The sequence below is a fragment of the Lethenteron reissneri genome, chromosome 15 (genome assembly GCF_015708825.2).
Source record: "Lethenteron reissneri isolate LAM-NWPU_2019-01 chromosome 15, ASM1570882v1, whole genome shotgun sequence".
Taxonomy (NCBI): domain Eukaryota; kingdom Metazoa; phylum Chordata; class Hyperoartia; order Petromyzontiformes; family Petromyzontidae; genus Lethenteron; species Lethenteron reissneri.
Window position 1 is genome coordinate 9,857,978 of NC_083793.1, and position 122,764 is coordinate 9,980,741.

At 50.3% G+C, this 122,764-nt stretch overlaps 3 protein-coding genes across 3 annotated transcripts; 1 reads left to right on the forward strand and 2 right to left on the reverse strand.

The window, feature by feature from the left end:
- The first annotated feature begins 3,058 nt into the window (after nt 1-3,058).
- CCDC71 (coiled-coil domain containing 71) lies at nt 3,059-6,807 on the forward strand. The gene has a single exon (XM_061552005.1). The coding sequence runs from the start codon at nt 3,692-3,694 to the stop codon at nt 4,649-4,651; it is 960 nt and encodes a 319-aa protein (XP_061407989.1). The 5' UTR covers nt 3,059-3,691; the 3' UTR covers nt 4,652-6,807.
- A 1,782-nt stretch (nt 6,808-8,589) lies between these two features.
- LOC133342682 (lysosomal alpha-glucosidase-like) lies at nt 8,590-65,375 on the reverse strand. The gene is made up of 25 exons (XM_061552004.1): nt 65,071-65,375; nt 62,221-62,448; nt 61,603-61,710; nt 56,129-56,242; nt 52,996-53,123; nt 52,134-52,236; nt 51,339-51,487; nt 50,698-50,866; nt 48,659-48,755; nt 47,636-47,748; nt 46,134-46,259; nt 45,420-45,551; nt 44,303-44,416; nt 43,021-43,137; nt 38,703-38,787; nt 37,762-37,882; nt 36,813-36,981; nt 33,253-33,369; nt 31,816-32,049; nt 30,052-30,108; nt 29,070-29,200; nt 27,275-27,363; nt 14,772-14,821; nt 11,812-11,964; nt 8,590-9,785 (listed from the first exon to the last, which is right to left on the reverse strand). The coding sequence occupies exons 1-25, from the start codon at nt 65,263-65,265 to the stop codon at nt 9,723-9,725; spliced, it is 3,162 nt and encodes a 1,053-aa protein (XP_061407988.1). The 5' UTR covers nt 65,266-65,375; the 3' UTR covers nt 8,590-9,722.
- Nucleotides 65,376-91,260: 25,885 nt separating this feature from the next.
- LOC133342496 (fez family zinc finger protein 2-like) lies at nt 91,261-104,010 on the reverse strand. Its single transcript, XM_061551650.1, has 7 exons — nt 103,309-104,010; nt 102,575-102,645; nt 98,382-98,528; nt 96,538-96,672; nt 95,162-95,294; nt 93,613-93,867; nt 91,261-91,325 (listed from the first exon to the last, which is right to left on the reverse strand). Exons 1-7 carry the CDS (start codon nt 103,850-103,852, stop codon nt 91,261-91,263), a joined length of 1,350 nt encoding a protein of 449 aa, XP_061407634.1. The 5' UTR covers nt 103,853-104,010.
- Nucleotides 104,011-122,764: the final 18,754 nt, after the last annotated feature.

The window sequence follows — 122,764 nt, forward strand, 5'->3', positions numbered from 1 at the left end:
TACAGGTTTCCCTCGTTATTTGCGGGTTTAGTTTGTGCGATTTCGTGGATATGCGGCTAACCTATTTCTATCCAAAATGTGCTTCGCCAGTCTTCCCTCTCCCGCCCACCATTGCTCAAACTGCTCGTGTTGATAAAATTTTATGTATGTTTTTACAATTATAAAGTGATTTTATTACCCCCATTGTCATCCAAACTACCATCTAGTACGAGTGGCCTTGTGATCAACAAGTACAACGTAGAGGTGGGTGAGATTAAAAGCGAAATTGCATGTTCACAGTCCAATTTAAATACTTTTAAACCAAGGAGACAAAGTAAAGGCTCCTGTGCAATAACATTTTCCAATTATACCCACCTTCACTAATATCCTGGAACGCATCCCTATGTCTGCCGCAGACACAGCTTAGTTTGTAGACACCGGGGTATTGCATGTCAGGGATCCCTGACATGCAATATTACATTGTGGAAACTAAGTGACATGTCTCGGACCGGGTTCGTGAACATAACGCAGATCTGAAACACGGTAGGACCAATACCTCAGCCGTGGCTGATCATTATTTTAACGCTGTGGGCACACGTTAAATAGATTTTTCCAAGACGAAGGTACTCTCAAACCCACTGGCTATCAGCAAAGATTCGTCCATGAAGCCATCCAGATATATAAACACAGACACAATTTCAACCGAGAAGATGGGTACAAACCAGAGGTGTGGACTCGAGTCATGTGACTTGGACTCGAGTCAGACTCGAGTCATGAATTTGATGACTTCAGACTCGACTTGGACTTGCATAACAATGACTTTGTCCCACCTCTGAGGTGTGGACTCGAGTCATGTGACTTGGACTCGAGTCAGACTCGAGTCATGAATTTGATGACTTCAGACTCGACTTGGACTTGCATAACAATGACTTTGTCCCACCTCTGGTACAAACTGAGCAATCATTGGAAGGACGTTATTAACCAGTTTAGGTCATAACTGGCTGTGTTGTTCCCTTCCTACCTATGTTAGCAGTTATTTTCGATTCTGGTGAGTTACATTCACTAACAGCCACCGTTAGCTGTGTTAGTAAATGGTGGCTTGCTATCCTTTTTCACCTCCATGTGGCGATGTTCCTTTCCAAGCTCTCTCTCTAGCTTACATTTACAAGCAAATTTATTCCATTGACATGCTAATCTCTCACAATACAATGGCCGCCCCCACAGCTTAATTTATCAAGATTTCTCCCATCTTACATTTACAAGCAAATTTCATCTCCAGCCCCGCCCACTGACCCTTGGGCTACACCCATCTCAAACCTTTATAACTTCCTGCCTTAGCAGAGCTCCCTCCATATATGTGTTCCTGCCTCAGCAGCTCTCACCTGATGACGATTGCTTGTGTTGCGATCAAAACGTCGTGATATTGTTATTATTTTTATCATTTTTATTATTCTTTGGGTTTTTCGGTAAAGCCACGTAGAACGTGGCTTTACCGAAAGACCCAAAGAATATGAATTCCTGCAGTCATGAAAGCTTAAAGTCAAGATTTAGTCTTTTAATGATCAGTTACTTTTAGAACATGAATGACGTAGCAATGACCGTATTAAGTTAATGGTGTTGATCTTCAGGCACGGTACCATGAGTAATGGACATGGTGATTATGGAAATCAGTTTGGTTCAGTAATGGACATGGTGATCATGGCAATGAGTTTGGTTCAGTAATGGTCATGGTGATCATTGCAATGAGTTTGGTTCAGTACCATTTCCAGGACACGGTTTAAGTGCAAACCTGAATGACCAAGTGACTTGGCCGAAAAAAATACTGAATGTGGAGAAGTTGTGAGTCACTAGTGGAGGCGTTTGAGCAAGAATACTGAATACATGAGTGGTGGTTGAATGGGCGAGTATTATTTGAGTGCTGTACTGCATCTAAAAAAAAGTGGGGGACGTAGCAAGGAGCTGAGCAGTTGGGGAATGTGTTTAAGACATTATTTAACCACAGTGAATAATAGGTGAACGAGCAACTGGTGTCTGGGCGGCTGATTAAAACTGGCAAATAGTGGTGAGAGTATGCGTATCTGAACAAGTACTGTATTGAATATAAAAGGGGAAATGTCCGATTGAGTGGGTGAGAAGCCAAGTCGAGTGAACGAATGGGTGTTTAAGGAAGTATCGGATGTGAATCAGACAATATTCGAGTGGGCGGTGAGTGGAGTGAGTAATTTACTCGGATGTGAAGTCATGGCAGTGGTGACTCACCCATCTACCTAAACGCGTATCACAATAGAGATTGGGCGGCTCGCCCGAGAGGCGTAACTGAGACCAGAAAATTCGGTAGACTGCATTCGCCGCTTAAGTAGGCGGAACGGAAGCATTGGTATGAACGCACGAGTATATAAACAATGTGAGTGGGTGGTGAGTAAATGGGGTAACTCAGTGGTGAGTTAATTCACTCATAAATTGAGTCATCACACAGTTGACTCTGAGTCATCATCACACGGTTGACTCTGAGTCATCATTCCAGACTGGTGAGATAGACTACTCATAAGCCACAACATTTGCACAACAGATACAGTGATGGGCGGTGCCGTTCCAACTCGTGGGGGTGGGTGGAATGGGCGGCCCCATTCCATCTCCCCATGGGGGGTATGGGCGGTTCCATCTCTCAGTGGGGGTGGGTAGAGTGGGCGGTGCTGTTCCAACTCGTGAGTGGAGTGGGTAAAGTGGGCGGTCCTATTCCGTCACCCCCCAAGGGTGGGTGAAATGGGCGGTCCCGTTCCATCTCCCTCATGGGGGTATGGGCGGTTCCATCTCTCAGTGGGGGTGGGTAGAGTGGGCGGTGCCGTTCCAACTTGTGAGTGGAGTGGGTGGAGTGGGCGGTCCTATTCCGTCACCCCCGAGGGGTGGGTGAAATGGGCGGTCCCGTTCCATCTCCCCATGGGGGGTATGGGCGGTTCCATCTCTCAGTGGGGGTGGGTAGAGTGGGCGGTGCTGTTCCAACTCGTGAGGGTGGGTAAAGTGGGCGGTCCTATTCCAGTCACCCCCCAGGGGTGGGTGAAATGGGCGGTCCCGTTCTATCTCTCCATGAAGGTGGGTGGAGTGGGCGGTCCTATTCCGTCGCCCCGTGGGGGTGGAATGGGCGGTACCATTCCATCTCCCCCATGGGGGGGAAGGGGGCGGATCCACTCACCTCCCGCCTCCATATCCACCGCGGTCACTCCTCACAGCGCCATCTTCACTGGCGGGCGGGGGTGAGAAGCGGGGTTACGGCAGGCGGAGTCGAGCGGACGGAGAGCGAAAATAGTTCCGCTATAATAACCCCACCACCCACTCCAGTGTGGCGGTACTTGCACTATTTTATTTTAGCGATTTTTATCACCGATTGCTATTACGGGAGTATATATTTATTTTTTTGATCACGAGTTTGTGTGTTAAATGCGAGCTGAGGGGGCGTTTGGTTAGTGTGGTGGGATCTGTTGTCACCATTAAGTTCGTATTTAAATGTTTTATTGACTGCGTCTTACGGACTGGCGATGAAGAACGACTACGACTAAGAACTATTTTTGTAAACTATACAGTACAGTACTCGTGTTGCTGATGCAACAGCAGCAATACTCTTGAGCAATATACAACAGTAACGCGAGAGTAAGAATTGTTAATTAAGGAACATTTTAAAAGCTTGTTTGAAAACGATGCGAAAATCTTAACGATCATGGCCAACGAAGATTGGAACCTGGGCGCCATGATGATGATGATGGATGGAGAAGGGGGTGATGATGATGATGTGGACGATGAGGACTACTACGACAACGACGATGATGATGTTGATGAACGCCACGGCCTCGTCCGTGGCCGTGGGGTCTTGGCCCGTTCTCGTGCCGGGCTTAAGTCCGCGACCGGCCGAGTCATCGCCGACCTCTTCAGGGTCCTGGCACCGTCTGTCCAGGCGAGTCCCGGACCCAGAGATCGCCCCTCGGCGTCCCCTGCCTCTTCGGCCTCTTCGTCCGCGTCCTGCTCGTCCGAACGGGAACTCATGAGGCTGTTGAGAGGCCTGCGGGACGAGGGCCTTCACCCGACGGTGCTACGCAGCAAGGACGTGTACGGGTACTCCTCCGTCACGAACACCCACCGCACTCCACCGCCTTCCGTCGCGTCGTCTCCTGCCTCCGTGTCGTCACTATCGTCGTCGTCATCGTCGTCGTCGAATTCCTCCGTGACGTCCGCGGGCTCCCTGGACCCCGGCCACCATTTCGGCGGTGGCAGCAGCGCCCCCCTGCGGCGGCGGCGGCGCCGCGTGGTGCATGCCGGGAAGAGGCGGCAAAGTTTGAAAGCCCTCGTTGAACGTGGAGGCCGCGTCTCGTTGCTCGGCAGCGGCGGCCGGGCTGGCCGAGTGCGCAAGCGGAGGCCGCCTCGTCGACCCAGTTCGTCGACGTCCGGCGACGCGAGTGCCGAAAAGGGTCGAAGGGAACTGGCGAACCGGAGAGACCGAAACGGCGAGCCTTGGCGTTCGGTGTCCGTGACGGTCGGAGACTCGTCGTCGGACGAGGGGGTCGCGATTGCGCGCATGCAGGCGCAGCACCAGCTCCGGGTCAACCTGTCTCCTGTCATCAGGCTACAACCACTGACCATTTCTGTGGACGAGAGTGGCCGGCTGTGCGGCGTGAGACGCTGACCGTACCGCGGGTACGCCAAAGCCTAACGGGCCGAACCACAACAGAAACGAGGGAACCCCTCCTGTTTTGTTGGGCTTGTTCTGGTTTCTTTACAGCACATGAGTCCTGAAGGACCGTCGACGAAAAATGGGATTGGGCCAGGCCTGAGCTGGTGAAGAGACGTTTCTTTCGGGATGATGATGGGTGGTGCCCAACTTGGCTGGGTGACTATTTCTGTGGTCATGTCTGCCTTGACAATTCCCAGTGATTATCTGGAACATTTCAGCGAAGCTGCGTTTTGTTGTGAAGATTCGTCGACGTGTGTAAATAGAAAAATATACTGTGATCCGGATTTGTATTTATCGATTTGTATGCTATATTTTTTGTTACTTTGTAAAGCATTTATGTTTTTGTACTGAAAAAAGTAAGTGTAATGAGCACCTTCAGGGTTGTGTGTGTATCAGACCTGGAGTCAGAATTTGTATTGCAAGCACAGTGTAATCGTAATTTCATCGTATACTGCTGGTATAATTGTACAGTCTGAACCCGCTTAGCACGACCCAGTAGAACGCTGATTCGTTGCAGCGCAGTTTGTTGTGGAAAACATTTTTACAAAAAAATTAAGAAAATCAAAACGTAAATCGTTACGAGTGAGAACACGCAGCTCTGGCCGAGGAAATCACAATTCATGTCACGATATTATGAGTTGTAATTTTTATGCCATGAAATCTTTACAATATGTATTATTAGTGCAATTACTGATACCGAAATGGAGCCCTCTCATATTGCTTGTAGGAAAGAAGGCTTTCGAGAATTAATCACCAAATATACAATGGTATAAATCTTGACTTAAAGCTTTCGTGACTGCAGGTATTCATATTCTTTGGGTCTTTCGGTAAAGCCACGTGGATAGAAAAATAAAAAAAATATATCATGACGGTTCAATCGCAACACAAGCAATCGTCACCAGGTGAAAAAATATAGTGGGAGAGCTGCTGAGGGACAATTTTTATTCTATCTACGTGGCTTTACCGAAAAACCCAATGAATACAATGGTATAATGATCCCGTTTCGTGCCAATTTGATTAGTGCTCATTTCTCCAGGAACATATCTTGAGTACTAAGCGAGGTCTGCCTGTACTTCTAATTGATCCCATGTCCAGTGTGTACCAGGAACGTTTTTTTGATGACCTTTTGGTCAAGAGGGGGTTTATCTTGTTCTTGTCTTAATTACATTTGTGAAAAGTTATATATTTAACTGCATCATGCCTGGCAAGCTGTGCAGTAATATAAGGTCTTTTGTTGCACATATATTTTGAGTTTTAATTTGGTTTTAGGGTTCTTCCAGAAGGCACTCAAATTGCCTATGACAAATAGACAATGACACTTTTTCACATGCAATTGTCATTGATAGTGAGAAACTTTGAAACCGTACGGAAAAAAATTGTGTCATCCAAGAAAACTGATCACATTTGTCTAATAATGCCTCAAAAGTAAAAGGTCAGTGACGTTTTGGGCAATGACCCCTTAATAGCACATTTGCCACATTATATTTGGGTAGTGGCCTCTCATGGCACAAACATTTGTGGTATAAAGAAGGGCCATTCCCTGAAACATCGCTTATTTTCCCATAAGGTAGTGTTTACCAATGTGTTTTTTGTTATTTGTGCTTATGTAGCACTGCTGACACGGTATGACTAAACTATTTCTAATATAGATGCATTTCTTCGTCTTGAAATGTGTATTCTTATCTTGCGTCTTCACGCAAAATGGGTGCTTAGTGCCCAGTTGTGTTAAGACACTGGTGAACGCTGCTGGTCTAGAGGGGAAGGGCTCGACATGACCTTAATTTATTGACCCCAAAGGACCATGTAGAGTTGTACCGTAATTTTAAGAAAAATGTATTCGGATGTTTTTGTCCCTATAATATGGCAAAGGTGTTGGTGTAAAATACGTGTCTGGTGTGACCACGCACTCTTCTTGACACGTGGAGCTTGTTAAAGTTTGTGCCGTAATCTACAAATTGCCAGTTAAACATTTGAGACATTTGCTATGCTATTTTGGCCAACGTTGTGGTGACTAATGAGATATTTAAGTTTTAATATCTGTTTTGTACACTAGTATGCAATATGTTCCCTTACTTTTAAGGTTGATATTTAATAAAATATGAAAATAATTTTGCTTCCCTGTATTTTCTGGTCTGTGGTGGTCTTTTATATGCACATGGCAGACCCGTAAGTAGAGGAGTTCTTAATAGATGTATAAGACTTCATAGAAACTTTATGGATTGGTTTTAAGAGTTTATAGCAATTTTTACTCATTGAAAGTTGTATATATATAAAGTCACGTATAAGGGAAATAATATTTTATTATTTCCCTTCTACGTGACTTTACCGAAAGAACCAAGAATATGAATCCCTGCAGTCACGAAAGCTTTAAATTGAATAGTTTTATGTCAATCTACAGGTTGAAGACAATTTGTCAAGTCTGTAAATGACAAGAAAAAACCCATAATACGATGATAGTGCAGGCTTATTTTTTTAAAGTACATCCTTTGAGCCTTTACAAAAACCAGAAGCATTTGAACTGTACTCTGTCGGGTGGTGGTGGGTTTTAACGAGATTTATATATTTACACGATATAACCCACCCCCCCCCCCTCTTATAGCGACATTCAAACTATTTTGATGGTGACCAAAATGTCCTTAAAGAAATGTTGATGGGACAATTTGTGTAGCACGTTTGAAATTTGCAACTGTTTTTAGTTTTTTTTGGGTTAAGTTTTTGGGGGGATTTTGGGGTTTCATTTTTGTTAGTTTTTATGAGTGTTTTTTTTTTGGTTTTTGTGGCTCCTTTTCAATGTGTCGACTAGTTTACAGAAATAGATGCTTTATAATTCGCTGCAAGTAGCCTTGAGCAAAATATGTGGTCTCGGCAAATGAACTATTCGGTTCGGTTATTGGGAAGATGGCGAAAATAAAAGTGGTGCACCCCCATATAAGAACGGCACAAGTGATGCAATCAAGTCCCCTTGTTTATGGAAGTTGATTTCGCAAACTAGGCCTGGCTGCTCGTCCATTTTCTGTAGTGGCTCAGGAGTGGGGAAATTTGTGATTTATTTTAGTTGCTTACAAACCAGTTTTTATACTGGTAGGAACCTCCTGGTTACACCAGCCCACATGGGATTATTGCGTCCGTCGTGCAGGGAGGGGCTGGGTGGGAGGGGTGGGGCTAGGTGGGGGGTGTGAGGGGTGGGGCTGGGTGGGGAGGGGCTGGTCACCCTGTGGTGCCCTTATAAAACTCAACGTTTAACCTACTCACGCCGGCTTGTGCCCGCCCTCAGTCGGGCATATTTGTGGAATACACCACGCCGCCGTTGACCCTGGCCATTGACCGAGCAACCCAATGTTCTTACCAGCTCCCTCCGCAGGAATGTGTTAAGTGTGCGTGGTATGGGCAGTGATGAGTTCAAGGGAATTTTAGTTTTTCCTTGTGGGTAATAGGTTATTCAAGTTAACATTTGAGTTACCGGTATATGTGGCATAGGTAGAAAAGGACTTAAGTGTAAACCCCATTTCAAAAGTGAACATGAAGGAATTGGCCAAACATCTCTTCGTGAAATTTTTTTCGTGACTTGGCGACGCTTCCATAAATAAAATAAAGTGATACATGCGAAGATTCCGACACGCTGGCGGGACTATGTCGCTCAGCTGGCCTGGGAACGCCTGGGAATTCCCCAGGAAGAGCTGGAAGAGTCTGTCGCCAGGGAAAGAGGTCTGGACTGCCCTACTCAAGATGCTGATGCCGCGACCCTCGCCACCACAAGCGGACTGAGAAACGAATGAAGATTGCGAAAGTGCTTTCAAATGTCTGTCATGAAAGACGCTTACATCCATGTCGGTTTGTGTGCTGATATTTGAAGTGCCTATCTACATTTTAAATCACTAAGAAGTTTGCCCTGAAGTTTAGAATAATTTATTTTGATTCCATACAGCAATTTTGAGGTCGAGCTTCAGTACAAGGTAAATTAAAATACAATTGTTACCAGGTTCTCAACATTTCCGCTTGCTCAAGGTGGTTCACACAGTAATGATTTTTCTCTGTTTTAAAGACCTTTACAGCATGCAAACAGCGTGCAGCACAAACAATAAATCGTTACCATGGAGTTGATGTCTGCCATGTAGGTGCATTGTTTTTCTGGGCATAGATTAGACGTAACAATTTACCTTTCCAACAATGTGATCTGTCAATCTTGTCACGAATATATATTATTATACATTTCAAATTGTATAGTCTGTCTCGATTGTCCTGTTTTGTATGGTCAGTCCACGTTGTATTTTATTACTGTTTTGTTTTCTTAGAACTACTCTGTATGCTCGTATTTGATTTGGTAAATTATCAGTCTTAATTTTCCGATGATTTCTCATTTGTTCCATTATCCGCAGGCCAACAAACCATATGTGTAATTGTTTAGGTAATTGATTCATACTCTCACGACTCAACACATATATCACACGTTGTGGTGGGTGCTGCGGTGGTGAGATGTTAACTACCTCTCATGGTATACAGGAGATCATAGGTTCGATCCCAACTTTTCTTTTTCTTTCATATGGCCGATGTAGATTCAGAGCAACAACTACAATTTCACATTCAGGTGGTCCAGCCAGATAATCGTGCCAGGAGCAGTGGAGTGTATCGCTGTGATGTCTCCCGACCCTGATGCCTGTATATTTGGAGTTAGCATGTTCTCCCCGTGGTCGGGTGGATTTTTCGCCTTCAGTTTTTCCCTCCATATTTAGAAACATGCATTTAGTATTTGGCTGCTATACATTTCCAAATAATAAGCCACTTCATTGGACTATCATTTGTGGCCAGGTTGCTTCTGAAATAGAGCAATATAGCTCGGTGGACCTTACCTGGCAAAACAAAATTGTTTATTTTTTAAGTTTATTATCGTGAGCTTATGAATCAATGAATCGATGCACAATTCCGTGCCTCGCATACATACATACTGTATGCGAGGGGCTGATTTTTAGAGAGGTTTGGCGATGGCTTGACACCTCCACAGCAGGGCGTCGCTCTCCGTGGCTCTCTAAGCCCAACGGATACTGAGAGGGCTGCTGATGGACTGGGAAACACCTGTAATCACCAGCTCCTGTGAGGGGAGGGAGGGGAAAACACAAGGGAAGGGAGAGTTAATGCCAGTGCGGTTGTTTGCGTGTGCACGGTGCGTACATTTTTAGCCGTCGTTAATTATAGGACGGCCGTTTTTAACCCAATATTTTTGCCGCTCTTCAATTTGGGTTGGTGTTTACATAAACGTGTGATGCTTTTAAACCGTGTTTTTTATAGTATAGAGTTACAAGGTTTTAATATGTTACGAATATGTAACACCAGATAATTAGCTGGAGTAGTGTAATGGATTATCCAAGCTTCAATATTAATAGTAATCGTTATCATAACAGTATTTAAAGTATTAATGCTTACCTAAATGTCAATATTATCAGCAATCCTTAATGCAATTCAGACTTGAAAATGATAATCATGCCAACATTTGAAATGAATGTGGCTGTGAGTGTACAAAGATGGCACAGAGGGGAGCACAGGTGATGTATCTATCCACCAGTCATCTCAGTCAACCCATAACACCTGGGTCCATCTCAACCTGCTGGCGACACTTCACGTGGCTTCATATGCACCTATCATTGCACAAGCGCAGTGTTAACATCACCGTTAATGTAGAATTGGCGGCTGTTTTCGAAAAGAACAAATCTGTGCTTTGGAGCTGTTCAGGAGGTTTACTGTCAGCTGTTGGAAGCCTCGAGGCTTCAGGCTTCGGTAGTCAACATCGCGCTCACAAGTGTACACAAGGGCACGACCCCCCACTTCGCTATTGAGTGTGCAGGTGGTGCAATTGCACCTAGGACCCATGAGCTGGAGGTACCCAGATGCTAGACTGTCATTAGGGGTGGGGGTCGTGGGCACATTGCCATTCTTTGTAACAGTGCGACAAATGAACTACAATATCTTGATGATCTCGTCAAGGAGCATAAACCATCACGCAAACTCTGGTCATCCTCGCAGCGGCCTTTGGCTAACCATTGAACAAAGACGTTCACTGCATTGCGCGCCTTCAGATGCGCTTCTGCGGTCGTCTGGAACGCTCTTCTGATATTAGGAAGCCACTGGAGCTATGCACATTTAAATTAAAGTTGAAAACTCATTTCTTTAGAACTGCATTTTGTGTTTAGTTTGTCCTTCCTCCGCACCTCCGATAAGCATGGTTGGCTACGTACGTGTCAAAAAAGTGTAACATACATAACAGGGCCAATCTGCAATTGCCATAATTCCACAATCATATGATCAAATGATCGAAGGTGCCACTTTAATTAGACTTTTGAACTGGCGTGTGGCTGTCACCATGGGTGGTTTTCCACTGACCATTTGCTGAGCTATGGCCAAACTGATATGCTGGCCTTACATGACATCTGAATCTGGCTTGGGGCCAAGCAGGGTCAGGGGTGGGGCTAATGACATTCCATGCGTATGACATCATCACACCCGAGAAAGATGAACAATATGACATACAGTGAATTGCAGGTGTGTGCGAGTGGATATCAGTTTAATGGGGAGCGGTAGTGTCGAGGTTAGTGCGCTGCACTACAAACCTGGTGACCCGAGTTCGATGCCCACTCACGGTCAACACTAGTGACGATTATCTGAACCAGTCCTGGGCCTCTCCTAGGTTGACTCGGCCTCAAATGAGTACCTGGTGTGGTGTATAAACACCACCACTAGGTAGACAAAGGTGGCCAGGCGTGGCGCTGGCCACCCACCCCCTCGTGTGCTGTGCCAGCCTTCATAGGTGCTCGCTGACATCACTTGCCCTACAGTCTGTTAAGGCTATACGGGGGATCTTTGTGTATTTCAGTTTGAGCACGACCATGTCCTCTACATGCATCTCAATGTCGCACATTGCACGCGACGCCCATGGCACGGCTCTGCTTCTACAGTGGGAAAAGTATGGCGCCTCCTGACCTGTGACAGCCTGGCTCGGCGCAGCATGGATGTGTCAGAGGAAAAGGAATATCGCACTCCTGTCTTCCCATCCCATCAAGCAGTGCACGGCGTTCCTTACACGTTCGCACGTCGCTCGTGCTCACCCCATACCCCGTACGTACCCCCGTGGATGAGTGCGTGTAGCTGGTCCAGGACTGGCCGTTGACGGTGACGGATGTGGGCTTGGACGAGACGCCCAGCACGCGGATCGCTCCGAGGCTCAGCGCCTTTGCGTCAGGGCTGCCGTTCACCTGCACGGTGTTGTGCAGCTCCCCCTGCGAAGTTCAGTTTGGTTACAGATAGCTTCTTTTTAAATCCTTTATATTAAGTTCGCGTGCTTGCGTGCTTGCTTGCTTGCTTAGGACCGTGCAAATCTTTCGGTCGTTTTTTAACCCACTTCCCGTGATCCAATCGAGCTGACATTTTCCACACAGACTCGTTGTGCCAGACAATTATTGTTCGTGAAAAAAAATTCCCCAAATTTTACACTTTTTAGGCAAAAAAAATTTATTTTACATATATTCAAATAGAACGCATTCATGGCTTTGGCTGAACGTCAGAGTGTAAGAGCCCAGAGCATAACCCCTCCACAGGCCGTGGTGGAGTAGCCAGTTGGTAGCGCCCTCGCTTCCCATGCCAAAGGTCGCGGGATCGATCCCCGCGTCCTCCACAGGCGAATATATTTTTAAATCCTTTATATTAAGTTCGCTTGCTTGCTTAGGCCCGTGCAAATCTTTCGCTCGTTTTTTAACCCACTTCCCGTGATCCAATCGAGCTGATATTTTCCACACAGACTCGTTGTGTGTGACAATTAATTTTCGTGAAATTTTATTTCCAAAATTTTACACTGTTTAGGGAAAACAAATTAAATATTTAATTACCAATTGCTTAATACTGGCAGACAATCATCTGACCCATAGATTGCAGCCATCTCAAGCCAGAGGACGAGAGAACTCTAGCCGCCACGCATATAAAGGATTTAGAGTGAAAAACTTTGTTTTTACGGGTTTACTTGTTAAATCCTTTATATTAAGTTCACTTGCTTGCTTGCTTGCGCCTTACGACCGTGCAAATCTTTCGGTCGTTTTTTAACCCACTTCCCGTGATCCAATCGAGCTGACATTTTGCACACAGACTCGTTGTGCGTGACAATTTATTTTCGTGAAATTTTTTTTCCAAAATTTTCCACTTTTTAGGAAAAATAATATTTCATATCTAATTTAAAATACCAATGTGATAAAAATTAAACTCTTACTCAAGAAAAACAGAAATGAATAATAAAATAAAACCGATGCCACGTATATAAAGGATTTATAGTGAAAAACTTTGTTTTTACGGGTTAATTTTTTTTCCTTCGTTTTTGTTTTACTTTGCCTCCATCTTTAAATGCACTATCCATTGCAATGCTCGTCATTTCATTACCTATAGTCGTGACATCCATTGCATTAGTTTGATTTTCACGAGATTTGAATATTGCTATACAATCTGTCTACATTTTCCTGACAGGAAAAGCTGAAAAGTGCATAAAGACGCAGGAGAGATTCATTCTTGCGAATGTATTTAAGGATCAGGGGGATAACAACAAATTCCATGCATCATAAGACAGTGGGGCTTTGGTAGAACATCATCGTTTAGAAGTCATGATTGGCAGACGACGGTGAGACCACACTGGAAGAATGACCTTCGCAGAAGTGAAGCAATGAGATGAGTGAACGTGCAGGCGTGTGATGGATTTTGGCACAGCCAGACTGAGGAAGGGTGACAGTGTTATGAGGCTTTCAGCCAGCAGTGGAAATTTTTTTATCGGGATTAAGACATTTAAACTTAAAACAACCCATGATTCGTTCAAATATGTGTTCACTGAAGAGATTGTAACATGATGCTTTTTAATGGAATGTGTTTTTGTGCACAGTAATTTTTATGAAATAAAAAATGCGTGGATTAAAAGTGTGTTCGTTGGCACCCTGCCTAACATGTGCGCACCTTTTCTACGTGCGTTTGTGTGTTTCCATACGTACGTGTGGCCCACGTGTTTGTGCATGGAGGTGAAACGATGACTTTATAACCAGAGGGGCATATCCCATGGCACATGGGCGCATGGGGCACCACGGGCATTTCTCAACCACCACCATGCATCCCACCAACATTACCAAACAAAAGTGGCTTAAAAAATACCCCGTATATCATTTCATAGACTGTTGGGGTAAGTGCTGTTAATGTGGGTACCTCATTGAGCTTAGCTGGCAGAGTGGCTCAAATGCGTGGTGTGGCCAAAATTTCACCTGGCTGCTTTCATCTCACCCCAGCACCGATGTTGATGTACTGCACCAAGTACTAATTTCAGGCCGAGGTGACCAGATGCCGTCACCACCACACCATCCGTATCACCCCCAACTCCATTCTATTAACACTGAGTTATCACCACACCATTAACACCACAATCACGACCACTACCCCCGGTACTGCAATGCTGATCGTCAATGCGCAATACCGGGTGGCTATTGCGCATTTCTTGAGTACTGCTATTGCGCAATCACAATACAGCAGTTCTGGAGTCTTGCTGTATTGTGAGTGCGCAATAGTCGTATGAGGGTGGTGAAAGCAGACATGAAAAATGTTCAGGCCTTCCACAATGGATACCTCAGAAATATCGGCGGTATATTTTGGCCAAACAAAATTTCCAATCATTAATTGTACTTTAGGACCCGAAGCCCTGATAACATCACAAACTACAACGAAGACTGCGATGGCCATAGGGGGCCACGTCCTAAGAATGGAACAGAAGTGCATCCCTAAAATTGCTCTGAGATGGACGCCTCCGGGGCAAAAAAAAAAATGGGGGAGGCCAAAAAAAAAAACCACCTGGCGAAGAACCGACGCCGAAGAACTCGGTCGGGTGAAGCTCTCGTGGGGAGAGGCACACAGCATGCAGCCAAGGAGAGAAAAAGACGGAGAGAGCTCATTGTAGCCGTACGTCCCATAGGGGATGAAGAGGAGCGATTAAAGTAAAGTGAGTGATGGCCCCCCCTAAACTCTGAGTGAGCATGCAGCGCGTGTGAATGCCCTCCTGTGCACGACTCACGCCGGACACGGAGTAAGAAGCCAGGAAGTAGTTTCCTTTTTCAATGGGATCTGTGGAAGAGAGAATATTCAAAGCATGATTCGCGCATTGTAAATGGAGCATTTGTGCGTTGTGTACATTAAAAGACGAGTAGACACTGGTATTTGCACCATTCTTACAGCACAAGCTTGTCACCAATGTTTCACAGATAGGTTCACTCTGACAGTAGGGGGCGATGTGGCTGGGTAGATTTTATCCGATGATGTAAACTTGCGGGTCATTTTTATAATTTAGGAAATTTGGACTCCGACACACTTGGCCTCCTCTTTTTTGTTTTAAAACACATCCAGGGATCTTTAACGTCCCCGCCAAAGCAGACAGTGCATCATAATTAGTTTATGCACCCCCAATGTTAACCAGGGGTGTCCACTGGGCTCGCACCTCAAACCTCTGCAACGGGGCGGCCAATGCTCAACCGCTGGGGCATGCCCTGATTATCCTTGGTAATTGGTGCACGTCGTGAACACATCTGTATTCGCACTTGCACAAGATTAATTGGTACGGCGTAATGATTTCTCCTGCGTAATGATTTATCCCGCGCAATTATATGTGCTGGCGCAGTTCATCCACGGTATGATTTAGAGGGCTTTCCACTGTTTATACAACATTTGTCTCATCTTCTGCTGTCGGGTTCTTCCCATTCGTGCTGATTCTTGCATCCGAACTGTGGTTAGTCGAGCTCTGAATATTTAGATTGAGGTACATACAGCAATTCCCCGTTTTACGTCGGGGATGCGTTCCTGAAAATGCGCAACGACGAATATCGAAACGGCGTTAAAAGGGGGAGACGTACATTGGCATTACCGCACAGGTGGTCCAGATGTCTTGTGACCCCCAATTAATTGACCCAGAATTTGTTTTTCCTTCGCATATTAATTTCTACACTCTCTGGTTTATTCGGTAAAGTCACGTAGATAGAAAATAATAATAAAATAAAAGAAAACACGACGTTTCGGTCGCAACACAAGCGTCTGTCTTCAGGTGAGAAAAAATGATCTGCTGTTGTGGCTTTCTTTTTTTTTAAATCCTTTATATTAAGTTCGCTTGCTTGCTTGCGTGCTTGCTTGCTTACGACCGTGCAAATCTTTCGGTCGTTTTTTAACCCACTTCCCGTGATCCAATCGAGCTGACATTTTGCACACAGACTCGTTGTGCGAGACAATTAATTTTCGTGAAAATAAATAAAAAATTTACACTGTTTAGGGAAAAATAATTAAAAAATTAATTACCAATTGCTTAATGGTGGCAGACAATCATCTGACCCATAGGTGGCAGCCATCTCAAGCCAGAGGACGAGAGGACTCTAGCCGCCCCGATGCCACGCATATAAAGGATTTATAGTGAAAAACTTTGTTTTTACGGGTTAATTTTCTCACCTGAAGACGAACGCTTGTGTTGCGACTGAAACGTTTTCTTTTCTTTTCTAAAAAAATTCTATCTACGTGGCTGTACCGAAAGCCCCAAAGAGTATGAATTCCTGCAGTCACGAAAGCTTGAAGTCAAGATCCAAAAGATTACATCGTGAAACTACTTCCAAAGTCCATTCCAATATGTGTTTTTGACAATTGGTGGGTTGCCATTTTACGTGCCATGTGAAGGAGTCTACGATTGTTAATCTCGCTGCAATCGCACCAACATTGTTTTTTATCCTGTGAGCTAAATTAAGCGAAAATTAGGTTAAATCAAATTGAATGTGATTGCTTGATTTTTTAAATTATAATCATTGGTAATTAGACTGAGATACCATGACATCAATGCCAACTGGGTATTGATTTGTAGAACTGATTAATATTCATTTTTTTATTGAACTATTTGGATTACAAATTCCCTTTACATTCCTGTCTTGGTTTGGTCCGTGTGTTATCCAACTCAATACGAAGTTTGTTTCCTGAGGCAAAATCTATGAATCTGGATACATAGTTTAACACGTAAGCTTTCGTGACTAATATCATCCGTAATAGAGGGCAAACAGGACGAATGATCAGCACGAGTCTAAAAGAACATCAGATAAATATTAAATACTCCCAAATACAACTGTCAGCAGTAACAGAACACACGTGCCAACAAAGACACTCAATTGATTTTCATAATGTTGAAGTTCTGTGCAAAACTAGCTACGACTGGCCAAGACTAATTAAATAATCTATCGAAATTGAAAAAAATACAATTAATTGTAACCATTCGGATAGCTACCGACTTAGTGCTGCGTGGAAGCGAATTATAATTTTTTTTATCTTGATTTGAAGCTTTCAAATAATACATTGTTTAAATGAATGCCTATACAGGCCACCATACTTCAATAGAGATTACCATTGGTACGGCTATTTTAATACACACAATGGACAGAAAGGATGAGATCCAAGGGCTCCCATAATGCGCATGCATAATGTACGTTGACTCATTAACCCCCCCCCCCCCCCACTTTGCGCAAGAGCGCAGAAGTGTAGTCAACCCATATATACGCCTCTATATAAGGAACGAAAAAGGTGGACTTCTCCACAAATCTGGCTGTCGCCTGATGAAGCTAGTTGTAATTACTGGCCAAACGTCGTACTCAAGATTGTAAATGTTGTGGCTTGGCTCTCCAACACACCGGTGTGCTGTACTAGTGACGAATTGACATGTTCTGTTTACGTGACAACCCTTACTAGTTGACTGTGTCGGGTGGTGGCGGGTTTTTTAACGACACATTTATATATTTACGTGATCTAACCCCCCCCCCCCAAAAAAAAAACCTATATTGTGGTCTGTTAATAATTGGTGGCTCAAACCCAGATTCGAACCCAGCGACTTATCGGTCAGGAGCTGGGTGGATTATTCCATCGCAGGATTTTCTGAGATGCCAATGGCTTGGGGAGGAATTCATCCAGCAGTGGATGGACCGTGAATGCTCATGTTGATCTTAGCAGTGCTGGCCCCGGTGCTCCGACACTTGTTACCTCACTGAGCAACCCAGCCACCTCACCTTTGCTACCATATCCTTGGAGCGATTAATTAGGATATATTCAGAGGGGTAACATCCAAATTAGCTTGTACCATAATGCCAGAGGTATCAATGTAATGCTATACCGTATTGTGAGAGCCCTCTCGCGAGTATAAGAGTGGCGCACTATTCCAGTAACGTTCTTTGTCTTGCAAATTCTATTTATTGGCGCACCTCTGCAATCCAGCGGGTTAGTGGATTCAACGTGTTTGTGAAACAAGTAAGCTTTTGTGACCAATATTATCCATAATAATGGTTATTTTAGGGGGGTTAGATCGCGTAAATATAAATGTGTCATTAAAACTGCCACCGCCCGACACAGCCAATTAGTAATGTTTGTTACTTAAACAACACATTCCAATTAGATACTATTTCACCCCACCGGTGTGTTGGAAAGTAAACCCACAATATTTACAATGTGAGTACGACGTTTCGCCAGTTATTACGACCATTTGTGAAATTACAAATTCACCGGACTTCAATGTTGCCAGGAGATGACGGACAAAAATAGGTTTTCATTCCCCCTGTAGAGAGCTTGGAGTGTTTCTCCTCGTAATGTTTTTTTTCTGGCTGCTCCAGTTTGTTCCTTCGGGCAAATCACTCATTAATGGCATAAGCCTAAAATCCCGAAAGGAACCACCTCTTGAAAATGGGTCTTGAGAATCAGAAAGGTTTTCGTGGATTAATAAATGACGGACGTTGTTGTCTTGAAGTGAGCAATGTCTCGCTCCACTCCGACGGCGCGCATGGAAAGTGCGGCAGCTTCTCGGCATCTCCGTCGTCATCATCTGACCTCCCCCCACGACAACCGACGGAGCCTTTTTTGAAGCCGAGAATGACCAGCTTCTCTGCATTTTAGACACGTCCATGTTGTAGGGAATATTTCGGACGATTTCTTTTTTTGCCGTTAAAGCTTTTGGCCTCGAGCACGATGCGATATGTTTTCCGGCCCACATGCCAGCAAAAGCCTGCCACTGAGTGTCCGGGCCGCTGAGTCACTGCTCTCATTCAAAAACTCGTACTCAAAAACGATTCACCTTGCCAATAGTCAACAAGTGACAGCTCATCTCATCGAAATGGACTAACGGCTCATGTTTAATGGTATTGTTGTTTGTTCAGCACCCTCTTAATGGCTTGGCGTGTTACAGCGCGAATTCAGTTGTCATTGTTATTATTACATTATTATTGATAACGAAGCTCTGTATGCATGCATCACTCGATTTGCATTCACAGATCATCAGCACCAGTACAGCAAACAGAATGCTATGTTTTGCTTTGCGTTAAGGTCAAAGCCCATACTGTTTGGGTCGTGGCTTCTGTTCATGAAAGTGCCTTTCATGAATAGAAGCCAGGGAAAGAACAAGAGTCACGGATGTTCCAGCTGCTGCTGCTGCTGTTAAAGCAAAGTAAACCACGTGGACATGGGCAGCATGCATCATGGGAACAAATGGTGAGAGATGAGATACGGAATCAACTCGGGAGTGGAGACTGAGAGAAGGGTGGAGAAGCGGAGGAAGTGTTGTATACTAACCCTTCTTCCAAAATTGAGATTAATAATATTTGATGATATTTTTATATATTATCTTTTTACTTGTTTTTTTTAATGAATGAAACACACCAAAGCGCAGCAAACTGCAAAACACCAGGTGTTGTTAAGTAATAACTGGAGGAGGGCTAGGATGGCAGAATTTGCAACCTTGCTTCAAGGAAAGATAAGGCCTGATGAACGGGCACATGTCACCCGTGCAGGCGGCAGAGACAGTGGGAGTGTCAGCCAGACATAGTTAAGGCAAAAAGCCCAACCATCCTGCATGGTTTTAAAGTAACGTCAAAATTCGAAATTCAACAACAGAGTAGGCTAAATTATCGATCCTCGCGCTCGCTCAAATTGGAGACCAGGCTGCGAGCTACATCAATGAACCATTGCCCATTTGCTAATCCAATACTGAATGTTAATATTACTGAAGTCAAAACGAATTCTATGACCTCAGCACATGGGCAAATAATAGGGCAGTGTCGACTCAAAGGCAATGGAAGAAAGCAGAGGCGCCTTTGTCTAAATCACAACCACAGAAAGCCAGGAATCATCACTGATTGTGTGTTTAGGGATTCCGAGCTAGTTGGAACACGTGCACACAGGGGGGAGGTAGAAGTACGCCTTGTCCTCCTGCAGCTGAGGGAGCAAAGATAAAAGTGGGTCAGCTCAAGGCTGTGTGCACAGGGGAGGGAGCTGATTTAAACAACCCTGCACGTCTGAACGTGAGGGGGCCTTGGACCTGAAATTAAGAATAACACTCCCAGAGCAGAAGGTTGGATGGCCACAGTGAGACGAGAATAAGAGTGTTGTATATCTCTCAAGGATGCAGACCCAGCTGAACAACAAGGCTGCGGGGGTCACCAGAAGTTCGCGTTCGCCTAGTTAAGACAAAAAGCTAAATTATTCTGTATTGCTATTAAAGTAACGTTAAAGTCGGAATTTAACAACAGGGTAGGCTAAAGTTATTGATATTCACACCCACTCCAATTAAACCAGGCCACAAGTTACGCCTACTGAACCATCACCATCATTAAGTCAATATGAAATGTTATTTCCATACTTTAATACTTTCTATACAACTCGACCCGAAGCATATGACAATCAGAACCTTCCTAAGTCAAAATTGAATCGCACCCAGACAGGAGCGAATAGTCGATATAAGGTTGAAGAGGGAAGGAAATTAAGAGCACGGCGAACTGCAAACGTAAGCAAAAAGCCGGGAACGACACCAGCCCAGCAACAGCGAGTCGGGCTTCGACAGGCCATAAAAGTAGAAATAATAACTCCCGGGGTCAGGGGACACAAGAAGAAGCAGGCAGACAAAAACCAGAACTGACTCCAAGGTTCAACCGCCCTCACCTACAAGGAGTGACGGAAATTAATGAGGCCTTGAGTTAACGGCGTCAGCTGGACAGCAACAACAACGGCGAGCAGAGATAGGGTGGGGCAAAGACTGCGGGGCTATGGAATGCAACTTCGTGTCAGTAAAGCCCTGACAAACAAGTTAAGTTAAAGACATCACAATACATAATATCGTACATAACATCAATGTTAACGCTATTCACCGTAAACTATATTCCGCTTATATAACCATGCAGACACCAAGGAATACGAATTCCTAGGATCAAGAAACTTACCCCTTAACCTAAGATATCGGAAATAAATTAATAATAATAAGCATATGCATGAAAAGACAAAAGTAAAACTTATGGAAAAGCCAGGATAACGGGATGAATCACCACCAGGTCGAATATAAATACATAATAAAAAAACGATGTTAAACCCAGGGTCGGAGAGAAAGGGAGATCCCGGCCGTCTTTGTATCCCCGCAGCGCGGGATAGGAGTGTGTATACGCTCGGGGAAACACCTCCACTTGAGTCAAGCACCACGATGGGAAACGACAGACCTTAGGTTACATACAGAATCATAACTGTGAAATAGTAAGGGACAAATGTTAACTTAAAACTTTTTAACCATTTCTTTGTGCGCCGGGTCGGAGAGAGTGTTGCCCCTCCCTCCAGGTTGTGCAACACGAACAAAGATGCCTATGAGACGATTTGTAACGTCTGTGTTTTGGGTTCATGAAGAAGGCCAGACAAGAGATAATATTGCACCCAGACAGAGAGACGACTTCGAGGCAATTTGTAACATCTGATTGTTTGCTCGTGGGTTTTATGGAGGGAGTGTGACAACGGAATATACCGTGGGTGATGCACACAAGGACATACGGACGTACGGACACACACATGGACACACCTGCCTACGGACAGATCCTGACACAGCAAAAATCGAAAGAAGCCCCGCCTTGTGGGCGGGATCCAGGGGGATTTTTCGGCATAAAGGAAAGGATCCTGAGCATTGGAAACTAGTGCGACCAGCGGGTCGACTCAGGAGCGAGCTCGACCGGGAGGGTCGGCTCAGGAGCGAGCTGCGACCAGCGGGTCGGCTCGACTCATCTTCAGCTCGTCTGGGACTCAGCCGAGTTCGATCGGCTTACCAAAGCCGGCTCTCGGGGCTCGACTCAAGCGGCTCCCCATCTCCTCTGCAGGCGGGCAAGACCCGCTTGACAGCTCAACTCGGCCTGCGTGGGTCAACCTCTGCCGAGTCGGAGGTCTCTGCTGCCGCCGGAGTGGTGAGGGTCGCGGTTTGGCGACGAGGCTCCGTGCACACCCTGGTCGACGACCCAACACTGCACGCTGCGAGCGAGTTGTGGGCGCCACCTACCGACCGGGTTCCGAACTGCGACAGCGTATCAACGGGCATCCGAACCAGTTCACCACGGTGACAGGGGAGCGACTGATACGTATGACGCGCACCGCCCCCTCACCACACGACCACCAGGCGTCTGTTTGACATAAAGAGTCGACTCCGAACACTGACTATTCAAGACAACTCTTACCACTCAAACACACTCGAACCCATAAGCCATCCGTGGCTGGGAAGGCATCACAACGAGACCGAGTGATGGCCATCCGTCGTTAATAAAAGTATTCGTAATTTTTATCTTTAATATTTAGTGGGCTGTACTCTTAATCGCATAAATTCCCAACAGATCCATCAATACGAACTGATTCTTGGCACCTCCTTCCGCCGAGCCACGCTCACGTGGGGAGTGGTGGCCCACCGGATCCTTATCAGGTGATCTGGTCCCCAATTAGTAAACTTGGTATAAGATAACGATCTTCGGAAAAGGAGCACCGTCGCAGGCCCTTACTCCGAGCCGTTCTGTTGTGAGATAACCTGCCGATGTATCTGTTGAGATTGGTGCCTTTAAGAATAATAACTGTTTTTGATTGTGTTTTTTTATCGCCGTATAATCTTTCAAGTATCTTTCAGTCATAATCGCCGCACGTACTCGCATCCTCTACAGAATATTCAACTGTCCCGTGACCCAAGGTGCTAACAACGTGATAAGGGTTGCGTATGATCAATAAGGAGTGCGGTACTGCGTGAACAATATTGAGTATAATCATTCATTAACGTTAAGGTTTTCTTAGCATAGTATTTGCATATTTTAACGACTCTCTCTCTCACTAACAACCATCGCGTTATGCGGGATCCATGTGCCGTTGTCAAAGTGAAATCAGACAATCGTTGATGATACTGTATTGATGCCGTGTTGACGTTCCGGGATTGAGAGTTCGCATACTATATCATAGTTAAGGTTGAATTAGTAATAAATTGATCAATACAGAAGTGGTTGTGTGATTCTTTCCTGAAATCTATGCATAAGATCTGCTTCTGCGTCGAGATCTGAACTTGGTGACCTTAATAAACACACTAATACATACTCAGTAAATGTTAAAGCGATAACGGGGTGAACCGGGGACCTAAATATAACCACGAATACACACTCTGGGAATGTTAAAGCGAGAATGAGACGAACCTAGACAACGATGCCGAGTTAATCTAAGTTAATCTTGCATACTTACACCACACCTGCATAACTGCATACGATTAATTGCCTTATTCCGATCGATAACCCACCCTCGTCACCGAGGCGGGGTCTGGTTATCATAACGACTTGCATTATCATAATTACACCCACTCGCATAATTAATACGATTACCTCTCGAATTGGCATAATTAAAATGTGCATAATTACATAAATTAACATATTTCCGGATAATTACACATTTGGCCAAATTTCATTTAATTATTATTATTTTCACTGAATATTCATAACCCACATATACAACATAATAATTTCACCCACGCACGCATACAACATAACAAATTTTGATAACCAACATATACAACAGAAGACAGCGGAAGAGAGGGCAGCAGAGAAACAACGTGGAAGAGTTCAGAGGTCACTGCTGGACACAAACAGCTGGGGAATGAAAGGAATGGAGGCAAATGGGGGAGGCATTTGCCCAACAGTGGGAAGTTATTGGCTGATAACCGAAACAGCATCTATAGATGAACATATGCAACCCCCGAGCGATCCAGGGTCCTTATTCGATTCAATATTTTGTTGTTGTCACTCTTTACCATCTGATTTGTATAAAAAAAACTAAATTAATATAGCATATTTTAGACATGGATAAGAGACTCCCCCCCCAAGACTATTTGCATTTTAATTCCATGAAATAAATTAAAGAATCTATTCTCACAACCCACGCTGGTCGATGCGTGCGCAGCATCTGTCGTGAGCGTAGAAATAGATTTCAGTCGATGAATCGATGCGTAGTTACATGCTCTGCTGACTACCTCGCGTCGATGGAGCTGCAAGGCGTGCAAGAAGCCACTGTCGCGAGCTGTGAGCCGCACCATCACCAACAACCCCAGCATATTTTAGACATGGATAAGAGACAAAAATCGTGATTTTTTTTTAGTCTGCGTTTTTCTCTCCCTTGAATGAGGTGACAAAGGCTGATTAAGCTAACGATGCAGGCTTGGTACTGAAACGGTATAATGCAGTAGAACTCCTCTGGGACCAGGGAGATCGGAGCAGGCGCAGGGTAGATCGGCGGTCTAGCAATGGCAACGCACACCAAGTAAAGTCTGCTTTTTCTCCTCTCAAGCCATTGTGTTCATGGGCCAGATGACAGATGGCCGGGCCGGGCACTCCAGGCTATGTGGATTCTATTGAAGCTCAGCAAAGAGCTTAAGTCCGGTTCTACCACTCCATTGCTGGGGCTTTGCGACTGAGCGGCACCGAGTAGATGAAACCTTCACCACAGTGAATTTTGGCAGCAGCAGGGGCATCATTTTGAGCCTTTGGGTAAATTTGAAAGAAATTCACGCTGCTCAGGGGTTAGAGCACTAAGCCGGCGCCACTGAGAGCCTGGGTTTGAATCCGGGTTTCAGCAGCCTGTGGTTGAACTGAGTTTCTCAAGTGTGGCGAGTTGATGGCCTCAAGGCTGTTTCACTTTGACATTTGACGAACCATCATGCTCCGGCATACAAGAGGTGCACATCTATTGCAGTGACATCTATTGCAGAATTCTGAGACATTATTTTCCCGGTCCGTAACGATATGGCGATTTAACACTGCAAAATATTGTTGTTGCAGGTTCATGTTTGTGTGGGGTTCTGTTATTTCAAGGTTGCTTTGGTGTTCATTCTAACGTGCGTTTAGAGTATTTGGCTGCTATACATTTTCCACATGACAAGTCACTTCATTGATCTATCATTTGTGGCCATGTCACTTCTGAAAAAGCGCTATATAGCTCAGTGGGCTTTACCTGATAAAACAAAGATTAGTTTAGTTTTAGTGTCATTGCTTTTCCAAGCAACTGGTTCGACCGGCTTGTCCAGAAATATTTAATGTTCGATGTGCATTGTGCAAACTGTTTCTTCCAGAAGTACTGAATGTGTAATGTTCATCGCTTTTATATTCACAAACTGGTTCTTCCAGAAGTATTGAATGGTTGATGTTCATCGCTTTGATGTTCACAAACTGGTTCTTCCAGAAGTATTGAATTGGTTGATGTGCATCGCTTTGATGTTCACAAACTGGTTCGTCCAGCAGTATTGAATGGTTGATGTTCATCGCACAAACTGGTTCGTCCAGCAGTGTTGGATGGTTGATGTTGACTTTGATATTCACAAACTGGTTCGTCCAAAAATATTCAATGTTTTATATTCAACGCTTTGATATTCACATCGCTGACTGATAGCCATAGTAATTACGAGCAGGGCAGTTGTTACGCTCGGTGTTGTAAATACGTTGTTGAACTTAGAAATCAAGTTTCCACTTTCACAAATTGGACGTCTCGAAGGAGCTTCTTTACACACGCATACATACCCTAACACACGTGTGCGCACGTGCGCAACTACCATATCGTACGCATTCACAAGTGTACGCAAGCACTTATCTGACCTTGTGCACATGTGTACGAAAGTACATGTCAACACAAGCAATGGAGTAAATAGCAATCGAGCAAGAACAATAAATCATTGTTAAATAAAACATTCCTTGCAGCGTAAGTTGGCTCTGCCAGATTATTTGTAGACTGATTACAGCACTGATTACAATTAATTTCACATAAACACCCAAAGACAAAGATCCCCGTATACTCTTAACAGACTATTGCGGCAAGTGCTGTTAGCGAGCATCTCTGAAGGCCGACACAGCACATAAGCACCATGCCTGGCCGCCTTTGTCTCCCTAATTGTATGTGTACGTGTGTGCGTACATACATGCACATATATATACACACACACACACAAAAGTTCGTAAAACAACGTACTACATAATTCTTGCATGTGTGAAGGCGATGGTGGAGAGCATATCGGGTTATAGTTTTCTTCAAATTTAGGTGGTCTCGTGGTATAATGTTTGGCACCATGGACTTATAATCCAGAAATTGCCGATTCGATTTGATCTCCTGGCGTGACAATTCTTGTTAAACGAGTGCGAGCACTCCCGCCTCCAAAATATCTGTCCCGAGTGTGGAAGAGTAGGCCAAATACCTTATAAGAAGGGCTCTCTAGAGCGCCCTCTAGTGGAAGCCCTTCCACCAGCAGCGCAGTAACAGAGCCATTGCAGGGCTGCACCGTTATATTTAGTTAACTTTTAAACGAAACAGTTTTTTATTTACCAGGTAAGGCCCACTGAGCTATATAGCTCTTTTTCAGAAGTGAACTGACCACAAATAACAGCTCAGCGAAGTGGCTTCTCACGTGAAAATTGATAGCAGCCAAAAACTTTCAACGCATGTTGATTCTAAATTATGGAGGGAAAAACTGGAGGACTTGGAGAAAAATCCACGTGACCAGGGGGAGAGAGACATTGATACTCCAAATATACAGGCGTCAGGGCCCGGATCGAACCCATGACCTCTTGTATACCAGGCGAGGTATTTAACACATCGCCACCGTCGTGCCCCTTACTTGCCAGGGCTTAATTTCTTACTGTAGACTGGAGTACTTTAACAGCAGCCATAGCAGCGAGAGCGATACTGGATGTGGTAACAAAAAGATCAGCTGAAATGTTATAATCCCTGCTTGCAGGAGGCCCATGCATGGACATTTGTAGCCAGGCTCGCAAAAGACACACGCTGTACACAATGCACACAACTGCACACACCATACACACACAAAAACAAAGATCCTCTGTATAGCCTTTACAGACTGTTAGGGCAAGTGCTGTAAGCGAGCACCTATGAAGGCCGGCACGACACAAGAGGTGTTGGGTGGCCAACACCACACCCGGCCGCCTTTGTCTCCCCAGTGGCGATGTTTAGACACCTAGGGGAGGGCTAAGGACCGGTTCAGATAATCGTCACTAGTGTTGGCCGTGAGCGGGAATTGAACTTGGGTCGCCGGGTCGTAGCGCAGCGTAGCGCGCTAACCACTACACCACCGCTCCCCACGCACCGTCCACACTGCTCTCCGGCGACAGATTGATGTGCGCAGTTTTGCCACGAGGAGAGACGCGTGCCGCGTGGGTGATTAGCCCCTGGGGGTGAAGAGACCCCCCGCCTGGGTCGTACCTATGGAGTCACCATCGTCCCAGTAAAGGGAGCCCTTGGCGGAGCCGGTGTCGTCCAGAGCAACCAGAAGGCCCATGGGGTTGTGGCGGCTGCGGGGGTAGTTAGTGGGGGGGCAGAGACACGGGAGACATGGGGGGGGGGGGGGGTTGTTAACGTGATGTGCACGTTACGTCTGTGTGTGTTGGTGTATGTGCGTTTGCGGGACGTGTGCATTGTGCAAGGGTGTGAGTGAGTGTGTGCGCGGGCATGCATGTGTGTGTCTGTGTGTGGCATGTGAACAATGCGTGTATAGAGTGCGGCATGCATCACGCGTGTTTGTCGTGTGGGTGGGAGCAGTGGCGCCGTGATTGGGGGCAAACCGGTGACCTGGGTTTGATTCCCAGCCATGGCTAACGTCAGTGGCGAGTGACATCTGAAATGCCCCTGGGCCTCCCCTAGGTTGACTCGGCCTCAACCTGGTGCGGTCAATAAACTTCAGCAATGGGAAGACACAGTCGGCTCGGGCGTGGTTTGTCGGGCACACCAAACCCCTCCCTCCCTCGTGCACCGTCCTGGTCTTCATAGCTGCTCGCTAACAGCACACAGTCTATGTCGGCTATACCAGGGGATCGTTGCCTTTGTGCACGTGTGCAGATTGGTGCCCGTGTGATTTGCATATGTGCGCACACATGCATGTGTGTGCATTTGTGGGTGTGTGCACGAGTGTGTTTTTGTAAAGGCATGCATGCGCCTTCGTATTTGCATGCGGAAATGCGCGCAAGTGTCTTTGTGGCTGTAAATGCATGCATGCGTCTTCATATGTAGATGCAGGTGTTCTTGTGGATGCATGCATATATATAGGCTTGCGTGCGAGAGCGTGAATGCATCCGTCCTTTGTGTGTGTGTGCGTCTGCACATGAGTGCGTGCGTCCATGTAATTGTGGGGACTCAGTGGGATCTGCAGACGAAGGTGATTAAGCGTGTCTCAGGACTATTGCAAGGAGTTCGAAGAGAGGAGGTGAGATGCGGGGGTGTGAGATGTGCGAAAGAGAGAGAGGGGGAGGCACGGGACACGGGGGAGAAGGGCAAGAGGAGCGAGCGAGACCACGAATTCTAAACAAGCTCCCAGCATCTTCTTGGTTCTTTCGGTAAAGTCACGTAGAAGGGAAGTAATAAAAAAATAAAAATAAAACATAATAAAATAATTCTCACACATTATGTATGCATACATACGCATACATACATAATGTGTGAGAATTATTTTATTTTATTATGTTTTATTTTTATTATTTTATTACTTCCCTTCTACGTGACTTTACCGAAAGAACCAAGAAGATGAAACCCTGCAGTCACGAAAGCTTTAAATCGAAAAGCTCCCAGCACGTGGGGCGAAAATCGTCTGGCATTCAGTGCCGGAGCAACACGCGCTGTACGACCCGAACACAACATCAGAGAGCCACCTACACACAGTGTGCATGCCTTTCCCTAAGACCTGCATGATCACCACCACCAGCACCGTTAGCCACAAACAAAGACAATGATCACTCCCCCCCACTATCCCTATGAAGGCCTGCACGGCACACGAGTGGATTGGTTGCCAACACCACACCCTTCGCCTTTGTCTCCCCACCGCACCAGGTACTAAATTGAGGCCGAGTCTACCTAGGGGAGGCCCATGACCAGTTCACATAATCGTCACTGGTGTTGGCCGTGAGCAAGAATCGAACTCGGGTCGCCTGGTTCGTAGCGCAGTGCGCAAACCACTACACCACCGCTCCCCATGTGCTCTCTCTCACACACACATACACACGAGCACCTCTTGGAAGTGGTACGCTCTGGATCCTGAGTGGGCAGCACGTAACCTCCCCGCACGAAGATTGGTATCGTCTCCAATGGAGCGTCAACCGTGATGGAGGTCTTCCTCTTCCCCACTGAAACCTCAGTGCCCTTGGAAGGGAAAAGGGAAGACATTTGATTGCGTGCATTTTTGTTGATTGATTCATTGATACTGATGGAGCAGTGCCCTTTATTTAATCTGGAAAGTCTCAGCTAGATCTTCCATGGACACGAACTTGCCTACCCCTCCCTCTCATCTCACTTCACTCCACACACTCTCCTACCACTCCCCTCTCATCTCACTCTACTCCGCTCCACGCACTTTCATACCTCTCCCCTGTCATATCACTCTACTGCCCTCTACACTCTCTCCTGCCTCTCCCCTCTCATCTCACTCGACTCCCCTCCACGCACTCTCCTACCTCTCCCCTCTCATCTCACTCTACTCCCCTCCACGCACTCTCCTACCTCTCCCCTCTCATCTCACTCTACTCTCCTCCACACACTCTCCTACCTCTCACCTCTCATCTCACTCTACTCCGCTCCACGCACTCTCCTACCTCTCCCCTCTCATCTCACTCGACTCCCCTCCACGCACTCTCCTACCTCTCCCCTCTCATCTCACTCTACTCCCCTCCACAGACTCTCCTGCCTCTCCCCTCTCATCTCACGTCACTCCCCTCCATACTTCTATCTCTTCCCTCCACACAGATAGACTCAAGAATCCGTTGCTGTACTGCCATCTTCTGGCTACCTTGCATACTCTCATCGGACACATTCACAGAGATTTAACCATCGGCAAATAAAAAAAAAACTCTTTCCCGACATCACATTATCCGCACATGTTCTTGATCAAAACGACTCCCTCGCTCGGGGTATATTTGCCATTACGGGCGTCTGCGCTCGCATGGTGGAGCCTTGACTTAATTGAAAGCAGATGATCAGCCCGTGTATATGTTTACCTTGTAGTAGTCAAACCAGCGGGCATCCGGCAAGTAAACATCGATGGAGAATGTTTGCTGCAACAGGGGAAAAAAAACACAAATGTTCACGACCACAAAACTGACAAGATGCACAGTTGCATGTATGCCTGTCGAACTTCTTTCGCACCGTACATAGCCAACCGTGCTAAGAGGAGGTACGGAGTTGGACTTGCGACGAGAGACATGAAGAGGAACGCGTGGACCGGGGTTCATACGCAGGGTATGACACACATCGCTAGACTAGCCGATGGACAAAATTGCAGATACAGTGGGTGACGAAGGAGCATGTTCCCTCCATGACTACTGATACAGGCCACCATACTTCAATAGGGATTACCGTTGGTAGGGCTATTTTAATACACACAATGGACAGGAAGGACAAGATCAAAGGACTCGCATAATGTGCATGCATAATGTACGTTGACTCATTAATCCCCCCCACTTTGCGTAAGAGCGCAGAAGTGTGGTCACCACATCTACGCCTCTATATAAGGAACGAAACAGGTGGACTTCTCCACAAATCTGATGAAGCTAGTTGTAATTACTGGCGAAACGTCGTACTCAGAATGTAAATGTTGTGGCTTGGCTCTCCAGCACACAGATTAGTGCTGTACTAGTGACGAATTGGCCACGTTCTGTTTACGTGACAATCCTGACTAGTTGGCTGTGTCGGGTGGTGGCGGGTTTTAACGACACACTTATATATTTGCGCGATCTAACCCCCCAATAAAACCTCCATTATAGTTTAATCGATGCATAACGAGATTTGCGAAGGGTTTTGGAGGCCTTCGTCCAGCAGCGGTAGACAGAACATGGGTGATTATAATCCTGACAATGATAAGCGTGCGACAAACAAAAAGGAAATGTCGTAGCTTGACACGGATCCAAGATTAACCGGCCAATTCAAGTGTCAGCTCTCTCGCTGTCTTTAAGAACCGAGTGCTTCTCTTTCAAATAAGGGGCAGAATCGGGCCATTCATGAGTTGCAAGGCCAAGCACTTCATTAATATCCAGCGTGTAGGAGTGGGTATCATGCGTAGAGGAGAGACGGTTGTTTTGTTACAAGACACTTGATTGGAATCTCGTGTGTTAGGGAGCAGTTAACATGTGGAAAAAAGATTATGTTGTGACATCCCTCACACGCGTGAGATGTACAAGGTGTTTGAGTCAAGATACGTCGATAATCTCCAATACAACTGTCATGGGACTTTCTTCTGATGTTGCCGTGAGTAACTTGGCGAGGGCGTAGCTCCTTGTCTAACTCTGCTATCGTGCGCATTTTGAAAGAACGGAAGAGGAATGCAGCGAACAGAGAACGAACACCTGCCCACCTATTATCCACCCACCAATACACTCCCCTACCTGCTTCCTAACCCTCCACCATACTCATACCAACCCAACCATCCGTAGGGCCATTACCCACCCACTCACCCGCCCATCCACTCACCCACTCACTCACTCATCTGCCCATTTTTCCGATATTTGACCCATTCACCACACCACTCATACACACTCACGCGTCCTCTCACCTGCTCACTCACTCATCTGCCCACCCACTCACCCTCCTGGCCACCCACTCACCCACCCATCCACTATACCACCCACTCATCCACTCACCTACCAAGCCAAGCCACCCACCCAGCTCCTCTCACCAAACCACCCACCCAATCACCCACCCACCCAATCACCCACCCACTCACCCACCCACTCACCCACTCACCACCCACTCGCCCAGCCACCCACCTCGGTGAGCACGGGCGCGATCATGAGCGCGGGCCCCCACAGGAAGACTCTGTCGATGTCGTGCGTCGCCGAGTCCTCGGGGAACTCGTGGAGCAGGGGGCGCACCACGGTGCTGCCGAGCGTGTGCGCGTCGTGGAACAGCGTGTACAGGTACGGCAGCAGCGTGTAGCGCACGCGCAGCGCGTCACGCGCGATGCTCGCAAAGTTCGCCCCGAACGCCGCAGGGTCTTGCTCCTGTCGCGACGTTGCGGGGGGCACGCCAGCACGGAGGTAGAGGTTAGGGATCCAAGCTTTTCACCGTGCGCCGTTTCTCTCCTCTCTCTCTCTTTCCTCTCTCTCTCTTTCCCCTGCTTCTCTGTCCCTGCGGTGTATCACGACCAGGTTCTTACTTCCAAGATGTTCGCCTCTACCGGTCGTGCCCATCCTGGCTATCCTGGTTGTGTTTTACCAAATTTTGCTTTGTCGAAGTCGTCCGCAAGTATTAAAAAGACGAAGATCACCTGTCTAGCCTTGACAAACTGTTGCGGTAAGTGCTGTTAGCGAGCGTGGCGCAAGCAGCACATCCGGCCGTCTTTGTCTCCCCAGTTTCAATGATTATGCACCGCACCAGATACTCATTTAAGGCTGAGTAGACCTTGGGGAAGCGTAGAACTGGTTCAGATTATCAGCACTGATGTTAGACTTGGCCGGCATTCAAACTCAGGACATCAAGGTCGTAGTGAAAAGCGCTAAGCACTACACTACCACTCCCCACTGACATTTCACACACACGAATAGACAAAGATCTCCCATATAGCCTTAACGAACTGTTGGGGCAAGTGCTGTTAGCGAGCACCTATGAAGGTCGGCACGGCACACGAGGGGGTGGGTGGCCAACACCACGTCTGGCCATCTTTGTCTCCTCAGTGGCGATGTTTACACACAGCACCAGGTACTCATTTGAGGCTGAGCTGACCTAGGGGATGCCCAGGATCGGTACAGATAATCGTCACTGTTCTCGGTGGCCGTGAATGGGAATCGAACTCAGGTCACCGGGTTCGTAGCGCAGTGCGCTAACCGCTACACCACAACTCCCCTACACATTGCACACACACATTGCACACAAACACATCAACAAAAATAACTGCCATTCGCCAATAAGCATATTTCTAAATGTGGAGGGAAAAACCGGAGGACCCGGAGAAAAATGCACGCGACCACGGGGAGGACATACAAACTCCAAATATGCAGGTGTCAGGGTCGGGATCGAACCCACGACCTCCTGTATACCAGATGAGGCAGTTAACATCTCACCACCGCGGCGCCCTATAGCAGCAGCCAAAGCAAGGAAAGGTTCCCCCACACCCCTAGCGTCGAGAAGCAACGCAGCTTCCTGAACGGTGGCCCTTCATCCTCCGCGTTAACGCACGCGGGGGCTGTTTCCAACCTCCGCCGTACCTTGTAGTTGAGGCCGTTGTGGTTGCGAGAGAAGGGGTAGAAGGCGCCAAGCTGCATCCAGCGCAGGCACAGCTCCTCCTGCACGTCACCGTTGAAGCCACAGATGTCGGCTCCAACCTGCACGGGGAGGGAGGGAGAGAGAGGAGAGCGGCACAGGGTTTAACACACGGGCACTAAGACGCAGCGGAGAGATGTACGATCTTTTCTCCTATGAAGCGGTAGTAGTTGCGTTCCTGAAGAACACCGCGTGATGGAAACATCGCGTTGTAATGAACGATATATGATACAGGGTAAAGCTCAGTCCGCGATCACACGTGAGATGCGTACGCAGGCTGAACAAATGCTGAGACGCGTGGGTATCATCTAGAAGCATCCAGCAGCATCTCGCCTTGTGGGATGCTATGCCAAGGCAGCCGTACGACCGCTTATTCATAATCGCGCGACGTAGTTCCGTTCACTCGATCGCGTTGTATCCAATTCGCATCCTCGTTAGAAAACAATGTGCTCCCTAATATATTCATAACGCGTTGCATCCAATTCGCGTTATGAAAGCACGCGGCGTTATAGGAGAACAGATTGTACGGTAGCGGGTTATGGAGATAACTAAAAGAGATGAACACAGAAACGCGCACAGGGAGAGAGAGAGAAGGTTTTAGACACAGGGAGGAGACACGGAGAGAGGAGTCACTGGGAGACACGTGGAGTGATGCAGAGCGACGCACGCAGAGGGAGAGAAGCAGCGAGTCGAGTATGGCCTGTATGGGACTACGCAGCGATGCGGAGAGATGGAGAGAACCTCGAGGGGAGAGAAACGCGGAGAGACAGATGCACCGAGAAAACGCGTAGCATCATTGAGGCCACAACAGTGAATTGTATGACATCTGTATCACTTAATTTACTTAATGTCCTTTGATTTTCCGCGTCAAAAAATTGGTGTCCCTACAAATGGTTCCAGTGGCAGGATTTTCCATGATAATTATTCTCCCAATAATGCCCTTTCCTCACCCAGCAGGGCCCCGCCGAGTTGCGAAACGCCATCTTAGAAGGGTGCTGCGTTGGGATGTTTGGCCAATTTTATTTTGAGAATGATTTTGCCCGTGGGATAGGACTGGATAAATCGCACGAACGCAACGGGGATATCACTCACAGATGGGGCTCATGAACCCACTTGCTGTCTTGCGTTCAACATGTATGCTCACCCGACCAATATTATCATAAATAACGTTTTTTTTTGTTGGATTGCATAAATATAAATGTGTTGTTAATCCGCCAGGTAAGGTTTGTCACGTAAACAAAACGTGCCAATTAGTTACTATTTCAGCACACCGGTGTGTCGGAGAGTAAACCCACAACATTTATGATTTGAGTATTTCGACGTTTCGCTGGTGATTACAACCAGCTTCATCTACTGTCTCCCCCTGGCCATCCTGCAGCCCGGCAGCTTCGGAAGTCTCACAAAATCTCCGTGTCCTCCGCCAAGCCCTTTCCCAAAAATGGATCGCGTTGGCGTGCTTAGCCAAGCGCGGCGCATTGGCGTGCTCGTGCACGTCCGCCCCGTAGACTGTGAGCACGCAAGACTCCGATGGCGAGAATGTTGTGAAGCTCCGCTAGAGCGCAGCGGCGCGTTACCCGAGGCTTTTCTGTGGCCTTGTCCAGCGCCGCGCTGCCCACCCCCTTCCCCTTTATCTATTCGTCCGCATCTTAACCCTTTCCCATTCCGATGACGTACGTACGTGTACGTCATGTATTTTTTTTCCGATTCCATCCCGATGACGTACGTGTACTTCATCGTAACGGAAACAGAAGAAAAAATAAAATAACTTTATCGGTTCCGTGGCTCCCACAAGGCCATGTGGGAGGGCATGTGGCGCCAGCTATCACAGAGTGCGGTCGTGTTGCTAAGGTTCTCTGCGGCAAGTACAATGTCTTTACAAAACTACCGCGCTATGCCTCTCTAAATAAAATTAAAGCTGAGCCGCTTGCGCGTTCCGAGATTCAGCGGGGAACGGGAAACCCACCCTGCAACTTGCAGACGTCTCGGAATGGGAAAGGGTTAAGCATCTCCATTCGCCGACCGCACAGCGCTCGGTTGCCCGGGGAACTATCTGATGGACCGGTGCAATGCATGTTTGGGTTAATTTGGGAGCAAAGCGATGGAAGTCGAGGAGATTAATTAGAGGAGAGGCGTTTCATTCGTTAGCGTCCTTGTTGTCCTTCTGTGTGTGTGTGCGCTTCTAGGTGTACCGTCTGTAAAGGTCACCCTCTCTCCGCTCCCGTATTGCCCAAACCGATAGCAGACAATATGTCACCATCACATATCCGCCTCTGCACACAGAAAATTCAAGCATTCTTTACACAGCCCCCACGGCCCTCTGGGAGTGAATAATTTCAGCAGCTTTGATTCGGTGCAAGCAAAACTCAGGACCGGTTTGGACATACGGTGTCTCATCAGCAGAGTCAGGCTGGCTTGAATCAATGCTAGTGACCTGCCAGCAAGTTAAGGGCCCTGAGTTTGAGTTTTGTATTGCACAGAGCGCCTCCTTTGCTTTCAACCAATGCGGCCGCTTGTCAGCAGAGTTCAGACTTACATTGCAGTTCAATGTTCGACTGTGATCAACGCAGAGGTTACCCCTTAGATTCGTTTGGAAATGTTCACGCCTCGGCTTGCTTTTCGGACTCATCCCGAAATTGGGCACACGATGCTCGTGCCCCCCCCACCCCCCGTTGCACCACGGCAGCATTGCATGTGAGGAGCGTGTCCGCTTTGACGACTCGGCAGAGCCGTTCGTGCGAGTCTTGCCAGGAGAGGGCGGTAGCGCAAAACGTGGACTAATCTCCATCTGTTCAATTCGCGTGGCATAGAGTGTTGCCCCCTATCATACACGTGGGTTTAATCCAGGTGTACCGGCTTCCTCCTACATGTAACCAAATTATATGGCTCAAAACATCTTAATATATTGAGGACTGCAGAGCTTCGGCAATTGTTGGCACCGGCACGCCGCCTGGCTGGTGCCTTCCGGCTCGTTTGGGGCTCCTCCTCGTGCCTCCAAGTCGTCCTCTCTCTCTCTCTGTCTCCCAGAACGAGCGAGCACGTCGCTGTTCCGTGGTTACAAACTGATGTGATTGTTGTGAGTGCAAGCCCAAATGATCACCCAATGACTGCACGACAGAACGCCCTCTGTTTGCCCAGGATAGGCAGGGGCTGTCAAACTGGAATGTTTGAACCGCGTTTTTGCGTGTTTATTTTTTGTCCTTCCCCCCGCACCTCCGATTAGCACGGATGGCTACGTACCGGTACAAAAAAAGTTCAAAATACGTACATTTGCAATTGACCCCCCGGTGGCCTAATGATAAAAGTTGGCAAGCCTGAGTTTGTGAGTGAGGAAGCCAAGTGGGATCCACCCCCCCCACGAATTCCACGAGCGAGCGGTGGCGGGTTGCAAGTTGAAATTATAAGCTGCGTGGTGGTGGGGAAGCTCGGGTTCGGTTGGGGGGGAGGGTCTGGGGGTGGTGTGGGGGGCGGGCGCGCGGGCGGGGGGCAGTGCCGGAGGCTCGCTTACGTAGGGTATGCCGAAGAGGTTGAAGTCGAACATGCCCACGATGGAGATGTGCACGTTGCTCCACTGCGAGTGATTGTCTCCGGTCCAGTGGGCCACGTAGCGGCCCGAGCCAGGGAAGGTGGAGCGCGACACCACGAAGGCGCGCTTGCCCGTCGCTCGCTCCGCCGCCCTGCGAGCCAAATGCAGCCCACGGTCAAAGGGGAGATGGTCCTGCCCGCGGAAGGCGACGTGTCGAGGTTTTGCGACGTTGCCTGCCAACTAGAATTGGGATGACGGGCCGGTGGGTCGTCGATGGCCGCTTCTTTGTCGGCGAATAAAAATAAAACTGCCGTTGTGCCCCGACCGTCCTGCCTGCCTACCTCCCGAAGGCAGGAAACCTCCACAGAGTTACGCCCAATGCAATGAAGACATCAGCAAGCCCCGCCTATCACCTCCCGTCCAGCAACACGTGGAAACACAGGTGAGACTCATTCCCTCCCCCCAATTTTTGTGTGTGTTATCTGAGTGAGTTGAGTAATGGAACCGGTATAATCAGGAGAGTACTATAATCGATTACGTCAATAATCGGATATCCCACTTGTATTGCAAAGCCCACTGAGTTAAGTGGTAGGCTGCTGATTTTTGTTCCCACTTGCTCGCCACCGACTCACGGTGATAATGGGAGGCCTTCAACCAATAGTGGATAGACCGTGACTCATGTTGATAATAGGACCTTCTACCAGCAGTGAATAGAGAATGACTTAAGGATGATATTGGGAAGGATTTCATTAAGTAGTGGATACACCGTGGGTAATAATGATGATGGGGGTGGCCGTGATTCAGCACTGGATAGACCATGGTTCATGAAGATTGATAATGATGGGGTGGCCTTCGTTCATAGACCATGGCTCGTGATGATGATGGCAATGAGATGTTGGCTGGGTCATGGCGGTGAGCGCGGTCTACTCACGCATAAGACGGCTCGCTCTGCGACCATCCGAACAGCGAGTGTGTGTCGTAGTGGAGGCCCAGGTAGGACACGGAGTCCGGGCACAGGGTCTTGTCGGCCAGGGTGTCTCCCCACACGGTGCCTGCAGCACGAGATGGAGAAACGCGGGGGACGGGGCGAGGGTGGCATGCCGAAATTTTGCACAAAGCGCCAAGAGTCGTATCCCCGCATCTCGCTCGCACGCAGTCCGTGGTCTTTCTGACGCGTGGCGTGTTGCCAGAGTTGCCACCTGCTATGGTTGTCTCAGGGTTGTCCTCTATTTGAAGTGACTGCCCTGGGAAATATGTAAGTCTTTCCGAGACATTAAGAGTTCTGTTTTGGTCAGTCGAGTCAAAACAATAATTATGCACCACGCGTAACAATGCATTCACGTCTACTTCTCCCCGCTCTGGCTAACGTGAGATATTCTTCTTCTCATGAAATGTCCTGCTTTTTTTTACTTCTGAGGTGGCAACCCTCGAGTGTGTGTGTGTTGTGTGTGTCTCAGTCAGTCAACCCATGGCACCTGGGTCTGTCCCATGACCTGCCAGCGGGTGTTCGACACTCCACGTGGCCTAAACGTGCATATGGCCTGGCAGAAGCACCATTGTGATGTCGTCACCGCTTTGTGGCGAATGGTGGTTGTTGTTGTTGTGTGTGTCTGAGTGATGCTTGAACCAACAACATGGCAAGTTGGCGGTTCGGACCACAAGTGGTGCATCTGCCAGTCATCTCCATGAACCCACAACACCTGGGTCTGTCCCGTGACCTCCTGCCGGTCACAGCCTTCCACAACATCAATCGATGGTCTTAAAGTGCACCTTGCCAGCCTGGCACAAGCGCCGTAGTGATGTCACCATCACTTAATAGCTGCTCGTTGTTGTTGTTGTTGTGTGTGTGTTGTGGTGTGTGTGTGTACATACGTGGTTTGAACGGGGGGTTGTTCCATTTGTTGGCGGCACAGCCGCTCTGCTGACCGGTGCCGAAGTTAGCCGGCTCGTTCATGTCCTGCCGGAGACATCACGGGGACGGTGGGGGGGGGGGGGGGGCAGAGCGGCAAGAAAACCATCATCAGCCAGCCGTGGTTTATCCACGCAAACCCTCTCACCTTCAGTCGCTCTGACAAAATGTTGACTCGAACGGAACCCTGAACGCTGCTATAACCAGTAGCCAGATCTGGGGTCAATTGTAATCACAATTACAGCAGCGTTGTTAGCTGAAGTTAATTCAGTTTAACACGGAGGCTTTCGCAACTAAAATCATCCATAACCTCTATTATAGATGATATTGGTCGCGAAAGCCTACGTGTTAAACTGACTAACCTCTATGGGGAGAAGACTTTTCTTCAAACCAGAAAACTGGAGAAACTCCGAATTAAGCGGATGAAGCTGTTGTCTTCATTGGCGTTCCTCAAAAGATGCAGAGATTCAAAGGTAATTCCACACGCAGTTAAAGTAACTCATCACATTAAGTCACGTAAAGCTAATCAAATACTACATAAAGCGAGTGAGTTGTTTCTAAGAGAGAGAATGCAGCACAATAGAAGTGAACTAAGTCACACTTTTAAATCACTAATGTCCTTACACGTGAGAATGAGTAACAGTGTCTCTACAGATCACTGGAATATAATCGACAATTACACAGCAATCAGCTGATAATGTATTTAACAAAACTAACACTACTCAATTAACACATTTGCTAGACTAACTAACAAACAACTCTCAACTAAAAATGAACATTTTATAAACCAAACGATTATCAACATTACTAACGTCGAATTATCCAGCGATATGGTTTCAGTTTTGTCGAAAGGTCTTAACTTTGCTGTTGCCCCAAGTACAATCCCTGTCGATGAGATAATCGCTGAAGTGGAATCAGCAGTGAGACATGTCCCCCATAATGAAGCTGAGATGACCAGGCACGAGGTTGCCAAAATGATTGAGAACAGCAAATTGCCAAAAACAAATATTAACTTCAGTGATGCAAAAGCCTTCAGAGAATTGAGAGCAAATAAAGATACAGTATCCAAATTCTTGCTGCTGATAAGGGCGGATGGACTGTTGTGATGCCCCGTGAGGACTATGATAATAAAATCAAAGATTTACTCGATGAAGGTACCTGACGTTAAAATTAAACGAGACCCAACCAGCACCTTGGAAAGTAAAACAACGGCAATCATTGGCAAGTCATCAATTCCCAAGGAAGAGCAATACCTGATCAAACCAAGGGCATCAAAATCACCAAGACTTTATGGGCTACAAAAAAATTCACAAACCTGATATCCCATTAAGACCCATAGTTAGTACAAAAGGCTCTGCCACGTACAAATTAGCACAATACGTAACGAAACAAATACAGCCTTACATCGGCAGGACCTCTTCGTTCATCAAAAACTCTGAACATTTCGTAAATATAATTAAAGATATTAAGCCTAACCCTCATGATATTCTCGTAAGTTTTTATGTGACCTCTCTGTTCACGAGGGTTCCAGTCAACGAGTCAATTAAATTACTCGACACTTTGGTAACGAACAAAGGTTTAGCCAAAGATATCCCAAAATTAGCTGAACACTGTCTAAAGAAGACCTACTTATTGTGGCAAGGTGACTTCTATAAACAAAAGGAAGGGTCAGCAATGGGCTCTCCTTTTTCTCCTGTGATAGAGAATTTGTACATGGAAGATTTTGAAACAAAAGCAATAGCTTCAAGCATACTTAAACCATTCTGCTTGGTTTCGATATGTGGATGGCACATTGGTGGTCTGGCCACACTGCAAATATACACTGAACGCATTTATAAATCATCTCAACTCATCCATCCAGTTCACCATGGAAGTGGAAGCTGACAGAACTCTACCATTTCTGGATATTCTGCTCGGTCGAGGTCGAAATGGAAAAATAACAGTGTTTACCGAAAGAAATGCATACTGACGCCCATAATGCAGAGTCACACCATCACCCCACACAGAAATCTGCTCTTATCAAGACGCTCATTCATCGAGCTAAGAAAGTGTCAGATGGTGACAGTCTGAGAAGTGAAATTCAACATGTTAAAGAAGCGCTGCAAATGAACGTTTGCAGGAGTAACTGATAAACTAGCCAGATGTTTGGAAAAACAGAACATCCGAGTCAGATTTAGCACGGTACATAAAATACAGAAATTAATATCTGGTACAAAAGATGTATTACCGAAGCTATCAACAGAAGGTGTGTACAGGATTAACTGCACATGTGGTAAATGTTATGTTGGGCAAACAGGACGAATGATCAGCACGAGACTAAAATAACATCAGAGAAATATTTAATTATCCCAGATACAACTGTCAGCAGTAGAAGAACACGCGTGCCAATAAGGACACTCAATTGATTTTGTTGAAGTGCTGTGCAAAACTAGCTACTACTGGCCAAGACTAATTAAATAATCTATCGAAATTGAAAGAAATCAAAATTGATTTTAACGTTCGGATAGCTACCGCCTTAGTGCTGCGTGGAAGCGAATCATCAAATAACACATTATTTAAATGCATGCCTACAAAGGGCAGCGTACTTCAATAGGGATTACCGTTGGTACGGCTATTTTAATAAACACAATAGACAGGAAGGACAAGTTCAAAGGGCCTGCATAATGGAACATGCATAATGCACATAATGTACGTTGCCTCAGTAACCCCCCCCCCCCCACATTGTGCAAGAGCACAGAAGCGTGGTCACCAGATCTACGCCTCTATATAAGGAACGAAACAGGTGGACTTCTCCACAAATATGATGAAGCTAGTTGTAATTACTGGCGAAACGTCGTATTCAGATTATAAATGTTGTGGCTTGGCTCTCCAACACATCGATGTGCTGTACTAGTGACGAATTGGCATGTTCTGTTTACGTGACAACCCTTACTAGTTGGCTGTGTCGGGTGGTGGCGGGTTTTAACGACACATTGATATACTTAAACGATCTAACCCAAAAACCTCTATTATGGATTACCATTTCATGTTGCCAGATTTCATTTCTCACTAGAAGTTTTCTGACTTGGAGTATGGGAAAATTGGCGTAAGGCACTACCAGCTCGTGCACACGGTACCCCTATCCATAATAACCCGATATTATTAGCCATTATTTTGTTATAATTCTATTGACAGGTTTATAACCACAATAATAACCAACAAAAATAATGTTTGAACAATTCTGGGAAAAGAGGTCCTGGTCCGTTCCGGCTGAAATTAAGTGCTGACAGGCATTGCAGTGTGACCGCGATTCGTTAAATACCAGTGACGCAGAAGTACGATTGTGCACCTTCGATTGGCGGGGTTGGCTACGTACGGTGCGAATGAAGTTCAACATTCACACAGCCCATAGATTAACACTACCCATAGAGTTTAACACGCAGGTTTTCGCGAACCTGTTGAAGTAAGGTGGTCTGTATACCGTTGGTAGGGCTATTTTAATACACACAATGGACAGGAAGGACAAGATCAAAGGGCTTGCACAATGTGCATGCATAATGTACGTTGACTCAGTAACCCCCCTCTTCCCCCCACTTTGCGCAAGTGTACAGCTGCGTGGTCACCACATCTACGCCTCTACATAAGGAACAAAACAGGTAGACTTCTCCACAGATCTGGCTGTCGCCTGATGAAGCTAGTTGTAATTACTGGCAAAACGTCGTACTCGGATTGTAAATGTTGTGGCTTGGCTCTCCAACACACCAGTGTGCTGTACAAGTGACGAATTGGCACGTTCTGTTTGCGTGACTACCCTTACTCGTTGGCTGTGTTGGGTGGTGGCGGGTTTTAACGACACATTTTATATATTTACGCGATCTAACAAAAAAAAACCCTCTATTATGGACTACCCATAGACTCAACACTGCCCATAGACTCAACACTGCCCAAAGACTCAACACTGCACTCAACACTGCACCTCCAATTATCACGGTTGGATACGTAGGGTGCGAAAGAAGTTCAACATACATACAGCCCATAGACTAACACTACCTATAGACTCAACACTGCCCATAGACTCAACACTGCACCTCCAATAATTATCACGGTTGGCTACGTAAATAAGTCCAACATACAAATATTCGCAATTGATCCTCGGTGGGATAATGATAAAATCACCGAGTTGGCAAGCCTGAATTTGTGAGTGAGGAAGCCAAGTGGGATCCACCTCCCCATAAACCTCCCCCTGCCCCCCCCCCCCATCCACCCCACCGCCTTCCCACCCGGGAATTCCGGGGAACTCACGATCCACAGTCCGTCGTAGTTGAGCACGTCCATGAACTCCACGCACATCTGGATCCACCAGTCGCGGGTCACCGGGTTGCCGTAGTCCGGGAAGACAGAGCCCCCTGGTGGCCACACCTGGGCAGGGTGGCAGGGCACGGGCGCGATGGGAGGTTTTCAGTTCATTCGTTTGGGGCAGAGGGGGGGGGGTGGGAGTTGGGGAGAGGGGGTGGTGGTCGGCAAAAACTAAAATAGCGAGACATTTTTGTAGAATTCGGTAAAAAAAAGAAAAACACTTAAATATTTCGAGAGCCGCATTGCACGCGGACGCAAGACGGCACTTCACGAACACGTATTTCTTTTTTGTCATCGCTATTTTAAAGACGGTGACGCCGCATTAACACATCGTTGGTAGGCTTTCAGGCGCTCGCCGTTCATCGTAAATTAATTTGGAGGGGGGGCGGTCGTTTTTATTTTTCACTACTTTGCAATTATATCGTCGGGAGCCACGCAGCGGCCCTCAAAAGAGCCACCGCATGCGGCTCCGGAGCCAGAGGTTTGCCGACCCCCCCTGGCTTGGGGCGAGGGATAAATGCACAGAGAGGATTAGGGGGTCATGGATGATGGATGACGGCGGGGTCAGGTCGGGGTTATGGAATATGGATTGCGGGTAGGCTTAGAGGTAAGCGATAAGGGTTAGAGGGGCTGGGGATACGGATGTTAACTACCTCGCCTGGTACACAGGAGGTCGTGGGTTCGATCCCAACCCTGATGTCTGCTGTATATTTGGAGTTGGTGAGTTCTCCCCGTGTTCACAGGGACTTTTTTTTATCCTGGTCCTCCGGTTTTTCCCTCCACATTTAGACTCAACACGCCTTGAGAGTATTTGGCTGCTATACATTTCCACGCGATAGGCCACGTCGTTGAGCTGTCATTTGTGTCCAGGTCGCTTCTGAAAAAGAGCTACATAGCTCAGTGGGCTTTACCTGCTAAAATAAAAATAGTTTAGAGTTTAGTTTATATGGATAGCGGTAGGGGTAGAGGATTAGGACTAGAATTATCGACAGTCAGGGGTAAAGGTAGGGGAACGATACTAGGAAGAGGGAATTGAGTAGAAGACAAGGTCAGCATTATGTGTAGGGCTTGGAGTTCAGCATTCGGATGCTGCTACTGACGACGAAGACAATTGTGACGATGTACATGCTGATGCCCTTGTTGTTGCTGATGACTTTGATGGTGACCGCGTATGCGCCTATGTATGACTATGGCGACGACGGCCGATTTGGCGATGGCGATGCCTCACCTTGCCGACGGCGGGCGTCACCCCGTCGCTGTTGTTGACCCACACGCCCAGCTGATTGCCCAGGTCGTAGGGCCGGTAGGAGCCGGGGGGGTCGTCCTTGGTGAGACACGGGTCCTGAGGTCGGGAGACGGGACAGAGAGGAGAGGAGGGGGGGGTGAGGGGACACGGATGCTTGCGGCATCATGACCTGGCTAAAGGGGCAGTAGGTGCAGGAGATTGGCTAACTAACGGTGGCCATGGCTGCTAACATGAACGACTGTGAGGCGATCTGGTTCGTGAGGTTGAAGCGACCAAGGGTGACAGGTCACAACGGCGCAACAATGTGGCTAAAAGTGCAGCAATGTGGCTAAGCTTAAGATGAAGTGGTTCACGGTACGGCAACGCGGTGAAACGTAGCACGTGTGGGTGGGCGCTCGCTCACGGCCGGTGAGAAATGGCTGTGAGGATTGCTCGGCTCGCTCACCGGTGAGGAAGCCGAATCGACAGTCATCGGCGCGTCGTTAAACACTCGACATTGCGACGACCCCAGCGTGTCTGGCCGTGTCGGCCGGCGGAGGGCCTCGCGACACAGATTCGGCCAGATCATGATTACGCGGCCGAACCCACAAACTCTTGTTACGTGTCAACGTGGTGGCAAGAGGTGGTGATTCTGATTGTCTGCCGGCCTGGGGGCCGTCCATAAATGACGTCACGCGATTTGGGACGATTTTTGACCCCCCCTCCCCCCGTTGTCACATGGCGTCACAAAACGTCAGACCCCCCTTTCAAATATGACGTCACAAAGCTCTGCCCCCTCCCCCCCAAATAAGATAAAACATGCTTAAAATCGCTTTAAACTATTGTCATTGTAGTGCGTATTTAATGTGCCGATGCACTTTGTTGTCGGAGAAAACATTTATAAAAAAAAGTCTATTTAATTAAGTAGAACGTGTTGTCTATATTTTTTTAAAGTTGCGCATTTTGATGTGACGTCACATTTCTCAAACCCCCTCCCCCCCTCGTCACACATCGTCACAAATTTCTGACCCCCCCCTAGGTGCGTGACGTCATTTATGGACGGCCCCATAGAAGGACCTTGCCCCTACCCTCCCACCGCGTGACCCCCCCCCCCTCGCACCAGGATGATGACGTATCGCATGCCGTCTTTCTGCAGATCTTTGACGTATTGGCCGAGGCCTGCGTAGCGCACGTTGTCGATGGTGAAGTCTCGCTGCTCCTGCATGTAGTCGATGTCGCCGAACTGCACGTCCTGCAAGCGGCACGCGACACACACACAAAGGTTAAGCCTCTGTTGCAGCCTCGGCACGCTGTTGGGGCAAGTGCTGCTCGCGAGGGCACCTCGTCGACGCCCGATGGGGAGTTTTCGTGCGATCTACCAACCCTCGCTGCTGCCTCCACGGCACAGACTCACGGGCAGCCACGAGTGGTGCAGCCGCCACCATCACCACCACCGACACCTCCACCGCCACCACCATCATCACCGACACCACCACCACCGCCGCCACCTCCACCACCACCACAATCACCACCGGCGCCACCACCACCACCACTGACACCACCACCTCTACCACCACCGCCGCCACCTCCAACACCACCGCCTCCACCACCACCACCGCCACCTCCACTGCAATCACCACCATCGCCACCTCCACCGCAATCACCACCATCACCACCGCCTCCACCACCACCATCGCCGCCACCACCACCACCACCTCCACCACCATCGCCGCCACCACCACCGCCGCCACCTCCACCATCACCACCACCACCGCCACCACCACCGCCGCCACCTCCACCATCACCACCACCACCGACACCGCGTGCCACTTACGTGCGGGATGTCGCTGGCGCGCATGCGGTCCACGGTGGCGCGCACCGTCTCCAGGCTGTTGTAGCCGTAGCGCGACAGCTGGAAGCCCAGCGACCAGTACGGGGGCAGGAAGGGCCGCCCCACCGCCTGCAAACCCAGGTTGCAAGTCACCAGCTCGATTTGAATTTCGCACGTGGGACTTTCGCGACCAATATGATTAATAATTAGCACGGTTGGCAAACGTACGGTGCGAAAGAAGTTCAACACGCAGTGCAGTAGTAACATCGTGTGATGCTGTATACGTGGAGTTTGCGTCTCTCCGTGGCTAGATGTTAACTACTTCGCCTGGTATGCAGGAGGTCGTGGGTTCGACCCCTACCCTGACGACGCCTGCTGTATATTTGAGATTTGCGTGTCTCTCTCCCCGGCTTCCTCGAGTTTTTCCCTCCACATTTAGCATCGATGTCATGCGCTTAGAGTATTTGGCTGCGAAAAATTTCCACACGATCAGCCACTTCCCTGAGGTATAGTTTTTGATAACCAGTTCGTGTCTGAAAAAAAGAGCTAAACAGCTCAGCGGGCCATTACCTGGTAAAATAAGAATATGAAACATAAGAATAGGTCTTACCCTTTCTGGAAATAAAACAGGAGGTGTTAAGATGTTCAAACAGAACGCTTTTGTCAAGGAATCAAGTCTGCATTGACCACGTGCAGTACTTGTGGTGAACTCGCAAACAAACGTGCTCCGATGAAGTCACGTATGTAGAAATAAAATAAAAGAAATCACAAATAAAATTAAATAAATCACGACGTTTCGAACGCAACACAAGCGCTCATCATCAGGTGAAAATGGGGCAAAACACATAGCGAGGGAACACACAGAGGGACATCACACACAGAGCACACAGAGAATGGCAAACTGCACGGAGGCAAATCTATTTTATTTCTACATACGTGACTTTACCGAAAGAACCAATGAGTATAGTAATTCCTGCAGTCACGAAAGCTTCCAATCTAGATTAATGCTCCGACAACATACGCAATTGTCCTTTGAAACGACAGTAGGAATAGTACTGGTAGGAACCTCCTGGTTACACCAGCCCACAGGGGATTATTGTGTCCGTCCGTCCGTCGTGCAGGGACGGGCTGGGTGGGGAGGGAGGGGCTGGGTGGGGAGGGTGGGGCTGGGTGGGGAGGGGAGGATGGGGAGGGTGGGGAGGGGCTGGGTGGAGAGGGTGGGGAGGGGCTGAGTGGGAAGGGTGGGGCTGGGTGGGGGGTGGGAGGGGTGGGGCTGGGTGGGGAGGGGCTGGTCACCCCGTGGTGCCCTTATAAAACTCAACGTTTAACCTACTCACGCCGGCTTGTGCCCGCCCTCACAGTCGGGCATATTTGCGGAATACACCACGCCGCCGTTGACCCTGGCCATTGACCGAGCAACCCAATGTTCCTACCAGCTCCCTCCGCAGGAATGTGTTTTAGTTGAATTAAACGCACAGACAAATTAAAACTCGTTGAGTGTGTACCTCCGTGTACTGCTGCACCACCCCCTCGGGCGTGGGTCCCAGGAAGACGTAGAAGTCGAGCACGCCCCCGATGGTGCGGTACGTGATGCCGGGCAGCGGCGACAGCGCAACCTCTGCCACATACAGAGGGCGCGAAGCAGGGGCGTCGGTGGGGCAGTCGGTGCGGGTGTGTGACGAGTGTGTGGGTGGTGTCTTGGGTGGTGCGGGTGTGTGGGTGGTGGGGTGTGTGGGGGTGTGTGGGTAGTGGGGGTGTGTGGGTGGTGGGGTGTGCGGGAATGCGAGTGTGTGAGTAGTTGGGTGTGCAGGTGTGTGTGAGTGTGTCGGTGGCTGGGTGTGTGAGTGTGGGTGGCTGGGTGTGTGCGTGTGGGTGGCTGTGTGTGCAGGTGAGTGTGAGTGGCTGGGTGTGCAGGTGTGTGTGTGGGTGTTTGGTGTACAGGTGTGTGCAAGTGTGTGTGTCTGGGTGTGTAGGTGTGTGTGAGTGGTTGGTGTGCAGGTGAGTGTGGGTGGCTGGGTGTGCAGGTGTGTGTGAGTGTGTGAGTGTGGGTGGCTGGGTGTGTGAGTGGCTGTGTGTGCAGGTGTGTGTGAATGTGTATGATTGTGGGTGGCTGGGTGTGTAAGTGTGAGTGGCTGTGTGTGCAGGTGTGTGTGAGTGTGTGTGGCTGAGTGTGCAGGTGTGTGTGAGTGTGGGTGGCTGTGTGTGCAGGTGTGTGTGAGTCTGTGTGAGTGTGGGTGGTTGGTGTGCAGGTGAGTGCGAGTGTGGGTGGCTGGGTGTGTGCGAGTGTGGGTGGTTGGTGTGTAGGTGTGGGCGAGTGTGGGTGGTTGGTGTGCAGGTGTGTGTGAGTGTGGGTGGCTGGGTGTGTGTGAGTGTGGGTGAGTGTGGGTGGCTGGGTGTGTGAGTGTGGGTGGCTGTTTGTGCAGGTGTGTGTGAGTGAGTGTGGGTGGCTGGGTGTACAGGTGTGAGTGTGGGTGGCTGGGTGTGTGAGTGTGTGGGTGTCTGGGTGGTGCTGAATCTGCGGTGCGCACCCTGCGCGTTCGCGTTGAGCAGCAGCACGCCGTGCGCCTTGGCGTCGTCCTCCAGGCACATGTAGAAGTTGTGGACGCCGTAGAGGTTCCCGTTGGCCTGCGCGCCACAGGCGGAGTGAGCGAGCGTTGGGGGGGGGGGGCACGCGGCAGTAACCGGAGCCCCTTTTTGCTCGCGATTGCGGCCCGTTTCACCGCCACTCAAGCGTTATTTTGACAATAAAAAAACCTCCAAAAATGTGCCTGCAAATTGCACAATTGGGATTATACCATAAATATAGCAATCATAGCCCCCCACCACCCCCCCTTGCCCCACTACTGCAACCATTCATAAGGAAATAACTCAACATATTTGTCAATAACACTGCGTGCAGACCTTAAATAAAACAAAGATATATTTCGCAGGCGACATTTCGGGCAATGGCCCTTCAAAAGCACCTGGACAGGCCAGAGAGGTAAAATACCTACGAGAATCACCCAGGAATGTCCTTAACGCTTGTGACGTCACTCCACATCGACCACCCCCCCTCACTAATAATCATGAGCAAGTGTCGTCACTCCACATCGAACAGCCCCCTTATTAATAATCATGAGCAGGTGACGTTCTCCAAATTGACACCCCCCACCATTAATAATAATTAGCGGGTGACGTCACTCCACATGGGGGAGGCGAGGCGCCTCCTCCTTCCTCCTCGGCGTCAACTCACAACCCTCACTACAAAGGCAGAACCCTCACGTCACGTGATCTCCGTCACGCTGTTGAGACATCGAAGTAAAAAGGACGTCATGATGAACAAGGGATTATAACCTTTAAATTAAATAGGTCTGTGTCACCGCGCCCTTACAAATTGCACACGAATTGATGCAATTAATATCACGTCGCGGTCTGCTGTTCGCTTGCAAGTTTCAGACTTACTGCAATACACCCGTCCTTGGACGGGCAAAAGGCGAGTTATAACAATAAATAGCTTGTACGTAGACACTTGAACATAGGCCCCAGCGTGGCGAGTTCATGGTGAGATTGTGGTGATATCATTGTAGTGGGGTGAGTGTTAAGGGTATAGTTGGTTTAGGGTAGTTGGTGATACGAGGGTTGGAGGTGTGGCGACCACAAACCTGTCAACTCACACGGTTTACCCGTATTCCTGTACAGAGAAATTGCGTTTTCAGGTCCATACGGCGTACAGCCGTTTCAATACGGGCAACAACACTTGTTTGTGTCTATTTGTGTTTCTCTACTTGCGATGGGACTTTGTAGGATGAACGTTGAGATTTATAAGGGTCACGGGGTGACCAATAAGATCTGAATTGGTCTGTAATAAGATAGGCACTGACAAGGGGTTGACAGGTATGTGACTACTCTGGTGTTGATGTAGAATGCGCGTTGATGCGGTTGCTTTATTGTGATAAGAGGAAGTTTTCATGTGGTGGGGCAAGCACCGGCGTGGTAGTAAGGTGGTGGTTGGTGGATCCTGTTTCTCGGTCGTATTGTTGTGGTTTGGCTATCTTTGGTGGGGCGAGAGCTGGTACGCCGGTGTGACGAGTGTGGGTGTGTCGGGTTTATGTTCAAGGTGGTGCATCACCCAGTCATCTCAGTCGGTCAACCCATGGCACCTGGGTCTGTCCCGTGACCTCCTGCCAGCGAGCGTTTGACACTTCACGTGGCCCTGAAGTGCACCTAGCCTGGCACAAGAGCCGCGGTGGCATCACCACCACTCGGTGGCGAACGGCGGTTGTTGCTGTATTTAAGGTGCGCGCGTGCGTATGGAGTCGATGTACTGCCTGGGATTATGCACACAGCAGCCAACGTCGCTCCCTTCCTGGCGGACATAATGCCCGCTTGCAGGCCATGAGTGGAGTCACCTCGTGACGCACGGGGACAGCTGCCACTGGGGGTGCCCTTTAAAATGTGTTGGAGCCGAGACGCGACAATGTCAAGCGCTCTCGAGATGTCCCGGCGTGTAGGTGGGCGCTTTATATACACGCATTTATAAACAATTCTCATGATCGTGGTGCGGCGAGGGCAGGGTGCGGTGGATCACCGTGGGTGGTTGGTCGCGGGAGTACATTCCGTACGTCTTGAAGTTGAGCGACTGGCGGTAGCGCGAGCGCTCGTGCTCCCCTAAGCCGTAGATGCGCGAGGATGGGAGGCGCGTGGCGATCTGCAGGAACTGGTCGGCGAACGTGAGTCCCGCCAGGGACGTGTCAAACCTGGGAGCGGCGAGGGGGTTAGGGTTAGGGCCCGGTTAGGGACGTGTCTAACCTGGGAGCAATGAGAGGCAGAAGTTAGGGTTAGAGTCCGGTTAGGGACAAGTGCATCATGGGGGTGTTGATGTTAATTACATCAGTGAGCTGTGGTAGCGACAGCAAAAAAGTGATTATGGTTCTGACGATGATAATGGAATTAATATATGACGATGACGACCATGACATACATGGTGATGCTGATGCTGCCACGACGACGATTATTATTATTATTCCCGTTCAATTACAATGACGTAGTGGTGACAATCCAGGCATTGTGACGTTGCCATGACCATCTCGTGACGACGACGATGACGACGTCGCCACACTGCTGTGATTCACACCGACACGAATTTCGCAGCGACGATGCTGCTGCCGCGCGGGGCGCGCCGTCGGTGGATGTCATCGTTGCTGGGCCAGGGTGCCTCGGACTACTCACAGCACGGCGCCCGTGTCCTTGCGCACGACCTTGATGCTGAAGCCGTTGTCGTTGCTCCACTGGAAGTCATACGCCTTGACCGCGGGCGCCGAGTCGGGCCGGGGGATCTCCAGCGGCACCTCGAAGCGGTTCGAGTTGGGGTCGTAGAACTGAGGGAGAGGTAGCCATGCGGTTGGGGGGGGGGGGGGGGGGCAGCCGCACTTTTGAAGTTGGCAGTGGTCAAAAACGTAACTATTGTACCCCCCCCCCTGTCCCTGGCTGCAAGACCAAATCTTGTAACGCTGACTCAAACCCTTCACTTAAAACCCTAATGCCTAATTCTAACCCGGACTCTAACCCTGGTTATAATCCTAGCCCCGACGTTCGCAATAATCATGGCTCTAGCTATAAATTATGTTTTCTAATCACAACCCTGACCCGAACTCGAAACCTGCCCCAAACCCTCATTTGCTTCGCAGTGGATGTTAAAGATCCCCGTAGGTCGTTCCCGAGATCGGCCCATCGTGTGCCAGTGTCAAGGATCCACATTTCCCGAATTCGAAAATTGCACCGCGAGTTACTCAATCTGGATGAAACACAGAGCAGCAATCGTCGCCCCCTGCCGGCAGACGAATGCCAAAGGTCGCTCCTGCCAACGCGACTCATCCTGGTTACCTCGAGGCCCCACGTGCCTAAACAAAATGAACTAGTCCTAACGTTGAGCCCACTTCGACTCTTACGCTCATCCCCCCTTCTCTCATCCTAACCCTAACCGTTATCCCGGCCTCTAAGCCTCTCCCCTCTCTCCTGGGCGACCTTGAATCGGAGTCGGTCCTGCGTGTGGAACTCCACGTCGAGCGTCACGCGCTCCAGGTCTCCGCCGAACATTGTCGTCGTGTGGATGCGCTGCAGCTCGAACCTGCATCGACAGTGGCAGGGATCGGGACGAGGGTTTGGTGATGAACGTTTCCGCCGACTTTACGTAACGGCAGAAGCGGCAGGAGTTAATAACGATAACGAAAATGGAGTTAATAATAACAACAACTGTTTCCTACTGCTGGTGAAATAAAGAATCCTAGTTAACGCGGAACGTCGAGGCAACGTTGGCTCGACGTTTCGTGTTGACTCGCTTGATTGATATCGGTTGATATTTTATGATTACCCCTGTTCACACAGGCACAGCCTCACTGAGTCACGTGACTGTTTCCAGGAGGGTTCTGCCAAATTTGTATCGTATCTGTTCCAATTGAATGATTTGTTAGATATAGGTGTACACGTGTACAGGGGTGTGTGCTCGTATATATGTGTACACGTGTGCTTGCAGGATATATAGGTGTACACGTGTGCATGCAGGTATATAGGTGCGCAGGTGTAATTGCAGGTATGTAGGTGCACATGCAGGTATACAAGTGTACAGATGTACGTGTAGGTGTACAGGTGTGCGTTCAGGTATATAGAGACGCATGTAGGTATATAGGTGTACATGCAGGTATATCGATGCACATGTGTACACGTAGGTGTACAACAGATGCACATGCAGGTGTATCGGTGCACAGGTGTACATGTAGGTGTACAACAGATGCACATGCAGGTGTATCGGTGCACAGGTGTACATGTGGGTGTACAACAGATGCACATGCAGGTGTATCGGTGCGCAGGTGTCGGCACGCGGACTCACCTGAGGCCGCGGGCCGTGTTGGCGGGCTGCCCAACGAGGCTGTAGCCGTAGGAGCCGTCGGACGGAAGATGGCAGAATGGAGCGCCGGGCACATTGGCTGGGGCGTAAATACAGCCACGCTGCTGGCACTGCACACACGCGCACGTGTAACATGTATCGTGTCACGTGCATAGCGTCACACACGCGCACACCGCACGTGTAACATGTATCATATGATGTGCACGCATGTGCATATCGCCACACGTGCATAAACGTGTGGCGATGCAGGGTGTCCGAAAATTAATGTGCCATTAAGAACGTTAAATAGTGGTGTTGTTATTCGAGATACTGACATAAATGTTACATGAATACATGTAGTAGTTTAGATTTCAAGCTTTCGTGACTGCAAGGATTCATACTCTTAGGTTTTTCGGTAAAGTCACGTAGGAAAAAAATAAGTAATATAATTAAAAAATAATAGAAATAAAAAATAAATCACGACGTTTCGGTGGCAACATAAGTCTCCGTCATCAGGTGGGACCGTCACAGCTAGATATACTGTGACGGTCCCACCTGATGACGAAGACTTGTGTTGCCTCCGAAACGTCGTGATTTATTATTATTTATCATTTTTTACCTACGTGACTTTACCGAAAAACCTAAGAGTATACATGTAGTAGACTTATACGTTTAAATTTCGATTTAAACTGTCGTGACTGCAGGGATTCATCTTCTTGGTTCTTTCGGTAAAGTCACGTAGAAGGGAAAAAAATATATTTTATGTTTTATTTTTATTATTTTATTATTTCCCTTCTACGTGACTTTACCGAAAGAACCAAGAAGATTACACGTTTAAGTTTATTGAACATTTTTTTATGGTACTGATTAGATATTCTCGAATACCTACGATAATCACCCGGGAATGTCCTTAACGCTCGTGACGTCACACCACGTCGACCAGCCCCCCTCGTTAATATTCATGAGCAGGTGACGTCCTCCAGATCACCCTAATTAATATTCATGAACGTCCTCCAAATGGACACCCCCCCACTCCTCATTCATAATCATGAGCGGGTGACGTCACTCCGCATGGAGAACCCCCCCTCATTAATAATCATGAGCGGGGACGTCACTCCACATCGAACAGCCCCCCTCATTAATAATCATGACCAGGTGCCATCCTCCAAATGGACACCCCTCCTTCATTAATAATAATTAGCGGGTGACGTCACTCCACATGGGGGGGGGGGGGCGAAGCGCCTCCTCCCCCCTCCTCAGCGTCAACTTACAACCCTCACTACAAAGGCAGAACCCTCACGTCACGTGATCTCCGTCACGCTGTTGAGACATCAAAGTAAAAAGGACGTCATGATCAACAAGGGATTATAACCTTAAAATGAAATAAGTCTGTGTCACCGCGCCCTTACAAATTGCACACGCATTGATGCAATGAATATATCACGTCGCGGGCTGCTTTTCGCTTGCAAGTTTCAGATTTACTGCAAAAACACCCGTCCTTGGACGGGCAAAATGCGAGTTACTAATAAACGTCTACGTGTCGTCAATCATTCACCACGGTCGATCTAATTCGGCGTTCGAAGGCTTGGGAATTTTTTTCCCAACACAGCTGAAGGGATGGACGTTCCTACAGCAGCAGCGCCAACAAACAATACGATGTTTAAGTTCTTCAAGGTACCTCTTGGTTTGCAAGTGGAAGACTTTACTTGAGAAGAAAAAAACGTGGAGATAATTTTTTTTAATGTGGTTAAGTCGGGTGAAGGAGCGGATCTGACATTAGGGGCCGTCCATAAATGACGTCACGCGATTTTGGACGATTTTTGACCCCCCCCCCCCTTCGTCACACGACGTCGCAAAAAGTCAGACCACCCCGCAAATATGACGTCACAAAGCTCTGCCCCACCCCCCAAATAAAACATGCGTATTTAATGTGGCGCTGCACTCTGATGTTGTAGGAGAAAACTAAGTAGAACGTGTTGTCTATATTTATTTAAAGTTGCGCACTGTTGATGTGATGTCACATTTCTCAACCCCCCCCCCCCCCTTGTCACACATCGTCACAAATGTCTGACCTTCCCCCCCCCCCCAGGTGCGTGACGTCATTTATGGACGGCCCCTTATATGAGAAAGAGGAGTTCCTCCTGAGACGGAAAGTACCACACTTCAATATCCACAGCAAACTAAAAGTTAATACCTCTAACGCAGATATTCATATCAAATGTATGTCAGTATCTTGAATAACAATGTAACGATTACATTTTGTTGTTGGTATATATTCATTTTCGGATACCCTGTATATCATCTCGCGTGCACGAATGCCCACATCAACACACGTGTGCGTACGTGTGCACGACCTTATCTGGCCTTGTGCACGTGTGCACGAATTTACACTACCACCAACAACGCATATATACAAAACAAAGTACAGTACAAGCAATGAAGCGAATAGAAATTGGAGCAATAATAACATGAATCGATGTTAAATAATTACATTCCCTGTAGCGCGCGTTGGCTCCGGCAGATTATTTTGAGACTGATTACAGCACGATCACAATTAACTGCACACGTAAACACCCAAAGACAAAGATCCCCCGTATATCCATAGCAGACTGTCGGGGCAAGTGCTGAGAGCGAGCACCTATGGAAAGGCCCGCGCATGTCACGCAAGTGGGAAGGTGGCGAGAACAACGCCCGGCCGCCTTTGTCTCCGCAGTGCTGAGGTTTATCCACCGCACTAGGTACTCATTGTTGTTGGCCGTGAGCGGGAATGAACACGGCTTGGTGCTGTAGCGCAGTGGCCTAACCACTGCGCCACCGCTCCCTGCATATGTACAATATCAACTCAAAAGCTGTCCCGCTTCTATCTCTTTGTCCCCCTGCGCAGTGGCACCGCCTGCACACTGCGCACCACGCAATCATTTTAAGGCTGAGTCGACCTAGTGGAAGCCCAGGACCGGTTGAAATATCCGCCACTGTTCTTGCTCGTGAGAAGGAATCGAACACGGGTTGGTAGCGCAGTGCTCTAACCACTGCGCCACCACTCCTCACGGATATGCAAAAGCTGTCCTCTTTCTACCCCCCACTCTTCACCCCCCCGGCGCAGTTGCACCGCCTGCACGCTGCGTGTTCGCGGCACCTTGGCGGGGTCGCTGCCCCCCTCGGGCATGCAGTCCACACGCGCCGCTGCCTCTTCTGCCCCTGGGAATTCCGTCTGGTTGAAGAAGCACCAGGGAATGTCGTAGCCAGACATCTGTACCACGGGACACAAGGACAAAAGATGGCCCGCATAGCCTTCACACACAGTTGGGACAAGTGCTATTAGCGAGGGGGTGGGTGGCCAGCACCACGCTCAAGCCGTATTTGTCTCTTAGGGTCGGGCCTGCCTTGATTTTCCCAAATAATTGCTTTAAAAACCTGTTCAGAACATTATATTAATATTGCGTAGAATGTGGGGACCTGATTCTCTAGTGGTAGTGCCTTCCGCCGATGTACCGTTCGAAAGAAGTTGAACATGGATACAGAATCCCTACTCCAATCCAGCCGAGCAGCGTCCCGGAAAATATCTAGAAATATAAATCCTGGCTTCATCCCTAATGATTCAGCGCTCAGTGATTCACTCCAGCCACTCACTCACAGGTGATCAGTCGTCTCCTTATTACTCTTCTATTGCTACTACTACTACCATGGTTCCTAGTAATTCACTCATTGATTCCTCCACCCATGCTGTGGTCGTGGTTCACCCCGGACCATTTCATCTCACCCCCAACTGAATAAAGCCACCCCACTGCAGCTCACAACAAGACCCAATGTCACACTCACCCACTCGTTTGCCATCACTGCAGCTCACAACAAGACCCACTCTCACACTCACCCACTCATTTTCCATCACTGCAGCTCACAACAAGACCCACTGTCACACTCACCCACTCGTTTGCCATCACTGCAGATCACAACAAGACCCACTGTCACACTCACCCACTCATTTGCCATCACTGCAGATCACAACAAGACCCACTGTCACACTCACCCACTCGTTTGCCATCACTGCAGATCACAACAAGACCCACTGTCACACTCACCCACTCATTTTCCATCACTGCAGCTCACAACAAGATCCACTGTCACACTCACCCACTCGTTTGCCATCACTGCAGCTCACAACAAGACCCACTGTCACACTCACTCACTCGTTTGCCATCACTGCAGCTCACAACAAGACCCACTCTCACACTCACCCACTCGTTTGCCATCACTGCAGCTCACAACAAGACCCACTCTCACACTCACCCACTCGTTTGCCATCACTGCAGATCACAACAAGACCCACTGTCACACTCACCCACTCGTTTGCCATCACTGCAGCTCACAACAAGACCCACTCTCACACTCACCCACTCGTTTGCCATCACTGCAGATCACAGCAAGACCCACTCTCACACTCACCCACTCATTTGCCATCACTGCAGGTCACAACAAGACCCACTCTCACACTCACCCACTCATTTGCCATCACTGCAGCTCACAACAAGACCCACTTTCACACTCACCCACTCATTTGCCATCACTGCAGATCACAACAAGACCCACTGTCACACTCACCCACTCATTTGCCATCACTGCAGATCACAACAAGACCCACTGTCACACTCACCCACTCGTTTGCCATCACTGCAGATCACAACAAGACCCACTGTCACACTCACCCACTCGTTTGCCATCACTGCAGATCACAACAAGACCCACTGTCACACTCACCCACTCATTTGCCATCACTGCAGATCACAACAAGACCCACTGTCACACTCACCCACTCGTTTGCCATCACTGCAGATCACAACAAGACCCACTGTCACACTCACCCACTCATTTTCCATCACTGCAGCTCACAACAAGATCCACGGTCACACTCACCCACTCGTTTGCCATCACTGCAGCTCACAACAAGACCCACTGTCACACTCACCCACTCGTTTGCCATCACTGCAGCTCACAACAAGACCCACTCTCACACTCACCCACTCGTTTGCCATCACTGCAGCTCACAACAAGACCCACTCTCACACTCACCCACTCGTTTGCCATCACTGCAGATCACAACAAGACCCACTGTCACACTCACCCACTCGTTTGCCATCACTGCAGCTCACAACAAGACCCACTCTCACACTCACCCACTCGTTTGCCATCACTGCAGATCACAGCAAGACCCACTCTCACACTCACCCACTCATTTGCCATCACTGCAGGTCACAACAAGATCCACTCTCACACTCACCCACTCATTTGCCATCACTGCAGCTCACAACAAGACCCACTTTCACACTCACCCACTCATTTGCCATCACTGCAGATCACAACAAGACCCACTGTCACACTCACCCACTCATTTGCCATCACTGCAGATCACAACAAGACCCACTGTCACACTCACCCACTCGTTTGCCATCACTGCAGATCACAACAAGACCCACTGTCACACTCACCCACTCATTTGCCATCACTGCAGATCACAGCAAGACCCACTGTCACACTCACCCACTCGTTTGCCATCACTTCAGCTCACAACAAGACCCACTGTCACACTCACTCACTCATTTGCCATCACTGCAGCTCACAACAAGACCCACTGTCACACTCACCCACTCGTTTGCCATCACTGCAGCTCACAACAAGACCCACTCTCACACTCACCCACTCATTTGCCATCACTGCAGATCACAACAAGACCCACTGTCACACTCACCCACTCATTTTCCATCACTGCAGATCACAACAAGACCCACTGTCACACTCACCCACTCGTTTGCCATCACTGCAGCTCACAACAAGACCCACTGTCACACTCACCCACTCATTTGCCATCACTGCAGATCACAACAAGACCCACTCTCACACTCACCCACTCGTTTGCCATCACTGCAGATCACAACAAGACCCACTGTCACACTCACCCACTCGTTTGCCATCACTGCAGATCACAGCAAGACCCACTCTCACACTCACCCACTCGTTTGCCATCACTGCAGCTCACAACAAGACCCACTGTCACACTCACCCACTCGTTTGCCATCACTGCAGCTCACAACAAGACCCACTCTCACACTCACCCACTCGTTTGCCATCACTGCAGCTCACAACAAGACCCACTCACACACTCACCCACTCGTTTGCCATCACTGCAGATCACAACAAGACCCACTGTCACACTCACCCACTCGTTTGCCATCACTGCAGCTCACAACAAGACCCACTGTCACACTCACCCACTCGTTTGCCATCACTGCAGCTCACAACAAGACCCACTGTCACACTCACCCACTCGTTTGCCATCACTGCAGCTCACAACAAGACCCACTCTCACACTCACCCACTCGTTTGCCATCACTGCAGCTCACAACAAGACCCACTCTCACACTCACCCACTCGTTTGCCATCACTGCAGATCACAACAAGACCCACTGTCACACTCACCCACTCGTTTGCCATCACTGCAGCTCACAACAAGACCCACTCTCACACTCACCCACTCATTTGCCATCACTGCAGCTCACAACAAGACCCACTTTCACACTCACCCACTCATTTGCCATCACTGCAGATCACAACAAGACCCACTGTCACACTCACCCACTCATTTGCCATCACTGCAGATCACAACAAGACCCACTGTCACACTCACCCACTCGTTTGCCATCACTGCAGATCACAACAAGACCCACTGTCACACTCACCCACTCATTTGCCATCACTGCAGATCACAGCAAGACCCACTGTCAATCTCACCCACTCGTTTGCCATCACTGCAGCTCACAACAAGACCCACTGTCACACTCACTCACTCATTTGCCATCACTGCAGCTCACAACAAGACCCACTGTCACACTCACCCACTCGTTTGCCATCACTGCAGCTCACAACAAGACCCACTCTCACACTCACCCACTCATTTGCCATCACTGCAGATCACAACAAGACCCACTGTCACACTCACCCACTCATTTTCCATCACTGCAGATCACAACAAGACCCACTGTCACACTCACCCACTCGTTTGCCATCACTGCAGCTCACAACAAGACCCACTGTCACACTCACCCACTCATTTGCCATCACTGCAGATCACAACAAGACCCACTCTCACACTCACCCACTCGTTTGCCATCACTGCAGATCACAACAAGACCCACTGTCACACTCACCCACTCGTTTGCCATCACTGCAGATCACAGCAAGACCCACTCTCACACTCACCCACTCGTTTGCCATCACTGCAGATCACAACAAGACCCACTGTCACACTCACCCACTCGTTTGCCATCACTGCAGATCACAACAAGACCCACTCTCACACTCACCCACTCGTTTGCCATCACTGCAGATCACAACAAGACCCACTGTCACACTCACCCACTCGTTTGCCATCACTGCAGATCACAGCAAGACCCACTCTCACACTCACCCACTCATTTGCCATCACTGCAGATCACAACAAGACCCACTGTCACACTCACCCACTCGTTTGCCATCACTGCAGCTCACAACAAGACCCACTGTCACACTCACCCACTCATTTGTCATCACTGCAGCTCACAACACTCTCACACTCACCCACTCGTTTGCCATCACTGCAGCTCACAACAAGACCCACTCTCACACTCACCCACTCGTTTGCCATCACTGCAGATCACAGCAAGACCCACTCTCACACTCACCCACTCATTTGCCATCACTGCAGCTCACAACAAGACCCACTGTCACACTCACCCACTCGTTTGCCATCACTGCAGCTCACAACAAGACCCACTGTCACACTCACCCACTCATTTGTCATCACTGCAGCTCACAACACTCTCACACTCACCCACTCGTTTGCCATCACTGCAGCTCACAACAAGACCCACTCTCACACTCACCCACTCGTTTGCCATCACTGCAGATCACAGCAAGACCCACTCTCACACTCACCCACTCATTTGCCATCACTGCAGCTCACAACAAGACCCACTGTCACACTCACCCACTCGTTTGCCATCACTGCAGATCACAGCAAGACCCACTCTCACACTCACCCACTCATTTGCCATCACTGCAGCTCACAACCACACCTACTCTCACACTCTCACCCACACCACAGGTCACCGCACTTCTCCTTCTGCTTCTTTCCTCGCACTGCTCCACTTTGGAAATCCCCTACTCCCATCATCATCATCGTCGTCGTTTACCTCTACAAGCTGGTGTACAAAAAAAACACCTCGCTCAATTAAAAAAGCGTGCTGCACTCCTAGGGCTCTTACAACTTTGGTCGTGCTGCCTGTTGCTGGTCGCTTGACGTGTTGTGCCTTTGGGGGCCTGTGCTCAGCAACATTTCGAAACATGCGTTTTGGAGTGTTTGGCTGCTGCTATAAATGTCCACACGAGAAGCCACTCCGTATATCATTTGTGGCAAGGTCGCTTCTGAAAAGAGCCCTATAGCTCAGTGGGTCTTACCCGGTAAAATAAAATATAGTTTAGAGTTTTAGTTTAAATAAACAACAATAATGTACAAATACTCGCTCTCTCTATGCTCACTGCCCCCCCCATCCTCCTCCCCCATCCACCTCCTGTCCGCACCTGCGCGGGGCACCACACGCAGCCCGAAGCCTCGCACGAGCCCTGGGTCACGGGCGTGTTGGGGGAGCAGTCGATGCGGTCCAGTTCTGGGATGACCGTCTGACACATCTGGGAGGGATGGAAGGAAGGGGGGAGACACAGGGTTAGGGTTGTGGAGAGAGTGCCGGGGGCGGAGGGGTGGTTATTTGGAGCAGAGTGAGTGGTCACGGTGCCGGGCAAGCATCTTTTTCAAGCTTGCCACCCAAGGGTTGGAAAGGAGCGTAATGCCAATGTCGAGGTATGCTTGCTACGACGAGAGGCCTCCGTCGGAACGAGTAAGTTATTGTGTGCCGGCGTCACGGTCAAATGTGACGATGTTTCCATGTTTATTTGAAAAAAATTAGACAGTGCCCCAGAACGGCAGACGAATGTCCCATTGCAGGCCAGGTGCTGCGTCACCTTTGTGACGCACAAGGACAGCTGCCACGGGGGGGGGAGGTGGCAGGGTGGTGTATTTGTCGGGGGCCGCACTAAGGGCCACCAGAGGGCCGCCGGTGGCCCAACGGACCTAGCAATGAAGATCACCGAATGACAGTTGTATGGCTATCATCATCATGCATATTCCTTGTCCCCCCTCACGTTGTCATCCCCTCCTCCCGAGGGAGGTGGCGCTGCTCCCGCGTCTCCGTAGAAGCACCACGGGGCGCCCTGCGTTGATGCCGGAGACCAGCAGCAGCCCTTGGAGAGGCACTTCTCCTCGCTGGAGCCGGGCTCCGGGTGGCAGTCGCGACGCTCCCAGTCCGCGTACTGCGCACACGGCTTGATCACCTCCTCCTTTCCGTCGGGGAAGAAGCACCAAGGTGTGCCCTTGCGATCGCAGAGAGAGAGAGAGGGAGATAAGAAGTCCCCGACCAGGAGTCTGAAAATCTTTGTTCAATTTTTTTTTACTGGGGTTGTTCCACCTGATGATGGAAGCTTGTGTTGCCTTCGAAACGTCGTGATTTAGTTATTTTTATTTGTACTTTATTTTCACCTACGTGCCTTTACCGAAAGAACCAAAGAGTATGGATCCCTGCAGTCACGAAAACTTCAAATCTAGAATGTCTGGAATCTGTCAAAGAAGCGCTGCAAAGCTTTGTGTTGGAGAACGGCCCACAGAAGCGGATATCACAGAGCTACTTCTGAGATTCCCTTCAAGTGACCTCTGGGCGAGTCGAGGGCAACACCTTGTCGCTCAATTCTGCATCTGAGAGTGAGGTAACGTTGACGGTGGTCAAACCGGATGTTTAAATTCCCAGGCCTGGAATTTAGTCAAAAAAATTTGAGCGAACAACCACATTTAATGCGATGGATGTTTTTTGTGCAGTCATTTGGTGAGCAGGCTGAGACAATTCATCTCACCGCACTTGAGGACGCGGTTTAATCACAGGCAGCTGTCGAGACTCGAACCCAGGACAATGGCAGTGCTCAAAAGTATACTTACACTCTTCCACCACGAATCTGTTACAGTTGAACATAAACTAATGTTGCACATTAGGAATGGACCACTCTTTTAATGATTTCCTCGTGTAGCAATGGAGTAAAGTGTGGTTTGTGAAGGTCCTTATGTGCTGTGCATTACATCAATGCACGTGTGTACACCAGCATGCGATACTGGATCGGGCCTGCAGGCGGCTGGCGGGGTTATTGAGTAGCCTGACCTGTACACCAGTCACGTGGTTAATGCCGACTCGGTTGAGAATTGATGTGTGTGATGCACATGCTGGTGCATTTTACAGATTATCGCAATAAATGTGTTTGCAGTCGATTTGAAGCACCTGCCCACGTCCTTAATTTCGAGTGTGCAACACTAAAATTACTTTTTTTTAATAGGTAACGGCCACCATATAGCTCTTTTTCCAAAGCGACCTGGACACAAATGATAGCTCAACGACATGGCTTATTATGTGGAAATTTATAGCAGCCAAAATACTCTAAACGCATATTCCTAAATGTGGGGGGAAACACCCGGAGAAAAATCCACGTGACCACGGGGAGAGAGACGCAAACTCCAAATATACAGGCGTAATGGTTGAAACTGAACCGACGAGCTCCTACATATCGGCCGAGGTAGTTAACATCGTGGCCCCATCGCGCCAGATTGCTTTGGATCAGGCTTAATCGAGTGGCATACGGTTACCAGGGCATACTTTTTGTGGCTGTGTCTGGGTAATGGTGACCTCACTGGCTCTGGATACTATTTACGTGCCACATACTCCAGTCGAACAGGAACCGTTTAAAACATTCAGTGAGAAGTATTTAACTGCTAACATCCATTGCTGGGGGTTAGCTCGGTTAAAAGCGGGTAGCGCCCTTGGAAAAGCGATCTTCTCGGCCCACATAAAAGGGATCTGCTCAGGGCGGGGTGCAGCTTTGCCTGGTTCTGTGTTATCTCGTTTCCAAGAGCCACAGGGCTCGAGTTCAAACTCATGTTGCCCCACCACCCTTACCCATTCCGGCACCACGTTTCCATGTTTTTAGTCAATCCCCACTGCTTGTTTTGGGGGCCACTTTTTGCAGTAATTTTTGCGCTGATGACTGGAATTCTCTGGGCCAATTTCTGCTTTCAAAGGCTGGCCTGAAATCTCCGACATCAGAGTTTGGGCTGAGTGGATATAGAATAGCAAAATTTTTGTTAATAAAATATATATAACTTTAAAATTACAATGAGTATTTTGAATTTAACATTTGATATGTTTCTGAATTATTGATTCATTTGGTTGGTTAGTAAAGCCGTGGTGCTGACCTTTGACTCAGAAGTATTTTTTCCAGAAAATCTCACTCATAAATATTTCTGGGAAATAATTTGCCCAACTCGTACAATAGCAAATAATGAGTCAGTTCTTTTCGATAACTGAGAAATGCTCATAAAATACCATGGGTAAAATACACATGGGCCCGGCAGCTTATCTGTCCACATGCCCTATGGATTCATATCCCATTGACTAACGAGAATACCGATTGTATAATATATTCAACTTAGAAAAGCCTCGGTTTCAGGAGGGTGCTGCTGCATTGGAATTTTGGCCAATATTATTGATAAGAGTTTGGCTTCACACGGGTAACCGGAGAACCCGGAGAGAACCCACCACGGATGACACGGGGCAACACTTAATACTTTGCCGAGATGGATTCACGAACACACTTGCTGTACTCCAAATACTGGCTACCTCGCAGTCCAGACGTCGTTTCACAAATCTTTACCCAACCCACCGACCCATGAAAGGGGCGCACCACCGGGGACTAATTTTAGGCTGAGTCGACATTGGGGAGGCCCAAGACCGGTTCAGACGATTATCACCGGTGTTGCTGGCCGCGAGCGGGAATCGACCTCGTTGGCGGGTTCGTAGCTCAGCGCGCTAACCGCTGCACCACCGCTCTCCACCGACACCCTCCCACCTCACCCATCCCACTCACGCACCCCCACCCCACTCCATCAACTCCTCTCACCTGGATCTGAGCCTCGCACCAGATGCATCCCTTCGCCTCGCACCCGCCTTGGCTGGCCCCGGACTCCGGGTAACAGTCCCGTCTCTCGCTCTCCGGGGGAGCATCGACAGCACAGGCGTCAACATACGACAACAGCAGGGGCAGCAGCACGAGCAGTAGCAGCGCGCGTGTGTGCTGCATGGTTGGAGGTTGCATGACGCAGTCACTTACGAGACAGACAATAACCCAGGCTTGTTGAGTACTTTTTGCACCCTAGCTGTGTGTGTGTGTACCCACCCACGGTGCAGTGTGTGAGAGAGATGTGCCCGACTCTAGCCGTTATATAGTCGCGCCGTTGTGTAGTTGCACGCACGCACGCGCGCGCGCGCACCTGCGAGTCGCTCTACGCAAATATTTGAGGCCGATGCGGCTGTCAGTCACGTCGAGAGATACGGGGGGAGGAAGCTGTGTTTGCGAGCCTCTGTTTGCGCATGGGAAGGCCGCCACGTGTGTCCGTGACCTGGCAATGTCCTGCCTCGTGTGACCATTGATCCCATACGTTCATTCCAGCATCCATCAGTTTCCCCCATATTTCCACCCATCAGTTCAATCATCAATAAATCAATCCACCAATTATTATTATAAGCGTATATTTATTTAATAATTCAAGCATCCAAACAAATAATTCAGTGACTCAAGCATCCGTACATGAATTCATTCGTCAATCCAACCAAGCATCTAACGATTTGTTATTTCGCTTATACATCTACTTCATTATTAATTCACCGTTCTATCCATCCATGATCCCTTAATTCCGGCAGCATTTCATTCAAGCATTTTTCCAACCATCAATTCATCCATCCATCATTCCTTAATTCGTGCATTTACCCATTCATTGACCCACCCATTAATTTATTTAATTCATGCATAAATTCGTTGACTTAACCATTTATCAATGCATTCATACCTCCACCCATGTAACCATCATGCATGTATGTTGAACCTCTTTCTCACCGTACGTAGCCAACCATGCTAATCGAAGCGGGATGCTAATGCATCTATTCATTCCAGCATCCAAACACCGTGTGTGTGCAGCGCATGAATCACGTTCACGTTCGTATGTGTGTGAGCGTATGGGGGAGCGGTAGGGTAGTGGTTATCGCACTACGCTATGAACCAGGCTACCCGAGTTCAATTCCCAGGCCACGTCTAACATCAGTGGTGAGTGATATCTGCACCCGTATTGGGCCTCCCCCTAAGTCGACTCATCCTCAAATGAGCACCTGCTGCGGTGTGTAAATATCAGCACTGGGGAGACAAAGGTAGTTGGGCGTGGTGCTGATTACACGACGGCCCATGGCGCGCCTTGCATGCCTTATCAGGTAGGTGCCTGCTAATAGCATTTCCCCCGAATATGGGAGGGCATTTATTTATATAAATACGTGAAAGAGACCTTGAGTTCAATTCCCGGTCACATAAGGTTGCGAGTTCAATTCCTGGCCGAGGTGGAGGCCCTTAAGAGACGCTCACGAACAGCACTTGCCCCGACAGTCTTTATGGCTGTAAGGACGGGTCGGGGGGGGGGGGTAATATTTGTGTGTGTGTGTGTAATTGAGAGGTCAATTCCCGGTCACGGTGCAGTGGGCCCCACTCTGTGGTAAGTCCACGTGCCACATGCTAATGTCCGACGGCTGAGTGGAGCGCGCCTCTCAGCCAGCACTTTAGAGGCAATGGTTGGTGGATTATTTGTTGATGTATCACACAGAGATGAATGGTGAGTGGATCACACGGAGATTTGGTGAGTGGATCACACAGAGATCAACGGTGAGTGGATCACACGGAGATGAATGGTGAGTGGATCACACAGAGATGAATGGTGAGTGAATCACACGGAGGTTTGGTGGTGGATCACACAGAGATGAATGGTCAGTGGATCACACAGAGATGAATGGTGAGTGAATCACACGGAGATTTGGTGAGTGGATCACACAGAGATCAACGGTGAGTGGATCACACGGAGATGAATGGTGAGTGGATCACACAAAGATGAATGGTGAGTGGATCACACAGAGATGAATGGTGAGTGGATCACACAGAGATGAATGGTGAGTGGATCGCACGGAGATGAATGGTGAGTGGATCACACAAAGATGAATGGTGAGTGGATCACACAGAGATCAACGGTGAGTGGATCACACAAAGATTTGGTGGTGGATCACACAGAGATGAATGGTGAGTGGATCACACAGAGATGAATGGTGAGTGGATCACACAGAGATGAATGGTGAGTGGATCACACAGAGATGAATGGTGAGTGGATCACACAGAGATGAATGGTGAGTGGATCACACAGAGATGAATGGTGAGTGGATCACACAGAGATGAATGGTGAGTGGATCACACGGAGATTTGGTGAGTGGATCACACGGAGATTTGGTAGTGGATCACACAGAGATGAATGGTGAGTGGATCACACGGAGATTTGGTGAGTGGATCACACAGAGATTTGGTGGTGGATCACACAGAGATGAATGGTGAGTGGATCACACAGAGATGAATGGTGAGTGGATCACACGGAGATTTGGTGAGTGGATCACACGGAGATTTGATGGTGGATCACACAGAGATGAATAGTTGCAGGTTCATAGAGATTTGTTTAAACTCCCCAAACTCGCTGCGGGTGGCTGTGGTGGCCAGGAAATAGCACACAGTACAGCAACGTGGGTTCGTGAACCCATCTGTGCAGATCTTTTGAGTCACCCCCTCGTGTAATGCGTGGTGGGTTTTCTCCGGGTTATCTGGTTTCTCCCCACGCATAGCCAAACATCAACAGGACCCTCTTGAAAATGAGTCTTGAAACTCTTTCAACTATTTATTTTTATTTGACCAGGTAATGCCCACTAAGCTATGTAGCTCTTTTTCAGAAGCGACCTGGCCACAAATGATAGCTCAACGAAGTGGCTTGTCACTTGAACATTTATAGCAGTCACATACTCTACACGCGTGTGTTGCACACTCTTAATGAAGGACGTGGGAAGGTGCTCCAAATCAATTAAGGTTATTGTAGCAATGCACATGGGTCACATTGCGGGTTATATTTACACTTGACCCATTTATACAGGTCACTGATTATATAAATACATACATGGGACAATCGTGTATCCAGGAAAGCCTCACTGCGTCTCGATACTCATTTTTAGGAGGAACCTACTAAACTTGGATGCTTGGCCAATTCCATTTACGAGAGTTTGGTTTCGTGAAGGAGGACATTGAAGTGCCTGGAGAAAACCCACTAAGTAAACGAGGGGGTAACACTCAGAGATCCGCACAGACCGGTTCATGAACCCACTTGCTGCACTGCCACAATTCTGGCCGCCTCGCAGCCCGGAGAGTTTGTGGGGCGCCACGGTGGTGAGATGTTATCTCCATCGCCTAGTTTGCAGGAGGTCGTGCGTTTGATCCCGACCCTGACACCTGGATGTTTGGAGTTTGCATGTGTTCCCCGTGGTCGCGTGGATTTTTCTCCGGGTCCTCCGATTTTTCTCCGGGTCCTCCGATTTTCCCCTCCACATTTATAAACACGTGTTTAGACTAATTGGCTGCTATAAATGTCCACGTGAAAAGCCACTCCGTGTAACTAGAATTTGTGGCCAGGTCGTTTCTGAAAATATAGCTTATAGCTAAAGTGGCCTTTACCTGGTAAAAAAAAAAGTATAGTGTCAAACCTCTGCGTGATTCACCAACTCCGGGCAAATAAATACATTATTATTTTACCAGGTCAGGCCGGCCCGCTGGTCCTGTCTCTCACGGCCAGCCGGTGACGCGTTGTTATTTAACGTGTCGGTGGTCGCGTGGCCGTGACCGGCGACAAGGTCACGGGAAAGGCCTGGAGCTGCACACCTGTGGCCAGGTAAAGTCCCTTCACCCCCACCCCGGAGCGTGAGTGATTGAGTCAGTGATGAGTGTCAGTGATGAGTGTCAGTGAGTATTAGCGATTAGCGTTAGTGATGTGTGTCAGTCATCAGCGTCACTTATGCGTGTCAGTGATACGTGTCAGTGATCAATGTTAGTGATGGGTGTCAGCGATGGGATTCAGTGATTAGGGTCAGTGATACGTGTCAATGAAGACGTGTCAGAAATGTGTCAGTGATGGGTGTTAGTAATAAGTGTCAGTGATGGGTGCCAGTTATTAGCATCACTGATGGGTGTCAGTGATATATGTCAGTCATATGTGTCAGTGATGATGTGTTAGTGATGACGTGTCAGTGATGTGTCTATTTATACTACTACAACTTTATTTTCTTTTACTAGGTAAGCCCCACAGAGCTCTGTAGCCCTTTTTCAAAGTGACCTGGCCACGTGGCTTATCCCGTGGAAATGTATAGCAGCCAAATACTCTCAACGCGTGTTGATAAATGTGGAGGCAAAACCAGGAGGGCCAGGAGAAACATCCACGCGACCACGGGGAGAACAAGCAAACTCCAAATATACAGCAGGCGCCCGGGTTCGGATCGAACCCACGGACTTCTGCACTTAAGCGAGGTTGTTAACATCTAGCTATCGTCGCCACCGCATTTAGTGATGAGTGTCTCACAGTGGTGTCAGCGATGGGTGTCAGAGACGAGGGGTGAGTGTCAGTGGTGAGTGTCAGTGGTGAGTGTCAGAGACGAGGGGTGAGTGTCTGTGGTGAGTGTCTGTGGTGTGTGTTTGTGGTGAGTGTCAGAGACCAGGGGTGAGTGTCAGTGGTGAGTGTCTGTGGTGAGTGTCAGTGGTGAGTGTCAGAGACGAGGGGTGAGTGTCTGTGGTGAGTGTCTGTGGTGAGTGTCAGAGACGAGGGTGAGTGTCTGTGGTGAGTGTCTGTGGTGAGTGTCAGAGACGAGGGGTGAGTGTCTGTGGTGAGTGTCTGTGGTGTGTGTCTGTGGTGTGTGTCAGAGACGAGGGGTGAGTGTCTGTGGTGAGTGTCAGTGGTGAGTGTCAGTGATGGGTGTTAGAGACGAGGGGTGAGTGTCTGTGGTGAGTGTCAGAGACGAGGGGTGAGTGTCTGTGGTGAGTGTCTGTGGTGTGTGTCTGTGGTGAGTGTCAGAGACGAGGGGTCAGTGTCTGTGGTGAGTGTCTGTGGTGTGTGTCTGTGGTGAGTGTCAGAGACGAGGGGTGAGTGTCTGTGGTGAGTGTCTGTGGTGTGTGTCTGTGGTGTGTGTCAGAGACGAGGGGTGAGTGTCTGTGGTGAGTGTCAGTGGTGAATGTCAGTGATGGGTGTTAGAGACGAGGGGTGAGTGTCTGTGGTGAGTGTCAGAGACGAGGGGTGAGTGTCAGTGGTGAGTGTCAGTGATGGGTGTCAGTGATGACGATCTGAGAGACTTAAGCGCACGTGTCTGCGCAACGCATGCATGAGAGGGCGCTCGTGCACAGACAAGTTAAGCAACAGCAGCAGCTGCAACATCGGCAGAAGTCACCACAGCGCTGGGTGTCCTCTGGGCTTCTCTGGAATTCCTCCCACACGAAGCCACGCTCTCGTCCAGTGTTCTCCACTAATTTTCAGAGCGGTGGGGGGGGGGGCACCTTTGCCGATGAGACATCATCAGTGTGAGGGCCGCCACACATTTAAAACCATGGAGGGGGGGGGGGGTGTGACAGCAGCGCGATGATGATGATGGGGGGGGGGGGTTCACATCTTGTGTGTCGTCGAGGTCCGCAAGTCAGGGGCCGCACTAAAGGCCACCAGGGGCTCCCAGTGGCCCACGGGCCTTGCGATGAAAGAACACTGGTCAAGTTGTATAGAATTCCTGCTCAAACATTCGAATGTAGCAGCACCCTCCTGAAAACGAGGCTTGAGACTTAAGGATATTTTCGTTATAGAGCTTAACGTGAAGCTCTAACATATATCCGTGTACTATATATGACATTAAGAAGACAAATGTGGCCAGGTGTGTGTATGTGTGCGGACGATTATTTAAGCCGGTCTTGGGCCTCCCCAAAGTCGACTCAACCTCAAATGAGTACCCGGTGTGGTGTGTAAAAACATCGCCACTGGGGAGACAAAGGCGGTCGGACGTGCTGTTTGCCACCCACCCCCTCATGTACCGTGTCAGGCCTTCATAAGTGCTCGCTAACACTGTGCTTCAACAGTCTATTGAGGCTATACGGTGGGATCTTGGTCTTTGTTTGGGCCACACCTCACCTTAATAGGTGTTCGCTAAATGGAAAACGGGAACCGATAAATCGGTAACCGTTTCCAGTGGAATATTAGTCATGCGTGCAACGACTGGCACACGCCTACGGACAAATAGCACCGCGGCCGACGTCACCGCGTGGTACATTTGCCCTCGTGTCTCAGTTACAAGGTAAAGGCGCAGCCCTGGGAGTGCTCGCTCACGCCGCTGCTGGCGGAAGGGCCACCACTAGAGGGTGTTTCTCGAGAGTATTTTGGTCTACTCTTCCACTCTGGCCAGACGTCTTGGAATAGGTGGGAGTACCCACACTTTTCCCCACCACACGCGATCTGCCGATCAACTAACAGCGCTGTATCCATCCAGACCACGGGTCGGAAACTTAAACACGAAGAGCCATTGTTTTAGAATTCGGTAGAGAACTCGATATTTCAAGAGCCGCCAATGCACTGTGGTGAATACGAGACAATGGGTCTTTGATAAATGACGTCACGAAACAGTCGTTAATGAGCAGCAGGTTGCCGACCTCTGGCCATGGTGAAGTGGACTTCCATGGTGAACTGAACGTTTTTGGTGAACTGGACTTCCATGGTGACCTGGACTTCCATGGTGAACTGTACTTCCATGGTGAACTGGACTTCCATGGTGAACTGAATGTTTTTGGTGAACTGGACTTCCATGGTGACCTGGACTTCCATGGTGAACTGGACTTCCATGGTGAACTGGACTTCCACGGTGAACTGGACTTCCACGGTGAACTGGACTTCCATGGTGAACTGGACTTCCATGGTCACTTGGACTTCCACGGTGAACTGGACTTCCATGGTGACCTGGACTTCCATGGTGAACTGGACTTCCATGGTGAACTGGACTTCCATGGTGAACTAGACTTCCATGGTGAACTGGACTTCCATGGTGACCTGGACTTCCATGGTGAACTGGACTTCCATGGTAACTTGGACTTCCACGGTGACCTGGACTTCCATGGTGAACTGGACTTCCATGGTGAACTGGACTTCCATGGTGAACTGGACTTCCATGGTGACCTGGACTTCCATGGTGAACTGGACTTCCATGGTAACTTGGACTTCCACGGTGACCTGGACTTCCATGGTGAACTGGACTTCCACGGTGACCTGGACTTCCATGGTGAACTGGAATTCCATGGTGAACTGGACTTCCACGGTGAACTGGACTTCCACGGTGAACTGGACTTCCATGGTGAACTGGACTTCCATCGTGACCTGGACTTCCATGGTGAACTGGACTTCCACGGTGACCTGGACTTCCATGGTGAACTGGACTTCCATGGTGAACTGGACTTCCACGGTGAACTGGACTTCCACGGTGAACTGGACTTCCATGGTGAACTGGACTTCCATGGTAACTTGGACTTCCACGGTGAACTGGACTTCCATGGTGACCTGGACTTCCATGGTGAACTGGACTTCCATGGTGAACTGGACTTCCATGGTGAACTGGACTTCCACGGTGAACTGGACTTCCATGGTGACCTGGACTTCCATGGTGAACTGGACTTCCATGGTAACTTGGACTTCCACGGTGACCTGGACTTCCATGGTGAACTGGACTTCCACGGTGACCTGGACTTCCATGGTGAACTGGAATTCCATGGTGAACTGGACTTCCACGGTGAACTGGACTTCCACGGTGAACTGGACTTCCATGGTGAACTGGACTTCCATCGTGACCTGGACTTCCATGGTGACCTGGACTTCCATGGTGACCTGGACTTCCATGGTGAACTGGACTTCCATGGTGAACTGGACTTCCATCGTGACCTGGACTTCCATGGTGACCTGGACTTCCATGGTAACTTGGACTTCCATGGTAACCTGGACTTCCATGGTGAACTGGACTTCCATGGTAACTTGGACTTCCATGGTGAACTGGACTTCCACGGTAAACTGGACTTCCATCGTGACCTGGACTTCCATGGTGACCTGGACTTCCATGGTGACCTGGACTTCCATGGTGAACTGGACTTCCATGGTGAACTGGACTTCCATCGTGACCTGGACTTCCATGGTGACCTGGACTTCCATGGTAACTTGGACTTCCATGGTGACCTGGACTTCCATGGTGAACTGGACTTCCATGGTAACTTGGACTTCCATGGTGAACTGGACTTCCATGGTGAACTGGACTTCCATGGTGAACTGGACTTCCATGGTGAACTGGACTTCCATGGTGACCTGGACTTCCATGGTGAACTGGACTTCCATGGTAACTTGGACTTCCACGGTGACCTGGACTTCCATGGTGAACTGGACTTCCACGGTGACCTGGACTTCCATGGTGAACTGGAATTCCATGGTGAACTGGACTTCCACGGTGAACTGGACTTCCACGGTGAACTGGACTTCCATGGTGAACTGGACTTCCATCGTGACCTGGACTTCCATGGTGAACTGGACTTCCACGGTGACCTGGACTTCCATGGTGACCTGGACTTCCACGGTGAACTGGACTTCCACGGTGAACTGGACTTCCACGGTGAACTGGACTTCCATGGTGAACTGGACTTCCATGGTAACTTGGACTTCCACGGTGAACTGGACTTCCATGGTGACCTGGACTTCTATGGTGAACTGGACTTCCATGGTGAACTGGACTTCCATGGTGAACTGGACTTCCACGGTGAACTGGACTTCCATGGTGACCTGGACTTCCATGGTGAACTGGACTTCCATGGTAACTTGGACTTCCACGGTGACCTGGACTTCCATGGTGAACTGGACTTCCACGGTGACCTGGACTTCCATGGTGAACTGGAATTCCATGGTGAACTGGACTTCCACGGTGAACTGGACTTCCACGGTGAACTGGACTTCCATGGTGAACTGGACTTCCATCGTGACCTGGACTTCCATGGTGACCTGGACTTCCATGGTGACCTGGACTTCCATGGTGAACTGGACTTCCATGGTGAACTGGACTTCCATCGTGACCTGGACTTCCATGGTGACCTGGACTTCCATGGTAACTTGGACTTCCATGGTGACCTGGACTTCCATGGTGAACTGGACTTCCATGGTAACTTGGACTTCCATGGCGAACTCGACTTCCACGGTAAACTGGACTTCCACGGTGAACTGGACTTCCATGGTGAACTGGACTTCCATGGTGAACTGGACTTCCATGGTGAACTGGACTTCCATGGTGAACTGGACTTCCATCGTGACCTGGACTTCCATGGTGACCTGGACTTCCATGGTGAACTGGACTCCCATGGTGAACTGGACTTCCATGGTGACCTGGACTTCCATGGTGACCTGAACTTCCATGGTGAACTGGACTTCCATCGTGAACTGGACTTCCATGGTGAACTGGACTTCCATGGTGACCTGAACTTCCATGGTGAACTGGACTTCCATCGTGAACTGGACTTCCATGGTGAACTGAACTTCCATGGTGACCTGAACTTCCATGGTGAACTGGACTCCCATGGTGAACTGGACTTCCATGGTGACCTGGACTTCCATGGTGACCTGAACTTCCATGGTGACCTGGACTTCCATGGTGACCTGAACTTCCATGGTGAACTGGACTTCCATCGTGAACTGGACTTCCATGGTGACCTGGATTTCCATGGTAAACTGGACTTCCATGGTAAACTGGACTTCCATGGTTAACTGGACTTTCATGGTGAACAGGACTTCCATAGTGAACTGAACTTCCATGGTCAGGGGCCGGCAACCAAAATAACAAGAAGAGCCATTTATTTTTCTAATTTCAAGAGCCGCGCTGAATCCCTTAAAGAGCCACCGCACGCGGCTCCGGAGCCGCAAGTTGCCGGGTCCTGATCTCGACTGCTGGGTGCACAGAGGCCATGGGAGGGATCTAAGAACACTCGCCCCATTTTTTTTCTCAACTGCCCCGCGAGGAGATGGAATCGAACCGTCTGGATTTGCAAGTACAGTGCGCGAACCAAGACACCGCTGTCGCGGTCACCCTTTGTTTATCGGTGGAAAATGGTGGAAAAAAGTCAATGTGTTTTTTAACATGCGGTTAAAAAACCAGTATTGACAAGAAGGGGTGGAGCGGGCCACGCACCCCGTTCATGCCCCGTGCCAGCCTTCATAGGTGCTCGCTAACATCACCTGCCCCAACAGTCTGTTTAGTTTATACGGTGGGCCTTTGTCTTTATTAACATGCGTGTACATAGATTCTGTGTATGTATGCGTCTATATTGCAAATACGTATGTGTGTGTGTGCGTGCGTGTGCGTCTCACCTAGGTGACAACCGCTGCCATAGCCACTCACACACGCACACACACACAACAAAAGACAAAGATCCCCCGTATAGCCTTAACGGACTATTGGGGCAAGCGCTGTTATCGAGCACCTGTGAAGGTCGAAACGGTACACGCGATGTTTATACATCGCACCAGGTACTCATTTTAGGTTGAGTCGACCTAAGGGAGGCCCAGAACCAGTTCAGATAACTGTCACTGTTGTTGACCGTGAGCGGGAATCGAACTCAGGTCGCAGGGTTCGTAGCACAGCGCGCTAACCGCTACATTACACGCATACACACACAAAGACACACGTACACACACACACACGCGCACACTAACAGAAAGACAACATCCCCCGTGTAGCCTTAACCGACTGTTGGGGCAAGTGCTGTTCGCGAGCACCTATGAAGGCTGGCGCGCACACACACACGCGCTCACACAACGCACACTCATGCACGCACGCAGGCGCGCACACTCACGCACACACACACGCACACTAACGTGCACACACACGCGCGCTCACGCACGGACACGCGCACACTAACATGCACACACACACGCGCTCACACAACGCACACTCACGCACGCACACAAGTGCTCGGGCGCGCGCACACTCCCACCACGCACGCGCGCGCACACTCCCACCACGCACGCGCGCGCACACTCCCACCACGCACGCGCGCGCGCGCGCACCTCCAAGCAACCCGCGCGCGCGGACAGGCACGCGCTAATTGCGCCACTCTCTCGTTAGGACACGAAGCCTGATTGCCCGGGTGGTGGTGGGGGAGGGGTGGTGGGGAACTGGGGTGGGGGGGGGTGAAGGTGTCGAGAGGTGACGGCGTTGGGTGCGGCCGTGGAGGGGACACGGGGATGGGGGCCGCGGATGGGAGAGAGAGGCGGAGAGTGGAGAAGAAGGAGGCCCCGTGGTGTGGGTTCGCGTTGGTTGTGCGTCGTATGGGCTGGGGGTATTGGTTGGCTGTATGAGTGTTGAACTTCTTTCACACCGTAGGTACCCAACCATGCCAATCGGTTGGGTTGATGTGGCGGGCGTTGTGTGGAAGTGTTGGATGCGCATTGTATGAGACGCGGATTTGGTTTTTGCCTTGCGATGTGCGAGTTAGGGTGTTGGTTGAGGGGTGGGTTAGGCTGTGGGTTGATATGTGAGGGTGTGAGTTGATGTACGAGTTAAGATGTGGGTCGAGGTATGTGATAGGGTCTGGTTGAGGGGTGAGTTAGGGGGTGGGTGGAGGTGTGAGTTAGGGTGAAGGTTCAGGTGTGAGTTAGGGTATGGGTTGAGGCGTAAGCTGATATGTGAGTTGAGGTGTGAGTTGGAGGTGTGAGTTAGGGTGAGGTTTGTGTGAAGTCTTGGTTCTGGTGCCGGTTGGCTTGGTTGACGGGGGTGTGTGGGTCACGTCACTACGTATTCGGGACGTTGCCCGATGGTCGAGACTAGCAACGGAGTGGCAGCCAAAGAGAGGACGTCAGCTTACGTGCAGGTGCTGGCTGCCCTGATTGATGCTCATCAGGACCGTGACGGGTGATGGCGAATTGTGGGGAGGCCTTCATCCAGCAGTGGATAGATCATGATTGAAGGCGACGATGATCGTTGCCGAGTACACGTACTCGCACGTGACAACCCGTGTCTCGCCGCACACACAAAGAAAAAGATCCCCCGTGTAGCCTGAACAGACTGTTGGGGCAAGTGCTGTTGGTGAGCACCTATGAAGGCCGACACGGCACACGAGGGGGTAGGTGGCCAGCACCACGCCCGGCTGCCTTTGTCCCCCCAGTGGCGATGTTTACACACCGCACCAGGTACTCATTTGGGGCTGAGTCGACCTAGGGGAGGCCCAGGACCGGTTCAGATAATCGTCACTGGTGTTGAGCTGGAATTGAACTCTGGTCTCCGGGTTCGTAGCGCAGCGCGCTAACCGCTACATTACTGCCGCACACACGCGCGCACAGATCGCGGTCATATTGAAATGCGAAGCAAGCTGGGCTCTGCGTTGTCGCTGTCGTCCCGAGTCGCCTCGGTGTGATGGCGTCCTGAGTTGAGACGCCGCTTCACGGTCGCACACGCGTCTCCCACCACCTCCAGCCTCTCCCTTCATGCCCCCCTCTCTTCGCTGCTCATCTCCACTCTCCTCGAGCCCTGTGACTTCACTTCCCCCCTCTTCCCCTCCACTCCCCCTCTCCGCTTCTCCTTTCCTTTCCACTCTCCTCCACCACCACCCTTCCCCTCCCCTCCCCTCTATTCCATTCTCCTCCTCCCCCCTGCTTCTCCCCTCTCCTCCCTCCCTCTCCTCCCTCCCCCTCTCTCCCGCCACACACACACACAAACGCAATGTTTTTTTTTTCTGAACCTCCTATTTTGTTTGTCAAACAATATCGATTCGTTGGAGGAGGGAGGAGGAGGAGGGAGAAGGGAGAGAGAGCGAGGGAAAAAAAAGTTGGGATTTTTTAACCGAGAGCCCAATTAAGAGAACCAACTGCTCGCGGGACAAGGGCTCAGAGGAGGGGTGGGTCGGGGGAGCCGGCGAGATGGAGAAGTGGTTGGGGGTTGGTGGCAGTGGTGGTTGGAGGGCGTGAAGGTGGTGGATAACGGCTGCGCTTTGTGGGACATGCGGGCCTGGCTCGCTGGTGACGACGGCTGCTGTTTCCGCTCTCTCTCTTCTTTGTTTCGACGTCGTCGAGGTTTGCTCCGTCAGTCGAGAAGAGCAGCTACGGGAGGGGCCCGTTGAGAACGCCTCGGACGACGTTTGCCGGCGAATGAGCGAAGCAGCGTTGGGCCGTTGCTGGGCGATGTTGTTGTTTGTTGTTGTTGTTTGTTGTTGTTTGTTGTTGTTCCACCGGTTGGCTGTGATAGCCGCGATTGCAATGCGAAGTGGGGGGCGGGGGGGGCGAAGGGGGGGCGGGGGGGGTGGAGGGGGGCGGGGGTGGAGGGGGATGGGGGAGGTGGGGGGTGGTGCAGGGGGATGGAGGGGGGTGGCGGGGGGGTGGAGGGGGGCGGGGATGAAGGAGGGGGGTGGAGGGGGTGGTGGTGGAGGGGGGCGGGGGTGGTGGAGGGGGGTGGAGGGGATGGAGGTGGGGGTCACGCTCAGGTGGCTGCCGCAGCGTCACCTTCCGTGCGATGCTCGGACGCGGATTCCCAGCAGCAGCGCGCGTCACCCTTGACCCGTCCCAACTAGGACGCCTGTGAAGAAAAGAGCTTCATAGCTCATCGGATTCCTCCAATCTAAATACAGATTCTGATTGTGAGGTCCACCCCAGGGTGGTGATGCGGCTCTTGTTTGGGACGTTACCGTGGTGGCGGCACGCTGCGCTCCACTCGACATTTCCTCTGACACGTTAACGCTCATCCATTGGCCGAGAACACATTCACGTCTAGAGGAGCGCAGAGCTTGGACAATTATTACCGCCGGATCATCGCGTGGCTGTTGCTGCTGCTGCTTTCCCGCTCTCTCTCTCTCCACGAGTGAGAGAATATTGCTCGTGCGTTATATTACATAAACGTTTAAATATGCATCGATGTGTCCGTTATATAGAATGAAGGGGAGCGCTGAAAACTGCGAGTGGAAGATTTAGCAGAGTTTCCCAGCAGCGGTCGCGAGCACTGCAGTTTTGGGAGAAGCCTCAATGGGACCAATACTAATTAAACCCACGTCCCCAGCTGGGCCCGCCGTTGCTCGCTCGTCCACTCAGCGGATCGATCGTGGTGCAGCAGCAGCAGCAACCCAAGCAGATAAACTCACTAACGAGCTCCTTTAGACGGTGTGTGTCAGAGAGCGAGAGAGACGACAACGGGCCTGGATAGGCCTTCGTCCAGCAGTGGATAGATCACGGCCGATGATTATTATCTTGCAGGAGCAGCCGTAATACATCAGCTTGGCACCCCCCCCCCCCCCATTCTTGATGTTGGAGACATCAGCAACATTTCCCCCGAACAATTAGATGCGAAGGAAAATTCACCAGCGCCAGAATTGCATGTCAGCGCATTTGCCTCAATTGTGCATTTATTCAGCTTGGAATCCTCCTATTCGTTCATGAATTTCTACGACAATGGTTTAAAGTTCCTATTAAAGTCACTCGTTCAATACTCATCCCATAGTCACCCCCGTCTCTTCGACTCGAAGCAACGTTATTCCGCATTTACCAGATTAATTCGTCACGCGCTGCACGCGCCCGATGCTTGTTAAACAACCCCCACGCGACCGAGATGAGCGCCCGTAGAAATCAAGATGAGGCAGTGTGTTGTGTGTTGTGTGTGCGCGTGGGCGGCGGTGGCGTAGTAGTTAGCGCGATGCGCTACGAACCGGGGCACCCACTCCCTCCACTGGATCCTAACCCGAACCCAGATCGACTACGAGATGGAACTCACCGGCTTCCACATCCACCATGGACTCAAACCCTGCCTACATCTGTCACCTCCACGTCTCTCTCGCTGTCCTTCCGTCTCTTCGTCTGTGTGTGCGTTTCTTTCTCGTTGTGGTGGCGTAGAGGTTAGCCACATTGCGCTACGACCCCGGCGATCCGAGTTCGATTCCCGCTCACGGCCACCAACACCGGTGACGATTATCACCTGAACCGGTCCTGGGACTCCCTTAGGTCGACTATGGGGACAAAAGGCGACCGGGCGTGGTGCTGGCCACCCACACCCTCGTGTGCCGTACCGGCCTTTATAGGTGCTTGCTAACAGCACTTGCCCCTACAGTCTGTTAAGGCTATAGGGCGATCTTTGTATTTGCAAGTGTGTGCGTACGCGTGTAGACGGTTTATGCATGTGTTTGCGCGTCTGTCTTTTTAATCTACGTAAAACCTGATCGTGTGCATATCGTTATATGTGTAATCAGTCTAAAAAACAATCTGCCCGAGCCAACGTCCGCTACGGGGAATATACTATTTAACACTGATTTATGTTTGTAGCAATATTTAATATTACTCACAGCGACAACACCGCTGCTATTTTTTTGCACCGACTCCTATTCGCTGCAAGGATGCTCGCTAAACACCACTCTGCCCCAGAAACCTGCTAAAGGCTCGACATGGGGGATCTTTGTCTCTATCTTTGTAAGCGCGCGCACATGCCTCAATCTCTCTCTCTGTGTGTTCGCGCGCGCGCGCTCGTGTGGATTGGGTGGGTGGGGGTGCGGTGGATGTGGTGGATGGTGGTGTGCAGGGGAGGGGGGGTAGGGTGACGGTGGGGTCTATCCCTAATCCGTCGGGTGCTCCCCGCACATTCACTCCCCAATTGACGGCCCATTCACATCGAACCACTTACATTTAGGACAACTGCCCTATTGCCCCCCACGCTTGTTCCCTCCCCACCAAAATCCCCTCCTCATCCTCCACCCTCCCCTCGTCCCTCTTTCCATAGCCTCGCCTCCCCCGCAGCCTGCCTCCCTTTATCCTCTTTGTAAAAGCACCCCTAAAGATTCATCTTTATATGTTCAGACATGTTTGCGTCGTGTCCAGGCTCTCTTTAAATAGATTGTGTTGCGCGTGCGTGTGTGCTTATTTCAATGCCCGCTCGCAGCCAACATCGGTGACCTGTCCTGAAGCCTTAATTGAGTACCATACTTTAGTAGCGTGTGCGTAAACATCGTCATTGGAGAGACAAAGGCGGCCGTGCGTTGCGCTGGCCACCCACCACCAATCACGTGACGCGCGTGCCTTCATAGATGTTCGCGAACTGCATTCTGGCCCCAACAGTCTGTTAAAAGGCTGCATGGGGGGATCTTTGCCATCGTCTACTTTTATGGAGTCTTTTCCGGTGAAAACATCTGCCGTGCGTGGTTGATTTGGAATCGAGAGAAATGCGCCAGAGTGATGTGCACACAACCACCATCACCCGAACCACCCAGTGACGTCCAGGCGCATGACCAGAGCGCTTGAGTGACGTAACTGCGGTGCAATGACATTTTACTATGACGGCGCTGACGCTGATGTTGTTGGATGTGTTGTTCGTGATCATTGATCTTATCCACTGCTGGATGAAGCCTCCCCCCACGTGATGTAAGAATTAATTTAGCTCACCACCATGCACGCGAGAATATGGCGTTTAGTAAGCTGTCCTTTCCTGCACCTTCGATTAGCACGGTTGGCTACGTACGGCACGAAAGAAATTCAACATGGTACATACATGCAATATGTTCAACCGCTCTGTGTCCACGGCGGAAGTCCTTTCAAGCAACGCGTTATTGACACAATGGAATGGTAAATAGAATAGGGACTTTGCAGGCACCGCTCCCCCCTCCCCACTGCTTTAAGTAATCTCGTATTGACATACACAAATACAAGTTCCCCGTATAGCCTCTAATATACTGTTGGGGCAAGTACACGACACAGGAGGGGGTGGTGTGGTCAGCACCCCACGTCCTGTCGCAATTGTTTCCCCAGTGCTGATGTTGACACGCAGGGCACCAGGGGAATCGAACTTGGGTCATCGGGGTCGTAGCGCAGCACGCTACCCGCGACACCACCGAGACCGAGAAAGACAAAGATCCACCTGTATAGCCGTACCAGACTGTTGGGGCAAGGGCTGTTAGCGAGCACCTATGAAGGCCGACACGGCACACAAGGGGTGGGTGGACATCACTACGCCCGGCCGCCTTTGTCTCTCCAGTGCTGGTGTTTCCACACACGGCACCAGGTACTAATTTTTAAGACTGGACACACTTCCTGACTGTCCGTTTGCACGAGCACCCTGTCAGGTAAGTGGTCTGTTGTCGGTTTTTACACATCCAGTGATGTGAGATTGGATTTTAAGGAGAGGTCACAATGGTGGGTCCTGTATGGTACATCCAGTGATGTGAGATTGGATTTTAAGTAGAGGTCACAATGGTGGGTCCTGTATGGTACATCCAGTGATGTGAGATTGGATTTTAAGGAGAGGTCACAATGTTGGGTCCTCTATGGTACATCCAGTGATGCTCGGGCATGCCTCTAGGCGTGCCTGCCTCTAGGCGTGCCTGCCTCTAGGCGTGCCTGCCTCTAGGCGTGCCTGCCTCTAGGCGTGCCTGCCTCTAGGCGTGCCTGCCTCTAGGCGTGCCTGAGGATGCCCAGGACCGGTTCAGATAATCGTCATCGATGTTGGTGGCATTGAGCGGGAATCGAACTTGGATTGCCGGGGTCGTAGTGCAACGTGGCTAACCTCTACGCCACCAATACGAAGAAACGCACACACGGACGAAGGGACAAAACAGCGAGAGAGAGAGACATGGAGATGCCAGACATAGGCAGGGTGTGAGTCCGTGGAGGATGTGGAAGCCGGCTAGTGCCATCTCGTAGTCGATCAGGGTTCGGGTTAGGATCCAGTGGAGGTAGCTGGTGATGTCTGCGCACATGATTCCATTTATATGTGTTGTTCTTCTCATAGAACGATCTCCCGGGGCGAGGTGGAGTGCACGTGAAATCCAGAAACTTGGATGTGTTATTCACTTTATTTTTCATCTACGTGACTTTACCGAACGGTCCAAAGAATTTGGATGTGACGGTTGGTGGATCAGGCAGGGATTAGAGCCACCCTGCAGGGCAACGAGCTGGCAGCACGGCAGTGCAGTAAGTAGGATGAATGACTGCCAATGAATGTCTTGATTGGAAGCTTTCGTGACTGCAGGAATTGGGCGCAACACAAGCGTCCGTCATCAGGTGGGAAAGCGTGGCCTGCTGATGAGGCAGACTGTTTTAAAAGGTTTGAAATGGGTGTAGCCCAAGGGACATAAATAAGTGGGCGGGGCTAGTGATGTTAACGTGAGAAATTAGCATGTAAATGTAAGATCGGAGAGCGGTGCAATCCAAAGGCATGAGAGTACAATGCAAAGGACATGTGAGCATGAGACATCTAAGAGAGAGAGAGACACAGAGAGTCGGAAATAACAGCTGACATAGGCAGGTAAGATGGAAACATCACAGTCAGTTAAGACTTTACCTGCTTAATAACGTCCTTCCAATGATTGCTCAGTTTGTACCCATCCTCTCGGTTGAAGTTGTGTGTGTATTTATATATCTGGATGGCTTCATGAACAAATCTCTGAAGGTAGCCGGTAGGTTTGCAGAGTACCTCCGTCTTGGAAAAATCAATTCGGTGTGAGCCCACAGCGTTAAAACAATGATCGGCAACGGCAGAGGTATTGGTCCTACCGTGTTTCAGATCTGCCTTGCGTTCACGAACGCGGTCCGAATGGTGACATCTTGGAGAGAAGAGGCAGATGCGTGGGAACGATTTACTTATATCCCATTTCGGTATCCCACTCCCCTTGTCTCCCTCCCCATCTCTCATCCTGGTATCCATTCGTCTCCCACCTACCCGCGAATCCTGATCTCTCTATGCCCGTCTCCCACTCAGTCACCCCACCACACCTTGACAACCTCCACGCCCGTCTCCCATGCGCCCAAAGATCCGCCGTATAGCCTTAAACAGACTGTTGGGGCAAGTGCTGTTTGCAGGCACTTCACCCGCCCACAACCCTGAGCTCTCCACCCCTGTCTCCCACCCACACTCTAATCCCTCGCTGGTGTCTCCCACCCACCCACCCTCTAACCCACCCACACCCTGATCCCTCGCTGTCGTATCCCACCCACCCACTCACCCACCCGCACCCTGAAACCTTCCATCCCCAAGCGCCTCCCGCCGCTCCGTCCGTGAAGGGAATGTGAGCGCACTCATTAACTGAGTGAGCGAGTCCCAAATGCGATAGATCGTGGAGCGAGGAGGAGGGAGACCATGTGGGGAGGCGGAGACGAGGCTCGCGCGAGCCGCACGGAGCGGCGTCCCGTTTAACCCCGCCGCTTGATCGAGACCGTCGCTTACAAAATGATTTTCCACGGCTCTCTCATCTCACCTACTCATCATCTCAGCACCCCCCCCCCAATTCACTGCCCCCCTCCCCCACCGCACACGCAACCCCCTCCTTCCCCCCAAAAAATAACTCGTGTTTTTGTTGTTGTTGTTGTTGCTTGTTTTATAGATAACGATGGGACAGATAAATGAAGGGAACGCGTTCGAGAGTGGACGTCGCACCGGGGAGATGGAGCGATGGAATCAGTTTGTGTGCTCGCCGTTGGCTGGAGTATTATTACATCACAGGATCGTGAGAGGTGGTGGTGGATTGGGGATGTCTTCATCCAGCAGTGGATTAACCATGGCCGATGATGATAATTAAGAGGCGATGCTGTGTGGTGTAATGGTTAGCACACCGCAATTGCAATCCAGAGGTCGCTGGTTCGATTCCATCTCCCGACGTGGCAGCTGTAACAATGTGGCGAGTTGCTTAAATCACCACCGCCCGCCTCTGTCCAAAACCCATCAGTCTTTGAACGCCACGTGTTAGTCGACCAGCAGGGGTAAAGTGGACGTACTCCAATATTTTATCGAAGACGTCCTGGTCGGCATGGAAGAGTAGACCAAATACCCTCTGAGTGGCGACCTCTCGAGCTCCCGTCGTGTGGAGGCCCTTCCGCCAGTCAGTGCCGAGTTAACCAAAGCAGGGAAATCGAACTCGGGTGGCCGGGTTCGCAGCGATGATGCTGATGGTGTGAGAGTGTTGACGATGATTTGACAATGATAATATAATTCGATAGATGTAATGATTACGATCATGATGAATGTGTCACAATGATGATATGACTATATTGATGCTGATGATTATTATTACGAATTATTATTATTTGAAAATTAAAATAACGATCATTACTGTATTATGATTAATGATCACAATGATGTAGTTGGTGCCGGCCAATCGGACACTTTACACACCGAGCCTATAGCCATGCAGTTCCTATGATCCTATGAACATTGGGCAAGAGAAAGTGCCATTATTTTAGATTCGGCTGCCAAATCATAGCTGGGCGAGGGCTACTTAGGATTATGAAATTGAGCCCAAATTGGAGATGGAAATGTATAATTTTGGAGCAGAATTCACAATGCGTATTCGCGTATTCGTGTGTGTGTCTTACAAGGAACACCACCACCACCACCACCACGGTCGCATCTTGGTCGTAACCATCATCGTCAATAATATTAGCATCGTCACAATTGTCAACATCATCATCATCATCGCCACCATCAACTACGTCACACCATAATCCCCATTATTGTCATCATCATTATTGTCATCATCAATGTTATCAACTATTTCACATCGTCATTATCACCAACACCATCATATCATCGTTCTAGATTTGAAGCTTTCGTGACTGCAAAGATTCATATTGTTAGGTTTTTTCGGTTAAGTCACGTAAGTAAAACATCAAAATAAAATAAAAAAATAAATATAAAATAAATATTAATAAATAAATAAATATTAATATTTTTTAATTTTTATTTGATGTTTTACTTACGTGACTTAACCGAAAAAACCTAAGAATACATATCATCGTTATCAACATATCATTTTCATAAGCATTGTTTTAATAAACTATGTCATAGCATAATCTTTACTGCCATATCAACAAATTTAATCAACTATTTCACTTCGTCATCATCACCACCGTCAACACGTCATTAATTATGATTATTGTTATAATCACCTATGCCACATCATAATCCCCATCATCATATCATCAATGTCAGCAACTATTTCAAATGATCATCATGTCATCATATAATGATGATTGTTCTAGTCAACTGTAAACATCATCAAATCATCATTACCATGAGCACGTGGCTTGCTGCCTACCCACACACGGTCTGTACAACGTGGTTGCAGTCCGGGCGATATTCGGTTAACAAGCCTTGACGACATCCGGGCTTTCATGTTATTATATTGTTTGTTTGTTGCAACGTTCAATTACCCGCCCCTACTGGACATCTGTAATAAAACAAAACGAGCTTTATAGTACTCTTAGGTTTTTTCGGTAAAGTCACGTAGGTAAAAATAAAAATAAATAATATTAAGAATAATAGAAATAAAATAATAAATCACAGCTTTATAGCTCATCAGATTCCTCCAGTAAATACATTAATAGTCTGATTCTGAATGGTTTTCGCTCAGCAGGGGGCGTGATGCCGACCAAACTTTCGCGACCGTGAAAACGACCAGCCCAACAACACCCCCCTCCCCGCCACCACACGCAGCCTCTGAACTCGTCCCCGCTTTAATTGTTTTCAAATCATGCGTTGAGGAGGCAAGTGAAGAGAGCGACAGGGATTTGGCGGGGGGCAAATGACAAATGGTTTGTCGCGTGTTACAGGTGGCGGGTTCCAATGTCATCCTGCTGCTAATTCATTGGGACATTCTCAGAAATGACATTTGGCTTGAGACCGCGGCGTTTAGCGACCTTCCCGTCCGCGAGAGACCCACGGCGTGCACATTTATAATCTCTGCAGACACCACGGAATCATTGACGACAGACGTGGTGTTGTTACGCGTGCACACGCTTATATATTGAGAGCATCTCATGCCAATTCCCTGGGGACGGGCGGGAGAAGGAAATGATATATGGCCATACTTCACCACGCTGGTCAGTGCCGGTTGATGAAGGTGGGAAGCATACACGTGGGAACATGTAAGTATAGCACAACAGTGAATTGTATTCTCATTACTTTGCAATGCAGTCCTGTGCTCCTTGCTGCCCACCATGTAAACTTGAAGCCTACAACCCCCGTTATGTGTGGTGGGTGCCGCCATCCAAAACGCGAACCAGGCGAAACGTCCGCTTCGCTTTCGAGATTTGACGAGATGGGTCACATTCTCGGTGATTTGACCATCGACGCGTGCGTGTCCACGGCGTCATGTGCAAGCATTGCGTGTAAGCAGCACACCGACGGGTCTGACCGTACGTATAAAAACAGGAAGCGTTGCATTAGACCCGTCCAGCAGATCAATTGGATGCGTGACCTTTACACACTCCAGTCGTCGAGACCCACAGCGGCATGCCCTTCCAGTCTGTGCCAATCCTCCGCTCAAATACGTGCAGATGCATTGGGTACACGCCTCACGCGCCCGATGATAGCTAAACACGTCTTAGGTGGTGTAGGGAGTGGCTGATTAAGATGGAGATAATGTGTGTGCTGTATGTACCTTCTAACTATTTTTTTAAACCCGTGGCACACCACGGTAAGGCGTGTAGATTCAAGGGTGTGATGTATGATAAAGGAACACGGGACGGGAAAGGGAAGAAAAATAATGGTAAATAGGAGCAAACGGATGGAAAATGAACGGAGAAACGGGAGCAGAGGGGGTCAGGAGAGACGAGGATTGGGAGGAAGAGGCTGCATCAGGGACTCGACGCTTCTGTGTGGAGGGGCAGCTTCTGTTTTCACAGGGGGCGGCGATGGAGGAGAAGGGGTTCAAAGTGGGGGTGGCCACACAGAAGTCACGTGATGTACGGAAGGCTCGAGCTGATTTAGACAGAGAGATGCGAGTACGTGTGACGTAGAGAGAGCTAATTGAAAATGTAAGATACACGTCGTGTATTTATACCTGTGTTGCACGTGACAATATAGGCATTGTCTTTTAGTTTCAGGTTTATTTTCTTTAACCAGTTGAGAACTCAAGAGACCAGGATGGTGTAATGTGTAAGTGACCTGGGGCCTAAGTCTGCCAATTAAAGAGCGATGATTGCTGCCGTATAATCCCAATTGATTAAGTGTGTGTTTGTGTGTACGTGTATATCGCACGTGACGTAGGGAGTGTTTATTTACACTCAGACGTGTCCCTCTCCGTGTTTAGCAATCATCAGGCATGTGCAGCATGTAACTACTCAACCTGTATTTTGAAAAATGAAGATTGGTACATACGGACGGACGGACCGTGGTAAGAACAAAACCGCTGGTTCAAATATCACGCACTGCACATTTGCCGTGTTACACTGGGTTAGTCCATGGGCAAGACCAGAGCCTGGCACGACTTGAGGACATGGGCACGTAATTTCATTTGTAATTTGGTATTGAAATCACACACACCGCCCAAATTGTAACATTGTAACCTTTTCATATACAGTAATTGCATTGCTCTGGCAAGTTGTAATTTTAACATGTTTTGCCCTGCCAGCCGCACGTTCATTGTACGTCCACAGGGCCAATCAATCGTGAAGGCTGCACAGCGATGGCATTATCAGTTGTTGCCAAATATTAGTAAATGCCCTGTGTTCAGCCTCACGGCGGAGTCTCAAGATTTGTTGAGCAGGAGGGTGCTCCTGCTGCACTGTCGCGTTTGGCCATTGCCATTCATCAAGTGACCTCTTCACGCGGAAGCCACGGAGCCTGCTTGAAAACCCCACACATGCAACGGAGATATCGTGAGCGTACGAACCTGATTTTAATTGGTGTAATTGACATATATAGTTACACATGTCCCATCCACCTTTAACTTACAACCCCCTTGTCAATCCACTGCTGGATGAAGGCCTCCCCACGCCGTTACGATCACGGGGTGCTGACCGTACTTTAGACCACTCTGGTTAGTGCGTTTCGACGGAAGTAAACAGGGAGCGGTGGCGCAGTGGTTAGCAACACTGCGCTACGAACCCGGCGACTCAAGTTCCATTCCCGCTCACGCCCGACATCAGTGACGAATATCTTAACCGGTGCTGGGTCTCCCCTAGGCAGACTCAGCCGTAAAGGAGTACCTGGTACTGTGGGTTAAAACATCAGCACTTGGGGATACAAACGGCGCACGGCTGTGGTGATGGCCACCCACCCCTCGCAAGGCCTGCGTCGGTGCTCGCTAACAGCACCTGCCCCAAGTCTGACAAGGCCCTCTGGGGGTTATTTTTTTTTCTTTTGGAGAGAGGAGGCAGGACCGATTCAGGTATCAATCGCCACTAATGTTAGCCGTGGCCGAGAATCACCATGTCACGCTTTCATACCAGCCACCGACATCGCTATGTATCGACACTGCAAATCGGTCTGTCAGTTCCAGTGGTGTCGGTGTAACATATGGAGTCCACGTTTGAATATGGAGACTTAATATTATTTTTGTAACAAAAAAGGTCTTAATTTTTGGCTAAAGCAGTTGGTAATATCCATCATCATCTTTAATCCCATCAACCACGGTCTATACACTGCTGGATGAATCCCACCCCACCATTATAATAGTAATAATAGTCGTGAACACAGTGGAATATAGAAGTTGCTGTACAAAGGATTACATGGGAAAACGTGATATTAACAGCAACAAAATAATTTTAACAGTAATAATTATGATCATTGACATCAGTTATTATATGTACATGGACGCACGCAGGCGCGTGTATATATAATGTGTGTGTGTGTACATGCCGTATATAATTACATACAACTACAGGCTGGGAAGGTGAATTCTCACATTGTGCAAATATCTGGGGGCACTATCTCTGCGCTGCTCCCTGGTCAGTTTTAAATCCACGAGGCGTCAAAACGACTCAGAGAAAGCACCCGGCTGGCCAGGAGATTCCAGCCACACCTTGAAGCGTATAATTCCAGCCGCGTACCTTCTTCATTTGGTTTAGACATACACGGGGGCACACGACGTGCGTAATCATACATACATACATACACGCAGACACGTGCCTAATCATACATACACGCGTGTGTATCATACACAGACACGCGCATGTAATGAGAGTGACACATACATGGGCAGACACACCTTAGAATACATAGACACATGAATATTTATACATACACGTGGGCACACACATAGACAAATATCCCACGTATAGTCTAAACAGACTGTAGGGCAAGTGCTGTTAGCGAGCACCTATGAAGGCCGGAACGGCACACGAGGGGGTGGGTGGCCAGCACCACGCCCGGCCGCTTTTGTCTTCCCAGTGGCAATGTTTACACACCGCACCAGATATTAATTTGAGGCCGAGTCAACACACAGGTGCATGCAAACATTACTACGGAGAGCAGTCGACACCTGTTTGAGAACAAGATAAGTGACTTGATGAGATATCCATTATCCACACTCGATGTAATCACCATCACCGTTATAATCATCGTCACCAGCAGCACATGCATGTTGCAACTGCTGTGTCATGTATCTTCAGATGCAGTATCATTTAGGTGACATACACATGTAATTATGGACACCATGGTCAGCCTTGGTCTATCCACTTCTGGATGAATGCCTCCTCCTCATCATGCATCACTGTGAACCGTGGTCTATACACTGCTAGATAACGGCCGCCTCACGCCATCATCCCCTCGTGGTCGTGTACTCCCCATGGTCGCGTGGGGTTTTCTCCGGGTCATCTGGTTTCTTCCCTCCACATGTATTTGGCTGCTGTACATTTCCACACGATGTGCCACTTCGTTGAGCCATAATTTGTGACCAGGTCGATTCTGAAAAAGAGCCGTATAGCTCAGTGGGGCCTTACCTGGTGAGATTAAAAAATATAATAGTTTCGTTTAGTTTCTCACACAGGAATCCAAGCTCCCATTATGCCCATAGAATTCATGGCCGAACATCCCAGTGTAGCGGGACCCTCTTTGTAAATTAGTCGCGAGTCTCAGTGAAGCTATTCTGGGTAAACACAGGGTAGCTTTTTGGTGCAGTAGTCGGGTAATAATTTGTGCTTGCGTTTATAATGATGTCAACTTGTAACGTTTATAATTATGTCAACTTGTAACGCGGCACCACGGTATCCGCTCGCTCTCATAGAGAGAGAACGACTCAGAGCCGCGAGGAGGAACCACAGACGAGCGGTAAAGCAGCAGCAGCCACGCAGTGAGTCGAGTTCCAAATTCCCCTCCCCTAAGTTCTGCGGTCCTCTTTGTATTAAGATGGCATTGGCCAATTAACGAGAGGAAACCGAAAACCCCGGGAGAAAACGCACGCGTGCGAGGGGACAATGCTCTATCCCATGCAGATGGAACAGGCGGAGTCCACGTGTTGGTGGCGAGCCAGGGTGCAGCAGATTCCTGGACGCCCCACGGGGAGGGGAGTTTCACGACACCTGTGGGTGACCCACCAACCCTCGCTGCGGCACTACTCCGCGGTGCGGGATTGCCGAGCGCGTGCAGCGCAGCCACCGCCTCGTCTTACTCGACATCTCCTTCTCGAAGATCGTTGACCGCCCATTAAACATACGCCAGAGTAACATGGAGTTGTCACCAACGGCTCAGCAATGAAAGGGCGTGAACCCCACGTTCCGAACATCCATTGTCGCATCTTATGCGACCGTCATCACGGTATTCTCCTGATTATAAGACGCACTGCCTCCTTGCGTTTTAAAGCAAAAGTTAGAGGTGCGTCTTAGAATCCGGTAGGTGCGCGTGCGACCAGATTTGTATAACAATATTGACACCTGGAACAAGTTTGGGGTGATCTTACTTTACAGAGCATCTTATAATTCGGAGAAATACCGTAAAACGGAGAATACGTAGATAGGCAGGTAGACCTGTAATGATGCTCCACCTCTAGTGATTCAATAGAGTGCCAATAATAGATTTAAAAAAATGTAACATTGCAGAGAACGAATCGACGTCTCTTGTACCATACAACAATGGCCCCGTGGAACAATGGCCCTGTGGAACAATGGCCGGTGGAACAATGGTCCCATGGAACAATGGGCCAATGGAACAATGGCCGGTGGAACAATGGTCCCATGGAACAATGGCCCTGTGGAACAATGGCCGGTGGAACAATGGTCCCATGGAACAATGGCCCTGTGGAACAATGGCCGGTGGAACAATGGTCCCATGGAACAATGGGCCAGTGGAACAATGGCCCAGTGGAACAATGGTCCCGTGGAACAATGGGCCAGTGGAACAATGGCCCAATGGAACAATGGAAAAAGGCGCATACGACGAGGGAAATCATCGACTGTCGTGAAGGCGACACGAATGCGTGCGCGAGTCGTGAGCGCAGAGAGATTCACGATTGGAATTTATATATAGAGAGAGAGACACGAACACACACGAGGAGCAGCGGACACATGAGCAGGCTCATAATGGCACCGTTCACGCTCGCTATGAAACGTGAGTGTGCTGGGGCAGGACACGTCACGGCTTAGAAAGGGCCACGTGGTCACGGACGATAATGGAGTGGGCACAGTCAGGGACTTGAAGGCGTCCACCGAAGGAGATGGAGCGACGAAATCAGCTCGCGTGCAGCTGCTACAGGAGGCGGATTCATAACATCGCGGGATCTTGAGAGGCTGTTGCAGCCTAGGCCTAGGGGAGGCCTGCATCCAGCAGTGGATTGAGCATGGCTGATGATGATAGGGATGTATGCAAATCTTATAATAAAGTTGCTCAAATGAAGATGCAGCAGTTAAATAAAACTGTTGGAATACATATTCTATGGGTCTTTCGGTAAAGCCACGTGGCTTTATTATTATTTTTCTATCTCCGTGGCTTTACCGAAAAACCCAAAGAATATGAATTCCTGCAGTCACAAAGCTTGCAGTCAAGATTTAGTTAAAATACAAACGTGTTCTGGGAGTGGGAGATACGAGACGATAAAGAATCGATCCTTGAATCTAAATAACCGTGGAAATCAATCGTTCGCCGCCGGGGCGTTGAATCGTTCCGACCCGCGTCGTCAGACAAGAGGGCAACGGCGAAACAAGGGCACACGCGGACAGGGATCCATACAGAGTGCGCAGACACGGAACACGTTTACCAGGACACCGGTGAGACTGGAGGAGGCGACACGGGACTTGGTAAACCACCACAGCCATAGCAGCGATAGGTACAGGGGGATGTGGTGTGCCGGGTGCCGGGAATAATTCCCTGGTCACGGGCTGAGAGTAAGCCGTGAGCAGCACATGGCTTCAGTGCACGGTCTTGGATTCAAGACGATAATTGGCCGAAGATGACGGTGCTGCTGATGGTGCTGCTGCTGATGATGATAATGATGAGGATGATCGTAATGAAGTTGGTGATGATGAATCTCGCCACGTGAGCTCACAAACTTCTCGCTCGCTTGTGGCTGTTCTCACCACACCACCATCACGAGCAGCGCCACCACCAGCAGCAGATCTACCAGCAGTACCAGCAGCAACACAACCACCACCATCAGCACCAACACCACCACAAGCAGCAGCGGCACCAGCGGCTGCAACACAACTACCACCGCCACTAGCCGCAACTCTAACAGCAGCAGTGGCACCAGCAACACAACCACCACCAGCATCAGCCGCAGCTCTATCGGCAGCAGTAGCAGCAGCAGCAGCAGCAACACAACCACCAACAGAAACTCTACCAGCAGCAGCAGCCACGGCTCCGTCCGCGCCGCCCGCCGCCGTCGCCGCCGCCTCGTGCAGCTTGCGCACGTGCTTCTTGAGGTCGAAGTTGCGGCAGAAGCCGCGGCCGCACGCCACGCACGTGTACGGCTTGCGCTCCGTGTGCGTGTGCATGTGGAAGGCCAGGTTGTACACCTGGTGGAACGCCTTGCTGCACACGCCGCACTTGTACTGCTTGTCCCCGCTGTGCGTCAGCTTGTGGTTCTTGTAGTTGCCTGCGGGGTGGGCATTTCGTAAAGATGAGGGGGGGGGGGGTGCGACGGTCGAATGCATACACGCGAATGAATAAATGCATCGTTCCGTTCCGTTCCTGCGTACGGAGGGCGATATTGTTCGGGAAGCTGGATGGTTAAGGTTGGGAGGACCGCTCGCCACGACGAGAGGGCTTCAGTGGAGAGTCGAGTGGTGTTGCTGTTCCTTCTCCTCCGTTGAAGAATGCACAGGCTCGTCTGTTATATGGTCCATATTAGACGTACATTGCCCGTAGACTAGCATTACCCAAAACACTGCCCACAGAATAACATTGCATACATGCGAACACTGCCCATTTACCAACATTTCCCATCGTTGCACATTGATCATAGACTAACATTGCCTAAAGATTTGCATTGCCCATAACACTCCCCATAGAATCATATTTCCCATATACTAACACTGCCCATATACTAACATTTCCCATTGTTAAATATTGCTCATAGACTAACATTGCCTAAAGATTTACATTGCCCATAACACTCCCCATAGAATAATATTGCCCATATACTAACACTGCCCATTTACTAACACCATACTTGCACATTGCCCATAGATTAACGGTTACCCTAGACTCGCACTTCCCCATAGACACGTTGGCCATGACAATGTCCATACACTAACATTGCCCAAAGACGAACACTGCCCATATACCAACATTGTCAATAGACATTGCCCATAGACCATTCTATTCTTTACTCTTTGGTTATTTCGGTAAAGTCACGTAGGTATTCTATTCTTGCCATGTGGCAGCATGTTCAGGAGCGAAATGCCAATGTCGAGGTCTGCTGCTGGCTACGACGAGAGGGCATCAGCAGAGCGAGAGAGTTGGTGTCGTTTCGCCGTTCCTCCTCCGTTAAAGGAGTGCAGGCGACGGTGGATTACGATACGGTCTATAGGGGTTTTGGTAGCATGGTCACAATCGCACCCCTGTGGCTCCGTCTTTACTTTTCCATTCATCACAGCGACGTGCACATATCGGCCTGCTGGTGATGCCCTCGTGCGGTTTATAGTCACACCAGAATCTGGCATTGCTGGAGCGCACAAGCGCAGTTCACGAAGGAAAACGTCACACGTTCGTCATTAACACTTTGTGTGGCCTTAAAATGGGCGGTTGTGGGGGGTTGGGGCGGTTGTGGGGGTTGGGGGGTGGGGGGGTTGTGGGGGTGGGGGGGTTGGGGGTGGGTGGGGGTGTTGTGGGGGGGGGTGTAAACGTGGCCGTGTCAAGCGCGTGTCGTCCCCGTCTCGCGAGCTCACCTTTCTGGTGGAACCCCTTGCCACAGAACTCGCACACGAAGGGCTTGAAGCCGGCGTGGATTCGCACGTGGGTGTTGAGCGTGGAGCTGCGGTTAAACGCCTTCCCGCACTGCGAGCATTTGTGGGGTCGCTCCTACGACAAAAAAAAAGACAGATCCCCCGTGTAGCCTTAAACAGACTGTTGGGGCAAGTGCTGTCAGTGAGCATCATGTCGGCACGGCACACAAGGGCATGGGTAGCCAGCACCACGCCCGGCCGCCTTTGTCTCTCCAGTACGTTTACATACTGCACCGGATACTCATTTGAGCCTGAGTCGACCTAGGGGATGCCCAGGACCGCTTCAAATTATCGTCACCGGTTGTTGGCCGTGAGCGGAAATCAAATTCGCAGCGTAGCGCAAACCTGCTACACTACCGCTCCCCGCTACTGCGACACACGCAGAGAGAGGGGGGCACACTGCAATCGCAGTCACTTGCTGCGTCAGTTTGCGCAGTTGTGCCGCACGCCTCTCCGAGGTGCTTTCGGATGTCGCCGCGTGCCGTTCAGAACGATGTCCGACGTTCCGCTCCACGTGCTGGGAATCTCAAAAAAGTCCCCCCCCCTCCCCCAAATCCATGCAGCGAAACGTCGGGCATCGTGTGGAACAATCAGGACAGGTGGCAACCCTTACTCGCAGTGAGTTTTAAATCAGCCTCTTGAACAAGCGTGCACAAAGCACTCGCGCCTATCTGCGCGTTATGCAAAAACCGTCAGCAAGTTCCTGTAGAACTGCACTGTGGACAGCGTCTTGCCTCGGGTCCCCATAAAAATAACATTTTGGCAAATGTGGTGCCGACTGACAGCAGCAGCCGTGGTGCAGTGATGAGCGACGCACGCGGACCGGTTTCCTCCTCACTAGGACTCATCAGCACAGTTCAGCTTGGTGACGTGCGTCTGACTGCAGGAGGTGATGACAACTATATCCGTTCTCCTTTGCGCGAACCCGAGCCCTGACTCTACCCCCATCTCATAGCCAAGTGGGTCCTAACCTTTACTGCAAAGTAGTTGTTTCTTACGTGCCCATTATTATACCATTGTAACCTTATTTGCCAGTAGAAAAATATGATAATTGTTTTTTTACCCTTTTATCTGGCAACAAAAAAGGTGTCAGTTTTGTTGCCAGATAAAAGGGTAAAAAAACAATTATCGTGCTCATTATTATTTCGATTATTTACCGTCGACAAAAATCTGGCCATGTCTCGCACCACCCCCCACTCCCCCTACAAAGGGCATCTTCGCGTGCCCCCCACGTGAAGAAGCACCACCCAGCCAGTCCGACCCCGAATGTTCGCGATGCCACTTCCTGAACACCGAAAGGGGGAACCCCGCTCGCGCACCTGCGTGTGGATGATCTTGTGTCGGCACAGTGTGCTCGCCTGGCGAAACCCCTTCCCGCACACCTTGCACACGAAGGGGCGCGCGCCGGTGTGCACGGGCATGTGTCTCGTCAGGTTGTAGTGTGCGTTGAACACCTGGCCCAGGTGGGGGGGGGGGGGGAGTGGGGGAGGGAGAGAAGGGATATGGAGATGTGAGCCTCCCCGTGTCCCCTGGGCTACAGCTCCACCACACAGCTACACTCAGCCTCCCCGTGTCCCCTCGGCTACAGCCCCTCCACACAGCTACACTCAGCCTCCCCGTGTCCTCTCGACTACAGCTCCTCCACACAGCTACACTCAGCCTCCCCGTGTCCCCTCGGCTACAGCCCCTCCACACAGCTACACTCAGCCTCCCCGTGTCCTCTCGACTACAGCTCCTCCACACAGCTACACTCAGCCTCCCCGTGTCCTCTCAGCTACAGCTCCTCCACACAGCTACACTCAGCCTCCCCGTGCCCCCTCGACTACAGCTCCTCCACACAGCAACACTCAGCCTCCCCGTGTCTTCTCAGCTACAGCTCCTCCACACAGCTGCACTCAGCCTCCCCGTGTCAGCTACAGCTCCTCCACACAGCTACACTCAGCCTCCCCGTGTCCCCTCAGCTACATCTCCTCCACACAGCTACACTCAGCCTCCCCGTGTCCCCTCAGCTACAGCTCCTCCACACAGCTACACTCAGCTTCCCCGTGTCCCCTCAGCTACAGCTCCTCCACACAGCTACACTCAGCCTCTCCGTGTCCCCTCAGCTACAGCTCCTCCACACAGCTACACTCAGCCTCCCCGTGTCCCCTCAGCTACAGCTCCTCCACACAGCTACACTCAGCTTCCCCGTGTCCCCTCAGCTACAGCTCCTCCACACAGCTACACTCAGCCTCTCCGTGTCCCCTCAGCTACAGCTCCTCCACACAGCTACACTCAGCCTCCCCGTGTCCCCTCAGCTACAGCTCCTCCACACAGCTACACTCAGCTTCCCCGTGTCCCCTCAGCTACAGCTCCTCCACACAGCTACACTCAGCCTCCCCGTGTCCCCTCAGCTACAGCTCCTCCACACAGCTACACTCAGCCTCCCCGTGTCCCCTCAGCTACAGCTCCTCCACACAGCTACACTCAGCCTCCCCGTGTCCCCTCGGCTACAGCTCCTCCACACAGCTACACTCAGCCTCCCTGTGTCCTCTCAGCTACAGATCCTCCACACAGCTACACTCAGCCTCCCTGTGTCCCCTTCAGTTACAGCTCCTCCACTCAGCCTCCCCGTGTCCCCTCAGCTACAGCTCCTCCACACAGCTACACTCAGCCTCCTCGTGTCCCCTCGGCTACAGCTCCTCCACACAGCTACACTCAGCCTCCCTGTGTCCTCTCAGCTACAGATCCTCCACACAGCTACACTCAGCCTCCCTGTGTCCCCTTCAGCTACAGCTCCTCCACTCAGCCTCCCCGTGTCCCCTCAGCTACAGCTCCTCCACACAGCTACACTCAGCCTCCTCGTGTCCCCTCGGCTACAGCTCCTCCACACAGCTACACTCAGCCTCCCCGTGTCCCCTCAGCTACAGCTCCTCCACACAGCTACACTCAGCCTCCCCGTGTCCCCTCAGCTACAGCTTCTCCACAAAGCTACACTCAGCCTCCCCGTGTCCCCTGGGCTACAGCTCCTCCACACAGCTACACTCACCCTCCCCGTGTCCCCTCGACTACAGCTCCTCCACACAGCTACACTCAGCCTCCCCGTGTCCCCTGGGCTACAACCCCTCCACGCAGCTGCACTGATAACAAAGTGGAACGATCGCCACTGCCGTGTGCTTCTCACCTTGCCGCACACCTCGCACGTGAAGTGCTTGGGTTTGAGTGCCGCTGCGTGGCCGGCGGTCCTGGAGGCCTGCGACCTCGCCGTGACCCCCGCGTGAACTCCTTGCTCCGATCGACGCTTCTCCGCCGAGCGCTTTGGGCACGAGGGGGGTCACAAGGGGGTGATGGGGGGGTCACGAAGAGGTCACGTGGAATCATCGTGAAGCAACACACGCCATCCCTTTGGTCTCTTACGCGCCGCATCAACATCACCAGCAGAGGCCATGATATATCCACTGCTGGATGAAGGCCTCCCCAAGCCGTTTGCATCTCTCACGGTCACGCTCTGTAGCGATCCATCTATTTTACGGGGAGGCCCTCACCCATCATCAGTGGACTGACAGAAGAGATGCACGTGCACATTAGTGCTGTTGTGTTATTTGCAGCACTTGGGGGTGGGGGGGGGGGGTGGTCCCCGTTTAAACACGGAGGGCAGAAACCTGGACTCAAACCTATGCCGGCTCAGTGCTCCGACACAGCCACGAGAGCTCCTGAGCCACCCAGCCACTTCAACACGCGTCCGTTAAAGACCATAAGCTCAGGCTTAGAGCCTAAACCCTGGGCCCTCTAACCCCTGACCTCCGGGGTCACGCCACAACACCCATCCTCTCACCGCCACATCCATGCCTTCCGCCCCATTTATAGCTCGACCCCCCCCCCTCCCTGCATCGCCCCGCTCACGTCCACGTCTCCCTCGTGTCAGCAACGGGCAATGGCTGAGCGAGCGGGTGTGCAGGCGGTGCGACTGCGCCACCAGAGAATAGAGGGGCGCTTCAAAAAAAAAGTGTGAACACTTCTGAGGATTTGCAACGATACCACGGGAAATTTGCCTCCGTGCTTTGGACACCACCTGGAGAAGATTCCAGGCAGGTGTTGACAACGATGGCGACTTTTTGTAGCTATTAACATTTACATTTGTTGTTTTTTCATTAAAAACGATAGCCCCATATAAGTGTCAAAACAATATTGAAGCACTCTGTATAGACAGAGAGAACCCAGGCACGGGGCTACGAAGCGGTGCGGTGTGGAATGTGGAGGGAGAGGGTGCCCCACACCATCGCTGTGATTCGCCGTCGCCGGCAGTCCCTCGGGGGTTCGAGGATGACGTCCATCAGGTTTGGTGGTGGCTCTCGAAGTGGCTGAGAAGTCCAAACTCTGGATCCGCACACATTTGGGCCCTGCACCAGGGGGGCCCCGGGCTCACCTTCGCTACGCCGAACCGGTGATGGGCGTTTGCCCACTTTCCGCCGGCCTCAGCGTCACATTCCGCAGGAGGCAAATGACTCGGTCCGCTGACGGTGGCGACCATCTACTGTCTATGTGCAGGTGTTAAGCACGAGACTAAAACAACGTTGAACTGTCGGCTGGGTCCGCCCTATGCGTGGAATCTATCAATACCAGGGCTGTATTGTATACGAATTTGGATGTTGCTCGTTATACGCAGATTTGTGCGAATTTTGAGTAATTCTAGTCCTTTTGGAACTTCATTAGAATGTACATCAATCAGTCAATATCTCGCTCAGTAATGGTCACCTACAGCGACGTAGGGCAGCCCTCCGTCAATCAGCGGTTTGATGAAGACCTCCCCATGCAGGGTTTGTCATAAGGACGCCACGGTGGCGAGATGTTAACGACCTCGCCTGGTATACAGGCGGTCGTGGGTTCGATCCCGACCCTGACACCTGTATGTTTGGAGTTTGCGTTTTCTCCTCGTGGTCGCGTGGATTTTTCTCCAGGCCCGCCGGGTTGATTCCCCCCAAAAAGTGGTTCTCATTTTATCTTAATTAGAATAAAAGAATAAATAATTAAATTGCCTGTTTCAATTCATGACGATAAATGAAGTCAGTTTTATTATTGCAATTATCTGTGCCTGTTTTGGACAATGGGGGAACAAATGATCGTTACTGCGGGAACGAGCGTTTGAGGATCTACATATCCCCTCCGACTCGTTTCACCACGAACCCCTCTTACACTCTTCCGTTCGCTTCGCCGCGTTGATGTTCAGTGTTGACACGCGTGTTGTCGCATACGGCACTTAATGGCGCACTCATCGCCACCGCCAGCCTAATGAGCCCCACGCCTGCCCCGTGATGATAAGGGCGCTACATCGTCCAGAGAATTCACAGCTTCCTGCTGCTGCTGCCCGTCTTAAGTCTGGGAGAATTCACAGCTTCCTGTTGCCATGCAGTGTAAATCTGGGAGCATTCACACCCTCCTCCTGCTGCTGCTGCTGCCAGTGTAAGTCTGGCAGAATTCACATCCTCTCCTCCTTCGTGAACCCGTTACTGAACCAGCGTGGTGAAGTATGATCAAGTAGCACCGGGGCAGTACGTGTAAGACGCGTGGCTATTCCAGCCGAGTATTTTCTCATTATAATTTAGGCAACAAGGCTATGCCACTACATTTGAAAGGCTTGTAATGCAGTAGCTCCCCCCGTCTGTCGGGGGGGGGGGGGTCTAATACTCCCGTCAGGATGGTCCGATACGAACCAAACTTCAGTGTAGAGTTGCCTTTCAATTAGGGGCTTGCCCCACCGGCAACCGGCCACATCGATGAAAGGCGCTGCCTAAAACTCAGAGGCGCAACCCTGAGCAAAACAAATAAAACCGACCACTTGCCAATTCGCAAACGTATTTTTCCCTGACAGCTACCCCCATGACTTCCGTACTGCTGGTGACTCTGCTTATGAAGGCGTTCTGCATTGCCGATTGGATTCGCATGTTGTGAACGCGTTCCGGAATCCACGCCGCATCCCACGGTTGTTTTGTCTTCTCGTTTTGTTGCTGCTGTTGTTGTTGTTATTACTTTCCGCCTCTTGTAACACTTTTTGGTGTGAGCGTGAGCGGCGGAGTTGTAGAGGGAGGGAGACGAGGGAGTGGCCATAAGAGGGGGAGGCGACACCCACGGGGGGCAAGGGGGGGGTGTCGTGGTGGTGTGGGAGGAGGTGGGGGGGGAGGTGGTGGAGGGGGGGTCGTGGTGGGGGGGGGGTCGTGGTGGTGTGGGGGCAAGAGGTGGGGGAGAGGAGGGGGAGGGGGAGGGAGGTGGTGGGGGGGGGGGTCGTGGTGGTGTGGGGGGAGGAGGTGGGGGGGGTTGTGGTGGTGTGGGGGGAGGTGGGGGGGTAGTGGTGGGGGGGGGGTCGTGGTGGTGTGGGGGCAAGAGGTGGGGGGGGGGGGAGGAGGGGGAGGGGGGGAGGTGGTGGGTCGTGGTGGTGTGGGGGGTCGTGGTGGTGTGGGGGGAGGAGGTGGGGGGGATGTCGTGGTGGTGTGGGGGGGAGGAGGTGGGGGGGGGGTCGTGGTGGTGTGGGGGGAGGAGGTGGGGGGGGGGTCGTGGTGGTGTGGGGGGAGGAGGTGGGGGGGGTGTCGTGGTGGTGTGGGGGGAGGAGGTGGGGGGGGGGGTCGTGGTGGTGTGGGGGGAGGAGGTGGGGGGGGGTTGTGGTGTTGGAGGAGGTGGGGGGGGTCGTGGTGGTGTGGGGGGAGGAGGTGGGGGGGGGTCGTGGTGGTGTGGGGGGAGGAGGTGGAGGGGGGATCGTGGTGGTGTGGGGGGAGGAGGTGGGGGGGGGGGGGTCGTGGTGGTGTGGGGGGAGGAGGTGGGGGGGGGGTCGTGGTGGTGTGGGGGGAGGTGGTGGGGGAGGTGTCGTGGTGGTGTGGGGGGAGGTGATGGGGGGGGGGTGTCGTGGTGGTGTGGGGGGAGGTGGTGGGGGGGGTCGTGGTGGTGTGGGGGGAGGAGGTGGGGGGGGGTCGTGGTGGTGTGGGGGGAGGAGGTGGGGGGGGGGTCGTGGTGGTGTGGGGGGAGGAGGTGGGGGGGGTCGTGGTGGTGTGGGGGGAGGAGGTGGGGGGGGGGTCGTGGTGGTGTGGGGGGAGGAGGTGGGGGGGGGGTCGTGGTGGTGTGGGGGGAGGAGGTGGGGGGGGGTCGTGGTGGTGTGGGGGGAGGAGGTGGGGGGGTGTCGTGGTGGTGTGGGGGGAGGAGGTGGGGGGGGGGGTCGTGGTGGTGTGGGGGGAGGTGGTGGGGGAGGTGTCGTGGTGGTGTGGGGGGAGGTGATGGGGAGGGGGTGTCGTGGTGGTGTGGGGGGAGGTGGTGGGGGGGGGGTGTCGTGGTGGTGTGGGGGGAGGACGTGAGGGGGGGGGGGATGTGGTGGTGTGGGGGGGGGGGCAGCACCTGTGCGTACGAGGGGGCAGGGCTCCTTTGGGAAGGGGCCGTAGCTTCCCCTGACGCTCCACCCACCAGCGCTGCAACGAGAGACAGGGGCGGCCCAAGCCGCGTGAGTTCGGATGCACTGAAGGTCGTGACGGGACGTTCCTGTTGATGGTGATGATGTTGCTGGCTGCTCCTGCTGCTGCTGATGGTGGTGGTGGTGATGTTGCTGATTGTGACGATGCTGCTGCTACTGCATTAGGTGCGTTAGAATGATGATGATGATGAAGACGACGACGACGATGAAGACGATGATGATGAAGACGACGATGGTGATGAAGACGATGATGATGAAGACGATGATGGTAATGGTTTGTAATGTCGTCATCACCAACAGCGCCACCACTAACAGCAGCAAAAGTATAATCGTCACAATCACTGCGGCTCTCCACCACCGCCATCATCACCAACACAACCACCATCACCTATATCGTCATCACTGACATCAGTGGTGGCATTACCACCACCACCACCAACATCATCAACATTGACACGTCATCACCATCAATCAACATCGCCATCAACACCACCACCATCGACTTACCATCACCACCACGAACATCACCACCCTCCAAAGACAAATATCCCCCCAGTATAGCCTTTACAGACTGTAGGGGCAAGTTCTGTTAGCGGGCAACCTCTCTCCACGACACCCAGCACCCCCACTCCTCCTCCTCCTGCCCCCCCCCCTCCCTCACCTTTGTTCGGTGCCACCCCGCCGCTGAGCGCCCCCCCTCCCAGCAGGCACCAGCTGATGGGGGGCGCGGGGGCCCTGGTGAGTGGCTGCGCGCTCAGTGCGCGCGGCCTCACCACCCTGAGCGCCTGGGGTCCTGCCTGCACCCCCACTTGGGGAAAACCGCGACCGGCTCCGGCTGCAGACCCGGTCCAGCCGAGAGCGGCCTTGGACTCGCAGAGACTCGCAGGTGGCTCCGGTCCATCCACACCCTCTTGCTGGTTCTGCTGCTGCTGATGTTGTTGTTGTTGCTGGAACACGATGGCGTGGCCGGAGTTCTTGAAGGGCAGCCACCCGCAGCGCGCATGCTGCTGCTGTTGCTGCCCATCGCCTCCACTCGCCGTGGCGCACGGCAGCAGTGGAATGGCGTAGGCGGGAGAGCGCTCCGCGAAGCTCGCGGTGGCGAGGCCGCCGACGCCGCGAGTTCTGGCCAGAATGTCCGATCTCCTGGGAGCCTCGGCCATGATGCGTTCAATGGAGAAGGTCAGGGCCTTCGAGTGGCTGGCCATTGTGAACCCAACTCGCTCTCTCGCGCTGTGTTTTGCTTAACTAGATAGCTTCACACGTAAACAAAATAGTTGTCAATAATAATTATGATTAGTCTAATGATGGCAATTAGTCAGGGGTTAGTTAGTTAGTTAGTTTTTCCCCCCCACTCGATATTTTGCGGAACGCTGGCTGCGAGGCTTGGTATGGAGTCGTCGAGATTATCTGCGTAAGGCACTAACACAATCTACGCCTATCCACAATAATCCTAAATAATTCTACCCTATTATTCCGATAATCCTACGATGACGATAATGTATCATGAGGACAAGATAAAGCGTGACAGTGTTCCGGACTGTTCCCGTTATAGTTAAGCACCGTAAATAGTAAATAAATAACCTAATGGATAAATAACCGTATCAATAAATAATTACGTTAAATAAATAGGCGCGCGCGCGCTAATTAAGTGAGAGCAATTTGTAATTAATTGGCCGGCTCTGGAGGAGGGGCGCTGTGATTATTTTGAGTCCGCAGGCAATGGAGCGAATTTCTCCATCACAGAGCTTGGAACCTGCAAGAAGACACAAAGAGTGGTCAGAACCTTCAGCAGAGGGGCGCCACGGTGGCGAGATGTTAACTCCCTCGCCTGGTATGCAGGAGGTCGTGGGTTCGATCTCGACCCTGACGCCTCCTGTATATTTGGAGTTTGCGTGTTCTCCCCGTGGTCACGTGGATTGTCATCCGGGTCGTCCGGTTGTAGAAACACGAGTTTAGATGACCTGGTTTCTGTACATTTCCGCATGATAAGCCACTTTGTTGAGCTTCCACTTGTGCCATGGTCGCTTTTAAATATATATATATAGCTCAGTGGGCCTTACCTGGTACAAAACATTTCTCTCATCTTAGTATCAATCCCAGAGTCCAGTCAAGTCACCTATATCTATCACCAGACGGGGAGCCACCGAGACAGCTTCTATTTTGCGAGGGAGACCTGGGGGGGGGGGGTCAGTTAATTATCCAGATTTCCACACGGTCTGCTGTGGGCTTAGTTCAGAGCGGTCTACCGGCACCTAGTCTCGCCGGGTGGCAGTGGTGGTGGCTACGCACGTGGCCTGTAACCCAGCACTGTGGAGCCAGCGAGGGTTGGTGGATTGTTCACAAGTTGTGAAACTCCATTCCCGTGGACGTCGAGGAGGAGCTTTATAACACCCTGGCTCGCCAGGAGAAGGCGGCACAGCAAATGTGGACTCCATCTGTTCTACTACCTGTATAGGATAGAGAGTTGCCAATCTCTTCCACGTGTATGGGATAGAGTGTTGGCCACTAGCACGCGTGGGGTGTTCTCCATGATGTGTTTATACTCCCACGTGTATAAACACGCATTGATTGAATAAAAAAACATCCTAGTAATATGTAGAGGACCGCAGAGCTTTGGTAATTGTTGGCAGCGGCTCACCGCGTGGCTGCTGCTGCCTTCCCGATTGGCCGTGGTTCCTCCTTGCGTCTCTGAGTCGTTCTCTGTCTACGCGCGGCGCCGCGTTATGAGTTGACACCGTTACTGTTACCATTATAATTATTATCATTGAGAGATTAAGAATCCATTCGGAAATCTCGCTGAGAAATACGGCCCCGTGTGTCACGTGACGTATCTCGAAGTGATCTCTGTCATCTCCAAACTAAGAGGCGCATTTCCCCCACACACGCCGAGACACCTGGTAATTGTCAGATCACAGGACACCGACCATTGGCAAATTAAACAAAATACTCATCGTAATCTTACGACAGTATTCGTGAAATCGCAGGTGACCGGGCTTGAGGCCACTGAGTGGCTCCACTTGAGAGCCCGACTTGTGTCAGGGCTGAGTGGCTGACACGCGGAGTCGAACTGTGGTTCTCCAGCGGGGCCCGGCTGAGAAGCGCTCGGAGCTGCTCAATCACTGCGCTCGCAAGACGCGGAGCCGAGCGACGGCGCGGAGGCAGTAGACGAGTGACGCGCTTTGATGTCGGAGGCGAAGTGTCGCTCACCCGAGTTGCTGTGAAAGTTGCTTGAAATTCTCAACTCTTAACCATCGTCATCATCATCGTCGTCGTCGTCATAATCATCATGGACTAAACGCCACGACGGAAACGTTTCACGGTGACGAGTTTAGGATGCTAATCGGAAAGCGATTACAGCCTAGAATTGACGTGAGGAATATTCATCATCGTCATCGCCATCTTCACCGACGATGATCATGATGACGTGGAGATTTTAAATAAAAACTATCGGGACCGGGATAACAACGCGTTTACGACAAAGAATCGACATTGAATAATCATCATCAGAATCACCGCCATCATCATCGTCACCAACACCACAAACATCAACTCCGAGACTCATCATGACGATGGTTTTACGGTAAAGTGTTCAGCACGAGCATGATGGCATTCAATCTTACGACCAACAAACTCTTAAGGCGTAAAAATAATAATTTATCATCGTCATCACTATCAACCTAAAGAGAGTAGGTGGCTTTCGGTAAAGTTCTCAGAGTGGATATAGAACGCGCATGCCACGACGGAGATAATTTGTAAAATCATTATCATCAATATCATCATCATCATCATTATATAGAGCGTAAGAAACACTCATGCACCCACAAACGGGAATGTATCAGCATCATCACCACCATCGTAGTCATCGTCCGCACCTCCAATTGGCACGGTTGTCTACGTATGGTGCGAAAGAAGTTTAACATACATAGTTACATACTCATCATCGCTATCATCATTTAAAATGACCGCTCGTACATATCTTGATGGTGTGATCGCGGGTACAATAAAAAGGCACTTACGACAAAGAGCTGGAATTCGATGATGACGTTGACCATGATTTCGTTAACATTGTGACTCATTACCATCATTCCAATCCCTGTTGATGAGCTCTGATTAACCACGCGTAGCGTCACCCCGCGCTGTAACATGACTCTCTTCTCTGTGTGTTGCTTGTACGCGCGAACACGCGATCACGCCGCTCGTCGATTATATTTTGCTGCCTAATTACGAAAAATTGTTCAAGTTGAAATGACTCATTAAGGCAGCTGCGTCAGCTTGCGTGTGCACCTGGGGGGGGGGGGGGGCATGGTCGAGCGAGTCACGGAGGATTCTGCTGCACGAACAACGACGCGACGAGAATCCCCTTCGGCTATCGCGAAAGCGGCGCGATAGAGACGCGCAGTCTGCGGTCGCGACGCGGACAACGACGATGGTGATGATTGATGGTGATAGAACGAGTGAATATTTATGCGTAAAAGTGCGCGTCGCGATCGCTCGCGATGTGAAGGACGGTGCAGAGTTGATCATCTGGACCGTCTCGCGCGTAGATGCACAAGCAAACGTGCGCGTCAAGACCTCGGACGGCCAAGCGCCTCTCGTGTTAATCCACTGCTGGATGGATACGAGGCCCTTTCTCCCCACGTCCGTACGAGTCGTGGGGGTGGGGGGGGGGCGGGGGGGTGGTGTTTGACCATACGTCGCCACGCTGGTGAGTGTGGGTTTTCGGTGAGGATTGTATTTTAAGTGGTACGTCTGTCGGACGCAGGTTTATAGATCGGCGCCACCCAAGCTAGCAGGAGCAATAGCAGCCTTCAACCCGCTTTCCATAGGCTTTAGCGTCACAGTCGTTCGGAAATGAAAGTATCGGGAAATGTGATTTTAAATAAAATAAGAAATACTGTGTTTTTTTATTCAATACAGTTTGAAATGTCCAAATACAAACTATCGTTAGCCTAGTTTCCAAAACAACTAAAGTCGAAACCCTTATCCCAATATTTACGAGAGGCCTCCAATAGTTTTGCGGTGTTTTCGAGTAGTAAATGAACAAAAACATGCTTTTAAAATTTTTGTTCAGAATCGTTCACGAGGTCCATACGAGGAATATTTGTTGGTATATGTAAAAAAAAAAGTCCAAAACATTTGACCCAATTGATGAGAGCCCTCATTCAGAAACCCACTTTTAATAATAATAATCCCTTTTCAGATTACCCCGTCCCTCCTAGTTGTTATATGTGTATGACTGATTATATTTGTGCCAATTTTCAGCCATCTATCCGCTTTCTAGAAAATAAGGATATCAAATGCATCAACCACCGTCCACGTGTATTGGATACAGCTCCCAGCGTGGATACTATTCTACACATGGACAGCTCTTGTGTCGATCCACTGCTGGATTAGGACCTGCATATGCCGCGCGTGATGGTGAGTGGGCGGGGGGGATATGACCATACTTCACCACGCCGGTCAGGTCGAGTCGGAGGGAGGGGGCACCCAGGCATTACCGGGTTCGACTCGCGTTGCGCGCAGATCTGTAAACCACGGCGCCACCAGAATTAATTACGGGTGGTCTAAATACCCTAGTTAGAAAATGTATATACTGTAATTACGTAACATTACAGCGTGTTCAATCAGTAATATGACAACCAGAGGAAGTGTGAACGTTGCTGAAAATACTCAATAAATAAAGACTATCAGAAAATGTATAAAATCTGTAAATGACGATTAAAAGGTATCACAGGAGGGAAACCTCGGTTCGAATCCGGGGTTCACCCGTGGCCACCTGTGGTGAACCCGGGGTTTCATGGGTACAGCGATGATGGTCTCCGCCCAGGCTCGTATAAGACTCGCACAGTGGAGAGCCGTGACTTGTGCAACGTGGGCCGAGTGTTGATTAAACGTGGAGGTGTGTGTGCGGGTTGATGATCTCAGCCTGGTCTCCCAATGACCGCACCAACAATGCATCTTTCCCCCGCTCCCCACGCCGCCGCCACCCCATTAAACTGCCTGTTGAGCGAAACCAACATTCCCGAAACGTACCAAGACAAATCGGGCATATTAACATTCAAGGCATGTCAACGTTATACCCCTAAGTGAAGTAGTTCCAAAAGGTCTATTGAAGCGACTCCAGGATAGGAGTTCTTCTGTTGGGTCACCAGCCAGCACCACGCGGTAAACCTTTGGACCAACGTTCGTCCAACGTTCCGTGCTTGCTGGATATCAGTAGTGGAATGTGAGCTCGCTACTCGGCGACCCGGTAAACCGTTGACTCAACGTTCGCTCAACGTTCATTGCTGACTGGATAGCAGAGTGGTGGACTGTGGGCTAGCGAGCTAAGCCAGCCAGCGACCCGGTAAACATTTGGACCAACGTTCGTCCAACGTTGCGTGCAAGAGTTCGGAATTGAAGTATCTTTAATGAAGGGACGTGAGAACAAGCAGCAAGTGGCGTGGAGTATTCGTAGCGGCAGAACTCTGGAAGAGACCACTCGGTCCACACATCCACTCGAATGTACCATGATTGGTGACCCCCTAGACAATAGGATCACAATCGTGAAAAAGGATATAGGCTTGTCCCTTTCCAGCCAATTCATTCTTTTCATCTGCTTGCTACTGGCAAAGGGGTTCCACAGCTAGAACTGCTCGACCCGAGCTATTAATATTTGCTTTGTCTTCGTCCTGTGCGCCTTTCGGCGTTCGTTGGTCTAACGCTGTTGAGAAAAGGAGCAAAAAAAGGAGGCCGTCTCTGGTGTAGGCCAATCAGTTTCAAGGACAATGCATACATTATAATCAAAGCACCTTTGTTTGCATGTTTTACCACACGCGCGCGTGTGGTTAATGCAGACGTTATGCCTTGTGTCTATTTGGTGTTTCAACATCCAAACGCCTACACCATACTTCCCGGAAAGGGGTGAAGCCGACTCTTTTATTTCACCAACACCTTGATACTGGCTAAAAAAAGTTCCAACGGAACTACAATGCGCTTGTCATTGAGGAACCGCTGATTTGGGGTTCTTATGCACAGTTCCCAAAACGTCTGTGCGCCGCGCGCGCATTATCAGCTGCGTAGCGCGATGTGAAATCTGTAAAAGAGCAGCATCACGAACGTTGTGAATCACTCAACTCACACGCGTAATGTCAGGCGACGTGTGCACGTTGGGAACACGCACACGTGTGTGTTTGTGCGTCGGTATTTCGGTCTGTCTGTGTGTGCCTATTCAGCTTTGTTAATTTAGGTTTGTGTGCCTGGTGTATGTTGGTGGTTGTGGAGTCGGGGGCGATCGGTTAGTGCAAGCTACGGAGCCGGCGACCCGGGTTAGATTCGCTCTCGCCGCCAATAGCAGTGGCAATTATCTGAGCCGGTGCTGGGCCCTCCCCGAGGTCGACTTGAGCCTTCAAATAAAGCATCTGGTGCTGTATGCAAGCATAAGAATTGGAGAGACAAAGACGGCCGGGCGTGGGGGGTTGCCACCGACCCTCCACGTGTGCCGTTCCGGCCTTCGCTCGCAGGACCCCCCCCCCCCCCCGCCACAGGCTGCTAAAGGCTATAGGAGGAACCTGTTTCGTTTGGTACACATGTCTATTTATGTACGTGTGTGTATCCACTTTGTGTACTTGTCTTTGTGTTGGGTAGGTGGGGTAGGGAGCTGTAGGTGTCCTGGTTATCGCCGAGTTCGAATCTCGCTCACGTCCAACATCGGTGACGATTATCCGAACTTAAACGGCACTTTGCCCAACAGTTTTGTGACGGGGACCTCTCTATCTGCTTGTGTGTGTGTGTATGTGCGCGCGTGTGTGTGTGTGTGTGTGTCCGTACGTACGTGTGTGTCGGTTTACGAATGCACAAATACATACAGGGTGTATGTGTATGTATTTGTGCATTTCGGTGTGCGTCTATAATTTGTGTGTTTCCATGTGTGCGGGTTTTTTTATGGGGAGCGGCAGTGTAGCGATGAGCGTGTCGCACTTCGAACTCGGCGACCCGAGTTCGATTCCCGCTCACGGTCAACATCAGTGACGATCGTCTGAACCCGTTCCTAGGCATCCCCTAGGGCGACTCAGCATCCAATGAGCACCCGGTGTCTAAACATTGTCACTAAAGGAGGGAGACAAAGGCGGTCGGGCGTGGTGCTGGCCACCCACCCCCTCGTGTGCGGTGCCGGCCTTCCCAGGTGCTCGCTAACAGCACTTGCCCCAACAGCCTATATGTCTACATTTGGGTCCTTTGGAATTGTCTTTTATTGTATATATATATGTTTGTGTTGACGGAGTTGTTTATGTGAACGCACCTCCGGTTATCACGGTTGGCTACGTACGGTGCGAAAGAAGTTCAGCACACATACGTTTGCGTGTAAACGCTTGTACATACTGCATGTGTGTTGTTTATGTGTGATGTGTGTGAGTGTACGTACCTGTATTTTGTATAGAGAGTCTGCGTGTGCATGTATGTTTGTACGCTGGACCGTGTAAGCGCGTGTGTATGTTTTTGTATTTTTGCGTGTCTATTTTACTTACTGTATCTGTGTCTAGTTACGTGTACGTCGGTCTGTGTTTCGTGCCTGTGTGATATTTGTGTAATTATATTCAGATGTACTATTTGCGCTTTGTGCATACGTGTGTAAACCTGTCTCTGTGTGTGTTTGTCTTGTGTAGGCATTCGGAATTGCGCTATGAAGCCGGCGACCCGAGTTCGATTCCCGCTCACGGCCAACACCAGTGACGATTATCTGAATCGGTCCGGGGCCTCCCCTAGATCAACTCGGGCTTAAATAAGTATCTGGCGCTGGCTACCCACCCCCTGGCATGTCGTTCCGGCCTTCATAGGTACTCGCGAACATCACTTCCCCAACAGTCTTTTGAGGCTAAACGGGGGATCTTTGTTTTGTGTGCGTGCCTTGTGGGGAGCGGTGGCGCAGTGGTTAGCGACGATTCGAGTTCAATTCCCGTTCACAATTAATACCAGGGGAGAATATTTGAATCGGTTTCTGGGCTTCTCCTAGGTCGACTCGGCCTCAAATTATTACCTGGTGCGATGCGTAAACATCAGAACTGGGGAGACAAATGCGGTGGTGCGTGGTGTAGATGACCCATCGTGTGCCGTGCCGGCCTTTTTAGTTGCTCGCGAACAGCACTTGCCCCAACAGTCTGTGCATGCTATGTGGGGGATCTTTGTCTTTGCATGTGTATTTGCTCGAATTGACGTTGCCTGTTTACGATGACGGTGAGAGATGGTGACGACTTTGGGAGGCACTCACGCAGAAGTAGATAGAACATGGCTGATGAAGATGATCATTCCGATCATGATTAAACTACCGCTGTTAAAAATCCAACTGAATCAACGTTAAAACTACACCCTACTACCTACGTAGTTATGTACCGGTAAAGGCGAGCCCCCCCCCCTTCACAGCCAACATCATTAGCCGTGATCTATCCACTGCTGGATGAAGGCCTTCCTTAATAAGCCGGTTCTGCGACGCAATCATGAATCTCTCTCCTCCACGCGAGCCGGTTTCACGAACTCACATCCGCCTCGGACCCCGCTCTCGGGCTGTGCCTTCCCAGCCTTTGGCTGCCACTCCGCCGTTGGTCTCCACCGAGCAGCGACGCGTTCCCTCCCCCCCCACGCGCACTTTACCTTACCTAACAGTCCCTATGCGATGTCTTTAACTCGCCCGTGCTCTCGAATCCACGTGTTCCTCCTGCTGTCTCTCGGTGGACATTGTCGGCGTGCAATCTCTCTCTCCCTTTCACCGGCCCCAGTCGAGTTACAGAGGAAGCGAGGGTGGTTACCCATCAATTTTTCAACTTACCCGTACTTTTTATTTATTCTACATTGGTAAGGCCACCCCCCCCCTCCCCAATGAGCTATGTAGCTTTTTTTCAGAGGCCACATGGTCACAAGTGATGGCTCGACGAAGTGGCTAATCATCGCGTGGAAATATGTAAGCAGACGAATACTCTGAAACGCGCGCTTCTAAACGTTTCTAAATCTCAGACGAGCCCAGAGAAAGTCGACTCCGGCGTGGTAAGGCGCAAATGTTGAAAAGCACATCGGCTCCATGCAACCCTCATTCGTTTGGCTCTTTCCTCCTTTTTAATAGCGTAGTGGTGAGTAATTACGGTAATTACACCAATTATTTACCCCCCTCCGCACCCCCCCCCCCCAAAGCCTCGCCGCGTCTCAACTCTCAGGGCTCTGCTTCAGGACGGTCCATCCAATATGAGACAATGTTTTGTTCAATGCCATTTCACGGGGAATGTGGCTGCGCGTGTGGGAAGGCAAACACCCCCCGCCCCCCCCCCCCCAAAAAAAAAAACCTCGGAGAAAACCCACCGCGCACACGAGGGGGTTGACACTCAGCGCTGCAAATCTCTTAACCACCTCGCAGCCGCACGCCGACAATGCCTGGCAAGCCCCGATGGTGGTCACCCATCCAAGTACTAAAACCAGGCTCCAGCCCGCTTGTATAATCTGAACTCAAATGCACCTGAACTCAGATGCGTGCCACGGGTATTCAAATATAAGTGGCATTATAAGAGTATTTTGGGGGGGGGGGGGTGGGGAGGGGGGTTAGATCGCGTAAATATAAATGTGTCGTTAAACCCGCCACCACCCGACGCGTAAAATAAAGCCTACGTGCTAAAATGAGTAAAATCACCACCGCCGCCGCCATCACCACCATCGCCGCCACCACACAGTAACCTCGTTTCGCGCACCATAAAGTCTGACCGCGGAGCTGAAGCGCCTGTTCGCAATGCGGTAGCTCACTCCACGTTCGTATGCCGGGTTCCCACACCCGCTCTCCCGACAAACACGCGTGCGCGCGAGCGGCGAGCGGCGCGCTCACGATTGTCCGCTAGTCGGACGAGCCCGCCTCGAGGCTCACTCTGCAACTCGTTATTGTTCGTGTGATATGCATTGTGAAATTGGCTGCTGATGAGACCCAGAAAGGTCGAAAGTGCTCCACAGTTGAGTTCAATCGATACCGCTGGCTCCGGAAAACAAATCGACTGATGGACCTATTTATTTTATTCTATTATATATATTATAATTAATACACGCGGAGTGACACGCCTGATCAAGTAATCAGTGTCGTGTTCGTGCAGCAATCATTATTTGTTTTTTGACAATTAATCGCGGTGTCGCCAAATCAACCACTGCAGCACGCCGAGAGCTTTTTTTGTTTAGCAAAGGATTCTCGATCATCCATTCATCATCATCATCACCACCATCACACACACGAGCGAGCGCGCGCTATTATTGAATCAGATTTCTGGAAGAGGCGAACGGATGTCGAATGCCTTTGTTGCCCACCTGCCTGCATCGGGTATCTTCGCCTAGCAGTGGGCATCTGCGCCGACCCGCACTCACCAGCGTGGTGAAGTATGGTCTCACGGTCAACTGCGAGAGGTGCTTTTCGCCGATGTGTTGCTGATGTTCGCCTCCTCCAAATGTGCTCTCTGGTTGTACCGCGTGTTGTTTGGCATGGTGTCCGATGTTTCGCTCCACGTGGTTAGGGCCTTTGATAATAATACTTAAACTACACCCTTCTACTTTCGTAAAAATAAATAACAAGTATTTACCGGTAAAGACGAGTCCCACTTAACAGCCAACATTATTAGCCGCGATATATCCACTGTTGAATATTTGAACCGGTTCTGGGTATCCCTTACGGCCCTGCGACGCAATAATGATTTTCTCTACTGGTTACACCACATGTTGTTTGGTACGATGTCCACCGTTTCGCTCCAAGTGCTCGAAACCTTTAGCTCCCATACCCCACCCCCCACGGAACGCAGAGCGAAACGTCGGACATCATGCCGAACAACGCGCGGTACACAACCGCCAAAACACCGGGCGAGAGAGCTATGAAACGCGGTCCGAGATCAATTGCAAATCTGATTTAAATGGAACGTGCCCGTGGTAGGGGATGTTGTGGTAGAGATTACATGTATATTCTTTGGGTCTTTTGGTGAAGTCACGTGGATATGTTCAAAGAAAATAACCAAAAACTACGACGTTTCGATCGCAACATAAGCGGGCGTCATCAGGAAAAGCTGGAAAAGCTGATGACGCCCGCTTGTGTTGCGATCGAAACGTCGTAGTTTGTGGTTATTTTATTTGAACCTATTTACGTGACTTTACCGAAAGACCCAAAGAATATGAATTCCTGCAGTCACGAAAGCTTTAAGTCAAGAGATTAAATGTCGCTTACGTGGGGGGCGTTGCGGCGCATCCAGAAGTGGCGATGAAGCGGCGATGACTTCCGAATTTTCAGAATCCAATCTCTCACTCTCTGTCTCTTGCCGGATTGCGTCGCGTCTTTTCCCACGTCCAAAAAACGATCCGAATTTTCGCGTTAACCATGAAGACAGAAATTAATCATCTCATCGTGTTGTTGTTGATCCGCCACTCGCGCTATTCTAATCATTTTGCGCATTTGTTTCAAATATTGGATTGGTTCAATGAAGTCAATCGTGGAGTCGAGACGTCGAGACGTTGTTCGCCTTTGCGATGTTAACTTTATTTACGCGTGCCGGAGTCTCGGCGAATGTTGAAGGAGGAGGAGAAAGACGCGTGGCGTGGAGGCGGCGTGGCGCACCACTCGCTCGCCGCACTCGCCCCTCCGCTCGCTCGCTCGCACTCACGCGCTGACGAGTCACGAGGGATCGTCTTGTCCAATTAATGTTTCCAATCGAAGGGTCTCTCCGGATCCCACTTCGGTGCCCCCACACACCCACCGACTCCACCACCCCTCAATGCCTCCATCTACCCCCCACCCACCCCTCTCTTCTCCCACCCAGGGCCACTCACCCCCCCCCCTCTCATCACCCCTCTCGCTCTCTCTCACCCTCTGCTCGCTACTCCCTAGTCAGTTTCACCCAGGGGAAGCGAGGCGAGGGACTGTGCCCAGCGCGCGCACGTGCGCACACAGACGCGTGGACACACACAGACACGTGGACACACACACAGACGCGTGGACACACACACAGACGCGTGGACACACACAGACACGTGGACACACACACACAGACACGTGGACACACAGACACGTGGACACACACACACAGACACGTGGACACACACAGATGCGTGGACACACACAGACACGTGGACACACACACAGACACGTGGACACACAGACACGTGGACACACACACACAGACACGTGGACACACAGACGCGTGGACACACACAGATGCGTGGACACACAGACGTCTAGAGATATACGTCTGCGTGCATGCAAGGTAGGTAACATGGCGTAGTAGCAGTCGCGCGTTCGCCGTTTGTTGCAAGAGATTCACGGCTCGATTCAAGCGGCCGCCCTGGTTAATTTTCACGGTGTGGATTAACCGTAGCAATGCGCGCCGTCTGTTTCACACTTTACGTTAACGATTCCGTGCGATCATTCGTAAGAGTAATCCACTGCGGATGCAGTTGTCACGGTCAAAATTTGCCGAATCATCCACTAGTTGATTGGGATGATGATACCTAACGTAGCAGCGATCATTGCTCCGAACTGCAAAAGCTTGGCAGGACGTTCCTAAACAAAAAAGAGTCGTGAGGTTCAGTGACGATTTCCCGTGTAAACACACGTGGTGATGATGATGATGATAATAATGACGTCACGTAAACCGACGCTTGTAGGAAAAACATATAGATAGGCATGCATTCGCAGGTATTGTACAGACAAAGGTACCCTCCTTGAACAGACGGTTGGAGAACGTTGCCTGTTTGCGAGCACCGAATGAAGAACCGGCACGGCACACGATGGGACGGGTGGCCTGAACCATGCCCAGGTGCTCATTTAAGGCAGAGTCGACCTAGAGGCGGCCCAGGACCGGTTCAGATATTTGTCACGTGATATTGATCATGAGCTGGAATCGAGCGCAATGGTGTAGTCTAAATATTATTCAGTTGTATATTTTAATAGCGGTAGTTCACTTATGCTCGGAATTATCATCTTCATCAGTCATGCTCTATCCACTGCTGTATGAAGGCCTCAAGTCACCACCTCTTACCGTCATAATTAATAGGCACATCAATTTGCGCAATTGCACTTGCAAAGACAAAGACCCCCCTATAAAGGTCGGCACGGCACACGATGGGTGATATACACCACGCCCGGCCGTCATTGTCTCCCCAGTGCTGATGTTTACGCCTCACACCATGTACTCATTTGAGGCAGAGTCGGCCTAGGGGAAGCCCAGAACCGGTTCAAATATTCGCCCCTGATATTCGTCGTGAGCGGGAATTGAACCCGTGTGGCTGCCAGCCACTGCGTCGCCGCTCCGCACCAATGCACGCACACAAAGACAAAGATCCCCCGTTTAGCCTCGGCAGACTGTTGGGGCAAGTTCCTGTAAGCCAACACCGATGAAGGCCGAGACCGCGCACGAGGGTGGGGCGTAGTCAGCTTCACGGCGGGGTCCACGTCAGTGATTTACGGCTGAGTCGACCTAGCAGAGGCCCGGAACAAGTTCGGACACTACCCTGTCACCGATATTAGCCGTGGCTGGGAGTCTAACTCGGGTTGCTGTGTTTGGGTTCAAAGCGCAGAGCGCTAACCACTGCACCACCGCTCCCCACGCTCCCCACACATACAGGAGGGAGGTGACCGTGTGGACAAGGCGGTTCACAGTCGCCTTGTCAGAGCATAGAACCTGCACTTTGAGATTTCGAGACCTTGGTGTTAAATCCGCCCGTGATTCAACTGGGTTCCCAAGGGCACGGACGGTACGGGTTCTAATCCCAGTTACCAATACCCACCGACACACAAACCCCCGTCATGTTAGCTTGTGACATAAATCGCACGTAATAATGTTAAATTGAAGCACCAATATTTTATAGATAACGTGATAAATAGACAATCTACTCACTTTCATACGTAAACAGCAATGCTGACATTAACCAGCGCTCTTTTCCAATTAACGAGCACAGCTATTCCGTAAAGATGGATGTACGATCCACCCCCTGCTGTTTAGACCCTTGGCATCCAGGTCATGCTAATCAAACACCTATCATCCATTCAAATATCTGTCATTCTATTCAGATAGGTTCCAAATCATTAGTGCGTTTGGTATTCGCGTTGTCATTTTTACAACGCTATCGACTATCGCTACGGAAGACGCTGCAGTGTTTTACAGACATAGCCTGCAGTTAGCACACATTAACAACTGAACACAGTTGTCAATAACAGTGGCCTTAAAAGCAAAACATATGCGATGTTTCTGGCAATGTCCCTTCTTCATAGTAAAACAAATGGATAGTCTGCAGTAGGCTCTCCGTAGTAGCCGGCGATATTGCGATGTGTACTGCAATTTGTTTTCTCAAAATCGGTGATTTGCGGCTAATTTCCCACGTTTGAAAGATGCCGCCAGCACGCACGGCGATCGACTACTGCCAATCACGCCCACGGGATCTTTAACGTCCACTGCGAAGTTTAATACACTCGCAGTATTAACCAGGGCGGGCGTGGGGCTCGAACCGCGAATCCCCACCCCACTGCTCGGCCACATCGCCGACTGGCAGCATAGGAAAGCTGGCGGCAATTCGTGTGCGACTTTTGCCCCCATCAGAGTGCCGCGTCTATTTCACTGCATCCATGAAACATTTCCCTTCCATTGAATCTGTGGAGCACTCTTTTTTATTTTTTGCAGGGTATGCGGCCCACGACGTCTGTATCAGTGTTGAAGAGTAGGCCAAGTGCCCTCTTGAAAGCTCTCTGTGGCGGAGCCCGTTCCACCGGCAGTGGCGTTTAGTGGGCAATTGCAGGTCCGCGCCTTTATATATTTTTTAGAGACTGAAAAGATCCCCCAGTTTCGCCTTAAGAGACTGTAGGAGCAAGTGCCGTTAGCAAGCACCTATGAAGGCCGGAACGGCACACGAGGGGGTGGGTGGCCAGCAGCACCACGCCACGTTCGCCGTTGTCTCCCTAGCGGCGATGTTTACACACCGCACTAGGTACTCATTTGAGGCCAAGTCGACCTACACACACACACGGCTGATTCACAAGCTCACCCACACATGCAAGGGCCCAAGAGAACGAGGGGTGGGGGGAGGGAGTTTGCTGGGGATGATGGGATCGATATCCCTAATTGAGGGGGTTCCAGCTAGCGGACCTTGGGTGCATCGGTGACTGGTCGGCGTATGGTCTGGGTGTCCCTCATTACAGGCTCACGTCGAAGGCCATCATTAATAGCCGTTGATTGAGATTTAGCGAATGTGAAAAGGACCGAGTTTGCGCTCACACAATTGCCGTTTTTCCGATCTCGGAAGCCAAGCGTGGTTGACGCTGGGTAGCAGCAGTCAGTGGCGTAGTAACTACATTAGTAACTACATTAGCAACGACAGTATCAGCTCGGGGGAGGAGGGGGTACGGCAAAACGGTCAGGTGGGGTCCCAATACTGTTAAAAATATATCCTCATGGTGGTTATCAAGGGGGCCCCTACTCGTAGCTTTGCCCACCAGGGGTAGTGAGGGAGGGGCAAGGCAGCCCCTGCCCCCACGCTCGTGACTCTACGGGGAGCAGTATTTGTGTAGTGGGTTCCACGGAGGCACACGTTAGATGGGTGACCACCACAGGCTAGGACTTGCCAGGTGGTGTGAGCGTGCGGCTGCGAGGTGCGGCCAGGAGAACGGCAGTGGTTCAGTGTCACCCGCTCGTGTGCGCGCGTCTTGCTGGCTCGTCTCGGGGTTTCTCTGGTTTGCTCTCCACGCGAAGCCAAGCCGTCAATGTTGTGGCATTGGTCAACCATTCCAATGGAGCGGGGCTCGCCTGGAAATAGTCTCGATGCTCGCTTATTTGCCCGGGGCTCTTGCGAGTAATTTGACCGGCTTTCCTTATGGAGGCGTCGCCGAATGAGACATATACGAGTAGGACCGCGTCTGTTTCTGAAAATCAAAAAGTATTGTCAGGTCGAAACTATTATCCTCCGGTATCACATGAGTGCGGCTAAGATGCTTCAGAGTGACTGATGTACATATCGCTGGACGTTGTTGGCTGGGTGTCTCTAAATAGCAGAGGCCTCGAATGGGCACACGGTGGGTGAAATGAAGTCGCGGGCCGGGTCTGGCTCGTGGGCCGGAGGTTTCCTCTGTAGTCTACCCCCTCGCTGCTTCTGCAACCTACCCCCTCGCTCCCTCTGTAGTCTACCCCCTCGCTCTCTCTGTAGCCTACCCCCCCCCCCCCGGGAAGCGGAGAGCTCCCCACACCTGGCGCATTGTGGCAAGGAGGGGACCTCATCACCCCCCGTGCCAAGCGAAAGCCCCCACCCCCCACCCTCCTCCCGCACCCCCACCCTGGTAACCCCCCCCCCCCCCGCGCAATTCCCGTTCCACACCCCTGGTCTCCCAACCACCGCACATCTTTGTTGTTGGACCTTGTGCGGTGCTGGATTTGACCCCCGCTAATTGTAGGGAGCGGGGCTTGGTTCAACACGGGCATCTCGGCCACAGATGGCAGCGGCAGCGGCAGCAGTTGGCGGCGATGGCTCTTCTGTGCCGACGAGCGTCAGAATTGCTGGTCTAAGTGGTGCCGCGTCTCGTCTCGTCTCGCTCCTCCTCTTCTTCTTCTTCCGACGGGTCCCGTTGAAAGCGACGCCACGCGATCTCGGCTCAATTGAAGCGGTGCGCAGTGGCGGGGCGCGTGGTTGGCACTGGCCCCGGGGCACGGAATTTGCCACCGACGACTTCGTAGCCCCGGCGCCTGGCCCCCCTCCCCCCCACAAAGGGCAGCGGTGCCCTGGTGCAGTTCCACCGCCTGCGCACTCAACAGCAGCGTCACTGGCTGTATGATGAACGTCGTGCAAGGATGCCGTCATCTTGACATGCACAGCATGCTGCCATTCCTATTACGTTTTGCCAGCCACTTTTTTTGCGAGCCTGTGTGTGTGTGTATAACCCCACGTCTCTGGTCGCGATTAAAAAAGGAATCTCCCATCGTTGAACAACCATCGCCAACTCCCCCTCCTCCTCTCCACCCCCTCCTGCCCCCACCCGCCACCCCCACTTCCACCCCACGCACTCCCTCCCCACTCTCCCGTGGCGCCTTCACAATTGAGAGACGGGGCTCCTTTATGGAGCTGCCCGGATTGACTGAATGGCCGGGCCCCTGTATAGCAGGACTCGGGGGCTCCGCGAGAGAGGTAATTGCTAATTAAGGACGAGGAGGCGGAGGGAAGGAGAGAGGGAGAAATGGAAGGAGACTGGGGGGGGGGGGGGGGGCGAGTGAGAGAGAGGGGGGGCGAGAGCGAGGCTGTGCGTGCTGGTTTGATGTGTTGGTTGGTGGATCACGCAGACATTTCAGGCAATCGCACAGTCACCATGCGATGGTCACAAGGCGAGCGGCATTGCGAGTTGAATCTCTGCGCACGGTTTGAGTGGCATTCCGCTCGCTCGAAGCATGGGGTTCCGTCTCGCTCTTGCAGATTTCTGCCCGAAAGCCAACAAGAGACGATTTAATTGTCGGGAAAAGATTTAAAAAAACAAAACCAAGTCGTGTTTACGTGTCGGATCGCGACGCGTTTGTCTTCGGAAGTATTTCATCAGCGGTCTGTGGAGACCGACGGCCTGCTGTCTGTGGTAAAAAAAAATAAAAGCCTTCGGACATCTGCTAATACAGCAGTTGAATGGCTCTGTTTCTGTTGTCTCCACGTTTTGGGCACAATCCTTACATTAATTTGGCCGCATTTGCATAGGGAGAGTCCATATTGGCAACACGACTGTCTTATATAACCTCGTGCCACGGCAGATCTCTCGCCTGCTTCAGCAGTTTGTTCTTGCTGTGGTTGTCCCACCTGATGACGATTGTTTGTGTTGTGATCGAAACGTCGTGATCTATTATTTTTCTACCTACGTGACTTTACCGAAAGAACCACAGAGTATGTCTTGTCAAGTTTCGCTCATATTGGATGCTACACAGGATAGCTCTTGAGCGCTACTACATGAACGCTTGCAGCACGGAATAAAAATTTGTGTTTAATGACGAGTCCTGGGGAGACTCGGCGAGGCTTTGGCTTATAGTTTAGCCCATCGATACAATCTGCAATGGTTTCATTGTCCGGTGCCAATCAACAACGTATATATATATACACACACACAATGCAAATGTATCACACGTAAACAAAAGCCACAACTCATCACGGATCAAGTTAATGCCTTATATATATTTTTTAATATATTGATGTCCGTGGGAAGAATCTGAAGTGACCATGAAGTGGAGTGAATGCGAAGTGAGCTCAAACGCTCAGGAGGTGCGCGCGATAACGACGTAAGGAAGAAAGGGGGACACGCGAAATTTGTAATTTTTGCAGATTCCAGATTTTTATTTTTGTATTATTCACTCTCACACACGCGCGCGCGCGCGCACACACAGAGGCAAAGACCAGCCACGCGATAGGGGCGAGGACAGAGAAGAGAGACAGAGGGGGACACGGGGAGAGGGACACGGATAAGGATACGCAGAGAGTGGGAGGAGGGGACACGCAGAGAGGGACACGGAGGGGGATGCACAGAGAAAGAGAGGGAGACGGAGAGAGGGACTCTGCTGTCCCTCGATTACGCCTAGCTAACAGCGCGACTCACATTCTCACACAGTGTACACACGACTAATTGGCGAAGTGCGCTGTTGAGGTTAATGACAGTTTAAACGCGGATAGGTGGGGGGCACGGGAAGGTTGTGGGGGGAGAGGAGGGGTCTGGTAGCGGTGTAGGGGGGGGGGGGCTGGCAATGTGGGAGGGGCGGGGGGTGCAGGGGAGGGTGAAGCTCCGTGCGTGGAGATGGGATTTACACAAATGAAATTTACACACAAGCAGATCTTACGGACATTCAGAGAGATACGTTTATAGACAAAATAAGACAAAGATCCCCCGTATAGCCTGAACCACTGTTGGGGCAAGTTCTGTTAGCGAGCACCTATTAAGGCCGGCACGGCACACGAGGGTGTGGGTGACCAGCACCACGCCCGGCCGCCTTTGTCTCCCGAGTGCCAATGTTTACACATCGCACCAGGTACTCATTTGAGGCTGAGTCGACCTAGGGGAGGCCCTCAACTGGTTCAGATTATCGTCACTGGTGTTTGGCCGTAAGTGGGAATCGAACTCGGGTGGCCAGGTTCGTAGC

Bases quoted from the DNA above. Each gene is read 5' to 3' on its own strand.
- CCDC71 (XM_061552005.1), top strand. From the start codon at position 3,692: ATGGCCAACGAAGATTGGAACCTGGGCGCCATGATGATGATGATGGAT.
- LOC133342682 (XM_061552004.1), bottom strand. From the start codon at position 65,265: ATGCAACCTCCAACCATGCAGCACACACGCGCGCTGCTACTGCTCGTG. The intron at 47,749-48,658 runs GTGCGCACCGCA...TGTATGTGGCAG, and splicing joins GCTCAACGCGAACGCGCAGG to AGGTTGCGCTGTCGCCGCTG. The intron at 29,201-30,051 runs GTAAACATATAC...TTCCCTTCCAAG, and splicing joins GCTGGTTTGACTACTACAAG to GGCACTGAGGTTTCAGTGGG.
- LOC133342496 (XM_061551650.1), bottom strand. From the start codon at position 103,852: ATGGCCAGCCACTCGAAGGCCCTGACCTTCTCCATTGAACGCATCATG. The intron at 95,295-96,537 runs GTGCGCGAGCGG...TTTTTGTCGTAG, and splicing joins ACAAGATCATCCACACGCAG to GAGCGACCCCACAAATGCTC. The intron at 91,326-93,612 runs GTAGAGTTTCTG...TGGGGCGTCCAG, and splicing joins AGCCGTGGCTGCTGCTGCTG to GAATCTGCTGCACCCTGGCT.